Source organism: Chlamydotis macqueenii, chromosome 21 (assembly GCF_036417535.1).
Source record: "Chlamydotis macqueenii isolate bChlMac1 chromosome 21, bChlMac1.mat, whole genome shotgun sequence".
NCBI lineage: Eukaryota > Metazoa > Chordata > Aves > Otidiformes > Otididae > Chlamydotis > Chlamydotis macqueenii.
Genome location: NC_141576.1, coordinates 8,492,939 through 8,634,229, shown reverse-complemented (window position 1 = coordinate 8,634,229; position 141,291 = coordinate 8,492,939). Strand labels below are relative to the sequence as shown.

The following is a 141,291-nucleotide window of genomic DNA, read 5'->3' as shown; positions in this document are numbered from 1 at the left end:
ACACTGTATTTGCTTTCCCTTTGCTGCAATTTGCAAAATTCCTTCTTATTCCCAGTAGCCCTCTTGGCAGTGTTATTTTTCTGTTTTTCCCTGGTCTTTATCATTTCCTTGCAGGTCTTAGCTGAGTTTGCATATTCTTGTTCAGTTCCCCTGGCTATTTCTTTTCAGCCTTTTTCTTTTCATCTTTGGGCCTCCTAAAGCATCCCTTGGGGCTTTGTCAGTATCTCTAGGAGCAGCTGGGAATATCCTGCTACCCACTGTGCCCATGAAGGGGATTTTAATAACTCCTTCAGCCCTCCATTCCCTTTTTCCTTTCACTCCCATGTGGGGACCCAGATGCCCTCCCAGAGGCTTGGAAGCTCCTACAGCTTGGAGCAACCTGGATTTCCAGACAGGGAACCACAGATCCCAGTAGCCAGCAGGTCCTGTGGAGATGCTGCTCTGCTCTTCTCTGCTCTCTGGTCTCAAATGCTCTGCGGGTTGGGTGTTGCAACAGACAGACTGATTTCTTCTGTGCTCTGGCCCACGCTGACTGTCTTACTCTGCTTGTGGTGGAGCCCAATCTTCTCCAACCCAAGGGCCAGGCAGCCCATTGTAGATGGCCCGAGACTGTGGTCCCCACACATTTGGCTCAGTCCATGGTCTGCACCCACAGAGAGCGAGACCCGACTGTGCGATCCCATTGCGGGGGGCACGGTTTGGCTCTATGAGCCCACCACGAGGGTCTATGTGGCTATGTGAGCCATCTGGGGCTCTACACATTTGTCTTCCCAGCTGCTGGAGAGTGCATCATGCCTGGTGGGGGTTCACCATTTGGTGTGGCAAACGAGGCGAGGGGGCTGCTTTGGTGGGTGCCAGCCTTGCCCTTGCCAGGGCTCTCCGGGTGCTCCCCTTGTCCTTCCCCAAATTTGCCCACAAGAGGGAGGCAGTGACTTGCAGTGTCCGCTCCCCTGCTGCATGGGTGTTGCAGGGTGCCAGCCGCGATGCCCGGGCTGCGTGGGGGTCCGTGGCCTGCGTGGGGGCTCTACCCACCCTGCACGGCACATGTGCGCTGCCGGAGCCCAGGTGTCTGGATGGGATGGCCAACAGTGGGAGGCTGAGCCTTGTCCACAGCACATCTTGCCCCGTGTGGGAAGAGCAGAGGGGGAGCATCATCTTGCCTCGCTGGCTTTTTTTTTTTTTTTTTTTTTTTTGTATGTGTCTGTCAAAGACTGGAAAGATGATGTTGGTGTTCATTTTTTTGACCTGAGTGAGATTTCTGTCCTCTGCTGGGGCTAGGTGAGACCTGTCATGGTGCCCATTAGCAGAAGGCTGCCCATGACACAGCTAATCCTGTTGCTAGCAGAAGGCAGGAGCTGGAGGGTACTGTCCTTGACAACCCTTTTCTGTGTCTCTCCAAACCATCACCCCATGCCTACTGTGGAGCAAAGAAGCCCAAATGGAAAGACTGAGGGACTCTCTGGCCTATTTATCAAAGTGATCCTTGGAAATGGATGCCTCTCCATGAACCTGGGGAAGGCAGAAAAGTCCTGCAGGTGCAGAGACTCTGCTCAGCGGTTCTGGATCCAAGGCAATAGCCCTGTTTCCAAAAGCTCCTGGGACCAGGCTCCAGGCAGCCAGACTCCTGTGGCAGCTTTGTCCCTGTGAAGCTTGCCAAGACCTTTCCCACACTGGGGACCCGTTGCGACAGTGTGGTTAGGTCTGGTCAACCCAGGTGGATGGGAGGTCACCCTTTGTTCTGATATCAAAATAATGGGTTCATCACACATCATTTACTCAAATGCTGCCTGAATGACATAAAAAAATAAGGATGTCCCTTTGGGAAGTTCAAGGGAAGTTGATAGCAGCCGGGGATGTCTGTGCCAGGCCCTGGGTCTTTCCGTTGCCCAAGAGAACCCCTGCTCTTTGGGCTGGGCTACTAGGGGCAGAGTTGAGGCTTGAAGCTGCTGTAAGATGGACCCTCCCGGATCATGCTTCCTGGTGGGCAGCGGGTTCTGGGGTCACCTCACCCCATATGAGCAATTCATTCTTCCATGCAAAGTGGCCTCGCTCCAGCAAGGGCATGAAGATCGCTTGCCACGGAGAGCTGTAACTTCAACAAAAGCTTCCTTTCTCTGAACTGTGACACAATTGCTAGAGTTAAATAAATCTGTCATGCACAAAGCAAACTGCATTAAGCAATGTCCTCTCCCACTCTAGCTGGATAAAAGCTGAGCACTTTGAAAAGTGTTTAAAAAACATTTTTCATTCCCTTGTGTTCGTTCACTCTTCCCTCCTGTTGCATCCTCATTGCACTCACTCATTCAGGAGCCTGCATAAGGACCTGAATTTCTAATAGGAACAAAGAAAAAAAAAAGAAGAAGAGGAATAAACCCAGTGTTAAAACCCATTCAGAGCTTCTATTGTTTGGGACCAAAAGGGGAAGGTCCCTTGCAGGTCACTTTTAAATGTGTCTGTCTAGAGGCAAAGAGATTCAAAGTGCATTTATCATCCTTCTTATTCACCCTCTCCGTCGTCCACAGCAACCCAAGGATTTTTTCCTGCTTCGTGATGCGGTGATTGCTACAAATCTGGCTGGGCTCAGCCACCATGCGAGGAGGGAGGGCTCTCCTCTGCCTCACACATCATCAACACAGCTGTGAGCTGCATACCGCTGTGGCACTCAGCATTGGTGGTGACATGCAAGGTGGAAGGGGCTTGGGACGACTCGTCCCAAAACTCAGCTGGGCTGCAGGGCAGCAAAACCCTGGGCTGTGGTTAGAGCAGCCAGCTGGAACCTTTTATGGGTAGTAATTCACCAAAAATGGGGTTTCAGCAGGACCAAAAGGAACTGTAAGTTCATGTTTCAGTCGTTTGGATGTGTGTGAAAGTGTCAGCATAGTCCTGCTAGATGTTTCCAAGGTAAAAATGTCTCATTTCAGAAGTGCCGGAGTATTTCATTAGACAGCCTTGAAACAAAACTCTTTTCCTATTTTCACAGGGTATTTTTATTTAAAGGCTGACCCAAAGCAGGAGAATATGAGGCTAAGCAAAACCACTGGGTATCCCAAAGGAAAAAGTTCCTTTTGGGTCAAGGGGACAAATGACTCCAGAGAAATCTCTTGTGATGGTTCTGATCCCTGGGCTTGGTCCCTAGCCTCAGGGTCCCTGACCCAGACGTAGGCTGAGGTGACAAACCACTGGTGCAGCAGACAGGAGAGTCATGGCAAACTTCAAGACCGGAGGGACGGTGAGGAACAGGCAAAGAGAGAGCCACGGGAAATGGCACGGATGGGGGAGAGGAAAAGATAAGGGCAGCATGTGGGTGACAGCAAAGGAGGAGGAGAAGTGGGAGAGGCAGAACTTCTGCTTAGCTTTCCGTGGTGCAAAGGAGGGCATGGTGAGAGATGAAGAGGGAAAGCCTAGAGTAAGGCAAACTGAAACATGGGATCGAAGAAGAAGGGTTGGAAGCTTTGGGGTTTCCTCCCTCTTATCCTGTGGAGTTTTTCTGGGAAAAGGATCCCATGGCTCATCCAGGGGTGAGGTCCATGAGGCTGGTTGAGCTTCACTGAGGTTCAGGAAAGGAATTCAGTGTTGGGCAGGTTGTGGAGGGAGCAAAGCAGCCAGGCTGTATGACCCAGACGCTGACAAGTGCAGTGGCCATGTGGTGGGCTGGTGGAGAGGTGGGACATGTGCCAGTGGAACAGAGAAAGAGTCATGGGGTGGTCTCTTCCTATGGCTCAACATCTCCAGGTCCTCATACCCTCCAGAATGTTGATGTGGGACGGGGTGTCTCTCCTCTTTGACATATCTCACTGATGGCTGCTTGGCTACCTTTCCTCTTGCCCAACTATGAGCAGTCTGGCTTCAAGTTTCACTCTCACGGCATCCCCATGCCTTGCAGCCTCCTGTCCCTTGATGTACTGTGCAGGGTTGCTCTTCTCACCAAGGCCAACGTTGTCATCTGCCAGTCAACACGGTGTTACCCCAGCTCCGATTCAGCCTGCTGCCTTTTAGGTCCCCCTACCTCTTTCCAAACAGGTGGCTATGAACTAATGAGGTCTAGGGATAGAGAGTTATAAATATCTTCTGAGATAATGAATTTTAATCAGGAGCCTCTAACGAGCACAAGATGAAATCAGGAATGAGAATGATGGTCCCCCAATGGATCTTCATTAACAATTTAAATGATTGAGGTCTTAATTAAAGGGCTCAGGACTTAGCTGAGGGATTACAGATTGCCCAGGGGGAGAAATCAAAGACTTCAAAACCCCCTTTTCACACAAGGTAATGAGCTTTTAAATTAGATTAAAAAAAAAAAATGAACAGGGCCTTGCTGTTTTATCTGGCTTCTTTACTCATTTAAATGATGCTCAGATCTTGAAATGTGCAACCTTGGCCTGACAGCCCCCCTGTCATGTGCAAGTCCCCACACTGCTCCTGTCATCACCTCACCTCCACGTTCCACCAAACACTGACCCATGGGCGTGGACAGCACAAGGGTGTTCATGTTCCCCTCAGGGACTCCCCAGGGATTCCTGATCTCAGGGCAGAAGTCTGCAGGGAGACACTGAGATGGGACCAATCTCCCATCAGCTTTATGACTCTCCCTCCCTTGCTTAGTTGCTCTGAAATATTTTTCCTAGAGAAAAATACTGTGTATGTTCAGCTTGTGTTTGTGAAGAGTTTTGGGATACACAAACCCAGATTTTTTTGACAATTGTAGTATTTGTTCATGCTCAACTCCAGGCCTATTTCCTGTGGCACACATGCCTCTAGACAGCAGTCTTCCCTCCTAGCCTCTTCTTTGCAGCACCCAACCCAGAAATTGTCCTCCTTCCTGGGATGCAGTGACCTTCTTGTCTCTATTCCTATCTGCCACCAGGGTGAACGGTTAGGGTGAAAGTGGCTCCAAAACCTGTAGCTGGGGCTGACTGCTGGGTCTGATGAGGCTCAGGAGCAAGTATCACACAGAGGGAAGGACACTTCCATGCCATGCTTCACAGCTGTTAAGGTGCACAAGTCCATGGGACTTGACGAGATCCATCCGCGGGTCCTGAGGGAACTGGTGGATGAAGTTGCCAAGCCACTGGCTATCGTATTTGAGAGGTCGTGGCGGTCTGGTGAGGTCCCCGATGACTGGAAGAGAGGGAACATAACCCCAATTTTTAAAAAGGGGAATAAGGAAGACCCGGTAACTACAGGCTGGTCAGCCTCACCTCTGGACCTGGCAAGGTCATGGAGCAGATTCTCCTGGAAACCATGCTAAGGCACATGGAGAGCAAGGAGGTGGTTGGTGACAGTCAACATGGCTTCACCAAGGGCAGATCCTGCCTGACCAATTTGGTGGCCTTCTGTGACGGGGTCACAGCATCAGTGGACAAGGGATGAGCAACTGACATCATCTACCTAGACTTGTGCAAAGCTTTTGACACTGTCCTGCACGACATCCTTCTCTCTAAACTGGAGAGACACGGGTTTGATGGACGGACCACTTGGTGGATAAGGAGTTGGCTGGATGGCCGCACTTAGAGAGTGGTGGTCAATGGCTTGATGTCCAAGCGGAGACCAGTCACGAGTGGAATCCCTCAGGGGTCTGTGCTGGGCCCGGCCCTGTTCAACATCTTTGTCGGCAACATGGACAGTGGGATAGAGTGCACCCTCAGCAAGTTGGCCGATGACACCAAGCTGTGTGGTGCCGTCGACACGCTGGAAGGGAGGGATGCCATCCAGAGGGACCTGGACAGGCTGGAGAGGTGGGCCCGTGCCAAGCTCATAAAGTTCAACCAGGCCAACTGCAAGGTCCTGCACCTGGGTTGTGGCAATCCCAGGCACAAATACAGGCTGGGAGGAGAATGGATTGAGAGTGGCCCTGAGGAGAAGGACTTGGGAGTGATGGTGGACGAGAAGCTCAACATGAGCCGGCAATGTGCCCTTGCGGCCCAGAAGGCCAACCGCATCCTGGGCTGCATCAAGAGCAGCATGGCCAGCAGGTCGAAGGAGGGGATTCTCCCCCTCTACTCTGCCCTGGTGAGACCCCACCTGGAGTACTGTGTCCCGTTCTGGAGACCCCAGCATAAGAAGGACATGGACCAGTTGGAGAAGGTCCAGAGGAGGCCACGAAGATGATCAGAGGGCTGGAGCAGCTCTGCTGTGAGGCCAGGCTGAGAGAGCTGGGGCTGTTCAGCCTGGAGAAGAGGAGGCTCCGGGGAGACCTTCTAGCAGTCTTCCAGTACCTCAAGGGGGCCTAAAGGAAAGGTGGGGAGAGGCTGTTCAGTAGGGCCTGTTGCGATAGGACGAGGGGTAACGGTTTTAAAATAGAGGGAGGTAGATTTAGATTGGATATTAGGAAAAAAATTTTTACAATGCGAGTTGTAGAACACTGTCCCAGGCTGCCCAGAGAGGTGGTGGATGCCCCATCCCTGGAAACGTTCAAGGCTAGGCTGGATGAGGCTCTGAGCAACCTGATCTAGTCGGGGATGTCCCTGCTCCTGACGGGGGGGTTGGACTAGATGACCTTTGAAGGTCCGTTCCAACTCTAACCATTCTATGATTCTCCACCCTTCTCCCAAAAATCTCCCAGGAACATCATATCACTGAGAATTGCACCAGATGTTTGGAGATGAAGCTGGGCAAGCTTTCAGAGGGCTGAGAGAGATACACAGAGGCACAGAGTGCTATCCCATGACCCTGTTTCATTAGGAAACTTGGCTAAAATGGACGGATGCACTTGGAAACTGAAGCGGGAGCCCTTTCCAAAGGGGGCTGGCCTGGCTGAGCACAGTCCGCTTCGGGGCTGAGATAAAGGGCGCTATAAAACCTGCAAAAGCCCCCAAACTGGTGTGCTGACTCTTACCCTGGGCTCCAAGTCAGAGAGCTACTGTGGCTCCGGCACGGCAATGAAACTGTGACTGGGAGCTTTGAGCGGCGACAGCGTGGAGCATCCTCTTCCCAGAGAGGGCCAGCTAGGAGCCCAGAACGCCTCCATGGACATGGTGCCTCCAGGCTCAGCCACCTCTGCGCGGCTCCCGCCAGATCCAGAAATGACACCAGATGAATGTCAGGTACTGCACAGCTCCAGGTATGAGGGTGGAAGGACGGGATGCAGTAGGACTGAGCCTTGGCTCTGGCAGGGTCCTGCGAGGGAGCAGGGCTGGGTACCAACCTGGGGCATTGCACAGGGGGTTTGGCCCTGAAAGGCATGGGGATGCAGGGAAACTACCATGGAGTCCTCCCTCTTCTTCACAGTCTCGTAACAGAGCAAAGGGGATGCGTCACCTCCTGCATCCACTCCTTCTTCTGCATCCTTGCCCTTGGCACTGTGTTGCCCATGGCACCAGGACATGGAGCTGGCTTCTCCCCATTGAGACCCTCCCACCATGGCTACCCGTGCCGCCCTCCCTCCTGCCTCAGTCCCTCTCCTGGTGAGCCCTGCTGCAAGATGCAACTGCCCCAGGCTCCACAGCCAGCTGACAAATCATCCCCATGGCAGGCATGGGCACAGGGGTGGCTGATTTATCCTCCAGCACTTGGTGCACTGAGGGCTCCTTGCTACCAAGCCATGTCTCCAGAGAGGCACTCAGGTTTCTGTGGAGATGAGGGAGGCAGCTGGACTGTTATCTGTCTCAGTCAGAGAAGATTCGTCAGGAGAGTCCGTGTTCATCTCCTCATTGGAGACTGCTGAGGATCTAGAGGATTTTGGACACCTCATCCACAGCACTATGAGTGGGAAGATGCCAATTTTGTTTTTGTGCAAGGGTAGAGACTTGTCTCCCTTACATTACTTCCCAGTTGGGTGCTGGGACAGTTATTATCTCAAGATCAGGGCTGTTTTTGTTGTGCAAAAGGCCCTGGAGGTGATGGTGGGGCGGGGGTTGCTCTGGGGATGTGGTGGGATGGAGATACATCGGTCTGGGGAAAGGATGGATGGGAGGTGGTCGCCCCTCCCAGCCACCAAAAGCTGATGTTTTTATCACCCCCCAGCATGGCAGGTAATTTCCAAATGCAAGGAGACCAGCCTTGTCCCAAAGAGCCTGCTGTCTGCAGATGAGGACAAGCACGGTGGTGAGGGCTAAAACCTAGCACTAGGTGATTTTAATGACTTTAAAGGGAAGTTCTTTTTCCTCCTCTTGCTCATCTGTTCAAGGCCTGGTGACCAAATGCCCTTGTGAGCTCTTTGGAAAGGGCAGCTATCTCCTGCCTGAAGGGGCAAGCTGTCTCTGCAAGCTGCAGGGCTCGGGGTGATGGTCCTTGTGGGCACCCTCGATGGGCAGCAGGAGATGGCTGCAAATGGGGAGTGACCCCTGGAAGACCCTACCAGAGAGGGTGGTCCAGTCTGGAAGGGGATACTGGGGTCAACTCAGATCTATCTCCACCTTTTTCTGTAAATGACCCACATGCTCCTCATGGCTGAGGTCATGCATGCCCTAAAAAGATGCTGCATCCATTCAGTTGTGATGCTGGCTCTCAGTGAACCTCCCAGTGCTGGGGGTACCTTGCATGGCCCCAGCCGCTGCCTGTGCTGGTCCCATTGCAGAAAGGTGGCTGGAGCGGTGCCCATGGCGCGTCCACCATCGCTATCCCTGTGGCCCGAGGTGCAAGGGTGACTTCACCGGTTGCCCAGGGCTGGCTGAGGAGGGGCAGCAGCTGCGGGTCTGGCGGGGGTTTACACCTATCACTCTGTAACTTCTGACAGAGGCTGGATTTGTTGAAATGTTCACTGGATTTTTTCCAGCCTGCTGGGGCCCATAAATCTGACTGTGCAGAGGCCACTCCTGCTCCTTCCCCTCGGTGAGCGGGGCTAGTATTTTTCTTGGAGAGTGAGACTGGTTACAACCCTCCTTCCAGCACCTGCCGCTCCACCTCGAGCCACATTCCTGAGTGGTGGCGGAGAACAGGTCCGTCTCCGCCAACTGGGGATGCTGTGGCCTCTGAGCTTCCTCCAGCTCCTCTGCAGCAAGGCAGTAAGGAGGTGCTGGTCTTCTCCCTGCTGCCACAGAAGCCCCTTTTTTTTTTCCAGCCATCAACCTGCTTCAGAGTCAGAGAGCCTGGCTGAGCGCATGTTATGGGTACATCTCTGAAGATCATCTCTGATGTCTTCTTCTTGGACAGAGGAACCAGAAACAGCCTGCAGATGCTCAGCTCCTGTTCAGCATCAATTCCCAGGAGGGGCTGCCCCAGCTCAGCTGGGGGTTTGCTGTGGAGCAGAGCTCCAGGGAATGTCATGGGACTCTCCTTCCTCTTTTGGCAGGGCTCTCTCCGTGCCTCTCATCTGGAGCTCAGGAGATCTTGTTGCTGGCATGGGGAGCTCCCAGATCCCAAGAAACAGTTGGGGAACCCCAACACGGAGGATCTCTCCCCTCTGCATGGGCCATCTTGGTCTCCAGGTGAGCAGAGCACCAGCTGCAGCCGAGGGAGCGGCAGAGCTGGCTGGGAGCTGCAGCAGGCGAGGAGGCGGAAGGTGGCTGGGCTGGGGCAGCCTGGCTGCGGCAGGTCTGGATGCCCATCGTTTATAGGCATGCCCGTCATTTAACATTTCTCCCACAGACCAGGTTCTGCAACATCCTGGTTACTTTTCGTCAATTTATCCTCATGCTCCACTCCAGAGATCACTTTTGAGTGAGGAGCTCCACCTTGGCCCTCGTGATGCACCAGAGAGGACTGTGGTGCCACTGGGAGAGGCTTCAATGCTGAGCGAGTGTCCGAGCAGCTCCTTCTTGCTCACCTCCCACCACAGTCCTCCTGCCCCCATCACCTGGACAGTTTTCCCTGTCTGTCATCAGAGATTTCCAGATCCCCCATGGTCTCACTGCCAAGTATGTGCAAGTCCCAAGTGATGCGGGATGTGGTACCGCTGGCCAAGGGATGCTGAGTGAGCATCATGGCTCTTCCTGCTTCAGCCGCCTGGGGTGTGCAAAGGGAAGCGTGTGCATGTCAAAGAGGGCACTGAGACGTGGCCCTGGGCAGCGTGTGGAAACCTGACACGGAGAGTTCTTCTGTATGCCGGGATCGTGTTACACGCCTCGCTGCAATTAGCCTCTGGCTTTCCTTGCAGAATGAGCAATCGTTTCTGTAATCTGCCAGAGCAGAGTTATGGGCATGTCAGGCTGGCACAGGGGGGCTGTAAAACCAGACCTGCCTGACCCCCAGCCATCATTTGTCAAAAGGAAACCACCTGGCTGGAGAAAAGGGGATTTATTTGCTTCTTCCCTCATCCCGTTCTCCCAGGCAGAATGTTGGGTCCTTGGGGAGTCCCTGGCCTCACTGCCACAAAAAGTCGCCATTTGTGCCTTGTTCGGCCCTGATCCCTGATGCTGCTAGCCCAGCATTGCACTCCACACAGGTATCCTAAAAACCTGCACTTTCTGATCCTGGAAATGTCCTGCACTTGTCCCTGACAGCACAGGGACAAGTTAGGAGGGTTTTGCACTGGGCTTCAAATGGCTTTGTTCTCTGCATGGAGGTGGGGTGCCTCCACAGCGATTTGTCCAGGAAAACACCCCACACTTTCCCCAAATCTTTTTCGCCCTCTTTGGTTCCGGGAATGTTTAATAGGAGGTGTCTGAAATCCAGCTGTGGCCAAGGATCTTCTCCAGCAGCACGGCTTTTCTAACCGACCATTACCCGCTGAAGATCATGCACCAGCAAAAAGTCACGCACCTAAGGGCCCCACAAGGAAATATTTTGATCTCCAACCCCTCCTGTAAGATGTCAGGCATCTTACAAGCAGATCAAGGACTTGGGATGGAACTTTGTTCAAATTTAAAAGGCATTCCCTTGAGTTGCCAAATTTGACCTGAAAGATTCAGGCAAACTCCTGGTCGTCCTGGTGCACTGCATGCTCACCCAATGAGAGCTTCCATCTCCTGCCACTTTCTGCCCATGTCTGTTCCCCCCAAATCTGACCCTGCCAATGCCAGCCGCACTGGGCCACCTTTGCTGTGTGCCAGTTTGGATGCCCAGCACATGACCGTGTCTTGTCTCTTGGTAGATGACTAATTTGGGACCTTCCCCAAGTCCCACTCTGAGATTTCCACTCCAGTCACATTATTAGATCCAGCCTTGACAGATGGGCTCGTTAGTCTTAGATTACTCATGAAGCATCGTTCTTCTGTAGTTTCCGATTAAAAACATCTTTCTGTTTCATCTTTATGTGAAGTACAGTACTTATCGATGGACTGCAGCTTTTAACTTCTTCGGCCCAAGTTAGTGAAAAATAACTAAACACAGCAGATTTTCAGAAGTACAGCTACCTCCCAATCATCTCTTCTGGATGTGGAGTGACACTCTGCTCAAGGGTAGGTTGCTTGCCCCCCGAAAGACCCCACTTGTCCGGGCACTGCCAGCACACCGGGGTGCTCTTCAGCTCTGGGAATCTTTCACGGTCTGGTGGTCACAAAGACTGGATTCAACAAAAGGCTGGGGAGGTTGATGTGTGTTTGGGGTGTTCCCATCTGCTCTGCTAGGGTACCTGTCACCTCAAGAAGTTCAACTGCCCCATGACTGTGTCTCACCTGAAGTCAGCTAGGCCAAAGGCTAAAGAAACTACGTCTTACCCCATCGCTGAGTGCGGGTGACACTGCACAGTTTGCACATGGGAGTCACTGGTTAAAGCAGCTGGCCTGTAACCAGAATACTGGTTTTCTAGGCTGCTGGCACCCAAGCAAACTCTTAGGAAGGGACTCACCTACAGCTTACACAGCTCCCTGAGGAGCAATTCTTCCATTCTTCCTTGGAGAGAAGCAAAATCAAGGATATCAGACCCTTGTCGAGGGAGGGCAAGCAGCTCTTCTGACTCCTAAGTGTGAACTTATGTGGTGTAGATGTGCTCCAAAGAAATGCAGCCCTTCCTGGTTGAAAGAGAAAGCATTGGTCTCCGTGCCAAGTGCAGAAGGCCAACTCCAGTCAACCTCCTCATGGTTTGGAGGACAGTGCTGAGATCAGACCAGAGACCGCTCCAGTGGTGTCCTGCCTCTGGTGTCTCCAACTGCGTCCCAGCACAGTGTGCCGCCCAACCTGAGCCAAGGCCCACACCTCACGTGTGGGGACACGTGGGTGCCTCAATCTGCTCCTAGAGCTGACACCTCCCGTTGGGTTGTGCCTGGTGGATCGGTGCAAGGTGGAAGGTCTGCAGGAGAACACCTTCACCCCATGTTCGGCTCTGGCTGGACGACCAAGGCAGGGGAGCTGCGGCTGAGTGTGTGTGTGCAGGATACTGAGGCTGGGAGGGCAGGGTTTGAGGAGGCTGGATCACAGCGTACAACCAGATCGGTGTTTCTGAGTGACTGGAAGTGCTGCCTGGTGTTTGCTTCCTTTCTTTCACCACTTTCAGATTCAAGGAAACAGCTGAAATATCGGAAAACAATGAATTTAGAAGAAAAAAAACCAAACAAACTAAAAAACTAAAAAGATCAAGGGAGCTTGGGAGGCTTTATCTTCTAAGAATCTGGGATTATTTTTGGGAAGGCAAGTGGGGCAGAGTACTGAAAAGCAGCAGATAGCCTCTGCCTCTGATCCCATTGGGCTGAAAGGCCAGCCCGTCTCTTGGATCCAGTTGGGCAGATCCCAGCCTGCGGAGAGCCAAGACACGGATTTATTTCTGCAGTTTCCAAATGTCCTGCTGGAACAGGACCAAAACACAGTGCTGAGAGTTTTGTAAGACTATTTTCTACTGCGGCCCATGGTGCTTGCACGTCCCACATCCAGCCTGGGCTTCCTGGTGCAGCCAAAGGGCCAGATAAGGCCAAAGGGATATTGCCTCTCCTGCAGCATCCCCAAATATTCAGATCCACGATAAACAGAAGTTCCCCCATGGTGACAATGCAGCGGGATGCCAGCCCTGGAAGAGGGGACATGTCCCAGCTTCATTGCTCTTTCCGGGGGCTACACGCTCAGATCGCATGGGTGATTTGTACCTCTGCCCTGCCCCTGGCTGCAACTTTGCCCTTCGGCCCTGGAAGCTCTTCCGCACCCCTCCAGAAATATTTATTCAGCAGGGAGCCAGGATCTAGCCACAGCTACAAAATGAGGCAAATTGCCACCCATCATGCCCACAGTGTAAAGATGCTTCAGTGAGAAACACTAGAAGCATTACATTTCGGGCCAAACAAAGTCAATGGTGGCCAGCAAAGGATTAGCTCCCACCCGCATGTGAGCTAACGGCAGAGATGTGATCTGTTCCTTTGCTGCTGTTGGTTTTCCTGTAAAACCGCAGCATCACTTAGCGCAGGGACCCCTTGCCACTGGATGCACACGCACACAGCTACTCCACAGCGCACTGCTGGCCTCGCTGCGCTTGCTGGGCGGGCGGGAAAAGAAATCGCTGACCAGGAAAAGGCCACACTCATTTTCCTACAGTGTTTGCAAGCTGGGTAGCAGTTGCCCTCCAAGAAGAAGATTTTTGCATATCTGCAAAACAATGCTGTCCGCACTCAAGGCGCTTTTCTGTTCTGAGACAGCAAAAAGTGGCCGTTCTGTGGGTTTCTGCTTGTAACACCTTACTCTTTAAGAATGTACCACTAATTTAGAGAAATAACTGGTTAAGAGCCATCACCCTCTCACCCTGAGCTCTACAGCACCGTGCGAGGCAAAGGCATCCCGAGCTTGGCTGGTCCGAGCAAGGTGGGTGATTCAGCCTTGCCCAGAAGACATGTGCTGTCTGCCTCCCTTGCCAGGAGGCTGCTCCGACTCCAGACAGACGCCGCCTCGAACAGGGCTTGCACAATCCTGCTTGGCAGCTCTGGCTGCGGGGTTGCAAAACATGAAGCTATCAGCCGCAGTCACACGCTGGCGACTCATCTGAGGACGAGCCGTTGAGCTCATCTGTCACGGGTGCCAGGCTTTCCAAAAGCACGGGCAAAGATGCCGATAAGCAGGGTTTTAACAAGCAGTAAATTGGGAAAGTCCATATTCCCTACTGACACCGGGCAAGAAAAGCAGCTACTGCAATGCCCCCAATATTGCAGACGTCAAGGCGTGCGCAAGGTGGCAGGGAGAGGGAGGGATGGGAAGGGAGGAGGGATCATTTTTCATCTTTCAATACATTTTTCATTAATAAAGCACCTGCGCGGGTGCACAGCAGGCCCCCGCTGCGGTGGGGAGTGGGGGCAGCACTGCACTGGTTGGTCACCCTGGCCCCAAGCACCAGGCAGGTCCGTCCTGATCTAATGCGGTCAGGAGTAATCCCACACAATTATTCTGAACAAGCACTGTTTTCCTTGGAAATAAAGAGCCTTCTTTCAAAATATCCCATTTTAATGAAATATTGTTTTTCTGCTGCCAAGTTTGATTGGGATTTTTTCCAAAAATTATGATTTTTAAAATTATCTTATTTTTTTTTTTAACCTGAATCTCTCCCAAGAAACTCCATCAGAGAGAATAGAAGGAGCATGGAGAAAGCGTGTTTTCTGTTGGCTCAACACTGCGCCCAGACTCAGCGTGATGAGTAACCCTGGTTTATTAACAGAGGTCCTGTGCCACCCCAGAGCAATGCACTTGCTATTCCTGTGCACTGACCGCTCGCTGCAGACTGTGGCTGTAAGCTCGACCCAAGCTGAAAAATCAAAAGACTCAAACCTGAAATCACTCAGATCTCTTCTGATTACTGTTAAGAAGCAGCTTGCACAGAGAAATTACATGAAAGTACAACATGCAGGCTGTGTATGTTGGGTCAGGGCAGCTGACAGCCCGTACACAACACTCCCTCAGCCTCCTGGGCTGGCAAACCCAATTTTCTCATTTGCACCAACTTCTGCAGCGTCCCTCAGGTCCCCGGGAAACATTTCTCTTTCCTGCATCTCTGAGGACTGGCGGCGTCTCTGCTCCCTGCTCTTCCCAGAAGTTTTTTCCCCGGCTTTTCCCAGATCACAGCCCCAGTCGTGCATCTGTCTCACCTCCACCTACCTCTGCCATGAAATTCAGCCCGTCCTTCAGGGCAGCTTTCCTCCCTGGAAAAATCGGAATAATTGGTTGCAAAGAAGCAACTGGCAGCCATGCAGATGTGGGGCAGGAGAAGGACATGTGCCTGTGCCTGTTGTCACGTTGCCCACTAAACCCAAGTCCAATAAACACCACGGAGAATAATGAAGAGGAGGAAGCCACAAAGTGCTGGTGCGGAGGAGGAGAATGAACACCGAGGGGATGAAGGGTCCTTCCCTGGGTGTTTCCTCACCACAGGGAGATGGTGGAAGAGCAGAAACTTCTTGTGTGGCTCCAGCTCACAGCAGGGGAGAGCGTGCATCCTTGTGCTCAAGCATGCAATATGCATCCAGTAAATGCTGTAATAGGGTGGTGGGAAAACACATGGAAAAAGCAAAATCCAGCAGAGTCCAATCATCACCACCCACCATAGCACGTTCAGGACTCTTGCCTAACATACAGAAATTGGATTAGTAATATATCCCGGATAAGGAAATTAAGAAAACCTCCTTTTCCTAGGCTAGCTTCTCCCACACAGGGAGTCGGGGTGGGGGGTGTTAAACTGGTGTAGGATAGCTCTTCCAACCACATGACAATGGCCAGGGTCTCTGTGTCATTAAAATTGCCAGCCTATGCTTTACATGGCAATAGTTTGCAGGCTGAACTTTAAAGCTCTTTGACTGCTCATTACAAAGTTTCCTAGAAAATTTTAGCATGTGAGCTCGTCGCTGACATCTAATACTGATGAACAAGCCCTGATGCTGGTGCTTTCCATCCCCAACACTGCAAGTGATTTCTCTTTCCTGTGAGAAGCCCGTAGGCCAGCCAGGTAATTAATTTTCTGCTTTTGAGGAGAGCTTAGTCTGGCAAGGAGTTCAAGGCAGGAGCATTAGCAGAGCCCAGCTCCCGCTGAACCCCAGGAGAGATGGCTGTACCTTCTCCTCAGGGCTCGCTCAGTCGGGAGGCAGCTAGTGAAAGCAAAACAGGCTTCCTAACAGGAATCACATCCTGAGTCATTATTTTCAGATACTTGAGTGTCAGCCAAGGACACAGAGTGAGTATGCCCCAGCATGAGCCCTGTTGATTTTATCGTCCTGCTATGCCACCATGCACGAGGTCGCTGCCTATCTGGGCTTTGTGTGGTTGACCCATCTCTGCCTGACTCCTCAACAGACCTCGGTGCCATCCAGCAACAAGCAGGACCCAGTGCACATCTCAGAAAACCCAAAAAACGAAGAGGTGTTGTTGCATCCCAGGCTACCGGCATTACATCATTTCCCCATCCAGGACGCAATGTGTTGGGGTTTCACCATGAGCTGTGGTGTTTCCACGCGGGACATCCTCCGGGCAGGGGCAGCTCTAGTTACTGAGGAACCTGGAGGCTTTTCTGAGTGCTCTTACAAACCAGATGGGTTAACGCACAAATTGCAGCAGATGTTTCCACCTTCTGTCCATGGCTGCTCCAGGAGGTGTGGAGGGGAGGCTGGGGTGTTGTTTCTGCCGCCTCTCATTGTTGTGGTAGTCATCCTAACAGAGCGGGGTAACAGCTTTCTCCGTGTGCTGGGATCAGTGACCTGCAGGCCCATGTGAGGTGGAAATGACACATTTTTGCCAAGTCTTTTTTTGCGCCATTTGCTCTTCATTGACAACTGTGCCAGCTCCCCAGTGCAGATGGGTTGGCAGGCAGCAGCCGGTCACCATAGAGGTGCTCCTGCACGCTGAGAGCAAGAGCGCTGAGCTCATGGACAGCTGGCCGTGCCCTCTGTGCAAATCCAGATATTGCTCCTAGGTCAACCGGGCTAAATTGGCCAGTTGGGCCAACTGGCTGGGCTGCGCCTTCCCGGCACACAGCTCCTTTCAGGTGCCCAGTCTCAGTGCCACGCCAGCTCCGGTCCCCGAGAGATGCGAGCACCCTGCAGACCTGGCATCCTGGGTTAGGTGCCTTACACGTGGTCCGGGATGGATCCCTTGTTTAGGCCTGGCCTTTTGATGCCACTGCTGAAGTGGGTGCACGCAGCCGGGGTTTGTTATGGTCCAATGCAACCGTGTGGCATGTCACTTCGGGGACGAACGCCTGTCTCCAAGGGGTGACATCTTCCTTCCATACTTCTTCTCCCCTCTGTCCCATTCTCTGCCCCATCCTGCTGAGCCTGAAGAGCAGAAAATGACTCGGCAGCAGTTTGCCGCATTTTTGCAGGGGCTGGGGGATCCCCTCCCCTCCCGCGGCTGCTGCTGTGTGTAAGTGTTTTATTGTTTGCTTGTTGAGGTGTGAATGAAGTAATGGGCTTTCTCCCTCACTTCATCCGTCTCTGGCTGACAGCTTTGCTTAGGCACATTGTGCTGTTCTATATAAACCCTGTCACCTTGCCATCTCCAAACAGACAGCTTCCTCTGGGAAACTGTAATCAAGCCCTCCTGAGCACTCAGCTAGCACTGTCTGCGGCTCGTAAATCACGGCAGCTTTCCTGGAAAATCGCGAGAGGAGACAGACAGACTGACACACACGCACCCAGCCATGGGGTCCCGGGGCTCCTGGGCGGGCAGGAGCTGCGGAGCTGGCCACGGGTAGCGGGGCTTTCCGGGAAGGAGGGAAACTTTGGCTGCCGATGCAAGCGCGCCTGGCTGGGGTGCGAGGACCTCAGCGAGGTGAGGAAAGGTTTCTGCTGATCCCAGCACTGCGCCAGCCCGTGCATTGGCTGGCATTCCCATGGCATCTCTGATGTGCCTGAGGTTGGAGGGGCCTGTTCTGGCAGCCAGGGCTGACCTGCTGGCAGCGGGGATGCTCGCTGAGGGTCATTCACGGTCTCCATGTCCAGCCATTAGATATGCGAAACCTTCCCTCGGTGGTGCTGAAGTCTCCTCTGATGCCAAGTCACCATCTCCCACTGCCAGAGAAGCATCATGAACATGGTGGGGTTGCTGCTCCTGAGTGCTCAGCATCTCAGAGTGGTGCTGGGCACCCCTCAAGCCCCCATGCTGGAACAAGCATCCCCAATTAAGTGCAATGGAAGACAGCACCCTGCTTGCAAGGACCAGCCGCCTCGGGGTCACAGCTCCACTCCTCCACACTGTACTCTCCACTCATCAAGTCCCAGCTTCAAACTGCTTGGCTCTTGCATTGCCCTGGGGCCCCTGGCAAGTCACCTCTGCCCGGGGCCCATCCGTCCTCCTGGGAGCCCAGCTGCCAGCGTGTCAGCAGCAGAGCTGCCGCAGAAACCTCTCAGCACTGGCAGAATGGTGCACGGGGCTTTTCTGTGTCCACCTGGCTTTAAACATTGTGTCAGGAAGCAAGATGGCTGCTCCTGTTAGCAACTCGTGCCTCTCACGATGTTATTTTGGGGAGGATGCTCCGCCAACTTCAGCCAAGAGCTGGAGGGGGGGGGCGACCTGGCTGCTGCCACCACCGTTCCTGGAGCTGCGTAGGCACCCATGCGCACTGTGGGACCAGCCTGTCCTGATCGACTGGGGCTGGGAAGAGGGGGCTGAGGGTTTTGCCCTCTCACGTGTGCTCAGTTCTCCAGGGACCCTTCAGCTAGAAAAAAGTTTTGTGCTGTTTTCTGCCGTTCGTATCCACTGGCTTGGGAATTTCATGCAGGTGGGAGCAGAAGCAGGGTGGGAATGGCCGGCTCAGCACTGGCTTGAGAAGGCCTGTCCTCCTTACGAGGGGACCAGACTGCCACTTCCTGACAGACCTCTGTTGACATTAGATATATCAGTTTTGGCAGACAATGAGACTTTATGGGCCAAAGTCCTCACTTCATCTTTGCTTTTCCCTGGAGTCCATCACTAGGCTATCAAGCCTGCCCTGGCCTGAGCCAGAACTGTGGTGGAGGTGCTGATCTCCCAGAAACAGGCCAGGAGCTGCCTGTTTTGCAGTACTGGCTGCAAAGGAGATGAAGGTGAGTTGCTGGTCCAGCACAGTTGGCGGGGAGGCACATATCTGGCCTGTGATGGTGAAGTGTTAAACACCAGCGAAGCAGGAGAGGAGATGGGCTGAGCGGAGTTGGGGCTCTCTGAAATACAAGAGGACTTTATGTCTCTTTCAGGAGCCTGTAGCAGAGGGCTGATGTTGAGCTGGAGCACGGTGCATTAAGCTGGGGTTATGAGAAGACTAACGATCGCCCAGCTGGCGCTGTCACTCCTCAGCGTGACGGATGCTTAAAGACCTTGCCGGCACCGTTCTGGAGGATGGACCAGTGCAGTCGGTGTGTGTGCGGAGAAGGTGCCGGCGGGGAGACGCACACGAGCCCAGGCCTCGAATCCCCAGCGCAATTCAGGAAACCATCAACGTGATATGCAGCCCTAATTAGAGAGGAATAAACTTAGCAAAGAATTCAAACATAAATTTGCTTTTGCTGATTTCAGACTTTGCACACGTTCACTGAGCGGACAGGTTCCCCCAGGACCCCATACTGAGCTCTGCACTGTCTCTGATTTATAAGGTCCTCTTGGACATGTTAAATATAGTATTAAGTGTAATAAATGTAGATCACTTTCCTAAATATACTGTGATTTATGCCCAGGCTCCTTCCCCTGAGAGCGGGGCTCATAAATCCTCTGTGCAGAGCTGTCGCGGGGGGCACATTTCCTCGGGTGAGTTGGAGAGTTAATAAGCAGCAAGGGAGCACCAAGTATGAAAGGGAGCAGGGGAGAACAGCCAAGCTGTGGAGCATCAGAGGGAAAGCGGAGGGAGCTGTGGGGAAGGAGGAAGGGTTCCCATCACCCTTTTTTTCGCACATGTGGCACCCCTGTGTTGCGCAGTGGGATGCTCTGACGGTCCCGCCAGGAAAGGGGCTGCAGATGTCTCCTCCATACAAGGCAATAACAGTTCCAAAGGGGTCTGTGGGAAGGGTCTTAAAGCCCTGGGCACTGCTTTGGGGCCAGAGTGCATGGGTAGGAAGCTGCTCCTCTGCTGGCTTAAAATGGGTCACATCCTACAGGCATGGGTTACTCTTTGCTTTCCTTCTCTCTGCAGGATCCACCATGGATCACATGAAGATTAAACAGGAAAAGCCCGGAGTCCAGCTGGAGGGAACGGGAAGGGTTTTACCCAGCTGAGCACAGCCTGGGGAACGGATGTCCCTTGGGATGCCCAGGGCAGCTTTCTACTCCTGCCCTGGGGACCATGTCAATACCAGCATACCATGATGTCTTCTGCTAGATGGGAGCCTTGCAGTCGTGTTAACCCCACCATAGCTTGGACACCAGGCCTTTTGCAGAGAAGGGATGAGGATTATGAATCCTTTCCCTTCCGTTCCCTTCCCTTCCCTGCACACCTCTTTTTCATCCTTTTAGGTGTGATTCCCTCCCTTTTGTTCCTCCATCCTCCTCTGGCAAGGTCCAGACTCCTGCTCACAAGCCCGTCCTTCAGCCAAGCCCTTGCAGACCTTCACTCCCCTCCATCTCTTCCCAACGCTTTTGCCAGCACCCATTCTCCATCCCCATCATGGAGCACACCAGCTCATCACCCTCTCATGGGACCATCCTCTCTGAAGCTGTGCTGCAGCTCAGGCACTGTCTCGGCAGCAGCAGGACCAGCAGCTAAAATTGTGTCTTCCCCTGAAGAAGCCAGGCCACCCTTGCAGCTATTTTCCTCTCCACCTGATGAGAAACCAGCCTAGGATGAGGTCTGCTATCCGATGGGAAGGGAATGCTGCCAGCTGGGAAGGGTTGCAAGTTCAGAGGAGGAACCTCTGGGCCAAATGGGGAAGGGGAGCTATTAGAAAAGAGCCTCCCGAAGGGAGGAGAAAAGGGAAAAAAATGGGAGAAGTGAAAAAAACCTGCAGATTGACATCAGCGTGCCCTGTGGAGAAAGGCTTGTTTGTGATCGTGGACCGTGGTTCCCGAGGAGGACAAGAGGGTGATTTATCTGCAGGAAAAAGAGATGGGTCAGGCAGGGAGAGATGTGAAAAGCAGATTTGGTCAGAGAAAATGGTCCCACCAGCCCGTGGCACAACAAGGGAGGCTGCTGTGGGACAGAGGGTTCAGCAGTCCCTTTTTCGGAGATGATCACACCAGTTTGCCTCCTTGGTACACGCAAGGATAATCTCAGCGTGCAGCCTCATCGCTACTTGACCACAGCCAAAGCAGGAAGGCTGGAGCAGGGCACGAGCCCAGCTCTTTAATGACCGCACTCTGCATTACGGATTTCCAGTAAAGATCCATCATGATTAACGTGTTGTATTTGTCACAGCCTAGACTTTCATGACAAAAAACATGACTTCTTGGGTTTTCTTACAACAAGTCATGTTCTTTGTAATCTAATAAGTGCTGCTCCCCCACAGTCCTTTACAAACTCGGCTCTGTTTGGTTCCCGGGTCGTCACAGATGGGAAAATGACCAGAGCTGTGAAACGCTTTCATGCCATTTGTCAAGTTTTATTAAATAGCTTGGAATATTTTTATTACTGAACAAGGGTTCCTCAGTGGGGCTGGGGACCCTGCGTGGGCCCTCCTCCACTTCCAGGGCTTTCCTGTGTTTTTTTTGTGACTCTTTTCCTCTGTTTTGCCCCACAAATAGGCAGCCTCAATGAGAATCTGAGATTTCTCAGCAGCCTTGTGTCAAGCAGGGGAAACCTAGAGGAGCATTCGTATTCGGTTGCTTGAGGTTTTTCAGAGGCTCACGAGCAAAAATGACAACAAACAGGCAGTGAGGTACAAAGCCCCATTAAACCATTTTTCCCTTGTTGGGAGGAGAGAAAAACACCCCGTGCAGATTTGTTGGCATTGGTATCAGCAGGGCTGTACGAAGTTCCCACAGATGAGGATGGGACAGGCAGCTCATATCCCTCGTGTGATACATCTTCTGCCCTCCATCCCTGGCCATTTTTACCCTGTGCAGTGCCTCTTCAGGCCACGCCACGCCATCCTGCCCTGTCTTATCCCATCCCATCTCACGTTTCTCAGTGCTGGCCTCCTTGTTCCCTGCTTGCAATCAGTTCTTAAGGTCGGCGCAAGGAGCCTTGCATGGAAAATGCATCCTGTGCAATCAAAAAGTGTCTTGGTCTAAATTGTTACGCTGAAGATTGAGGAAGAATGCTGGCAGCTGATATAAAATAACGTGCTGGTCTCACAGCACAATATATATGCGACCAGAGGGTATTTGTGATCCACTCCACAGAAAGCCCGCATAGTATTTAGCTATTTATTCCAGAAATTGCACAGATTCGGCAAAGAATGACAAAAATGACGAGGGCTTGGAAAGCCCTTCTGGCCACGAGGCTTTGTGGTGAGAGTCCGTGCTGTATGAAACCATTGTGGTCACCGAGGAGGGTTCAAACAGGACCAGGCATTGGCAGGATCATGAAAATATCTTAATTGCTTTGGCCAGAATTTAATCACCAGGCAGGAGGATGGGTCTTACCCAGGGGCAGACTATCCGCTCCCATCAGCTGAGGCACAGCCAGGAGCCCCAATGGGCTGGATGTCTGGTGGGACTCTGCAGCATCTCTGTGTTTCTGTGTCCCAGGCAGCTGGGCAGAATTTAGTGCTAAAAGTTCTGTTTTCTGCTCCTGGGGAACTTCATTCCTGTGGGCTGGGGTCTCTGGCTGGACTGGTAGCAGTCTGGAGGGGTGAAGGTGAAGCCTGAGCACACTGGCCTAGATGAGGGACCCACCGGAGGCACGGAGGAGGTTTCCCATCCAGAAAGGACCGTCCCGCAGGGATGCCCCTGCACACAAGCAGTCACACACAGACCACTGCTCAGTGTGTGTGCCTTAGGGCAGTGAACAGCACTGATCTACCCCACACATTTTGGCAGGGTAAGTTCAGCAGCACCTGGAAGGCTGTGGAGTCTGCCTTTTTATGAAATGTAAGATTAACTCTGAAATCAATAACCAGTAGCCCTGGTTCAATAAACCAGCATCTGTAATGTAAGGTCTGCTGAGTCCCGAGGGCCAGGAGTGTGATTTGGATAACACAACATCATGCCCAGCACCAGTGGAAACGAGCAGGCTGCTGGGGAGTCTGCTCATCGGCTGCGGCACATGCTGTGTGAGCTGCATGACGGGATTATCTACCCAGAAACAGCGTTTTCCTCTTTGTAAGCCTCAAAGCAATCATCACTGCGTAGTGTGCATTCCCCTGCTCAGCAAAAAGCAATGCACCCTTCCAGCATAACCTGTGAATAAGGAAGAAATATTTGAATTTTATGACAGTCTCTCTAGGTTGGAAGACAGTTTATGGGACCAGATACTGTATAGAACACTGAGGTCCACAGACTACTTTGGTCTGGAGGACAAACCAGAATGGAAAGTCAGGCCAATCTCTTTGTGCAATGTATTTTTCACATTACAAGTGTCAATCATCTCCCATCACATGCCTATAATGAAGATCCAGGCAAATCCAGGGAATGGTCTTCTTCCAGGAATGTTTGCAGGTAGATGGATGGGGAAGGAAAGGATCGAATCCTTTGTGACTCTGAGCCCAGAGTCTTTGGCTGTTTCCTGGGCTGAGGCTGATGTGGGAACACAGCCCAGCTGTGGAGCTGGCAAAGCCACAGCCCTGTGAAGCCATGAATCCCCCCGAAGCCACGTTCAGTCTCTCTTCCCGCTGCCTGCAGCAGTGATGGGTCTCCAAGAGGCCAGTGAATTGTGCTGCATCCAACCACCTTCTATTTACTCTTCTGCCTGAGACACTGCATTTTCACTGAGCTGCAGATTACCTGGTTCTGCCCCTAACAAACTTGCTTGTATTTCTTCAGAGGTTTGCTGTGTGTTTTCAGTTTGGAAATTAATATTATTCCTTTCTGTCCTCAGTCCTGAGCTCACTCAGCTCTCTGCAACTTTCCCTCTCCTATTTGGTGCTGGCAGCGTGTCAGGCTCTCTCTGCTTTATCTGACCAGGATAGCAATTTATCTCCAGATATGAATGTGTCCAACTTGCCTGTTTCCCTTCTCACCAATTTAATTTGTTTCTAATTTTATGGGTAGTTTCAGGGCTGTTGCTCAAACCATTCGGGCCCTTCTGTTGTCTTTTATGGTAAGACAGGGTGATACATGCCCAGGCTTCCCTTAAGAGAAGCCTGGGGATATTTAACCTGCTCCACTACCAGCATCTGATAATTTGATGGCACAAGCAGAAAAGTGAGCCAAGCCAGCAAACGCAGTTGTTACAGATCTGTACAGAGCATTTATTTCCCTTTGTCATTTTGCAAGCACCACTTTTATGGTCTGCTCCATCGCTCACCTTTGCTGGGAAGGTGATCCAGAAATGCACAATTACAGCAAGCAGTCTCTTGCCTCATTCAATGTAGCTCCTGAGAGCCATTCAGTTTCCAGTTTTTACCTTTTTTCTTTTTTTTTAAACTCCTATTTCATACTCAGTAGTAGCACCAGAAAACACAGTCATTTCTGAAGGACATGAGCTCTTCCATCTGGTTTGGGAAGGCGGAGGTATTTTCTTGAAAAGGATGCATCCGAAAGCTGCCTGAAGGGGCTGCATGCAAGAGAAGGCAGAAACGTCTCGGACTGACTGAATGCAGGATCCCAGCAGGGCTGGTGGAAGAGGGCTTGGGGGTCTTCAGACCAACCTCCTATCAGCAGCAGGACTATTTCCAGCACTAGACGGGGGTGGCCGTGGCTTTGTCTAGCTGAATCCTGGAAAACCCCATCCCGCACCTCTTTGGAGATCTCTCCCAAAGCATGGGGAAGAAGAGTTTCTCAATGTCCTGCCTGGACCTACCAAGCCTCCATATGCAATTATTGCCCCAGGTACCATCAGTTGGGCTCTGTGCTCTTTGTCACTGCCCTCCGAGCAGCCTCTGCTGCATCTCATCGCTGAGCGAGGTGGCTCCGTCAGGACTGCCATACAGCGCGTGGGCTCGGTCAGAGCTCAGAGGAGACCCTGGAGTCAAGACGCCTGGGCACCAGCCCTCGTATATCCATGTGGCAGGCTCCCAGGGACCCCAGAGCTGCCACTTGTGTGAGCAGAGGTGATTTATGCTGACTTTTCATTTTGTTGTTTAGTAAATCAGGAACTTGGAAATCAGCATGGTTTCTTGTGTGAGCCTCACTAACGGCCGAGGTTATCACAACAGCTATAAATCCCCCATGACTCTGGATGGGAAATCTCATTATTTCTCCTCTCTCCTCCCCTTCCTGAGCCATGAGACCTGGCAGAGCCACGGCAGAGAGGAGTTGATTCAATCCAGCTCCGACTAAAGAGATCAACCATGAATCATCATCTCCTGGAGACCTTCTCCTGTACTGAGCCTTGACTCCCAGGGAAGCTGTGCTGGCTGGTCTGTGAGCAGGCACTGCCTCCAGTGCCAAAGCAGAGAGTGAAGTGGGACATCTCTTGCCCTGACAAAGCAGATCACCATGCAAGAGAGGTGGAAAACATTCTGCTCCCCATTTTTTATCCACTCCTGTACTCTCTGTGAGACACAAAATGATCAAGAGAGAAGGTGGACAATGATGTTGGACAACCACCATAAGCAGGTCTTCTAGGACTGGGTAAGACTGTAAAAGGTCTTCAGCCAGCTAGGACATGAGGAAACATGCTCATGAACAAAGACAGACCCAAAGGGAATTCCTCTCCTCTCTCCTGCTGCCTTCCCATCTGTCTCTGCCCCCCCGGTAGAGGAGTGTTTTCACATCACCTTGCCCCACGGGTCCCAGTCTCCTGCCACCTGCACTCCTCCTTGTGCATCTCCTGGCCCTTGGTGCTATTTTAAACAGATGCTCCAGAGCCTTGCAGTTGGCATGTGGGGAGGACATCTTACTCCTTGCCAGCAGCCCAAGGGAGTCAGATGGTTTATGACCTTCCCTTGCACTCAGCAATCCTCTGGGGAAGTTGTGAGTGTCCATGTAAGTCCTGCTTAGCTGGTACATCTTGTACAAATTGCTGCTAAAATAAGGACAGATCAGCGAGTCCCAGAGTAAGACGTCTCCTTTTCATCCACTGTGATTCACTCCCTGCCAACCCATTTTTGGAGTGAGATGGAGGATACTAAGCTGTGTGGGTATCCCCATCCCAACACCTCCTCCTCACCTGCTCACCCCATCAAACCGTCCTCCCTCCTGGTCTCTCTGCTCCACTCCATTGCTGTTCCCCCCAGCCTTTCTGCCCCTCTGCTCTCTCGTATCCCATGGGCTGTGACTCGATTGCAGGGAAGGGCACCGCTCCAGAGGAGGGCACCCTGCTGGCTCATGTGATGGCTTTATAATATAGTCCAGATTCCCCTCCATTCCCATCCCTGCTGCATCCTATCATTTCCCTGTTTTGGGGGTTTTGTTTTGTTGTTTTTTTGTTTTTTTTTTAATTGCTGCTAAGCACAGATTTTGTGTGCATGTTTTTCTTAGTAGCTCAGTCATTTCATTCTTATGTTCCTACAGAAGTCTTCGATGTATCATTGGGGCTCAAGTGACTTATAGCTCTTCAGTGTGTCACTTTATTCTACCACCTTCTTCTGATACCACCATTGCTCATTTTATAACCTGAAATGAGCAGATCCAGGGTAGCTTTCTCCCCAGCACCCTCTGTGGTACTGAACAACTTGAAGAAACCACTGAGCTTCCCATTGCTACTTTTTGCTATCATTCTCTGTTTCTCTCCCAGGCTTCCAGCTACTCAAAAACATGAGATTTTATGTCTTTTTATATCTTTGTATTGCTTATTTTTATACCTTTTAATTTTATAACAGTTTTTTGCCATTCGCTCTGATGAAATCCCATCCTAATTCCCTTGTTAGGTAATCCCTGGCATGCCTCACGCTTGCTTCTATTGCCTGCGCTAAGGCTGGATTTCCTTTTTCTGAAGTACGCTGTTCAACTCAAATACGCAATGAAACCCTGTCATTTCAGCAAATGCTGTTGATTTTCTTTCCCACATGGGCCTTTCTGCTTTTCCTCTTAGGATATGCAACCTTCAAAGCCTCATTGATGGGCACATACATGGCTTCCATATCAAAGCTATAGCCTTAAATGAATTTGCCTTTAGGGCCCTTTAAATGAACTTTCCTCATTTATTTATTTTGAAGTAAGTTCCCACTTTCTAACATTGAGCAGCCTCCAGCAGTTTTGGAGACAGCACTTCCCCCAGTGACTCTGGCTAATTGCATTGTGATCACTGGCAGTTAATAGCTCGCCACTGGCAGCTTCTTGAAGTAAAACCTCCATGTGACTTTGGGGTGAGGGCAGAAATGGCAAGATATCTGTTAAAAAAAAACCCCAAATAAACAACCCAGGCAGCAGTCATAACTCTGTGTGTTGCTGTCTGGCTCAGATCAGTCACCCCTGCCTGAACTGGAACCCAAACCGATCGAGCCGTGGTTGCAGTTATTTGTGGGACAAATGTCAGTTTGGTAACAGTCATTACAATCAGTTTTGGGGGACACAGAAGCTAATTATGAATTATGAATTCAAAGCAGTTTTCTCAGATGGGTTCCAGGTTCCTTGACTCCAAACTAAAGACACGAAAATGAGGCTTGAAGCAGCAGATATTCCCCCAAACACTGCAGATGCCCAAACTTTTCAAACCAGAGTAAAACTGCAAGCGCAATTACACGCATGCCTGGGCTGAAATGTGTGTCTTAAAAGCATCCCTTGCAAAAATATTCCATGTGTGCCTGGGTGAGAAACTTCTCCTTTAAAGCATGTCTCGCTGGGCTGCTCCCCCGTGCTCCCCAGATGTTCTGGGGTTTGCAGGCGTGTTGCATCTCTGATGCATCCCCAGCTCCTGCGCAGCGTGGGTCAGCAGGGTCCGAGCGCAGCATCCCACTCACGACGCCCTGACCAGCAAGGCAAAACTTTCTGAAACAGCAAGGCAACTTCTCCCCCTCGAGGGCTTTCCGCACACCTGCTTATTTATAAATAGCAATTTCATCCCCATGTCCCCACAAAGGGGACACCGCTCCTGCTGCCCTCAGCCCCCACATAGCTCCTGGAAGAGGAGAGCGGGCTGCGGGCTGCATCGTGGGACCGCCGAGCCTGGTGCAGGCAAGTTCCTGCCAGCTCCAGTCGGCAGCCAGCATTCCTCAACTGGCGAGCCTCTGGCCGCGATGAAAAGCCCCAATTCAGCTGCCTGCGCGCCGAGTACCTGACACCTTCCACAGCACAAAGAGGGCTTTCTGCCTCCCGCGCCCGGCTGTTGCTGGGGAAGCAGTGGGTACAGAGAGCTGCCTCTCGTCGAGAGGGGTCACCGAGCCACATCCTGCACGCATCCCGAACAAAACCCGCTTGTCTTGAGGGGGGCGGTAGGGAACATAGCCCGGGGCAGGTGGCTGCCAGCCGGGATCATGGCTCCAGGTCTGCCAGACTTCTGGATGGGATGGCTGTCCCAGGTCTCCCAGCCTCGCTCAGGTCAACAGGATGGTGAGGCTCGAACTGCAAAGGTTTTAGGACAAGCTCTGCAGCTGGGCTCCTGTCTCTGTGCTGCTGACCCGGCCAGGCACGTTGGGGTGGTCAGTGCTCCACAGCTCCCACAGCAAGCCCCAAGCTGGGACGGAGCGGGTGGCCACACCGAGAAGGTCACGCTGGTGGGTCGATGGGGTGTGATGATACACAGGCTTGGCTGGGAGGTGCAGGGTGATCCCAGCACTGAAACAGGGTTTGTGATGGATGGGGGATAACTCCTTTAGGGAGGAATCCACTGGGGAAGCACTGCCGAGGCCGTTAGTCTTCATATTATCTTCTTTGGTCTTCCCATTCCCCAGGAGAGCCAAAGTTGGAAGCGATCCACAAAAGCTCCCTCACCCACAGTGTGTGACACAGACCCTGCAGGACGTAAATTAGTCAGCTCAGAGACCCTGCATCATTTCTGCTTTTCATCCACGGACTGCCGAATGCGATGGACATAAACCATGTAGGAGAAGAGGACCAGATCTCAGGGCTCCCATGCTGCAGCTGAGAGCCAAACCCTCTACATTGCAGCCAGGGCTTCCCATGCCTGCTCTCTGCCTGTGCCTCGGGGCCTCTCCCTCGCTCATCCAAGGTCTCCTGATCCCATGCTCCCAGTATGGGATGTTGGGAAGCTGCCTGGGCTGCTGGGTTCACAGAGGGAACCCAGCCTTGCACGCCTGCATCTTGTTCCGTACACCTGAAACTCAGGCTGTGCAGGGCAGAGCATTGCAGCAAACGCCCTTGGATCTGGTCTCGTGAATCTTGGAGTTGTGCAGGTTGACTTTTCAGCTTTGGTTCAGGCCCTGCGGTCATCCTGCTGCAGAAGCATGAGGGCAAGTCATCCTCCCCAGGTCTGGTGTTCCACAGGCCCCAGGCACTGCCTGAAGGGCTCAGCCCATTAGGAGAGACCAGGGAAGTGCTGGACGTATTTGCATTCCTTCTGAATGCAAGTCAGATGTGACATAAAACACCACGGTTCAGGCAGATCGGCCAAGAAACCAAACCTAAGATTGCTCTCAGCAAGATGTGCAAACCCTTTCCTGTCTCCCCTAATCATCGTTCTGCCTTTTATTGCTCTCATGAACTCTCTTGCACATGGGTTAAAAAAACCCAGATCCACTCCAGGTTATTGCCCATGTTTCCAAAGCAATAACTGAGCACTTTGAAAGGGAAGCAAGAAATCACCATGAGAGTCTAACGCAGGGATAAAAGGCTGAAGTCCCCGGTAGCTATCACGGGATACCTTTCCCAGACGTGTGCAAATTTTGCAGAGGTGTTGTCTAAGCCGGTACCCCGTACATCTCATGGGCACGTCTATCTCTGACAGCCACACTGTGCACACTGCCGGATGGGTTGGGTCCAGTGCTTTCAGAAAGAAATAGCAAAGCCTTGCTCCATCTGTGCAAAACAGCTGGGAAGAGCAAAATAAAGCAGGCTCCAAAGCTGGCCCTGTTTGTCTGCTTAACGCACTGAAGGCCCTGGGCTCCAAGCTCTCAAGCAGGGGTTGCATCCGTGGCTTCAAAGAGGCTGCAGGAGCTTCTGATCCTCAGAGAAAGTGCAGAAATGGCCTTGTGCATGGGAAGCATTGCAGTGCTCACAGCATAGGGCAGGTCTTTCCATCATTGACACAGCCCCCAGAACAGCCCCGCTGCTCTAGAGGTTGTAAGGCCTGGTCCAGGCATGCCCATGCCATCAGCAGGCACTTCTGGGGGGCTGGACCTTTGAAGGTCCCTTCCAACCCTAACCATTCTATGATTCTGCTGAAGAGAGGATGCTGTCGAGACCTTTGGCAGAGATACTTAGCAATGCTGCTGTAGCTCTTAGTGGGTTCTGTTTGGAGGTGACAGCAACCATCTCTCCACCTCTTTCCTTTCCTTCCACATCTCAATATCTCTCCCTTGATCCCCTTTTTCTTTCTCTCTCTTCTGCTTGGAGCTCCCCCATGCAAGCAACCAGGGCAGAGATGCTATAAACAGGATATGGTCTCTCTGGAAATCTGCAAGCAGGAGCGGCTGAAGGTATTTAATAGCATCCCTGCAGTAAACAGGGATAAAGGGGGATCAGCTGCACGGAGCAGGGAGTCAGTATCAGATGGAGCTCCTCTGCCATGCCGACTATTTACTGAAACAGGAAACAAATATTTTTTTGGCTTTTGCCAAAGAAAGATTTCCTTAAAAATGTGTTAATATTAGAAGTAAAAATGTAGCTTTTAGACATGTTAAGTGGCCGCATTCACTGGAGTTTTATTTACTATATAAAGGTTAACATTGGTCTGTTTATCCTACGGAGGAGATTTCCAGCAAATTACAAGAAGGGTCATGTAACAGTCAGCTCCTGCTTGCCTGAGCTTATTTGCCAGAGCCAAATCCTTGGAGCCTGCGGAGCTGGAGCAAAGAGAAGGGATATTCAAAAGGACTCTGAGAATGGGAGAAAAGAAATAACAAGGCTTTAAGATGCTACAAGTTCACTCACCGGGAAGGCAGAGGCTGGGCTCCTCCAGGTGCTGGGGTGGGGTGGTGAGAGGCAGAGATGCTGCGCTGGACCCCCCAGAGCCGCCTGCGAGAGCGGCCAGCGGGAGGAAGGCTAAAGAAAACCCATCGTGAGCGTGAGCAGGCTGCTTTCCTGCCAACCCCAAAGAGCCAGTTTAAAGCCTGGATCAGGAGATTTTATCCCTTGGCCAACATTTCTTACGTAGCTTTACTATGATTGCTCTGCTCAAGAGATGATGGTGCTCCAGAGAAATAGCCAGTCTCTGTCCTTCATCCAGGAAGGGCATCCTGGGACTTGTGCTGAGGGAACATAATAATTTAAATTTCTCTCACAGACATGCTGTCCCTTTCCTGAGGGGTCAGGCTGCACCTCGCTCTGTGCCCCATGATCTGGCAATCTCCTGCCTTGGACGGGCTCAATGAGGTCATCCCATTTCCTCCTGCCAGTCTGGGGACTTGCTTCTGCCTGCAGCTTCCCGCACGGCCCTGAGGGAAGGAGATTCTCAAAACAGTTGTGAAAGTCCTGGAACATTATTCTGCCTTAAAAAATACATCAGAAAGTGGGTACATTATTAATGGCCCTGCTGTCAGCACCATAAAATCCAAACTGAACAGCAAGGCAAGGTTCTTTAATGAAGCAGTGCTGATGGAATCAAGTAACACTGCTATCTGGAAGAGATGCTTTAGCCGAATTACTAGCGCTAATATAGAAAAATCAAGGTGAACATCAAAGGCTCGAGATACCTAGGAGGCTAAATTAGGTAATTTACTGCTTTACTGGTATTAAACTCAGTGATTTTCATAGGCTTATTAGCTGGAATCAACGCGACCTTGCAAGGGTCCTAGCAGAGGACAGGCAGAGAGCAGGCAGGGGAGAGCGCGGCTGCAGCCAAGGGGTCTTGGCTCTCCGCTGCAGCGTGGGAGCCCTGAGATCTGGTCCTGGAAAATGGCTGTTTAACACCTGGGGACACCTCGGCCACTGGTGTACCTGGCCAATCCTCAAAGCGGTTGGCACGAAAAGACGCAATGTGACCTGCTGCTCATTCACAGCATGAGGAGGCACACCAGCCCCGACTGCTTCCACTCCACACATGTAAAACCTGCTATCGCCACAGAGGATGGGGGACGGGTGTCTGGAGGGGACAGACAGCCAAAGCAAGCTAAAACAAACCCATGCACATCCCGAAAAGGGCCAAGCTTTGCACTTGCCGCCATGTGTGATCCTGTCCGGCTTCAGGAGCTAAGGGACCATCTTGCCTGGTCACAATGTGTTTTTGTGGAGGGGGTAGTACATTTCTCCCTGACACATTTTACTATCTACCTACTGGCAAGGTGTAGGAGCTCTTTTAAATAAATAAAAAAAAATTAAAATGTCACAAATATAACTTCAGCTCCAACACTGAGGGCTGGAGGCAGCCATGAGTCACCCCGCAAGGGTGCACAGTGGAAAGTCTTCAGCAGCATTAGCCATGCCTGCTGCTATATGCATTGGATATCACAAGAGGGAAAATCTGAACCAGAAACAATGAACCAAGGAGGCCTGAGGATGGTAAGAGTGGAGGTGACTGTTCCCTCAACACCAGGAGCATCCCAGCATCAGCCTGAATGAAATTGTCCCTCCCAGGTGAACCTTTCCAGGACCAGTTCTCCTCAGGGGTCCAACTTCATGGCCTGGTGAATAACGAGGGATCTCCCTGGGCCCTCATTTTGCCAGAGAATTATGAACAGCCTTCCATGACCTTCATGCTTCTGTGTTTCCCATGCTCAGCAAGCAGGAAAGCTGAGCTCTGTCCTGCCCCAGGGAGTCATTGTAAGTGGAGAGGCCCTGAAGGAAATCTCCAGCATGCCAAATTTCCTTTCCACCTTGTGATGGAGGGGCAGCCTACACTGTAAAGAATGGGGAGAACATCTACTCAGTTATATCCCAAAACATCAGGCTAACTGGGGTCTGTACCTTCTCTGAGGGATCAGCCCAGTATGCCATGAAAAATAATGGGTTTCTGGGCTCTTTTTGGAATAGGAAGCTGGGACTTTCCCCCACTATGTGCAGATGTTTCCCCAGCTCTCCCCAGATATTTCCCCACATTCCCACATATTTCCCCGTATCTGTGAGACAGGGTTTAGGAGGAAAAAGCGATTTTATTTCAAACAAAACTATTTTCATGACTCACTGTCTCACACTCACAAGCTCGCAGCACCAGGAGAAGTGCCCAGCATTCAGGCTCTGAGATGTATCTCCAGGTGGTGTGTCCAGAGCTCCTTGCAATGACACAGAGGAGGAGAAGGGATGCCAGCTAGTAAGTCCTCGCATCTCCTGGGCTCTCAGGCTGCTGACCATGCATTGGTTTGGATATACCTTTTGGTACCATTTAGAAGTTGATAATTGTTTTCACACAGGTCCACCCCTGTGAGTCAGTAGGCAAACACTGCTGATTTACACATTTTTGTTTCTTTTTTTTAAGACTCCTTAGACTTCTTTTTTGGTCATAGTCTGTCCTTAATTTTATGCCATTCTTTGTTTTGGGCTGCCCTTTGTTTTCCCAGTTGGTCTGTCTTGAAAAGCTGCTCACAGATGTGCTGTAATCTGAATTACCTTGGTGCCATCAATGCTTAATATTCTTTTATCCCTTTTTGATATTTCTTCCTGAGCTTTGACCCTTATACATCCTCATTCAGACTTTATGTGTCTACTACACATTTCCATAGATGCTCATAGGCAGGTCTTTCAAAGGAAGCCCAGCCTACTTCTGTCCTCTGCTCTGATCAGGAAAGGTTCTGTCAATAAGGCATGACTTTTGAGAGCTTTTCATCCTTTCCTACATCCTGCTTCTGGGCAGTCTCATGAGGATTGTGGCTGGCACAAGCTCAGTCAAGGGGAACACCAAGACTTTTGTATGCTGCTTAGTCTGGTACGTGCTGGTGGTGACGGGCAGTTCTGGCATTATTTCTCCTTTCCAACCAAGTTCTGAGACAGGACAAAAGGCACAAAGCATTTAGTACCAGAATGGTTTCAGTCATTTTATTCTGCATGTGAGAAGGTGGCATGGTCTTTATCTTCCCAGCATCAGCCTTTTCTTTCTTCTCCCCCAGGGAAAGCTTACATCCATATTTCTTTGACTGCTGGGCGAGGTGATGCAGCCATGGTGAAGAGAGGAGTCATTTGGCTTTCAGCCGCTCACCCTTCTCCTGTTCAGCTGGTATAACTCTAATGGCATGTCCCCTCTTGCTGGTCGTTGCCGACTTCACACCATTGCGGGACATGGAGGATTAATAAACTGCAGCTCAAAAATGCCGATGAACGTGTGGGTTGGCTGTGTTCGACAGAAGATAATTTGTGGTGAAATCCACAAAACGTCTGGGATTTGTAAATGCTTTCATGATGACTTGGCTCCTCTCCAAACACTCCCATCTAATGACAAACACGAGCCATGAATCATTGCGCGCAGGAAAATCCAAGCCCTTGACTTACTCCTCACCCAGCTCCACTAGACTGTGGTAGCACTCGCTGCCTGGTGGGGAAGGAGGGCTCCAGGGTCAAGGTGAAGGAGATTCTTGGCAGCCCCACAGATGCTCTGCATAGGTCTGTGGGCAAGGGAGGTGGAGACAGCACACTGGCTTTTCTGGGTAGCAGCCCACAGGGCAGAGCAGTGCTGGGACTGTCCTAGCTGATGTCAAGGCTAGGCTCCTTGACATAGCCCAGAGATTACCTCCCTTCCCAGAGAGGGGGTTTACTTTCCACTACTGAAGGTGGGGCCCAGGCAGTTTTCTGCCTGCTATCAGCTGGAGTTAGTGATGTCTTTCCGCAGACTGGGCTGTTTGGGGTTTTGCAGAGCTCCTTCCTGGCTGCCTGCAGTGTTTCCCATCAGTTCTGATTTTTGGACTCAGGAGTAAGCCTCAAGCCAGCTGGTTTAGCAACAAAAGCCCTCAAGAGCTGCTACTGCAGAGCATCTTTGCTATTTGTCACCCTGCATCCAGCAGGACCCTATGGCAGGGTGGTGACTCATCTAGCCAGGCACCCTGGCTACTGGGGACTGTTCACCCAAAGCCCCTTTAAAATAGAAGGAAGCAGATTCAGACCAGACATTAGAAAAAAAATTTCTACACTGAGGGTGGTGGAACACTGGCCCAGGTTGCCCAGAGAGGTGGTGGATGCCCCATCCCTGGAAACGTTCCGGGCCAGGTTGGACAGGGCTCTGAGCAACCTGGTCTGGTTGGAAATGTCCCTGCTCCTTGCAGTGGGGATGGACTGGATGGGCTTTAAAGGTCCCTTCCAACTCAAACTATTTTGTGATTCTGTGATTCCATGATTCTATGTCCTCCTGAAGGAGGGAATTCGACTTGGGGGTCATCTCCTCTCCCTCCTCTGCTCCAATGAGCTCCACTGCCATGATCTTCTGTGAAGATAAAACAAGGTCCTGCCAAGGAGAGCCCCAGGGAATGCAGTATTTATGCCAACATAGTCTCCAGCTACGGCACGGGGCCATAAACCTGCAGCATGTGACATGTACCCTACCTGTAAACAGGATGGAGCCCAAGGATCTGAGTCCACAGCAATTCCTGGAAAGACACTTTATATTTCCTCCTAAGCCATCTCCGCTTTCAACATCAAACACAGGGAGATGTCAGGTTTCCCTCTGGGTATGCTATGTTCCGCTTTGGTGAGGCCCCTTAGATCCCAGGACTGGTTTGAAGACTTGGCCAGAGGCTTGTCCATTCTTTCTGTCTGATCCAAGCAATTACCTCAAAAAAGACAAAACACGTGTCACTGTTTTGTTGCCTGGGATTGCCAGAGACTTCAGTCCATTCTCCCTACCCAAAGAATTTGTCCTGCGCATTTCCAGCACAGCTTCTCCTTTGCTGACAGCAGATTTTTTTTTTCCCCTCTCACAAATTTCCACCTCATTTTTCTTGTGATATGTTCTCAAAAATGGATCAATGGGTAAATCCCAGTCTGTCCGGCACAAGGTGGTAGTTGATCTGGAAGCAGCATTTCCAAGCACATTGACCACCTACCTGGTCCTGGTGTCTCCTCAGAAGCAGGAGTTTCTGTGCCGTCTTCTGGATGATAGGGAAGGGCTAAGATGATGTGGAGGAGAAGGGAAGGAAACTTTCTCCAAAATGAGCTATCGACAAAAACATCCCCTCTGTTTGCCCCTTGCAGCCCTCTGGTCTGGATTTGCAGAGGCATCTTGGCCTCTCTGGCGATCTTGTTGAGATCTTGCAGAGATGGACCGGGCATCTTTGAATGGCAAGTAGAAACATCTCTTCCATCTTCAGCAGAACAGTCCAAGGTTGGGATTAGAAAAGAATATCCCACAATTTCTATTGAAAAACATTGCCACTTGTGGGAAAGACTTGGAAATTTTGTTTTGCTGCTTCTCACCTCCTTGTTAGTGATGGGATGTTAGGCTCCACCTCCCTCCCTCTCCATTTGCATCATAGAAGCATCAGGAAGGAAAAAGAGAACAAAGTGATGTTTCGGTGGTCAGACATATGCTTCCAAAGCTTGGTCAACTTTTTGACACTGGCAGTGCTTAGCTGTCACATGGCAGAAGTGTCTCCCTGAAAAGTTTGAGATCTTAGGAAAATTCCTTGTTCTGAGTTGGACTGACAGAGAAACTTCATGAAGTCTTTCACAGAAGGCAAGCTACTGAGATGTTTTGTTTTGGAAACACCTGCAGTCCCAACAGTTTGCTATTTCTGAAACTAAACTATTCACAACTTCCTGCAAACCTGGAAGCCACTGCTTCCTGCCAGCTGCTCTGGAAGTGGCTGAGGAGCACAGGAGGTCTGGGACTTGTGGTTGCCTCCGAGCTGGGTGGGCAGAAGAGTCAGCAGGGAAGTGGGCAGAGTTCAGAGATACCAGCTTGCACTCAGTCAAAATCCGCACATTGTATGTTCAGCGATGCTGCATTCTGCCAAACACCATCTGCCAGTGAGCTCCCAGTCTGTCCCAGTCCTTCATCTCAAGGAGATACATATCATTTAGCAGCAGAGAGAAATAATAGCCCGAATGGGTAAGCAACAGGCAGCCATGTGTGAAGGCTCAGCATGCAGCTTCCACGCCGTAGGACCAGGAATGCTCTTCTTCCCATGCAAACCTTGTATTCATGCTTTTGAGCAACATCACACACCCTGAAGAGTGGTACCTTTATAGGGGAAGGCGACGGTGTCTGTGATGGGATGGTTAGACTACACAGTCGGTGGTGTGGGCCAGTTCTTTTCCCACAAGGATGTCTTCCACTGACTGGTAGATGTGCTCCTTCTGACTATAAATTTCATACCTTTCCAGTGATCTCACACCTTCCTCTGCACAGGTTTTCCTGCAGGGTACCTGCCAAGGAGTGCCCTTGAAGAAGGCCAGGATAAGGACAGGGTTGGAGAACCAATAAGATAGGAAGAATAAAATATTTCAAACTCAGAGGCATAGAACATGTCTCCTGATAGTGGCTTTCTGTCAAATGCCTCTTGGGTGAGCGTCATCCTTTACTGGCAGATGCTTTTCTTTATCAGCAGATTTCCTTCTTGGGACTTTTGTGTTTGGTGAACGACTCATACCCCCAGGACTGATGTGGCAAAGGAAAATGTCCTTGCCTCTCTCAGAACTGCAGGGACTCAAACCACGGGTCATGCCTGTCCATATGCTCGTGTTTCAGACAGAGTTCGGTTAAACCAACAAGGGACAGCATAACAGCGATGCTGTTGGTCTGCTGTTAGCAAGTGATGCGCAGTCACTTCCAAAAAACATCCCTGATCATACTACTCATGGCCACATCATCTCTGCAGGTATTCCCAAGAGATTGTGTCTCTCCATGCACAAGTGTGAGTTTGAGATCAGATTTTACCGACGGCACTAGGCTTCTAGAGAGGTCATGCTGCATTACAGAGGCCAGTTGGTAATTTGGAGAGGTTAGTATTAGAGGTCTCATACTAATGATACTTACCTCCTGATGGAAAAGAAGGTGCTTGGGTGGAGTTTCCAACCAGAAGGATGTAACTAGAAGAGATGGTTTGGGAAACTCCATAGGGAGTTTGTGGTGTGTGGAAAGCGAGTCTCCTTCAAATATGTATGGTGTAGTCTGTGGGGAAGGAGTCTATTTTCTGAGGATTTGCAATGAAGTTTTAATTCAGCCTTGGAATTAAAATTCATTTTATTATGGGACCTTTAAATATTTCCAGAGCCTGACCTCTTCTGGAGGCTGTTGACTAATTAATGTCTGGTCTGGTATTCTTCAAACTTTCCACATAGTTCAACTTGTTGCCAGCTGTTTCAAACACATTTTTCAAGAAATTATGTTGTAATTAAGTACAGTTATTAATGACTGTTTTTCCTGCCTTTCCCATTGGGTTTGTAACTTACTTTGCTCCATGTGGCAGAAAAGATGGCCAATATTTCACCGAGAGAGTGAAGGAATGTCTAATACAGTCTTCGACATGTTGATTTGACTCAGCTCCAAGTCTGCGATGCATGGTGGTGACCACCAAACTGCACAGGAGAGACCTGGGTAGAAAAGTACAGAGTCAGAGTCAAGTCCCCGCGGGCTGACAGATGGGGCAGGGAGCACCTTCCCCCCTTGGACAGCCAGTGCATGGGGCGAGCAGTTCATGCAGATGGGACGATGCATTGGCTGGAGGACGTAGAGGGAGAAGGATGGAAAGGAGAAGATGCAGATCCACCAGAGCAAGGGGAATCTCTCTCATGCTTAAAATTCAGGGCATGTTGGTCTGAGAGCTCTGCAAAGAATGTCAAGCCCATTCGTGTGAATGCTCCTCTCCACCCAAGAGGGACTAACAGGGAGACCCATGTGTGGAGAGAGCAGATGGAACTGAAAGCAGCCAAGAAGGGAAGCGGCACTCCTACGCAGAGCCCAGAAAGGTTTTACTTGCTCTCTGCTCTCCGGTGTCGCTGAGGTCACTCCTCTTTGTCAGGCACATGGCAGCAAATCCCCCTCTAAGCCCCAGCTCTCAGAGGCATTATAATAATAAAAGCCTGGGCTGAAGCGTCTGAGCAAACACATCGGCTGAGCAAGTGTTTTTCCCCAGCCCCGGGACCAGGTTATTCTGGGAACTGGCAGTGCTGAAACACCAAGGCGGCAACATCATCCGACGAAATCTGCTGCCAGAGGGTGGGCAGGGGCGCGGGGGGCGACGGGCAGGTGAGGGAGCCCACCCACGAGGGGGGAATAGCAGGGTGCATAGCACCTATTTCATTTCCTGACTGGCCTTCAACTGAGTCCTGGCAGCTCCGGGCAGCCAAGGCAGCGAGGACGGAGGCAGACAGATGCTGACAAGCAACACACATGTGCATGGACAAGGGGGTGCAGACGTGAATGGCCCCTTGCCAGAGGGCTGGGATTTCTCCAGGCAACTTCTCCCCAATTTTTAAATTTTTTTTTCCAGGGTCTCACCCTTTTCCTTTTGCTTTCTCCCACTGGTCCAGATGCCATGCATTCCGAGTCGGGCAGAGGAGCCCTGTGGACTGGCACCACCTTGGCCACGGGGATGAGCACGCATGCAAGCACGCACATGCCCGCACACACATGCACATACCGCTTCTGGCACATGTGTCCACACATGTCGTGCACAGCAGGTCTGCAGGCACAGCGCATCCCACAGCCAGGTGCACCTTCGCACACACTGGGTGATGGGCCAACGAGGACGTTGATGCTGGAGGTATCCCAACGGTAAAGAAATCCTTCTGAGGTCTCCTCCCAACTACAAAAGCCACGCTCCAGAGTAAACAATGAAAACAAGCCCAGCAGTCACCTGCCTGAAGAGGTGCTAAAGGGCAGGTCAGCCTATAGAGCATCCTTTCTCCCCATGCAGCTCCAGCCACAGCTGGGAGCTGCTTCCCCTTCTGTTTCATCAGCAGATGTCCACACATCTCAGTCAGGAGGCTGCAATTGCAGTTTATCAGCATCTACTGCCTGCCCTTCAGCACCCAGGATTTGGCTGATCTTGATAGGCTCAGCCCTTGATGCCAGCCCTGGAAGCAGCTGGAGGAAGGAGTCAAGAGGGAGGTGGGGAGAGAGGAGATGGGGAGATGAGCCACCGACCGAGGTGAACCGAGAAAGGTGGGACTTGGCCTTGATCAGGACCCAGGGTGGACTGTGGCTGTTCCCAGAATCAGAGCAAGGCTGGCTTCTCCGAAAGGATGAACAACAGGGCTGCTTCATTAGCTCAGCCACTAGGAAGGACGGAGTAGAGCCAAAAATCCAGGAGAAAAATGTTATGCAAAATTGTTCATCTGTTACTGATTGGGAGGCTGAGAGCTCAATTCAAACCACCCAATAAAACCAGCTTGGACGAGAATTTCCTGAATCCCAGATTAAGTGAATAAAGATGTTTCAGGAGTTCAGAGCCGCAGTTGGGTGGTTTGCACACAATTTGCTGTTGGTTTCACCCTTTGTTGCTTAATGAAGAACAGAAGGAGGATCTCCCATCTCATTTGACCAAGGGAAAAAATATTTCTTCTAAATTTAAATTAATTTCCTGTTGCAGGCACGGCTCTGTTTATCTGACCTACAGAGGCTCCATCTTGGATTGCAGCGCGTTCTGCTCCATGCAAGATGCAGGAGTGGGACTGCAGCGTCCCCAAGCTGGTGGCATCGAGTCAGCATGGCAGGGTTTTTGCCAGTGGAGCTCAGAGGTGAAAAGCTAATGGCAAGAAGTGCTTTGAAAGCCGTGTCTCCATTCTGGGGAAAACCCTGCAATTTCGCACACCCTGTGTGTCCTCTCGACTCATTCAGGGGGCTGGTCCTTCGTCTTCGTTCACCTCACTGCCACCAACGTGCTCCACAGCTATGTCCTTGGAGGAAGCCCGAGGAGCGGTGGGTGCTTGGCTCAACTGTAAGGGCTGAGAAACAGCCAGGTTCAGCGAGAAGCACATCCCACACTGCGCTCACCGGGGACCAAGGGGATTCCCCGCCCTTGCAGCATCCGATGTTGGAGAACTGCTCTGCCAGGGGGCCTGCACAACCCTGAAAATCACTTCTTTTAATAAAACCCTCTTATTCATGGTGAGGGAAAGGAGCCAGGCCTTATGTACTGAAGTCTTTATAAAGTTTCCAAGTCATGGCTACATCTCTTGCTCCTAAAGTCCTCAATTGAGAGAGAGAGAGAGATTGTTACATACATATATGTCCCAATCTATATGAATCCATCTATCTCCCTTTCTCCCCATTGTTTGGTAAACGCTGAAGTCTCAAACTGCAAACCTTTAAGTCACCTGGTGCCTGAATCATTCCTGTAAGTGGCATCACATGTCTTGCTGGGACTTCAAGCTCTAATTAAGTGTGGAAAAAGGATGGAGATCCCTGGAGAAGTCAGAGATCAAATTGTAAAGACAGAAAACTAGATCAGAACAAAAGATAAAGAATCATCATTAGAAACTTCAGAAATATGGAAACAGCTCTTAACTCAAGGGCCTATCTCTCTAAGCCCCATGCTTGATTTTGCACAAAAACCTCTCCAGAATATTCCCCTTTGCAGAATTTCTGGGGAATACGACTTCTTAGGAGGAGTCCAAAGGCTGAAGAAAACTACTTGCAGCCTTGGGTCTGGAGTCGTTACCACCATACTGTAGAACATAGCTTGTCTAGATGGCAAACCAGGGAAAATATGAGAGTAACTGTCAGCAGGAATGTGATGGCTATGAACACTACGGAGAGACATACTTTCAGAGAGCCCCATGGGAGGATCTGCAGGAGTAATGGGATGTATGTGAGCAACAGAATGTTTAGGCAGAATATCAGGAAACATTTCCATCTCAGCTATTAGTTTTATTAGGAAAAGTCTCCCGTGGGAAACTGGAAGCTGCATCACTTGACTCACTCCAGGCGAAGCACTAGATAACATGAAGCAGAGAACAGGCGTGTATCGGCGGGGGCAGATGGCCCAGATGACCTAATGGTCTTTTCCATCACTCCGATTACAATCTAGCCTGGGTAGAGGCTCTTCGCTCGTTTCCATCTGACTCAGGGTAATGACAGGCTGGAGAATAACATCTGAGTTTATTCCAGTGTTATTTTCCAGTTTCTTCATTTGAGCTCTCTGGGCAAAAGATGGGCTGCGGAGTGACCTCAGCTGAAGTGACAATATTTCCCAGTCCTCTTGCCAGGTCCTCCTTCTCACAGGGCTTGTGTGTGTTGGCGTGGGGGCTGCAGGGTGGCATGGGCCCCGAAGGCCAGGTCCTGGTTCAGAAATCGTTGCTTAGCAAAGGAGTTGAGGAAATACAGATACAAAAACAATCCAGAAAACCTAGAAGAGCCTCTCACCAGCTTTTGCCATCTGAGATGCGGCTGCTCCAGAGTTGGCTATGACCTTTTCTTGGCAGTTGCTAGTTTCCTGCGGAGGGAGGGTGGGAGCAGTGGGAGATGCAGGATGTTTTGGTGCAGCTGAACAAGCAGAAGGGGCTGAGTGCAAATGCAGGAAAGCACAGATTTGCTGTGATGGGGACAGGTGAGATCCAATGATTCATCTCATCCCCAAAGGGAACCCTCTGCGGAAGGCTGTTCCTCTGAAATCAAAGCTTTTCTCAGCTCCTCAGACCCCTCGCCATGGTCCAAGCTGTCCAGAGGTGTACAGATTGCCACCTGCTTGGCTGGTACCCACACGGGACCCATGCTGGGGTCCTCCTCTCCCCCCTGCGGTGGAGATCTGGGTTTATCCTGGAGTGGGGACCTCCAAGCCATTGACACGAGCATGAGTGATGGTAGGGGCTGGGCAGGGCTGGTAATTCCCTGTCCTGTTATCCTTAACGTCTGGGAGCAATATTCCTTCTTCTCAGCTGACTGCACTCTCTCTCTCTCCTTCAAATCCCCTTTTTAAACTATTCCATTAGAAATCCGCCAGCCTCTGCCCTCCCAGCCCACTCAGGCTGTCCCTCAGAGGACACAGGACAACAACATGGGTCACAGACTGCCCTGTGTTGTTCAAAGTGGAGGTGAAGCAAGCTGAGGATCTACAAAATGGATTGCACAGCCTCAGCCCACCCCTCTCTCTGCCGCGCGCGGAACCAAGGGGGACGTGCAGGTAGATAGTGAATGCCTCTGGGCTCTCACCTGTGGCTCGGGAGCCCATCTAGCTCCTCTGCTGAAACCTGCCAGGTTGCCTTTGGCTTCACAGAGCTTGGGGCTGACACCGGCCCTCCAGCGATACAGCTCAAACAGGTGCCATCAAGCTGAATTTTCCATGCTGCTCCCATTGCAAAGTACTTAACTGAAGTTCACCTCTTAACATTAAAGATATTTCTAAGTGCTTTATTAAGGGGTACCATAACCTCTTAAATACTTTGTTAACTAAGAGCCTTGACAGCTAGATGGGAAGTATCCCCTTGAGATGTGCAGTGAGTGCATCCAGAGGACAGCATCTGACCCCAACATCCACTGTGGGGAAAGAAGGGCAGCGCTTTGCCAGAGCCACGCTCGCGGTGCAGAGCATGGGACGCATGGGGATGCTGCCATCCCCGCTCCCATCTGTCCCAGGGGTGGGTGAGGATCCTGAGTGCTGCATGAATGCCAGAGCAAGAATTTTTTGGGATTTGGATCCTGCATTTAGTTCTTGTTGGCTATGTGAAAAAATGGCACTGTAATTCCCATTGTCATTTGGCTTCACCTCACTCCGCTATCTAGTCTAGGAGCTGTCTGGGATTCTCTGCAGCTGGAGAAGAAAGGTGGATCCCTCCAAATGGCATGTCCTTTCAGTATTTCAGATGCCTTTTCGGAGTGGGATGCCTCGTCTCTGTCAGCCCCATGATGCCCTTCCCAGAATCCAAACCTGGGACCACCTGTGGTGCTTCCTAAAAAGTTCTCATTTTAGAAATAGATGACTTTACACTGTAGAAATCAACTGGAACAGCCTGGTGCAAAGTGATGGCAAAGATTTTCTGTCCCTGTTGGAAGCAACTGGTTTGTTGCAAGCACAAGAACTTCATGGGAAAAGCTTGTTTATGGGATGAATGACAGAACAGAGTGGTTCCCTGGGATGGGATAAAATCTTATCTAAAGAAAAACACAGAGATACTTGGTGGCACAGGAAGAAATCAAGCTGGAGGGATGAGGGGTTCATAGGCACTGGGATACAGAAAAACAGAGACACTTCAGTCAATATTTAATGACTGCTTGATATCAGATGTGCAAATTACTTCTGTGATGATGGACCAGGGAAAGCAGTGACTCTGGAGAGGGTTTAGGCTTCAGCTGAAACTCAGAGAACAGAAACTCCCACTGCTGCTGCAAGGCTGAATATGATCTCGATATGCACAAGCAGGGAATATCACAGAGGTGACATTACTCCTGCATGTGATTTTAGTGACATCATCTCCAAAATGGCACATTCAGGTCTAGTGCTTATGCTTGAGAGTGTCACTGAAAACTTGGAAAGGACTCAGAAAAGAACTAGAAAATTATCCCAGGGTTAGAAATCATTCTCAGTGAGAGACTAATGGAACATGATCTGTTTAGTTTATCTAGTTTTTAAGAGGTGATTTAATCATGGTCTGTGAGAACTGATGTGGGGGAATACTTTGAGTGCAAAGGGCTCTTTAAGAGGGCAGACAAAGACAGAAAAAGACCCAGGGGTTGGAAAGCAAAGCTGGTGGTTGTCAGGCTTGAGATAAAGTAACTATTTTTAACAGTGGGAATAACTGACCATTGGAACAAGGAGCCCAGAGACGTGGTAAACTCTCCACGCCATACAGCCTTGAATCGTAGACCGGATGCTCTTCTGTGAATATGTGAACAGAAGCACAAGCTGTTGGTCTTGGTGAAGTTAGAAATGTGAACTTTCAGCTAAGAAAACCTGAAATGACCCATGGTGGCAAGAGAGAGATACTCCATCGTCATCACATGCTGACACGGTGGTAGGGCCAGGCTTAGCTCATACTGATATTTGCAAAGGCAGACAAGTACAAAGCTGGGCTTGCTCTGTGTAAAGTCCTACCTGAGACTACAAAACTTCATAGGCTCACAGAATGGTTTGGGTGGGGGAGCAGGGACATCTCCAACCAGATCAGGTTGCTCAGAGCCCATCCAACCTAGCCCTGGCCAACTTCTGCTATTTGAATCTTCACATTCATCTGTGTTGATCCTTTCTTCTTTTGATTCAATGCAATGTCCCTGGGAGCTTGTTCTGTATCTGGCAAATGCAAAAGAATACCTTTCTGCATCTGACTGATATTTTGAAAATATATTTTGAAAATGTATTTTCACGAGGAGAAAACTCCTGGCAAGTTTCCTAGAACAAAACTTCCTGAACCAGGAATGTTGTGGCAGAGTTTTGTGGCCGAGCTCAGTTGCACCTTCTCACATTCAGCACAGCTGACAGCTTCCCCATCATGAACCGGCTGTGGCACTTCTCAGCCCAGCCTGACAAGGACAAGGATGACATCATGAAGATATCAAGAGCAGGATCTCATGAATGTGCAGATCGTCACCTTGGGTGAAGATCCTGGCTGGTAACCCTTGGTCGCAGGGGTTTCCTCCTCTTCCTCAGCATGCAATAAAATTCATTTCCCCAGGCATTGCCGGGAGGCAGTCCCCAGGTCCCATTGCTCCCAAACTCATTTGGTTGCCCCATTTGGAAATTTCTGTAATTCCCCTATGAGGCAGATCTATAGAAATGTTTTATTCTAGAAAAGGAAGAGGTTAAGTTTTTCAGGACAAAACTGAAAATAAACTTGCTCGAAGAAAATATGAAATGAGGAAAACCCATGCCTGAACTTCTCCTGACAACGTCTGCTGAAGGGTCAGCAGAGGGGATGTTGGGTACTGTAGGCACAGGTACCACGGGGCAGCTCAAGTCTCCCCCGATCCCCAAACACTTCCCTTAGGAACTCCCTCTTCCCAGTTACACTGGAGGGTTGGCAAATATGCTCAGACTCATTCTGGCAGTTTGCCCTCCTGCCTCTGGGAAGGATCAACATCATATCGTATCTTTCATGGCTGTGGTGGACTGCAGCTGGAGCAGCAGAAGAGTCTTTTATGGGCTTCTTTCACCTAGGAGGAGTCAGTGAACTCGCCACATCTCCAGGCACCTTCTGTGGCATCACAACACCACAATCCACTGCTGGATTAAGTTACAACAATTACAGCACAAAAATAACCAAGCTTTGCCCTGTGGGTATGGGGCCCTCCTCCACGCCTCATGAGTCTAAGAAGGTCACAGCATGGCCAGGGTAAAATGCCTTCTGGTCAGTCAGATGAAGCTTTGTGTAGGTAAGTCTTTGCACCTCAAACGTCCTGTCTCTGATGTGAAAGGGCATTGTGGCAGGAAGGTTGCATCTGACGTTGACGTGACTTAAACCGCAGGCTCCCCACACGGCAGCCAAGCTGGCCACCTCTCTGGTCGACTGCCCAGCAAGAAGGCTGATGCAAATAGCCACTGTGGATGCTGGCACTCGCTGGAGGACAGCACAAACATGCATCTGTGTTGTTTGCTGGTTGCTATTCAGCACCCATCTTCCTTCTATTTGTAAAGCTTAAGGCCCATCCAATCCATAAGCAGAAGCCACCGCATGTGGCCAAGGAGCCCAGTCAAGCATCGTGGTGAATAAACAACAAATAAGCAAAAAATATTCTGAAAATAGTTTGAGGCTAAATATTGTTTGTCCAAGTTACTTGACCAAGACTCCTGAATGAGGAAGTCACTGGCAGGAACTGAGATCACCCTGAGAAGGATTTGGAAGAGAGTGAAATTCATTGGCTCCTTTGTCTCACTGGTCAATCGCAGCTTTCATCCTTGACCAGCTGCATGTCAAAATGCTAGAAGCCAGAGTGGCTGCGTTGGTCACACTACTCAGCACACTGAAATTCTGGGCTTAAACTGTACTGCTCAGCTCATTGCCACAGACAAGGTTCATCCCAGCGTGTTACCAAGGCTGTGTGGAGTCCTGGATCCTGATACAGACATGAGGAAACACAGCTGCATCCTTACGCACCAGTTTCTGGCCCTTGGGAAGGACTGAGACCTTCTAAATGACTGCTCTGAAACTCAGAATATGTTCAGAACTGAGAGATAGAGACAGAGTCTTCTTCTTAACCCAGCCCAACCCATTTTACCCATCCTCAGTTGCTGCCTATGTGTCTTTAATGAACACTTTCTTGTAACGGGGCAATTGCAGCAAGCTCCATATCAGCTGGCTGGGAAGACGGTTCATTATTATGATTTCCTAGGTCTGCCTGGACCTCACACCACACCTCCTATTCAGGTGGGATTCATTTGTAAAGCAGTCTCAATAATTTAGGGGAAATAGATTGCAAAAAGCAGAAAGGTTATTTGCCTCTGCAAAGACCCTCAGGAGAAAGAACTAAAACTGAATGGCCTGGGTCTCTGTATGGTATGTGGTACACACCCTCTGCTGATGGGTGTACAGGATTTGTGCGACACTGGCAAGTCCTTCTTGGATCCACGACTGGCACAGGATGCATCTTCTTGCCCCTGGATCAGGACAGCTCTATCCACTGCCTGCATTTTGTTTTTGAGGAGGTGCTTGGAGCTGTGGTCCACCACTGGGATCTATCTCCAGCACAGAGAAGCTCCAGCACCAGCCACGGGCACTTCAGGGCTGTGCTGCCAAGGGTTTTATATGTTTGTGGCTGAATATGGATGGTCTCACTGCCTGGACATGGCACAGCGCACACTTCCCTGTGTGCTTCCTCCCTGTCAATAAGAGCTTGCCCTCTCCATGGTGAGAATGGAGGTGATCCTCATGGGCATGTCCCTCAGTTCCATTGCTGACATACCCCATTAGCTGAGCGCTAACTGATGGAAAAATCCTGCAGGAAAAAATTGGAGTAGGAGTAGGAGAGATGCCTTCCTGGGTTGGAGCTACAGCCCATCTAGCCTTCCCCTGGCAGGGGCAACAGGAGATGATGTTTCGGATGAGCTTTCTGCAGCCAGAGCACCTCATACTTTAGCATCCACAGTCACGAGGCTTGGGACAGCCAGAAGACAAATCCCTGCCTCTTCCCTCTGTAATTCCCTTAAGGACCTATTAGCTGGTCTAATACCTGTCTATTAGCTGGTCTAATACCTTTCTGACCATGCTGACAGCATCTTCTTGCACAGCCTCTCATGGCAGTAAATTCCTGAGGTTCTACTCACTGCATGAAGAAATCTTTCCTTTTCTCTGTTTCGGAGTCGTATCTTACCAGTTCCCCTGACTGCTGCTAGCTCTTGTCCTTGGGATTTGATTTCATGCTCACCTGATTCACCACCTTGGGTTTTTGTAAACTTCAGTCACTTTCCTTCCAGCTTTCTCTTCTCCGAAACCTTTTCAGTGCCTCTTTACAAGACAACTGCTCCAGTCCCTTGCTCATTTTAATTTTTTAACTAGATTGCCCTTCTTATAAGGAAGTTAAAGCCTCCAAGTTTGTTTCTGTCCTCTGCTTAGCTCTGGAGAAGATCTGGAGGATCTTCTCTAGGGGCTGTAATTGTGGCGAGTGAACACTCAGCTGCTTGGAAATAATACACCCTAAAAATATCAAATGCCTTGTTTGTGACGTTGGCTATAGTAATTTCGGATTTATAGTTTGTTTATAGGTATTGCTCTTGCTCCAGCAACCCGTATGGGTAGTTGAAGACATAAATGACCTACTGCTAAAGAAAATTTCAGGAGCTCTCTCAGCTCTGCAAAAACAAAAGGCTGTTGTGGTTTAACCTCAGGCTGAAGGAACAGCAAAACTGTGCAGAAAAACTCAAATTGAGGTCAAAAATCTCACAGGCCGATGTCCCTGGTGGCTTACCATAAACATGCACTGAGCTGCATGTGGCCATGGAGCATTCCCAGGAGAATGGCTGTGTCTTACCCTTCTTCCAGAGCAGTCTGGAGATCCCAGGTCCTTGTGCTGCAGAAGCACAGCTGTGCTGAAGGCTCTCTTCTCAAGGCTCACTGCAAAGATTAAGCTGTGTCAAAGGAAGTTGTTTTTCCAGAGTCAGGGATGAAGGACAGAGCTCTGGTATACCAGTATGCAGTTTGTGTGGTTGCAATGGTCCATCAGGCAGGCTTTGGGACAGAGAAGGCAGACATTTATTTGTAAATCTTCTGGTCTCCGAAATGCTCAGTGATGAGCTAATGAATAAAAACTAACTCTCTGCCATGTTTCATCAGCTTCACTTTCTGCAAAAGCACACACCTCACGCACAACTGAATGGGGCAAGTTCACCTCGAGCACAGCACCAGGCAAAGCATCTCCCCAACTTTCTCCTCCCAAGCAAGGAGGTGTCCTGCTGGCCAGGATCACAACTCATGCACAGTCCCTTTGCCATGGCCACGGATCCCAGAGAGCAGAGGGTGGTGGGCCAGGAGGAACCCATCTGCTCCTGCTCCATCTCTGCATCCCACGTGGGTGTGCGCTGGCCTGCCCTCGGCTGTCCCCTCGCAGGCCCTGTGCAGCACGAGCAGGACGCTGACCTCTCCCTGCCCAAGGCTGGATGCCACAGTCGGTATTTTGGGACTGACTCACGCCTCTGACTCACTCCAAGGCTGAATTTCCATTGCCCCAAGTTGCTCTGTTTTGCTAACCCCTCAGCCCCCCGCCGCCCGCGGGGATCCTCTCCCTGCAGCAGGGAGGCTCTCCGTCCTGCGCAGGAGAGCAGCAGCTTCACTGAGAGTCAGCAAAGTGGCTGAGAAATGACAAATTTGTGCACGGTTCGCCTGCAGCACATGCAGAACAGAGCCCCTGCACACAGCTATTGCCCGTCCTCGCTGCCCGCTGACTCCGGGCCGTCTCCATCTGTCAGCCTCCAGATGCAGGCGTCTGACCATACCCCATGGCCTCAGCCCAGGGCTCCAGCCCTGCCGCCGCCCAAGGACCTGCCCGGTGTGTGCTCTGCTCCTAACTGGCCACGTGCATCACCAGAAGACCACCTGGCTAGTGCCACCTGCTGCTGCAGACCAGCCTTTCTGCTTTTTTCCTCAGGAATGGGGCATATGGAGACACAGAAGAATTTGCCTCCTTCTTTGGGAAGGGATGCAGAGCCTTGCCCAGGTGGTACAAGGGGCTGCGAGCTGCAGAGCTCAGGAGGAAAGAAGAGACCAGAACGTGTGTGCGCCAGCTCAGAGCTTGCTCCAGCTGCCTGCTAAGAGCGGCTCACCTTGCCTTGTGATTTCCAGTGCACTCTACGCTTCAAAGCCCATCTCACCAGAGATCTCTCACCCCTAGAGAGATGCACAGTCCTCCAGGAAGCTGTCCCTCTGACAGGTCCCTGTGCTGGCTGCGAGCTGTGAGAATCAGCTCTTCCCTTTAGGTGCAAGAAGAGGATCTGTCCTGGGTCAGGGAGAGCAGGACTGGCCCTTCAGTTGTCCCTGATGGTCCCAGGAATGGGGTCTCCTCAATCCAGCTTTGTTCCCAGCACATGCTATGGCACCACTGGAGCAGTAAACCCACTGCACTGGGAAGGGAGGGCAGGCTGGCTCACACCTTGCTGGTTTGAATTAAGTGGTGGAGGTCTCTGGGACACTCGTTGTCCCCAGAGCCGCCTGTGCCTACCCTGGCACCTGCCTGCCCATGCTTTGTTGCAATTTATTGGTCAAAATCTCCACCCGATCCCACCAGGATGAAGCTCCGTGCCAACTCTGGGGCCTGGCCAGGCTGAGGGATCTTCTGTGAGGATGACCAAATGCTCACCATCCATCTGGTCTGTTGTCCCCATTCCTGTCCTCCCCCATTAGGAGGTCAGCCTCAGGAAGAAATGTCCACAACTGCCAGGTCAGGGCAAATAGCAAAAGGTATCTGAACTTTTGTAGAGAGGAAGACTCCTGGTTCACAGCTCCCTCCCCAGGCAACCCAGATCAACAAGCAGTGGTTGTGGCTGCTTCTGCTAACCCACTGTGGTTACCTCTGTCTTATCTGTACCGTGTCCCAGCCAGGGCAGTCTCATCCACACGAATGTTCATGCAATTGTTGCTACAGAGAAGATGTCCAGCACTGTCTCCTGAGGGATTACATGATCCTTAGGGGTCCTGGAAGGACTATGGCAGGACGTGCCTCTAGCTCCAAACAGGAGCCCTCATCTTCAGGGATGGGGAGTTTGGATGGTGTCATTGAATTTGAAACCACTTACCATGATTGAACCATTTTCTTTTTCTGGAGGTTCCCTGTGCCAGGAGATCAGGCTAGATCAAGGTCTCTGGTTTCTACCCAGGTGTGTCCACCCAGTGACCCTCCACGCACAAGAACAGTGTCCCAGCCCAGCAGAGCATCCTTTGCAGCTGGAGTAAATCACCTCCCGAGGGCAGCCCTTAGCATCCACAGGCTGGATTAGAAATGTTATCCCAGTCACATAACCCACCCCACAAACTTTCTGGAGTTTTGCAAGGCCCTGGAAACCTTTTGCCACCCTATTTCTGAGTCTCTCCTCTGTTTTCCAGATGGTGCCGATGTCCAGGGGGCACAGAGGAGGTGTTGATGGTGTTTTTGCAGAGGGTGACTGTTGCGCACATCAGGACAGAGCACACCATCAGCAGTGTTACTGCTGCCCCGAGCCAGCTCTGGAGCAGCGGGTGGGCGGTCGTGCACAACCTGTCCCCACTTGTGTGGGGAGAGGGCTAAAACAGTCACAGGGCTAAAACACTTCTCTTGCAAAGCGCTCTGTGACAGACAGACCTTTTCTAGGTCTGTCTTGCTCAGGGAGACCCCAAAATAAAGATCCATCCCCAAGGCATCGAGCCCCAGGGGAGAGAGGAGCAGGAGCAGGCAGCAGGGCCAGGCTCTTACGGGCAGCCCCATGCACAGGGCAGCCACACAGATCCACGCTGTTGACAGAGCCAAAAATAACTCCAGCACCACTGTTTAACGCTATTTAGAAAAACCTCCTGCTCCGAAATGGTGAGCTTCCCCAAATGTGGGATCAATATTTATAAATGACAGGACTTGTGTGACCCGGTGATCTGTACGGGAACCGGGCTGTCGGGCAGGGTGGCTGCAGCCCCAGCCAGGGGTCCGTGCAATGACAGTGTTGGTCATTTTTGCTGTTCCCCAGGGGAGCAGGATGGGCTGGGGCAGCAGGAGGAGGAGGTCTGGGCTGTGCAGGGAGGCTGCTGGGCAGGGGCAGCTCACATGGAGTCTGAGTTTTCCTCCCATGTGAAAATATTATGAATTTTTGAGGATATTTGGTGCCAGTGCTGACCCAGACAGGTTGAAGCTGCCAAGTAACGCTGGCCGGTGGTAAGCTGCTTTCCCATGTCAGAAATGGCTGGGGGCTCCTCTGTGATAGCAGAGGGAGTGTGGGGCACTCCCCGGACACAGGAAACCGTCCCCATCCTCCCCTGCCCAGGATTCAGATCAGCTTTCCTCTTCCCAGGAGCCCATCCTGCCCACGTGGAGAAGAGTCTGGAGGTCAGTGCCTCAGCTTTCATGGACATGACCAACGCTTGAGCCAATAAGAAAAACTGCAAAGAAATAACCATTTTGGGTCAACATGAACTGCATTTTCTGGATTGCAATTTTCCAGGCGACAAATCACACAGCACTTGCCCAGCCCGGATTAGGACAGTTGCCCCTTCCTACCAGACTGGCTGGCAGTCCCTCTGCCCCCTCTCACCACAGCTGGAGTAAGACAGCATGTTTTCTTGGGTAACAAGGATGATTTTAATAATTTATCTCTTTCCTCTCATGCCTTGCCATCCCCTCCACTGTTCCCATCCAGCTGACTGTGGACCGCTGTAGAAAGCAGATGTGGGTTATATTTAACCCCCAAGTCATCTCCACAGCTTGATCTTTAGCACAAACAAATGAGTCAGCAGATGGCAGGGACAACAAGCTGTGGCATGAGGATGGAGAGATCGTTACCAGCAACTCCATAAAATTATTTTCCCTGAAAAAAAAAGCCTCCTCTGCCACACTGCTTCCCAAAATGTCCTTCCTGGCATTTGGACTGGGATAGCTGAGGGATGGCATAGGGGCTGCACGTTGCTCTGCCTGCATCAGTTAGGGATAGGTCCCACCTTGCTAGATGTCAGTCATCGAGACCTCTCCTACTTGGCCTTCATTGATCCCACCAGAGGACAGGTCCCAGTCCTTGAGAAAGGATCTTCTGGGAGTGTTTGGGGCACTTCTCCTCTATGATGGAGGCCTGGAAGCAGGATGCTTCCCAGACAGGTGCACAGGGCACAGATTTACCCGCACGACTGAGTGATGGAGAACATCAAACCCTCCTCTGTCCTGCAGCTCAACCCTGCTGCCTGGAAAGAATCATAGAATGGTTTGGGTTGGGGACCTTCAAAAGTCATCTAGTCCAACCCCCCTGCAAGGAGCAGGGACATCTCCAACCAGATCAGGTTGCTCAGCCCATGAGCCAAAGAAGCCCATGAGCCAAACTGTGGCACTGCCTTGGCACCATCAGAGGACTGCAGGAGCCTCCATCGCCTGCTCCTCCAGCAGAGAAAGCAAAGCACAGTGGTGGGAAAGCCGAGCACGCTTTCTGTTCCCAGCCAGCAGCAGGCACCAGAGACAAAAAGGGGACTGGAAAGAGTCTCTGTCCCAGCAGGAACATGGTCCATGCCGCAACGGGGCCGGGACGTGCAGAGGGACATGTGCCACAGGGGGCAGTTTGGAGGGAGAGCAGCTAAATCAGCAGGCGAGCGCATGGCTGGAGCCCTGCCAGCACCTGCCACCTCTGGAAAGAGCTCCTTCGGACAACCGGGTTACAGGCGTGGCCCCTTTCCCTTGCGTTATTACGCGGCAAATGATACATGAAACATTGGCAGCGGTCAGTCTAGGGAGAGCTGTGGCAAGGGAAGGAGTGAGATTAATAGGAAAACAAATCGGCACCTAGAAACGGAGCAAATGGACAACACGGAGGGACCCAGACCACCAGGGATGCTGGATCGCAGACAAACCCATGCACACGCAATGAAGGAAAGAAAGGCTGTGAGCAGAGCTGGCCACCAGGAGTAAAGGAAGAAAAAGGAAAGGAAAACCCTTTATTATCTAAATGGAGATACAATTTCTGGAAGAACAGACTCTTCAGTCCAGGAATGGTGTCTGAAGCACTAGAACAGCTGAGAGAGGTGTTGATGGGTGCTGTCACCTGAAAACACTAGAGTATAGAGATACTGCTTTTAACATAAAGACAAGACACTGGAGAAGAAATAGATACTTGGATTCTGAAGCAGGGAACTCGGCATCAGTGTGGGCCTGCAGAGGTAGTAAAGAGGAACATGCAGGGGAGATGCTGAGAGAGGCAGACCTAACACAGAAGAAATGTCACAAGACTAACAGTTATGAGAAACGATTGATAACGAGTGGTAGCTGCTAGTGCTTGTGACATGCTGGCTGAGAGCGATGTACAACGGACACAAGGGAATACAGCGAACAGAAGAACGCGTAGCTCTGGGCGGCAGCGCAGGAACTGCTCTTGGTGCCCAGCGCAGTGTGTAGCTTGCAGATGTGGGAGCAGGGATCCTGCCAAGCCAGCAGCTTGCAGCTTTGCTAACAGAGCATCTGTGGACAGGAAGCAGGCTGCGCTCAGACAGAAAAGGAGCTGCTGACTGTGTCCTCTGGAAGGGGATGAACCCACCAGCTCACTGCAGTGAGTACACCGAGCGAACCCCAGTCACCATGAGGAAGCCCCTACTGAGGAGCTTTGGAGATCAGCTCTGGAAAAGAGAGTTCAAGTTGAGCTGGGCTTACCTTGCCCGGGACATGCAGATGGATCTACAGTCTTTTAGCTAGTTACCGCACTGGCATGGATGGAAGGAGAGGCCCAAGGGGTGTTACAAAGATCCCAACAGAAACACAACAATTTGTACAGGAAAGTTGGTGAGATCAGAGAAAATCAGTGACATAACAGATACCAGAAGCTCCTACCAGCAGATGAGGGGTGAGTTCTGGGCCACTTTTTGGGCAGGATTTTGCTTAAAAGAGGCCAGGCAGTAATACCAGGAGACTGAAGAGCTGACATCATGGATAGATGCCTACGCATGCTGAGTCGAGGACAAAGGCATGCCTGGAGTGATGCCAGGGTTGGATATTGATGCTCAGCTGAAGACAAGTGCTGGGCCCCATCCTGAAAGGAATATCTGCAGCCTCCTGAAAGTCCAACCTGTCTGTAAAAAGACTGGAAGAAACCCAATCACATTCAGTAAAGGAGCACAGATATGCAATTACTACAATAGCAACCACAGAGCCCAGGAACTGGACTTTCTAAAGGCCATTCCAGTCAGAAATCTGATGGAGAAGGTGAAGATGCACTGAAGGTGCACTTTAGAAAGCCTGATGTTCTCAACGTGTTCTGCTCAGACACTGGGTCACCACACTTGGAAACAGAGTGGACACAGTCTGGCATCCTGTGGGAATCTGGACACAAGACATCCTTCCCCACATACCACACAGAAGGGAGCAGGAATGGCAAATGTCGAGGAGATGGTCCCCCTTGGGAATTATTGCAATAAATAGCAATGAAGACAAAAGCCAAGGAAGCTGGTGAACCAGAAACTACAAGAGAGTATTAGGAAATCAGTGTGGGTGCCAGAGGGTCACCTCTTGAATGAAAATTCAGTTTGACTGGAGAAACACAGCAGTGAAATACTCCAAAGCCATTTATAGTCCCTGCTTCTTAATGTGGATGTCCCTTTCCCCAAAAGACCTCATCAGACTCAGTTTTGAGGGGCAGTTAGCTGGAATAACAGGGCAACTTACAGTCTCTGAGTACAATCCTGGAGTGTGCTGGCAAAGGTAAGAGGATGGGGCAAAAAGGGGGGCAGACACTCCCTCTGCCACAAAACAGCTGCTCCCTTAGGAGGAGGGAGAAGGACTGGGGTGGGAGGAAATCTGAAGTTTCGAACACGGAGAGGGCACTTTGCTTAGTAACTCCCAGTGTCTCCTCTGGGACAGCTTGGAGGGCTTGTGCATGGTGTTCCGCTCCATTAATAATTACTTTATGCCAGCACATGTAAATAATTATTCTGGCACAGCTTCCCAGAAGAGTGCTGTGCGCAGTCCTTCTGAGCCGTCGTAGCATTGACCCCGGCACTCAGCCTGCTCTGCTGGCTCCCTTGGAGGCCGATACCAGGAGCGGTGAGATTTGCGTTTGCACGTGGACGGGCTGCAAGTCCTGGCATCAACAGCGCTTTGAAAACTTACAGTGCCTGTGCAGGTGAAGCGTATTTCCATGGGATCAAACTCACTGCTCCCCCTCAAGAACTGACTGCGCAGCCCACCCCCTTCCCTGAAATCAGACCCTCAAGAGAGAAGCTTCGGGGTGGAAAAGATAGAGGGGAGAAATGTTTACCAAAGAAGTAAAAAAGGAAAATAAAAGAAGTCTCCGTTACTCAATATTCTCTGCAAAAGGTTTTGCCTGTGATGGGGCGTTCATGACAAAGTCATAAACCGCTGTGAACAGCAAGGTTTGCAGTGGAAGCCCGAGTCCTTGCAAACTGATGTGCCTCCGCATGGTATGGTAGGAAACAGATTTTTCACCCCAGAAATCTGCCTCTTTCCAAACTCCAACAGTGCCCTCCAGTGCTCAAAGGAGAAGCCACAAGCCAGGGATGGAGCTTGCTACCACCCAGGCTGCGGTGCAGAGGGGAGAGTATGAACTACGAGGGGAAAGAAGTGGTTGCATGGCCTTGAGATTGGCTCACCGCTAGCCCTGCCTGTGCTCAGCTGAAGTGGCTGCATCCCCCTGTCTTACTTCTGTCCCCCTGCGTGGGCAGATCTGCGCCATGTGACAGCCCAGCTGTCACCGAGACATTCTCCAAGAGAATCCAAAGCAGATCTGTGGTCTGTGTTGCCTGGAAAAGATGCACACATCAAAAGCTTGTAAAAACAGTGTGGTTTGGATTTGACCACTGGAGCGATCCCACACAGCCAGACCTCCCGGATCCATCCCTCCAGAAGACGTGACCTCTTCTGGAGAGGACTGAGTCTCAGTGTCCCAGCTTTGGAGGGGAGATTGTGTTTCACCCCATCTGACGCCCTGCCATGAGCTTTCCAAGCTGTGTGGAGACAGTTTTGGCACAGCAAAGCAGGGCAATCCTCGCTCCTCCAGTGTGCTGTTTCAGCAAGAGGGGCTCTTTCGGGGAACAAGATATAAGGCCTGTTTGGATCTGTGGGACTTCTTCCTGCTGCCAGCAAGACAGCAGGAGCTGGAGCCACTGTGCCTGCTCCTCCGGGCTTCTCTGTGTGACACACAAGCGATCTCTGTCAGGATGGTGATCTCAAAACCAGCTCACCTTGCTCACTCTCCACCTGGAGAGTTACCTGGTGGAGCTTTATCCTGTAGTCCTACACTTTAGGGAAAGAAAACACTCGGGTGGTACATCTCCACTCACCAGTACTTGTTGTACAGGAATTATGATGTTTCCAAGGGACAACCAAGTGTTACTGTGACGGGAATTGACAAAGGTATATTGGGACAGTGTCTTGTCCCTGTTTCTTCACCCTTTTCCTTATTTGGGGAGGATATTCTTAGCCTGCATCATGGCACTTGTCTGATTTACACCGTGTGGCCCCCAAACTCATGGAGGTAAGCAGCAGAGAGGACAGAAACAGGCAGATGGGGAAGCCTCAAGCCCCACTAGACCTCTTGGCAAGTGCCAGTCTCTCCCTGTGGCAGGTGAGGAGCAGGTTTTTCATCGGACACAGCTTGGTCATCATCTTCAGATCAGCTGCTGTCAGCAGCCACAGAACAACAGACACTTCTCAGGGCTTCAGCATCAACTCACTTTGATCATCACCGACCTGGGGATAAAAATAACCAGATCTGGGTCCAGTGCTTTTTCACAGGGTCTCTTCAGCACATAGATAGGAGCACTCACGAGAAAACTGGTGAAGTGGGAATTGACAGCTGTAACAGAGACAACTAGTTGCAGGAGATCGGCAAAGGGCCGTAGTCTGAGCAGGTGTCCCAGGAACCTCTTTCTCTGCAAGAAAATGGCCTGTCCAGCTTTTCTTGCATTCACCAAAAGTGACCTTGAAACTTGCTGCTGCGATGCCATTTCTATTCTAATGGCCAGAATAGCTGCCTGTGCCACTTACGGCTGAGGATCCCAGCCAAAAGGCATTTCCCTGGCAGAGCGCAGAGGCCCCAGAGCAGAGCAGGTCTCATCATGGTGTTGTGGGTTTCTAATTAATACCCATTTGTTTGCAAGATGATCTGCCTGACCACATGCCAGCCCCAGAATTTCACCGGCATGCCTGCGGAGACGTCTTGACAGCCGCCAGCACCCACAATCCCAGGCCCTGCCTGCTTGCCTGCTGCGCTCTACCAGGTCACATACAGCCTGGTCTCAAAGCTACATATCCGAGGATATTATTCTCCCCGCCTCCATGCATTTATCCCGAAATTAGCACTTGCTCATGCAAATGAGTCGGTTTGTTAGGCCTCTCCCTGTATCCATCAATAGATGGCAGCAGATAGCCCCCTTACAACCCCGGGAATACAACTAGAAATTCCTGAACCTGCTCTCCTGCTCCCTGCACACTCCGGCAATTTTTAATTTCTTTTTTTTTTTTTTTTTTTTCCATTCAAAATACAGCCACAATCTATCTGCTTCCAGAATGACACGAATCAGACAAAAGTTCCCCAGAGCTGTGGGCAGAGGAAACAGCAGCTTTGAGGTGTGCACGTTGGCACTGTGCAAGTGTTCGGTTAAGAAAGCAGAAAATACTCACCCTGTAACAGAGGGAAGGGATCACATCTTTACTGGCCAGGGTGTGATTATGAGTTGGACTTACAGAATGGTTTGGGTGGGAAGGGACCTTCAAAGCCCATCCAGTCCAACCCCCCTGCAAGGAGCAGGGACATCTCCAACCAGATCAGGTTGCTCACAGCCCCGGCCAACCTGGCCTGGAATGTTTCCAGGGATGGGGCATCCACCACCTCTCTGGGCAACCTGGGCCAGTGTTCCACCACCCTCAGTGTAAAAAATCTCGAGCAAGGACACTCGGTGGCCTGGCTGTTTGGTGGCAGAGGCAGTCCCGTTTACTGGGGCCATCTGGAAGCTCTCAGAGCCCTCTGAGAGGAAATGCACCCAGAGGCCGTCTGAGCTGCGGGCTGGGTCAGATTACTGACAGAGGGATAGGGAACATAAACAGCCCTAGCCAGGCTTTTGGGGAGGAACAAGGAGCACCCCTGCTATGCCAGTGTGTGTCCACACAGAAATACAAATCGAGGTCTCGTCGCCTCTGCCCCGACAGCAGGTTGCCCGCGCAGGGGGTCGGTGAGGACAGCCTGCTCCCACCCCGTGTTCTGCCATACGCACCCTAATGCATGGCACACCAACACAGGGCCTTGAAAAGCACGGCTGGCCTTCAGCATCTGCTGGCTCCTTTGTCCCTGGCGCTGCGTGGGGCCACCCAGGCTGGGGGTCCCTGCTGGGATTGCCCATGACCCCCCCAGTTCACCTCCAGGCCTGGAGACCCAGGTGGCCTCCCCAGCCCGCGGTGCAGAGGCCGGGTGAGTCGGGCTGCAGGCTGGCTGGCGGGACTGCCCCCAGGCTGGCTAGGAGAGATGTAGGAACCACTACGATCGTGAGATGGCCGCCGGCAGGGAGCAGGCAGTCGTGCCAGCAGCGTGCTGAGAAGCCAAGGGCTACTGACCGGCAAACGGCTGATGGAGCGGAAGGTCGGGACCCACTGCCAGGACTGGTTCTCTCCACCCCACTCCCGTCCCACAGCCCGGGCTCCGGGAGGCCCAGCACGCCTCAGGCCCTCCCCGCTGCCCTCGCCCAGCCCACGGGCGAGTGATCAAGACGCAGATTTGGCTCCTACCCGGGACCGCCCCCCCCCCCCCCCCGACCCCGCCAGCCCGCCCACCACCCGCGGGCTGCCACGACCGCCGCCCTCCTCCGGGGACGCGTCCCGGCTCCTCTATCCCACGGGGGCGATGTTTTATTGACCGAGGGGGCCCCGAGGGCGCCTGAGGAGCTGGGCACGGGGAGGGGCTGCAGGCTCATCCAGCCCCACCGCCATGGCCGCCCGCTCCCTCAGAGCGGCCCCGCGGGAAAGGCGTGCGCCGGGGAACTGCGCATGCCCAGCTGCCGCCGCCCGCCCCCCTCTTGCTCCTCCGTCACGTGCCGCGGGTGCCGGCCGGCCGGCGCTTCAAGATGGCGGCGCGCGGCCAAGCGCCGCCGAGGGGGCGGGGCGGCTGTTGTTGAAGCTTTATTGTTCCCGCGGCGGCTGCCGCGCGTCGTGTCCGCCGCGCTGTTCCCAATAAAGGTAACCATAGCGACGGTGGCGGCGGCCGGGCTGGGGGCCTCGCTGCGGGCCCGGCCCCTCCGCTGCGGGCTGCTCCCCTCCTTCCACCCCCACCGCATATCCCCCTCTCCGGCCTGCCCCGCCGCGGCCCGGCCTCGCTTCCCCGCCTCGGTCCCGACCCCGCGCGGGGAGGGTGGGCCCGGCTGGGCCTGGGCTCTGCCGCGCCGGGGATGGGGCGGTTTGTCCAGGTCGGGAGCGTCCGGCCTCACCCGCAGGGAGGGACCGGCTCCTGCGAAGCCTTTGCAGGTGGCCCAAGGAGGCTGAAGGGTGCCTGCGGGCTGCCCTTGCCTACAGCCCGGCCGGGAGTTGGTGTGTCTGTCCCCCCCCCGGTAGCCCTGTGTTTAATCGAGGTGTGCTCGGTAGGTGCTCCACGGGTGGCCAACAAATTAAAGGATGGCTTTCTCTTTTATTTACAACACTACACGTGTCATTTCTGCTGAAGGGAGCTGGTTGATTGCATTGCTGCCATGGAAAATATGGGAGGGGTCTTTCCTTTGGTAACCTACACTTAAAAGCAAAGATGCTTCCACAGGAATGTCAGCTCTACCTGTGAGCCGAAGCCTGTCGCTGATCCCCCGAAGATGTTTCTCATTATGGCCCCATCCCTGGAAACGTTCAAGGCCAGGCTGGATGAGGCTCTGAGCAACCTGATCTAGTGAGGGATGTCCCTGCTCCTTGCAGGGGGGTTGGACTAGATGACCTTTGAAGGTCCCTTCCAACCCTAACCATTCTATGATTCTATGATTATATGTGTTTTAGGGTCTCTTTGGGCGATGTCCTCTTGGGCAGGAGCCGTGGACGCCTCCAGAAGGTTTTTAAAGGTAGGTAGGGAAGGGAATTACCTTGCTCTTCCATGCCTTTTGTCACAGCACATTCCTCCCTTTTCTTTGGACTGCTAATTATGTCTTTTCACTGAGATGATCAGTTGGAAGACTGACTATCAAGAGCCAAATAAATAGATTTTTTTTGCATTGCATCAAGAAATCAGCAATCTGAGGTAGTTTCTTGTGTGATCTCTGGCTCAACAGAGCTGCTGCAGAGGAGACGGAGGAGCAGGGCCGCTCCTTTCAGTAGCAGCCTCTTCCCATGTCCAAGTTAGATGTGTCATGGAAATGTGCTGTGGTGGGTCCTGGTCCATAAAACTCACCTCGTCCCCAGAGAGCGACAGGCTTGTAGGTGAGTCTCAGAGGTAATTTCTTCTCCTGTGGCGGAAAGGAAGGTTGGTACACCTGATTTATTGTCCCGGAGATGATAAGACAGCATGATTCTGCAAGTTTTTGGGTAAGAGATACCAAGTATCTTATGTTTGAGGAGGAATTTGGGTTTCAAACCCTGACAGGGTGATGCAGGACAGCCTGTTGAAGTATGGATCAGAACAGAGGTCCTCTCCCAGCCTACCAGCCCAGCTTCTGTGCCCTGCTCATTCACTCTTTCCAGTGTATTTTAGCTGCTACAACATTCCGCTTAAAGGAGGTGCTGAAAATATGCCTGCTGTGGCCCGGACTGCTGCACAGCTGTTACAGGAGCCTTCCAGGAGACGGAGGACGCAAGTTTGCTTCCTGGAGTAAATGCCATTAGGCTTTTAAATTGCTGCATCCTTCTCTGTCTGTTTTAAAGCGGCTGCACTCATGTTTGAAGAGTTGTTGTAGGTGTTTTTGCCTTACTGGAGTTTCGGGGCTGTGGGGGTGCCTCTCTGATGGCCTGAAGCAGGAGATGACAGCAGTGGAAGTCCAAGTGCCTCCTGGCTTGCTGTCTCGATAGATTCAGCTCAAAGGCATTTCTGTGTACTTCACTAACAAGTCTGAGGGAATCAGTCCCTGTTTTGGGCTGATCACACTTGAAAAGTGTCATTTTAAAGCTTTTTTTTTTTTCCTTTATGCTTGAAGAGGCCCTTGGATCAAGGCATCTTACGGGTGCATTGTGCTTTGTCTGCTCTTGTCTGTAGGGACAAATGTCTTCTGCACTTCTTCTGGCAGCAAAATGGATTGCAGAAGCTGCTCAAAGTAGCGTGTTGTTTGGTTTTGTTTTTTTTTTTTTCGAAAGCTCCTGATAAATTACAACGCGCAATGTTCTCTGATATAAACCTACCTGACAAACAGGAGTTGAGATGTCCAACTTTTGGCTTTTGAGGAAGTTATGGGAACCTGCAAAATATAATTAGCATTTTCAGTGTTCTTGGGCACAGTGGAACATGAATGAGCAGTGACTGGAGCAAACTTTGGCTGTTGTTTTGCCTTTGTGCTGGTTTTCCACTGCGTGATTTTGCTCGCTCGTTGGGGGAGCCCTGTTCCAGGAGGGATAGGCAACAGCCCTCACTTTGAAGAGTAATGGAAAACTTTCTGTTAAGAGCTGGAGCACACCTATTCATTTTTCAATCTATTATATTTCCATTCAGAGCATCAGTGCGGACAGATAGCCAGTGTTGCGTATTTTTTGAGCTGTAGATTTTCCTGCCTTTAGAGACCATGAAGTACTGAATTTAGTCAAAACGTTGCTTATTTTCCTCTGTTATCTGTCTGCACTGATGCTCTGAACTGAAATAAAATAGATTGAAAAACAAATTGGTCTGCCCTGGCTCCTTGTGCTGGATTTTACATCATCCCCTGGGAGAGCTGCTTGCTCTGGCCCTTTGGAGTGCCCCAGAGAAAGGTAATGCCCCCTCAGCCTCTTTCAACACTTCAAAGACTGAATTACTTTTGGTGGGAGAGGTAAGACAATTGAATTGCAATACATGATTTTCTGGCTTTCCAATAACCCTCTTTGTAAGGTCGTCATCTTAGTAACAAGAAAACAGGAAACTGGTAAACATGCACAAAAAAGTATTCCGATTCTGATTTAAGGCTGTCACTGCCCTTAACTCCTCAGCGCTGAAAACAGAAAGTTGCCCGTCGCTTGGAGGCTGCTGTTGTACCCGAGGGACTGCAGGGCCAAGGAACACGGGAAAACGAATCTCAGCTTTCTGTCCTGCTGCCGTTACTGATTTACATGAGTCTTTTGAAACAAGCCTTTGAGTACGTGTAAAACGGGCAGCAACGCGGTGAGCTCCTCTCACAGGGACAGGGGAGCCCTCATGGGCTTTCTTTGATGAACATTTCAGATTTTAGTTGCTGTGAGACCCTTCAGTCAGCTCTAAAGAAATGGTATTTACTTAAGACAGAGAAGTTGGATTCTTCCATTTTGCTTATCTCTTTCTGTCCACTTTATTTTTTTTTTTCTGCCTGCTTTGGTTTAGCTTTTTAGAGCTTGTGTAGGATTTGCGTTCTTCTGCTTTTGCACTGAGCGTGCAGGTTGCTTTCAGTAAGCTTCGCTATCGGGCTGTGCATCGCGTTGCTCTGTGCTGTGCTGGCAGCAGAGGGGGCACAGGGCTGTGGGTTTGTGCTTTAAAAAGCAGTGTGCTGGTACTGCTTAATTTCTTGGCAGGGCAGCAAGGGGCTTTTAACATTTTTATTTATTTTTAATTCTGAAAAAAGCCTGCTTCGTGTGCATCCCAAGGAATGATTTCAGGCACCTTCAAGCTGGCCACTGGGATCCTCCTAGTCAATGCAGGAAGTAGATTTTGGCATTATTTTATTCATGCCAGCACATGTGTTGAGCAGCGCCATGCAAAAGCCGTTAATTATGGCAGTGAGGGGCATAGAGGATCCTTTTTCTAAGGCTGTTGTGGCATTAAAATTCTTTATGTGCCTTGTGATGGGCTTTCTGACAGCATGAGGGTTCTGTGGCAGCCTCGTAGCTGCAGGGGAGCGGTGGTCTCATCTGTGCATCTTTGGAGCACCGATCTCTGTAACATCTAATTGCTAAAGTGGTCAGCCCTAAATTTCAATTATCTTTTGATGAACCTTGTGGCTTCAGAATCTGTTGAATCTGGATCGAAGTAATTATATGAATAATTAAGAGAAGTAATTTAATTTGGAAACTCCTTTACAGTTATGTAGATAGCATTGGGTGTTCCTGTTTCCTCCTTCTCTGTGAAGTGTTGTTGCTATCAACATATCCTTTCCCTGTTCTAATGTAGCTTAAAGAAAAAGAGTTGATTCCCTTGAACTGTGGAGGTGTGTGAGGACAGAAATACCTGGGAAAAGGAAGAAAGAGCTGGAACTAGACGGTGGGGGGTAATGTTTGGTGCAGATCTCTTCTGGGAGGTTCAGAAGAAGCAGGGGCTTCTTTGCTGAAGTGGGTTTCCTGAGAGCGGTCACAGATGATAACTGCTGTTTAAGGACGACAGGAGGGCATTTATCAACACGCGGTCAAGTAGAGCCTTAGGAATTTTAGGCACTTTTGAAAATTTGTCTCACATTGATTGACTTAGCAATCTCACTGGAAGAGGGTGGAATGAAAGGTAAACCACCTTGGGAAGCTGCCAGGATGGGGTTTAAAGTGTCCCCTGATGTTCCTCAAAAGATTCATTTTGCAAAGTTCATTTTTTGTGCAGCTAAGATGAGCAAATATCTCTGTCTCCTTTGTCCCACTCTTCTGACTCAAGTGAGCTGGTGTTTTGGGAGAGGGCAGTGCTTGTGTGGCTCAGGTGTCAGAGACCTTAGAGGCAGCCTGCTTAAACCATGTTTTACCTGAAGTTTGAAATTCATAAAGGGTCCCCAGTGACCCTGGCTCCAAAGAGGATGCAGAGAAGCAGCTTTAAGCTGAAAAAGTGACAAATGGCTTTTTCTTACCGGTGGTGTTGGCAGAAGCAGATGGCTCGCGCTCTGTAAGTACTCATCGCTGCTGAAATATTAGTTGCCTGTTCTCGGAGAGATTCCCAGCTCAGCCCAGTCCCCCAGCAAATCTACCAAAAGCTGTTTAGAGGATGGCTGGGAGATGAAGCCAGACAAATTTGGGTTAGAAGTGAGGCATGTGATTCGACAGTTAGAATAACCATAGCAGTGGAAGGTCCTCCTCCTAAAAAATCAATTCTTGTTGTGACTGGGCACCTTGCTGGAAGGGAAGCTTTGTCCAAACCCAGGCTACTGAGTCTGGAAATCTGGGAGACAGAGACAGATATGAAATCAGATTGCTGGTGGGAGGGGAGCAGTTGCCTTGAGGATGGTCTTGGTCATGACCCCTTGTTAAAAATGTCTGTTCCCTTTGGCAGTACTGGATCTTTGGGTCCCTGTAATTAAAGAAGTAAAAAGTTCCAGCTTGCCACGGTGGAAGTGATAGGTTTTATGCAGAACGCTATCTATGGCAAAGTGAGCAGACATCTCTTCCAGGACATTGATGTTTCCTGCTTGTCCCTTTTGTAGGGAGAGCTGCAGCTATTATTCTTTAACTAGCAGACCCAATTTCACCTCAGCTACTGGAAGTCCTTCAGTTCCAGGGACGGAGTGTGTGGACTAAGACTGCTATTAGACTGAGCCTGGCAAAAGGAATGGGGCTCATTCTTCTCCCACCACCAGCAGCAACTCTGCTTATGGCAGCTTGGTTACTTGTGATTTGCAGTGGCGTGGGAGCGTAGCAGATTCTGCGTGTTTAATAGGCTGGAAGTGCAGGTGGCCAGCCCTGTGCACGGGTGAGGGAGTGCATCTGGTACTTGCAAAGCAGCAGAGATGAGCTGCAGCCCAGACGGCCTTTGGTAGTGATGTGCCTGGCTCCTGGGAAGCAGGACGGTCAGGTATCAATGACTACTTAGGTTTCCCTACCTTCTAGAAAAGGACCCATCTACCCTCTTGTCAGATGGAGAGCATGACACCTCTGCTTTGAGGTGATGTCAGGACCATCTGTGATCTTACCCTGATGGCTGAAAAGCAAATTGCATAGTACTGTATCTCTAAAGCACGGGGGAGCTCTTGGCTGAGCAGGAGAGCTCTCATGCATGGGTGGTGTCCCCCAGCCAGTTCCTCAGCTGTCTGTAGTGTTGGTATGAAGTGATGTCCGTTGGCCTCTCCTGTCTTCCCACAGCCACCGCCGGCAGTGCCATGTGGAAGGACAGCTGGAGTCCTGCCTGCCTGCGGGCAGGAGGTCCTGCTTCCCACAAAGCCTGAACTCCAGAGGGATTGGCACCTTGCGGGAGCGAAGTGCCAACTCAACATGCGCCCAGCGTCTACTTGCAACTTGCAGTTTGGTGCAAGTTAGGAGTTGCTCCAAGCCTGCTTTTGTGTGAGGCACTGCTTCAAAGTGATGTAAGAGCATTGGCTCAGTAAAGCTCATGCTCTGATAATAGGAAATATTACTCCTGTTCTCTACAAGGGAGTAGGAAGCTGGGTGCAAAGATGTTAAGCAGCTGAAGGTCACGTAAGTAGTGTCCATCCAGGTGCTCTTCCTCTAGCGCTCATGCTGTTTCATTTCAGCATCGTTGCCAGCACCGGTGTTAGGCGTCCCAGTGTGTAGACAAGGCAGTAACATCTTTATCTTGTCGAGCTTAGATAAAAACTCCAGATATCCTGCTGATAAAAATTCTGTTGGCAGATATCCTATCTGTTCTCCCTCCTGCAACGGGAGTGGAAAAAAGTAAAAGGGAGGCTCTGGTAGATAGGATTATGGCAGTGGACTTCTGCAAGAAATTACAGCTTGGGGAAAAGACTTGTAAGTTGATGAGTTAGGATTGGGGGGTGCTGAAGGCCCTGGGCTGCAAGCAGATCTCTATCTCCAATGCTCACGTGCCTCTGCTGACCTTAACGGTGATGTGGGGAGAAAATTAACTGGTCCCAAACCACTTAGTGCTTTGCAGGTCAAAGCCAACACCCCAGCTTCTCCTCTGTGTTTGGTAGATGGTCTGAACAAGTCCTCCTGCACTGCTTCCCTGCCTGCCCTTTCCGAAACCAGCTACTGAATTCTGCATCAGTGCCTGATCTGAAGAGCATTCACACCTCCTTGAGCTCTCTCAGGGGCTCATCAGGGAGTTTCTTCTCCGTTTTTATAACTCCTGGAACTTGGTATTCATTTCCGAGTTCTTTCTGAAGTATTTCTATTTGAACAGCATCTAGGCTCTTCAGCTCTGGCAGGGTAAGTTGCTGAATTTGGGCAGTGCGAGTTCCAAAGGGGGCCTCTTCTTGCAGGAACCACTGAACTGCAGCATAGTAAGCTACTAGGAGGTGTAAACTGAAAAGTAGTTTTTGTATGCTCTTTCTTTCTGTCTTGCTACTATGTGAGCAAAGCACTAACGGGATCCTTTGTTTTTTCACTAGCTGGGCTTTGTGAAAGCAGTGTGGAGACCACGGTGAGAGGAGGCCGGTAGACTCTGGTGCCATGGAGCTTCCTGGTTACAGCAAGCAGCTGCTGCAGCAGCTGTACACTCTCTGCAAAGAGCAGCAGTTCTGCGATTGCACCATCTTCATTGGGAATGTTCATTTTAGGGCACACAAGGCCATTTTGGCTGCTGCTAGCCTGCTTTTTAAATCCTTGTTGGACAGCACAGACACCATCTCCATCGATGCTTCTGTGGTGACTCCTGAGGAGTTTGCGCTCTTGCTGGAGATGATGTACAGTGGCAAACTCCCACTGGGGAAACACAATTTCACCAAAGCTATCTCCGTGGCAGATAGTCTGCAGATGTTTGATGTGGCTGTTAGTTGCAAAAACCTCCTCAGGGACCTCATCAGCTGTTCCGCTCAGGGCCAGGTAGTGAGAGAAGTCTCCAGCCGGGCAGCAAACTCATCTGGAAACCATGCTGAAGCTAATAACCTGCCCCTGTCTGAAAAACCTGATGAAGGAAAAACAGATACTCTCCTCCTTCGGAGAGTTTCCCCTTTTCCTGGCCCTGTAGAAGCAGAAATGGAAGCAGATGTTTCTCCTGGCCAGGAACCTACTGTGAATCACACCTGGGTTCACCAGGACACGATGTCGAGTGACTCCAGATCCTTCCAGGAGGATTCAGGCTCTCATCCTGATCAGCCTGCCTGTGCTGAGCAGAGTGGCTGTGCAGAAGAGGAGGTTGCTGAGCCTCGAGAGGAGAAAGGAGCAGCAAGGGATTTAGGTGAGACTTTACAGGTCTGGGCACAGCATTGCCTCTTATTTGCAACCACGTTGACTCACATTTTCCTGTTATAGGGGATCTTTTCCTCTGTGTTTGTTCTTTTCAGTTTACCCTGGGTTGAGATCAGCGCCATCATGTACCCTTTTCTGCAGGGACTTTCTTCCTTTGGCACAATGCAGTACTCTCCTTCGGCCTTTGCAGTTGCTTCACGCTCATCGCTTTACCGGAGCCATAGCGAACAAAACTTCTCTTACCCGTGTATGATCGCATCTGTGGGATCTGTGTTAGCGCAGGACATGAGGTTGATAAGGCAACCTGTATAACAGCAAGTGGACAGAGTTGCCTGCTAATGCTATCTTACCCTTTAAACTCCTGTTCAGCATGGGAGGGAAACAGAGGCTGTACTGGGTTTAAAATAAATGTTCCGTTTATAACTGGTGTTAAATAAACTGTCTGTTTTCCCTTCAGGCTGTGTGATATCTTCAGAAGGGATTTGTGAGTCACAGTTTCCCTATTATAGCCAATGTGCTGGTTACAAACTGATGTCTTTCAGTCACATCATGCTTTCTGTGAATCCCTTCAATTAGCGAATAACTCATCTTGTTTCTGTCACACAGCAGCGGAGAGTAAAAGCTGTAAACTGGATTTCTTTCTTCGATATGAAAGTGTTTTCTCTGAGGCCCTTTCTGATGCCCAGGCTGTGCTGAAAAGACTAGAAGAGTGCAGAGAAATTGATGCCTCTCAAAAGGAGGTAGGTGTGTTTACTTGGGTAAATGAAACAAGGTTTTTCTTCGCCCTGCTGAGGGCTAGAATAGTTTCTACCCTATTTAGGAAATTGTTTCATGGGAAACTGGGCCTCTGGTGCCTGGTTGTTTGAAGGGCATCGTGCTCACCTGAGCAACACCCTGGAGAGAAGCATCTGTAAGAGCAAGCTGCTCGTGCACATAGCTAAAGAAGTATATGTCCTGCCCTGAAAACATCTTCGTTGTGTTGTAGGAGAGCTCCAGCACTGATTTTCCTCCTTCTGTTTATGGCATTTGCTTCGGCAACTGTATCGACTTGTAAACGACTGACATATGAGATCCCAAAATAGACTTCCCGAGCCCTCAGTGAGGGCTTGCCGCGGAGCATCTGCTCCACTCCGTGTACGGCAGGCTGCTCTTGGGGAGCGTTATGGGGGGGTGGTGGGTGCTGCCCCATGGTGCTTTTCCTGGTGATGTGCCACTTTCAAAGCAGTCGTCGCTGATGAATGATGGTCAAGTTACTCTTGGAGGGGATATTTGAGTCTGGTGCTCGGTTAATGCTGAAGGATACTCTGGGCTCTGAGCAACGATAGCCAGCTGTCGTACCGGCTCAGAGCCACCACAGAAACAGCAGGTTACCTCCGTATTGGTGTGGCAGCGGTGCAGAAGGATGCAGAGCTTGAATTGATTGTGACGGGTCTGGGCGGGCACTTATGCTGGCTGCACGCTGCTGTGCGATCGCGGGGTCTGCGAAAATAGCTGTGGCCACTATGGCGTGAGGATGGGACTGTGCTTGCTTTCCTCACCCCGGCTGTTTCTGATAGAGTGTTTTTCACACCAGGCTACGTGAACTGCCCTGCGTGCCTTTTCTGTACGTGGAAAAATGAGAGTGCAACTCTTTTATTACTGGCTCTTCCGTGGTTAGCTGACCTTTTGAAGCCAAGAAATGCTATTCCACAGGTTGGGGGGCTGCAATGCTCTCTTGGTTCCCATGTGCTTGCTGGCTGGGAAGCTGTCTGAATTCAAGTCACTCGGTCCCTGCAGTACCAGTATGACCATGGGACGCAGGACATTTTGGCTGTGGTGGCATTCTACTTTTAAAAACCCAAGGCAATGTCTGTAGTAGAAAAAAAAAAAGATATGACAGCAGAGGGGAGAATCCCTTGAGTCAGGGAGTGCAAGTTTCTTTTCTGATGAGCCTTTAAATGTTCGCAAAGGGAAGCTTGTGTTCCCTGCTGACCCTCCTGATGGTGTTGAACTTAACAGCTCGGGGGCTTTAGGAGGGAGATGTAGGTCCAAATTCATCTTTGTAGCAGCAAGCCCAAGCCTGGCCAGGCTGACAAGCACCTCTGAGTGCATTGCTCTCAGCCTGCCTGTGCACTTTGAGAAGATTTAGGTTTTTGTACGTTTGTTTGTTTGCCCCAATCAGAAAAAAACTGTCAGGTTTAAGGTTTTACCTATTCTGCACCTTGGTATTTGGAGCAGAGCTGGAGACGTGCTCTGTGATGTGGATGGGCACTGCCTGAAGGGATTTGGCAGCTCCATGCTCCTGTGCCAGCAGGCAGCACCTGCGCCGGCTTGCCTTCCCTTGCCCGCTTGCGCTGCCTCCGTGGTCACAGGGCCAGAACCGCACCTGCACAGTGCCCAGGCATTATGCTTCTCTGCGTAACGGCCCCATTTTCTGTTGCTTTGCAGTAACTGTTGTTTCTTCTTTCTTCAGCACCTCCAAGACTCAGCAGGTAAGATTCGCAGACCTGTGCCCAGCCCTTTGTGCTTCAAAATGAGAAGCCAGGCGAGAAGTTGTGGAGCTCAGAGACAGTTTAGATGTCTGACTGCAAAACAGCAGCTGGACAGTTTTTCTGCAGCTATAAATAAATGCTGAATAAATGAGAAATGGATTTTCTTTAAGCCTTCCTGAAATACCACTTCTCAGCTGTGACAAGCATGAAAAGTGTCAGCCCCAGGGCAGTGGCGGGGACAGACTGCAGCCTGTTGTAAGCAAGGGCTCAGCAAGATCTGTCCCTCTCTGAGCTCCTCTCTGGAACAAGCAGGACCTCTGGGCTCCGGCACCAAGCCTGGGCTCTGTTTCCGGCAGACAGAGTAGCATTTTCCCACAAGAGACCTGTGTTTCCTTTGAGGGAGACACAGCAGTGTCTTTTTAAAGTCACACTTAAAGTGCAAGTTCAGCTCCAAAGAGCCCAGCTCAGGATGCTGGGCGTGCTTGCCCGTAAGGGAGATCGCCCATCTCTTGTGCGTGTCCTTCTGGTCAGGAGCCTTTTGTGGGTGGCTTACCTCTACAGGCAAGTAGCAGTGTGTTTTGGACAGCAAAGCCTGAGCAGTGTGGGGGCTTATGGGTGTTTGGAGGGGTTTTGCAAGCCTGCCTGTTGACACCAAGACTGTCCTGGTGTTCAGGCTCCTCTAGTTCCAGTGGGATTTTGCCTCGCACGTAGCTTCTGTATTTCTGTTCCTTTGCTTGTGAGCTTGTACCTACATGGGCACCTTGTTCCCCACAGTGCTCCTCCGATGTTGCTGCCTATTTCCCGCTGCCTCCAGTGGAGGTTTGTTAGGCTGTGGGGTTTTCCCCCATGGAGGTTTGCAGTGCAGGGCTTGCCTTTGTGAGAATTGTTGCTTCTCTCTAAGTCTGATGTTATGTTTGCTCCCTGGGCTGAAAAATGCGGACGCATTGCTTTTCTGTGTAGGGAGATGTGATTTTTGGGGTTGTTTTTGTCTCTGTGCATCTCACATAAGCTATTCCTATCTAATTTGTTTCTGGCCTGGATGAAACCTGCTTGGAAATGAGAACAAGACTGAAATTGCAGTAATTTGGGGAAGCGTAGAAGAGCTTTGCTGGTGTCAAGTCTTATCTTCCTGTGCTCTCTTAGAAAAACTCAATTCAAATTATTGCACAGCTCATTTCTTCCCTCTGCTACTAGGTTCAGATGAAGTGGGGAAGCATTGATTCTCCCACGTAGAATAAATATCACCGTGCTTGTGGATCGTTTCCATTGCCTATGGGCCTGTCCAATTATTGTCATCCTTCGTTCGCAGCTACAGGAATGCCTGGATGCGGCATAAGAAAGAAGTTTCCTGTTACCTTCTGCATCCTGATTAGGAGTGATAGGTTCTGATGGTTTTATTTTGTGGTGGCAGAGCTGGAGAACTTTTTTTCTCCCCGTTCTGGTGTATTTGCCTGGAAGTTTGGGCAGAGCTTTTGCTCCTGTTGTGTGGAGCATGCGGGGGTCAGCATTCTCCACAGAGCCTTGCTGGTACCAGGGTCGTCTGTCAGTTGTGTGCAAATGCAGGCTTGAAAAAAAAAAAAGCACTTCAGATTTCTGAACCAGAAACGGGAACTTAGTTTTTCTCTGATTATTGTATGCACAATGATATCTGACTTCGTGGTGCAGTCATAGCCTACAAGCTTCTCTGTAGTCCAGATGTGCATAGTCACGTCCCTGTGCTGGCTGTGCCACTGGCTCTGTGGACAGCAGCTCTGTCTGTGCAGGTTTCCAGTGGCTTTTTTTACATTATCTTTGCCTTATGCACGTCAGAAATAAACCAGTAAAAAAAAACCCAAAGCAGCTTGTGTTCACAAAGGGCAGATTATTATGTCTCTGGAAGTTTCCCCACTGTGCCCAGCCTCCTGCGGTCAGAGGCTTTGCAGCTCACTGAGTGGCCAGTGCAGCTCTCCCCGGGGGAATGGAAGTGGCGTTGAGGTACTGGATTTACCACGTTCAGATGTGAGTCTTGTAACTGAATGTGCCTCAGCTTTTGAGGAAGGGGTCTGAAGGGAGCTAACTTCTAGCACCCTATGCCTTTCCGTCCTGTCTCTTGCGGTTCCCTCCCTTTGCATTTACCCCAAAGCTGATGCTTGAGGGAGATCACTCAGCAGTAGTCACTAAAGCAGCTTTTTTTGCTGAGACCTGCTGTCACGCTGGGAGCAGGAGCGTGGATAAGCCGTGAAAATCCATAACTCGGCTTGCTCATCTGCAGGGAAGAGGCTAGTGGCCAGCTGGGCTAGTGGCTGCACTGACTTGGGTGTCCCTCTTTACTCTCAGTTATGGGCCATTGCACTCTCCAGTGGGATGTGCTTTGCTTGCCCATCTGGCTGAGGCCCTCTCTGGGTCCCAGGAGATCCCTCAGGTTGGCACACCAGTTGAGTTCAGCCCGGGCTCAGGGTCGCTCCCCACAGGGCCAGCCAGCGGCTGCTCTTCAATCATCCCTGTCCCCACCCTAAAAAATTAATTTTACGATCATGTTGGAGAGGGAGGTGGAGGTCTTGGAAGCACTGGCTTTCTACGAGTGTTGTGGATCGGTGTGAAGAGAGAGATGCTGGGAGGACGCAGCACTAACTCAGCTCTTCAAAAGCAGATTGTGGCTCTGCATGAGCAGCCTTGTGCATCTTCCTACCCAAAGCAGCAGGATATGCTGGAAGGAGCAGGAAATAATAAGGAGCAATGGGGCAGAGCAGGAGATCCTGCGGTGAGGCAAATGGACACAGCAGCGTAGGAATTAATTGAATTAGGAAAAAAATCTGGAAAAATGTGGACTATGTGGAGATGACGTGGAGAGAGATGACCTGGGACATTACCTGCAGAGATTCCTGTTCGGAGGTTGCCTTGGGGCTGCCGTGGAAATGGGGAGGTTTGAAATGAACTGGGAGGGCTGTTTCATGGTGTGTGACCGTTGTGATACTGAGTTAGGAGTGTTGTGGCCACCAGAACTGACATCCTCAGCTGGGACCAAACTTCTCAGTGGACGTTGAACCTATTTGGTGGCACAACTCAAGCTTAAGCCAGATCTTGGTGACTTGATTTCCCTGCTCAGAGAGACGGTCTTTTGCTCCAGTCTGGAAGCTGATGTGTGCTAATTTGTGCCAGTTTGACCATGAAGGATTTTGCAAGTGTCCCAGGCTGTGAAAGCCTAATGGATCAGGCTGAAATGTGTGGGCACGTTATGAGTAAGTGGAAGCTGGAATTCCAGCTAGTATCAGTATTTCTGCATTTTTTCCCAGGATATTTGGGAATTTAGTACTTCAAAGTAAGTCTGAAATGCACTGTGTGCTCTTTCAAAACAGTACTAAAAGGCTGCTGTTCCCACTGAGCAACGTGGCCGAGGAAGGGTCTTCCGGAAAGAAACTATAAATAGCAGAGCCCTTCTGTTTCTGAAAACTCTTTTCCATGAACCAAATCCGTGCACTGAGGATGGGATATTATCTGGAGCTCTAAATAGCAATGCTGTGCTGATTTTAATTTAATTAAAAAAAAATACTGTGACAATGCAAGTACTTTTAATCCGTATTAGTAAAACATGTATTAGACAGGGTGATGAGTACCTTTAGGATGGTGAGAGTCAAGATATTTTGTGTTTTACAGGATCATTTTGATCTGGAAGGGGCCAGGTATCCAAACCTTGAGAACAAACATGATCTGATTATCAAGTCTCATTACAAATTAATGTTTGCATTAAAAAAAATACCTTTAAGCTTGTTCTTCAGCATGTCTGTGGCATCTCCTTTCTTCCTTTATAACAGAGCCCTTCATGTCCACGTCTCTCTGTTCGGCAGGGAAAATGCCGTTAGCGGGTAAGAGCTGAGACGCCAGCAGCTTCCCCTCTGTGGATGCTCTTTGCAATAGGTCATTGCGCTGTCACGCTGCCCTAATATATGAGCGTTTACACCTGCTAGCAAAAGCAAGTCCATCATCCCCCTGGTGCGGCCCCAAGCAGTTGGATTCAGTCTTTTCATCATAGAAATAAAAATGACAATGACAGCAGAAAATGGCCGCTCTCTCTGGAGCTGGGCTAAGCTTGCCACTTCAAAGGTACTTTTATAGCATCCCTGGAGTCTCTAATAAAGGACGCCTGCTCTGAAAGGCTGGCATCTCTCCTGGAGAGCCGAGGAGCCTGTGTCTTTAGGGGCAATATTTACAGCGTTAAAGGGCTCCCGGGAAATGGGAGCAAGAGTTACAGCTTATTTCTTTTCCTTTTATTTCCATAGCAATGCAGGCATATTTGCCTCTGGTTGCTGTTTCGGGTCACTGGAGTGGATTTTGGAGCTGTAGGCGTGATGGCTAGGCATGCTGAGAGCCCGCAACACTCCGAGTTTGCGTGCCTCCTCTCCGAAGCTTTCCCTAGGAGAGGCAACTCTATTGTGACTTGAGCATGGGAATTCCTGAAAGTTCCGCCTAAAATGCTCCCTGCTTTCTATGCAAGTGATCTCATGGTTCTGCAGTGAAATGTAGTATCCCTTGGGCTTCCAAAGTAATGATGTTTAGACCATGTTTTATTAGGTCCCTTAGGCTTATTGGCATTTGGCTGTTAGGGGAAGAAATAGAGATGTCTGGTGCTGGAACCAGCCCCAGTTTGTGGGACTTGCTATAAAGATGAGGGCTGGCAGGAAGGCTTGCTGCCCTCCTTCCCGGGGCTGGTGGCCACAGACCAGAGCTTGAGCTCAACGATGTGTGTCTGTTTGGTTATTATTTAAGTTTTTTGTCCCTTGAGCAAAACCAGTAGGTTTCTACTTTGTGGTCGGCTTATATGGGGCAGCTGACTCTGTTACTCAAGCCTTCCCTGTGTTTGCCTGTTCTGTTTTAGGTTCTGGTTGCCTGTCTGACAGAGGCAGGGAAACAGTCGGTGTTCAAGAAGCTGCTGAGCAAAGTGAAGGATGCTCAGACTCTGGATGCTCAGACCCTCGTGTCTTTACTGAAGCTGTTTCAAGACACGAATCCCAAGCTGAGAACCGCTTTGCTGGAGAGGAAAGGCAGCGGTGGAGAAGCCCGGCAGCAAACAGGTACAGAAGTAGGTGCAGCCTCAGGCAAAGGGGGTGGGCAACCTTACAGGCAAAGCAGGTCTCCGGAAATTCTGTATCTTTACTTGGATGCAAGAGGTTTATCACGTGCTGGCCAAGAGCCTGGGGCGTGTCTGTCCCGCAGCAGTAGGGTGAAGGCAGCGCGGGGCTCTCCCTGTTGCTGCCTGGAGGGTTGGATCGATGGCTGCGCAGCCAGCGTGGCTCAGAGCACAGCTGAGCCTCAGGATTGAAAGCTCCTTTCTTACTTGAGTCTGACACAAAGCAGTGGCCTTGCAAACCTGGTGTTAACCTCCAGCTTGCTTTATGGCTTTGTGCTCTGTTAGATAAATGAGACGTTTTCCTTTCATAGAGTTTAAAGAGAATAGTAAAGTGGTTTTCCTCTACTGCTTGTGCTTGGGATGAGCTTTGCTATTCACTTAGATCTTTCACAGAGTCTCACTTGCTTCAGGAGCCTGTCAGTTTCTTCAGGCTGACTTGTTTCTTCTCTTGTGTTTCTGAATCCTTTTCCCCCCAGAGAGCACAGACAAGGGAGAGATGCTGACCTCTCGCTTGCTGGGATGCAGGGAGGAGCTAATCCGGAGCGTGACGCAGTTGAGCCCCATCATAGAGTTCCTGGAGGTGGCAGAAGAGGGATTTCTGACTGCCTCGGAGAAGCGGGTAAAAAAATCTGAAATAAGGAAAACTCTGTGGGCGAGGGGGGATGTGTGTTTGTGTCTGCAAGGCACCGTCTGACTACATGGTTTGCCAACTGATGTGCTAGCCTCACCTGGCAATTTCACCTCCACTTTGCACAGCACGGTGTTGTCTCAGGTCCCTCTGCGCTGAACTGCAGGAATGGTGAAAACTGAGCTGCGAAGGCAATCTCAAGACCAGGATGAACACTGCCTGGCGCAGTGTCAGACTGCCTCTGCAAGTGGAGCCTGGGACAGAGGAGGCACCTGACATTCCTTGTAGGCCCTGAAAATACCTTTTTGTGAGCCCGGAGAAGGCTCTGTAGTGAAGTTTGGTTTCAGCAGAACCTCTAAAACCTCTGTGCTGCCCGTCTACCAATTATGTCCTCAGGTACTTGGTCAATGGCTTACCTTTCAGCTGACTCTCCCAGATTTAACTCTTTTTCTTTAACTCTTATCGCACAGTTGCCTGCAGGGGTAGCACATCCACTGACTGATTTTTTTATTTTTTTTTTCTTTTCTTTCCTTTAAATTTTTTTTTTTGATGTGTTGAGTGCAGCGGTTAGTGGGGAGGACTGTTGCTTTGCTATAAGCAATTGCATTATATGTGCTGATTTGTAGAAGCCATAAAAGAGAAAATATTGTGTTTAACCTGCTTTCCTTTGTGTTTTGGGGGTAGCTGCCTATACCCTGCCTGTGCAGCTGAAATTTGCAGGGTGGCCTAGCATGCTGCATTCAGTACACAGCTTGCAGACCTCCTGTCCTAGTTTGTCACATCAGTTAGTTCCCCTGACGCGGGATTATAGCGAGCAGAAAGCACTGTTGTGCTCAGTGGCATGAATGCTGTCTACTTTCTGTCTGAGTGAGCCTGTCCAGAGCCATGACAGGTGGGCTGAGAACCTCTGCCCATCTTGTAAATCCCTCAATAATGTCTTGCTCGCTTGCACGTGGTCCCTGACCAAATGTCCCTTGTGGAGCATTTCTGGGTGTGGGCGCAGCTCGGTGCAGGAGGGCAAGAGGAGGTGCTGCCGACAGAGACATCCGCCTCGTCCTCGTGGGCTGGAGTGTGACTGGCAGCTGATGAATTTTCCCCTCCAAAAACAGCATAGCTGAGCCTGGAATGGGGGCGTGAGGGGGAGCTGTGAATGAAGTAAAGGACTTGGCATCTGCTGGGGCCGTTGTGGCTGTCAGCAGAGACCTGCGCAGGGGTGCCTGGAGCTCAGCTCCTAGCCATGAAAGCTGCATCAGCAGTGGGGAGATTAGGATTTTTCATGTATGCCTGTTTGTGTTGCAGTATGGCCTTTCTTTCAAAGGCTGCACCTTTTCCCTGTAGTCTTCTTTTTGTCTCCATGAAATTAGGTAGTTAAATTGCAACCATTTTTAATCTCTTCCTGTTGGAAAAAAAAACAAAAACAAACCCAACAACAAACCAAAAACCATTCTGCCCCTGGGCCACAGGATCCAGCCTTTAATTGCATCGTCATCTACTACTGGACTCCTGCCTTGTTTGGTGAAGGGGTAGTGGTATTCAGTATTTTTTTTTATCCTCTTCAGTCACTGTTATGCTCTGTTTGCTGTAGAGCCTCCGAACTCTGCTTCGAATACAAAATGGTTGTCCTCTCTTTGGGATCCCTTCGTGCTCTTGTTCTAGCCCATGGGTTCCCAGCAAATAACAAATGTATTTGGGGAGCATTTGGGTGAGGCTGGGGGCATTGCTCTTTCCCTGCTGTGGCACAGCAGAACCTGCCAAGTGTAGACTGACCTTGAGGAGTTCCCCCCCCTTTTTTTTTTTCAGGCTTTTTTTTTTTTTTTTTTTTTTTCTGTTGTTTATTCCTCCCCACAAGTGGAAAAATGCTTAATTGTTTCAGAAGTGGATTAAAACGGTGGGCCTGTGACATATGCGCGGCTGAGATCTCTGATATCTTGGGTGCAGTACTGGGAGAATGAACTCGGATTTAGCAGTGACCTCTGAAGGTTTCATCTTACCCGATTCCTCCAACATCACATAAGAGCTCTGGGCTGGCAGAGATAGGATCTAGTTCTCCAAGGGTTCACAAAGATGAGACTTTCCTTTTTCTTCTCACAGTCACTGCCTTATTAGGTACACATTTATTCAGGAAGACAAGCACAAGTTTTACCTGTAACAGCCTTTTTTTCTAGGGAACTGGATTCTTTCTGTGCCTGCTCCCAAGCTATGTGTGGAGCAAGTCCGATTTTCTTTGCTCAAAAACCAGTGCATGATGTGTTGTGAAGTCCCTTTGTAAATAACTGTTTTTTTCTGGGCAATGTTTGACATAGCATTTCTAGTTTTTGAGTGTTTAACTTTATGGCTTTGTTAGTGTTTCTGTAATGTGGCGAAATAAGGTGGAGGGTTGGGGGGATGGCTTAGGTGCACATTCTCACTTAAGAGAAATAAACTTGCATGGAAAGAAGGAGCAGGGAGCCTCTCATGCATCGTGTCCCATGGCTTAGGTTGTCACAGAGTTCAGAGTACAGCCCTGAACTTGGAGCATCAGAGTAGCTGGTAAAAACGTCTGTCCTTTCCTTCTGTCCAGGCCCTCTTCTAGAGGAGACTTGGACGTTCTGAGCTATGTGCCTTCCTTCCATTTTGGCTCCAGTGCCTATATGGCTTGGTGGTCAAACTGAACTGCTTCAGAGCTAAGACAGGTACCAATGGCAACACAAGCATGGTTACTGGTCATTGCAGGAGCAATCCTAACTGGATGTGCTGGGGGATGGAGAAGTCCTGCTGCAAGCAGGGATGTTTTCCAGCTGTGTCACCTGGGTGTTGTCAAAATGGGGCTGTAACTTCTGCGCCCATCAAAACTTGCCTGGGAGCAGTGGTATGTTACAGCATGAGCTCCCCAAAAAGATGCTGTTCTTGTACCCCTTTTTGTGCTCTCTTTTAAGATGACTTCAGACTGTGCAGTTCAGAGTCAACTCAGTGTGAATTAGATGGGAGGATATGTCAATAGGCTCACTAACAGAGTTTTAGCTTTAAAAGGACAGATTTTTAGAATTGAGAGAAACTAATTAATGAGATCAGCTGCTCGTAAGAGCGCAGGAGGAGCTGTTGGATTGGTTTCTTTTATGTTGAAGGTAGGAGAACTGTCTGAAGTTTGCATCCTCGACGTGAGAAGAGAATTTGTATGAGAGGTTACAGACCTGAGTGAATGGATAACTTGAGGAAGAGTATTAGGACCTGCAAGGAATGGCTGAGATGTCTGACAGGCAAAGAAATGTACTTTAGAGGTATGAAGAGAATCTTGTGGTATGTCAGGCTGCTCGGCATCACAGCCTGGATTGAGACCAGCAACAAACATTTGTCTGATCAAGTAAAGAAAAATAATAATGCCAAGAGATGACTCTCAAACTCATGACTGAGCCTGGGGAGAAATCCAGGAGGGACACAGAAACAGAAATTTCCTGCAGCTGAAGTGAAATGACAACTCAAAGGGCATCCCCAGCAAACTGGAGGAGCTGATACATGTGGCTATGAGAGCGATGCAAGGTTTATTACTGTATTTTCCAAGTTGAGAGTGATCCCCACAGTTGATGACCAGGACAGACACGTGGGTGAGGGAAGCAGTGATCCAGACAGCCAGCTCTGTAGGTGCACAGGAATATGTGATGGGACAGGCTGGAGGATGCGTGAAGCTGAAGCACTGTGTGTAAGCAAAAAAAAATGAGATAAAATGCAGCAAAGGGTGTTCAAGTAAATTGTTTCTGCCTGACCCAGAATCTTTATTTAATGATATAAAAATGGGTTTTTCTGCCTCGATCTAGACTTGAGCAAAGCATTTGAATTTCATGTGAGGAAATTGTTGAGCTAGAGGAAGCGGTGATATTTTAAAAGGATGTATCTTACTGGGAGATAGCTACAGATTGTGCTGAAGACAGGACTGACAGGTTGGAGCAAGGTTACCTGAGGGATTCTGGTCACTTACTTAATATTAAAACACCAATGTTATTGACAGAAAGTATCAAAGCATGCTTAGCAAAACTTGCTGATGAGCAAAACCAGGATTTTTTTGTCTGCACAAAGGAGGATCTGCAAGAGGGAGAGGAATTACATGGCTGGAGAACTTAAGTAGTAAAAATTGAATGATGTGGATAAAGTGAGGGGCATGCGTTTAGATGCAGTAATGAGAACTGAGAATTAAGGGCTCATCTGAAATCTCTGTGTGCAGTTCCAGTCTCGTTCAAAAAGGTGAATTTGTATTGAAGCAGAGACAGATCTATTGTCGTAAGATCAGGGGAATGGAGAAGCTGTTTTATGAGAGGAGTTGCCTTATTTAGACAAGTGAAATGAAGACTGAGAGGGAATATGATCACGCTCTTACAAAGGAATTGGAGAGGAAGGGTGAGGTAAACACCTTAGAGGGTCTAGCAGGCTTTTTAAGCTGAAAGATAATGTTGGCACATGAACAAATGGGTATACGCTGGCCATGAATAAATTTAAGCTGAAAATTAGAAGAATCAACAGGGGAATGAGACTGTGGAAGAGCTTTCCGGCTGGGGGAAAGGGAGCAAAAATGTAACTAGTTTTTGGACAGATCTTAATAATTTTATTAATGGGACTGTGTAGCGTAGTGCTTACGGCAGCAGGGAACTGGGCTGGTGACCTGCGGAGTTTCTGCCAGTGCTACATTCCAAGTGCTGAGAAACACGGTGTTTGCAGAGAGGAGATCAACCTGTATTCTCCAGCTGGCTTTTCCTTTTAGGAGCCTTGCAGGTATTATAGTGGCATCCTAGAGCTTTTCCAAGCTACAGTGATTGCATCTCACGTAAGAGATTTCTCACATGGCCTCGTCGTAGAAATAATCATTCGATTAACAGGATGCTTATGTAAATAATGAGTCTTTTATTTTTTTTTTCCCCCCTCCATCCCTATGTTTTGATGACAAGCGAAAAGAGACTGCCAATCTAAAAAGTACTTGCTAAAAATATGAATTGAAATATTGTTTTGATACCTATCTTTAAGTCTTTTTTTTTTTTATTCCCTTTGAAAAAATGTTTTTTGCTTGTCATCCACTTCCAAGAGCTAGACTTGGTGGAAGAACCCACCAGCATAGTTTTCAAGGTGACATATGCCAGATATACCTGGGATGTGTTTAGATGTTTCTGTAACTAGCACCCCATAACACTTCCCAGTTAATCAAATCAGTGGAATCAGTGGGTATGGATTTATTGCAGTACTATGTACTGTGATACTGTTCTTGTTTCTCTGATCTCTATTCAGAGCCAATAATTTGTAGGAAACTCTCAAACAAGTTCTTGGCTGTTTCTTTGTCACAGATAGTCTTGGATTGCTGTGAAGGCGGCTCTCAGAGGGAAGCCATGGACAATCTGCTCAGGAAGGTGGATGAAGAGAAAACCCTGAAAGCAGAAAGTTTGGTCAAACTTCTAGGGGCTGTGAAAGCATCATTCCCTGGTCTCCACCTTCTGCTAGACAAGTTGGTGGTAACAGCAAATGTCTCTGATGGCAAAGGTATGGATACTGAATTTCAGATGCTTGAGGATTCAGTTCAGGGAACTGCCAGGACGTTTGGATAGAATCATAGAATCACAGAATGGTTTGGGTGCGAAGGGACCTTTAAAGCTCATCCAGTCTGACTCCCTTGCAAGGAGCAGGGACATCTCCAACCAGATCAGGTTGCTCAGAGCCCCGGCCAACCTGGCCTGGAATGTTTCCAGGGAAGGGGCATCCACCACCTCTCTGGGCAACCTGTGCCAGTGTTCTACGACCCTCATAGTAAAAAAAATTTTCCTAATATCTAATCTAATCTACCTTCTTCTGTTTCGAAACCGTTACCCCTTGTCCTGTCACAACAGGCCCTGCTGAACAGTCTCTCCCCATCTTTCCTGTAGGCCCCCTTTGGGTACTGGAAGACCGCCATAAGGTCTCCCCAGAGCCTCCTCTTCTCCAGGCTGAACAGCCTCAGCTCTCTCAGCCTGTCCTCACAGGAGAGGTGCTCCAGCCCTCTCATCATCTGCGTGGCCTCCTCTGGACCCTCTCCAACTGGTCCATGTCCTTCTGGTGTTGGGGGCTCCAGAACTGGATGCAGTACTCCAGGTGGGGTCTCACCAGAGCAGAGTAAAGGGGCAGAATCCCCTCCCTCGACCTGCTGGCCACGCTCCTCTTAATGCAGCCCAGGATGCAGTTGGCCTTCTGGGCCGCAAGGGCGCATTGCCGGCTCATGTTGAGCTTCTCGTCCACCAGCACTCCCAAGTCCTTCTCCTCAGGGCTGCTCTTGATCTGTTCTCCGATGAGCCTGTATTTGTGCCTGGGATTGCCCTGACCCACGTGCAGGACTTGGCCTGGCTGAACTTCATGAGGTTTGCACGGGCCCACCTCTGCAGGGTGTCAAAGTCCCTCTGGATGGCATCCCTCCCCTCCAGTGTGGATGCTTGTCTAGGCTTCAGTGTGCTCTTATCTTACTTTTATGTAAGGGAATGGGATGTCCATTTTATGCAAATAAAAATGGTCTGGGAGCAGTGGGGTAGGAGACCCCATCCCTGGAAACATTCCAGGCCAGGTTGGCTGGGGCTCAGCCTGGTCTGGTTGGAGGTGTCCCTGCTCCTTGCGGGGAGTTTGGACTGGATGCCCTTTAAAGGTCCCTTCCAACCCAAACTGGTCTATGATTCTATGACTGCCAGCAAAAAAGCTCCTGCTTTTCAGTGAGATGAGCAGTGTTGGGCAGAAGCCTGTGGGCTCCTTCCTTGAATTTGACACTGATAGGGTAGAAACTAGGGTGTAATATCTGGAAAACAATCTCCAGTGTCAAATTACTTTTTTGGTTTTCACTCTCTTAAAAGCAGCATGTGTCTCCGTAATAAATAGAACAAGTTTCACTTAATAAACCCTTCAAAGATGAGGGCGCCTTTACCAAACTGTGGTCCATTGGTGACTTTAACTCATGGTATTTACTGGCTTTGAAAGCAAACACCTAAAACTTTCCCAAAGCTGTAGATATTTGAAATTAAATACAGGCAGTGTCTTACCTGGCTTCAGTCTTTGTGAATTCCTCGTGACAGAGTGAGATTGTGGGCTGTGTGTTAGGTTGGGTGGTGTTTCTGCACATCATGGTCATGGAGTTGTGATCTCCTGTGTGGAGCAGTGTGCTGATGGGAGTCCCCCACTTAGTGTCCCTAGTAGACATCATTATCTTGGACAGCTAGTCCCCTTCTTTTTGTTTCGGTGGGTTTTTATTGTTGGTTGCCTGCCAATGGTGGTTCAGGGACTCGTGAGTCCTCATCTCTGGCTGGTGGGACAGCCTTCCAAGCTTGGGTGGGTTTAGGCACACCCCTCAACAATTCAGACAAAGAGGCAAATTTCACCAGCTCTGAAGTCACTCAAAAATTAAAAACTAAATTAACATGCAGTGAAATGGAAATAAGTGTTTAATAGAAAGCAGAACTGTGCTCATAGTGCTGGTAATTTCCTCTGTAGCAGACATTCCCGACAGGCAGTTTGCTTTGTTGTTTGTTAAGCACGGTTGCTTTCTTGAAACACCAGACTCCCAACATGGTTAATTATCTAGTGGTAATACCCATTCCAAGGAGGAGCATTCCTTAATTAAATAGAGTTGAATCTCCTCAAATTGCAGCTTGAACAAACAGAAGCACAAAGATTTCTTATCGTGTAAATTAAGAGAGAGGGAACGATTTGAGCCACTGACGGCAGCCCTTAATGTCCTGCGCTGTCCTGCTAACAGAGAGGAGGAGGTCTTGTGCGGTGGTGAGGGGCACGCTGTGGTTATGGAGCTTACCTCTGTACAGCAGCAGAGCTGAGACTGCATTCATAAGAACTCCATTTTGTGTGATAAAATCAGAAACATTCCGATGGGAGAAGGGATAAAACAGTTTTATTTGTAAACCGTCCCATGATTCATGTGGGGCACATCCAAGTGATACCTAAACCCTACAGAGCTCAAGTACTTAATGAGGTTCCCTTAACTTCCCCGGGGGAGTAGACTCGTGTCTCCAAGAAGTCTTTGTCCAGGGAGTTTTTCATATTAACTCAAAATCCTCCATTGATTATTCCCACAGCCTGCCATTGCCTCCTTCACCATCCCGGAGAGCTTTCTTTTCTTACCTGGCACTATATGTCTTCTGGGTCCCATGGACTGTACTTTCTTTTCACCAAGCCCTGCTTTTCTCCCAAGTAGTGCTGTGTGAATTGTTCTGTTTGGTACCGATCCAAAATGATTAGAAGTCCTAAGCACGCAAACAGAAAAACACCCACAGATGTCTTGGATGAACTACCGTTGGTTTTTTTTTGGTCTCTCCTACAAAAGTATAACTATGCGTCTTCTCCAATTTAGTAACTCCAACAGTGAAAAAGATCGTTTTTAGATTCATCTGTTTCACAATTTCCAGTTTTATTTGTCAACTAATCTGGTGACAAGTGCAATCAAATATTACTTTTGTTACACAATATATTTTGTCCAAGTTTCTTCATTATCCTAAAAAAACACTGTTCCTCTTTCCTGAATTAGTCCTTTGTGTTCTGATACTGGGATGTCCTTATAGGGTTGTGGTGTTACTCTAGAGTCATCGTTTCTCAGATTCAGCAGGGCTGACCTCAGCAGACTCAGCTTGATATTAGATACAGGAGGAGGAAGGAATGAGGTTCAAGTTGCATATTTTTTTTGGTGTAAGGAAGTGAAGAGGGTGCTACTACTGCTTTGCAATCACAAGCTGGTTTATGTTCCTTTAACATTTTCATCAGGGACAACTCAGCCCACTGAGTTCTTGATTACCTCGGACCATCTGGGTGTTTGTAAAATGTTAGTATGTTTGATAGTCATACACTGCTGAGATGGGGCACGTTGCAGAGCTGCTCCTTGGAGTGGATCAAAAACTCTCACTTGCAGACCTCTTTCAATGAAATTACAATTAAGAGTCAGTAATAGGGTCTTCTTGATTCCAGGGCATCAGAAGGTGGTGTTGAACGTCTTGAGGTGTTGTCTTCACAGACCAGGCCACATGTTCACCTGCTGAATGTGGCTGAAAACTGAGACTTTCTTTTTCTGGGTTCACACCAGGACTGAAACGCGGAAAACATCTGGGTGCCAGAGATCCCTTTCTGTAGGCACGTATGGGCAGAGGATATTCTGTATTGTCTTTGATTTGGAGAAGTTTTGATTTGTCATGTTCATCCTCTGCTTGAAGGTGAATCCAGGTCTCCTGAGCATAAGGCCATGAGTGTTAGTGACCCAGGGAGAACTGACTGCCTTGGCTTTTTTGGTCTCCCTTAGCTCTGAAACTCTTTGGGAAGGTGCTGCAAACTGAGCTGTTCTTATTTTCATTCACTTACATTCAGCCAAATGGAGCCCAGAGGATTATGGAGCCAAACTGTTGAGACGATATAGAGAAAACCTGGTGGAGCTCCTCACAGACACGCCAACACTGCTAAAGGGCATCTCTGCTGCACAGAGCCTGGCTCCTGCTGAGAGAGAGGTAAGCAGAACCCTGTGTGTGTGCAAGCAGATACTGAGCTTTTATCTCCCTCTGAGAATACCTATAAAATCCTGAGGACTTGATTTACTCCTAGTCATGGCTTGGTTTGGGGCAGTCCTCCAGCAGGACTTGATGATTCCTTAGTATCCCCTAGCAGCTGTGAAGCACGTAACCTATATGAAGCTGAAAATTGACAAGTAAGAGTGGCTTGTTTGGGGACTGAGGAGAGATGTTCAGCTTCAGAGTGAGTTGAGGAAATGGCTGGTGGGTTTGAGTGAAGGGCTGGGCTTCAAAGTGGTCACCTCTTGGGTTGCACTGTGAGCCAGGTCTTCACCAGGGTGGGAGCAAGGGAAGGCTTGGTCTGGGTGAGCTAAGGTCATGGCTAAGTACGACGTGGGGCAGATGGAGAGGGTCCCTTGTTAGCATCTTGCTGTGGGTCTTTCCAAGGTGATGGAGCAGATTGTGAAGCGTGAGGCCGGCAGTTTGGCCTCCCTCGTGTCAGCAGCGCTGGAGGAGCGGTCCCTGTCGGTCTCTGCCATTTGGCAGCTGCTGCTGAGTGTGCAGGAACCTGCACCGCTGAACCTGCTCATGGAGGACATCCGGAAACAACCTGGTGCAGAGTTTTATTTCCAAACAGGTAACGGCCTTGGTGTTCCCCTACGCTCTCCCTGAGCTTCTCCTGCTGCTGGCAGGAGCTGCTTTCAAACTCCTTACCCTTTCCCTGGCTGGGAACCTCTTCTCTTCCAATGAATCTCAACACGTGTCCTCAGTGAAACAGTTGATTGGTTGGAAGAGGTCTTTCATCTGCAAGTGCAGCTGCTTTGCTTGTGGCCCTGTGCCTTCAGGTTTTGTAATGAGGAAACTTTTTGAGAGCTGGCCACCATCCTGCACTAATAAACAGCTGGAGGCCATCAGACTGAAAGCATGAGTTTCATCGGAGGTCTGTGTGCAGCCACCCACTTATCCTACCCTGAGCATCGGCCTCTGGCTTTGAGTTTTCCTACTTTACAACCTAAACTTTGCTTTTCCCCAAAAATCATTCCTAAAATCTCATGCAAGCGTGAGGAGTGCTCAGGTTGGTGGTCCTGTGGGGCAGAGCTGTGCAGAGCCTGGCTGTGTGTGCTGGCCCTGTGGGCACAAAGCTGGGGTTCACGTGCCTGCAGTCAGATGCCTGTGGTGCAGCTCCTCCATCTGAGCTCCTCTCCATGCCCTCTGCGCTCAGCCTGGTGAAACTGGCACTTCTGGCTCATGGTACATCCAGCCACTTTTTAGGTAGCTGTCCTCAGATGAGGCAAATTATGCCTAGAAATGCCTGTTTCCCTGCAAAAGTCAGAATGGGATGCCTATAACTGGGGGAGAGAATATATCCTGAGTCTCAGGAGAATCACGCTTGCCTTTTTGAGGCTGTCAGTGTCGCTTTCAGCAACATGCTTTGGAAAACCACATCTTCTCACCTAAAGTTGGACAAGCAGTGAGAAGTGAGATCTGCTGGCTTTTTCCTGGGTTTTATGCTGGATGTCACTGCTGCAATTAGTATAACCAAAGTTTGCCTGTGGTTTGCTGTTCCCTGCACCCTAAAGAAGTCACCTCTGCTATTAACAGCTCAGCTTCAGAAGTGGTCTGGAAAAAGCTAAGCGCAGCTAAGGCCTTCAGGTTCTCCTTGGGTTTTGTGGTTTTGAACACCTTTACTTCCTATTTTCCTCTTCAGTGACCACCAGTGAGAGCACAGCCATTGAGATCATCCTGCGGCACAGCAAGCTGATCTTGGAGGCCATTCAGCAGAGAGCGGACCTGGAGGGCTTGGCTCCAGGAGAGGCAGGACTAACAGAAGCAGTAAAAGAGGTATGGGGGGATGCCCTTGAACCCAGCATGTTTTGTGGCTCAAAGAGTAGGCAGACTCTAGCATGCACTGAAATCAGCAGACATTACTTAGGTTGGGGAAGCCGTCCAAAGTTGGAGATGCCCCTCTGCTGAAGTGTACTGGATGTTTTATGTAAATTCTGCAGGAGCTTTTAGGTAAAAGAAAGTGCCAGTGAGATTCTTAGTTGATATTGAAACACAGCAAAACTGTTTCAGCTCTGCAAGGGCGCTGAAGTCTTAGAGAAAGCAGAGCTGCCAGGGAGTGGGTTTCCATTTGAGTTGGCTGTTCCAGGACATATGAGAATGAAACACTCCTAGCAAATGCACTGAGGATGCTGTGATTTCTAGCATCCCAAAGTGCCTTGTCTGTTTTCCCTTTGTCAAGGAAAATAGGCTGAGCAGGCCTTTTCCACCAAGCAGTCTGTGGTTGCTCATTCCTGCTCTGGTTAGCTGATGTTGGAGATCTAGAAAGGTGAGGTATGTATGGGCATACACAGATCCTTGCCTTGGTTCTTCTTGCAGTGGCTGTCTGAAGCAGGTTTGGATTTGGAAGGGAGAGACGAGTCCAGGGAGAGCTGTGTATGAAAGACAGGTTTATGAGTTGGATAAGCCTGTAATGCTGTAAGGCATTGAGGAACTGCTCTTTCCATGGAAAGGTGGTTTTAAGAGAACTAATACCAAAACAGAAAGTCTGAGAATTTAATTTATTGTAACTTTTTTTTTAATCCTGAAATTCTCTCAGCTCGTGCATGTATGTCAGTGGAGGAGGGGAAGTGTATGGAAAGGGTTTTCTTTTCTGGTTTCTCAAAGCAGGTTCCCGGCAGTAGAGATGAAATAAAATGGATGTGCCCTCACTTTCAGACCATTCTGACCTTTCACAGCCCAAAATCTCTGTCATGTTATGTTTTCTTCTTCTTCTTCCTTCTCCAGCTTCTGAGTGTTTCTGCTCAGAAGGAAAGTTCAGAGGCCTCCTTGAAAGCAGCTCTGAGCACAGCCCAGGAGAAGTCTGTCCGAGCCATCAAGATCTGTCAGCTGCTGTGCAATGTCCATGAGTCCTTCCCAGACCTGCAGCCAGTGATGCAGGAGCTGGGGCATGTGGGTAAGAAAAGCACAGGTTTTCATCCTTCTGTGATCTTTTAGACACGGTTACGGGAGTCTTGGGAAGTTTGAGTGGTAGTGGATCTCAGTGTCCTGGTGGCCTGAGGTCATTTCATGGAACTACCGCCTGGCCAGATGTTGGGGTTGTACTTGCAGGATTTTTACCCTTAACCTACGGGATTTCTTTGGCTCTTCCAGTACTGTCGGATCTGTATGAATTTGGACTTGTGTTACAATCCCTTGACTTCATCTGTATGTCACTGATTGCAGAAAGGTCACATCAGAGTGCACTCGTCTTGTGCAAAGATGACCATGGCGTTGCATTTTGTAGTCCCAGACTAGTTTCTGAGTTTGTTTTCTCATTGTGCTTTAATTTGTTCTTACTATGTATACACTTCACAGAGCAAATGATTCCCTGGGAGGGTCCCCAGCAGTAGGGGAATGTTACATACTGTACTGGTTTGGCAAAGGTATGAATGAAACATATGCAGATAGCAATTTGGTTAACTCCAGAAACAAAAGCATAGCAATAACCATGTGTGAGACCCTGCCCTGAGCTGTGGGATGCTCTCCAGCTGAGCCGAATTGTATCTCTGCATCCGTCATTTGAAGGAAGAATGCTTAACAGAATTTGGTGCTTTAATGAAAAAGATAACAGAGGGCCAGGAAGCTAACTGCAGGTTTGCATTCTCTTGAAAAGGATGCAAATGTGACTTGCTTATTCTGTTTGCTCACATAACATTTTTATGGCACCGTGCTTCCCAGCGCATCCAGATTCTTTGGGCTGCGGAGTCCACTGGGATGTACACAGTGTGGTTTGTATCCAAGCACAGGCGCTGGTTCAGCTCTCTCTGTCCTTATTTACTTTTGGTGCCAGAGCTGCTTAGCTTAACGGGGCAGATTGCTGGGTAGTTAGAGGAAGCAGCTTGTTATAAATGCCTCATCTTTTTTTAGGGGTAGAAGGTTTGTCTGAACATTTGGATCAGGACCATTATTGGTCTTTATGAAGCCTCTTGGCTCTGACACTTGTCATCGTTTTGTGTTTGACAGTGACAGGCAAAGCCAATGTTCACTCTGTGCTGGGAAGGAGCAGAGTGACCTAGACTTGTTAGCTTGCCTGCGTTCTTAAGCAATGGGGAAATGTTCTTGGGGTGGTAGCTGAGAGTGGGTGACTGGGAGCAGTGCGTGTGTGGAAGAAACCGAGGACCTGGACTGCTGCTCTAGCCGTAGGGCTCAGAGAATGGTAGCACATTCTCTGCTCCCGTTTCTTGACTCAGTGGCCTTAGTGGCCTCCCTGAGAGTTGGTCTAGACTGTAGATCCACTATTCATGCCCAGTTCAGATCTAGGTCCTCTCTGCTAACTCTGATGAGAGCTGCCACCAGTCCAATTGGTTTTTCCACCTGATCATGGCTCTGATCAGGATTTCCAGAGAAAAGGCAACTCCTTCTTATCTCCCATTCCTTCTCTGTCTGCTGATGCTGCAGGCACTTGCTTCTCTTCCCTTGACCCTGTCTGACCATGGGATATGCCAGGTGACTCTAGAAGGAGGTAAGCCAACAAGAATTGCACGTGCCTGTGAACGTGCAACCCACCATAGCTCCTGGACACCTTGCAGTGCTTACCAGCAAGGGACTTGGGGAGTCAGCTTGATTGCTCTGGCAGATGCCTGCTTCTCTGGCACCAATATCAAAGAGAGCAGACTGCTGTTACTAAGTGTCTTTGTAGGGCTTCAAGCCAAGGTTGAGACAACATCAAGCAAGAAGTGACATCAAAAACAAGAGCCCTGGAAAAAATGGTTTTTACTTGGCAAAAACATACATTCTGTATGAAGCATCCAGAGTAGGATTGCCAGTTACCAGCCCCTTTTTGGCATCCTATGGATCTTTACACTGAACTTCCATATCCTAATTTCTTAACCAGTCTCCTCAGCACTGTTATCACTACTTACCAGCCCTAAACGTTGCAGGTGGCTTTGTGGATCAATAGCCATGTGGCTTTTGGCATGAGATATGAGTGATAACTGCAGGCCTCCTGTTTGAGGGATGTGAGCTTCCACTTGAAACAGAGGAGATCTTACCTTTCATATGTGCTGCATGGAGATGCATATAGTTTGCATTTCCACTTGAAAACAATAGAGGTAGTTCAGCCCCGCTCAGGACCAAGCTAAGCAGTCTCTTGCTCACTCCCCACACCCTCTGAGGGAACAGGGACAGATAATATAAGAAAAAGACTCGAGGTTTGAGATAAGGACAGGGAGAGATCCTTGAAGTTACCATTACAAGCAAAACAGACTCAACTTGGGAAAAACTATTTATTTATTATTAAAACCAAAGCAGGATAATGAGACAGAGAACAAGATATTAGGTTGATGGTTGGATCTGATGATCTTGGAGGTCTTTTCCAACCTTAAACATTCTATGATTCTATTCTAAGATAACTTCCCCCTACCCCTCCCTCTTCTGGGGCTTAACCTTCTCTACCACCTTCCACCCCTGAGCGGCACAGGGGGGAAGAGGGAATGGGGGTTATGGTCAGTCCATCACACATCGCTTTGTGCCACTCCTTCCTCCTCAGGGGAAGAACTCCTCACATTCCTCCCCTGCTCCATTGTGGGGTCCCTCCCACGGGCCACAGTCCTGCGTAAAACTGCTCCGGCGTGGGTCATCTCTTCCATGGAGTGCAGTCTCTCCAGAACGGCTGCCCCAGTGGGCCCTCCACGGGCCACAGCCTCCTTCAGGCATCCACCTCACGTGGGGTCCTCCACGGGCTGCAGGGGGATCTCTGCTCCTCTGTGGACCTCCATGGGCTGCAGGGGGACAACCCGCTCCACCATGGTCATCACCACAGGCTGCAGGGGAATCTCGGCCAGGAGCCACATTACTGCTCCCCCTCCTTCTTCACTGACCTTGGCGTCTGCAGACGTTCCTCTCACCAGAAACTTCACAACAGGCAGGCAGACGTCTCTCAGGTTCTCTTCACATCTCATCTCCTCTCCACTTCTCGCAGCAGGGCCGGGCCGAGTTGGGCCCAGTCGATCGCTTGGCGGGAGGCCAGAGGGTGAGGCCTGCGAGGCCCACAAGGCTCGTGCCTCCCCCTCTCTGACCCCAGTCAGCTGCTTCACATCTTCTCCTTTTTTTTTCTGTTTTCCCCTTCTTAAATATGTTATCGCAGGGGCGTTATCATGGAACATTCTGCTACCAATTGGCTCGGCCTTGGCCAGCAGCAGGTCTGCCCTAGGCCCGGCCGAGTCCACTGAACAAAGAGGAGCAACTTCTAGCAGTTTCGTACAGAAGCTGCCACGTTAGGGCCCCCCCCCCCGCCCCCCCCCCCCCCCCCCCCGAATAAAACCAGGACAAAAAGTTTTTACATCTCTACTGAACAAAAGAAAAAAAAAATTCTAGTACTTAATTTAGGTGAGCTGAAGCACTTGGAATGCACCAGGCATCCCTGTGGAGGAAATTGCCTGCGTCCATCCCCAACCACACTCAGCATCATCAGAGTAATGGGTTGTTTTCTTTGGTGGAGGTACAATATGAAATCTCTTGGTTCTCCTTGAGTCTGTTCTGTAGTTGGAGCACTTTCACTGTTGGCAGCTGATACTTGCAAGGATGAGGTTTGACTCTTCCAGCCAAGTCTATAACCTCCTCTCTAGCCAGCTGCTTTCCAGGCCTTCGTGCAGTCACTTCTTGGGAGATCATGTTTGTCGAGATAGGTCTCACTTCCAGATCTCAGAAATATGTCTAGAACTCCAGCAAAAAAAAGCTTTTCCTCTGCATAGTCTTGTGTTTAAAAGACAGTTAGCATCTAACTTAGGTCTGAGTCAGCCCCTGGAATTGTTTAACTTAGAGTCTACAAGCAAAATGTCATTGTCCACTAGATTCTGCATTAGAAACTACCATGTGTGTCAGCAACCATTGGAAAGACCTTCAAGATGCAAAGGGGTAGGTGGAGTTTTCTCCCAGCTTAAGCTGAAGTGGGAGACGGGATGATCAGGCACCAAGAGATCTTCTGCTTCTGGAGTCTAATATCTATCAAGAATTGTAAGGAGGGTAGAGCAGCCACCAGGATTACAGACTCAGCAGACCACTTACAAAAGAGAAAGAGAACTCAGTATGAAATACACAATAATTAACAGCAGAGTTTTTCTTCCAGTACTCTGGAGTCCAGTTCTGGAGCCCCCAACATCAGAAGGACATGGACCAGTTGGAGAGGGTCCAGAGGAGGCCACAAAGATGATCAGAGGGCTGGAGCACCTCTGCTGTGAGGCCAGGCTGAGAGAGTTGGGGCTGTTCAGCCTGGAGAAGAGGAGGCTCTGGGGAGACCTTAGAGTGGCCTTCCAGTACCACAGAGGCGCCTACAGGAAAGATGGGGAGAGGCTGTTGTTCAGTAGGGCCTGTTGTGACAGGACAAGGGGTAATGGTTTTAAAATAGAGGGAGGGAGGTAGATTTAGATTAGATATAAGGAAAAATTTTTTTTACTATGAGGGTGGTAGAACACTGTCCCAGGTTTCCCAGAGAGGTGGTGGATGCCCCATCCCTGGAAGCATTCCAGGCCAGGCTGGATGAGGCGCTGAGCAACCTGATCTGGTTGGAAATGTCCCTGCTCCTAATCTTAGGGGGGGTTGGACTAGATGACCTTTGAAGGTCTAACCATTCTATGATTCTTCCAGTGCTGAATGTCTTTGTCACCAGAGAATGGAAAGTGATGCAAAGTCAACAGTGCCAGAGGACCCCACAGGGACCTTTTTGGTGTATGTTTAACTCAGACTCTGTCTTCTCCCAGGGGGCTCAGCCAAGGGCATGGCCAAGGCATGCTAAGTTCCTGCCCCTCAAACTTAATGTGCAGTCGTTTCTTCAGTCTGGTCTTATTTCTCATGAGAGCACATAGGTTCATCTCCAAGAATGGAAGCTGACTGGGTAACATCTGTTGCTCAATGCTGTTCTAGCATGAGGTATGAAATGTTGCCTTCATGAATAGGAGGGGTTCTGGGAGACATCCTGGCTGCCAAGTGGAAAGGGACTGCTTCCCTGATGTAGCAGTGCCAAGTGTCCCCTCTTCTGTTCAGGCAGCAGCCAGCTGGTAGTACTTGATGCCCTTAAAGAAACCTGCAAGTTCAGCATCCTGACACCTGCCTCTACTGTCACATCAGCTTCGCGTCATGCGGTTTAGCATGTCTCCATTCTCCTGTCTTATGGTAGCCAGACTTTGAAAGCCTTTTGAGGGTGTATTCCACTGTCAAGCAAGGTTCCTCCTGCCATTCAGGATGTATATGTTACACTGGCATGGGACTACAGGGTGCAGGTGCCTAGCCGTTGATTTCACGTGATCTTCTTCAGATCTCTTTCTAAACTGTTCTCTGGGAGTAGTAGCATCTGCCTGAAAATGGAGAGCTGTTCCTAGAGCCTCTTTATGTGTTTCCCTGTGAAGGTGGACTGAAGCTGACAGCTCCCCCTGCCTTTGTACCATTACAATCTTGTGCTGTTGCCTAGGCTGAAAGATTGTAATCCTGAACATTTTCACAGGCATAAGAGCAGGAGGGCTGTCAGCCAACTCTTGGCCCACTAGAATCTGTGGCAAGCTCCTCTTCACTTCATCTGACTCAGGTTACACCCCTGCTGCCACGGCACTTCTTCTAGACATTTCCAGTCCTGGTTTCCTTAGCGATCGTATCTTTGTCTGCATTAATCCTGCCCAGCAAGGTGGCTCTTCTTGATGCTTAGCATTTCTGGGAGATTTAAAGATACTTCTTCACTTGTGTCAGAAAAGCTGACAGTGTTGGTTGTAGGGATGTGGGAAGAGACCTTAGAGGTGAAAGGTCTGTATTGCTTTCTTGACCGAGCAGGACAAACTGGAAACCAGTCTTCCAGTCTGTTTTTCTCCCTTGATGCCTTCAGAGGCTGGTGGGGTTGCCACTTGACGTGTTAAGATTTCCCAGCCTGTTAGAGTGTCACCTGTTTGCTAGTTGGTTGGAAATCCAGGGCAGTGGCACTGTGCAGGGAGAACACTTTGCTGTGCTCTTCCCGTAGCAAGGAAGGCAGAAATGAAGTTTTGCAAGCACAGGCTGAATTTCCTGTGCATTGGCAAAAGGAGAAGTCTGCACTCGTTTCCATGGCCACACAGTTGCATGGTTCTCATTATAGCAAAGAAACCAAACAGATCTGTTTGTGTTTTGATTTCTTCCATCCATGCATTCCCTGTGGGTCTTTTCTGTAGACTGAGATCCTAGGTGAATTTTCCAGCTTTTTGAGATGATGGTGTTACAGGGACTCAGAAAAGCAGTAGACTTTGTAAAAAGTTAATGTAATGAGCGATTTAAAGTACCTCAGGGCCCTAACCAGAAGACTCAAAAGGGTTGTAGCAAGATTATCTGTTTCCTTTAAAAGAGTTTGTGTTTGAGAAGTGTTCCTGAGATTTCTTGTAATTAGTGGCTGGATATCCGTCCTCAATGGCAAACTTAGACAATATCATACCTGAGGCTCAGATCTTCAAACACTTAGTCATGGCCGTAGCTTCACATGTCTGAGCAGGAGGCAGATACTTGGAAGCAACTCTTGTTCCTATTTGAGGAGCAAGCTCTTTGGGAAATCTGGCCCTGGCTCTTGCCATCTAATCGGGCTGCTGGTATGTGTGGGTGGAGGAACTCAAGGACCACTCTTTCCTGCATCCTACCATGAGCCGGCACAGGCAGGATGCAGGAACAACCACAAAACCACAGATGCAATGCAAAGAGTAAATTTTTGTTACACCAACTGGGGAATCCCTGAAGCAGCACCCGGGCAGAGGCATACAAGTGGGGACTCGGGCACCGTGGAGCTCGGTCCGTGCTGGAGGATCACCGTATGCCTGTATTTCGGGATTCACGCAGGCATAGTTTACCACTGTGCTTTAATCTTTCCCACAGCAGGGCAGGAATCTCAAGCATGTTTGATAGGGTGCCTCCAGGTCTATCACAGGCCTGTGTTATCTAAACACAGATGTTCTACTTGTCAAGCGCACAACTCTAAACGACGATTAGTATATTAGCATGATATATTTCTACACCTCAGCTGCAGGTCAGTTGAACGTGTTTATAATCCTCCTTGCCAATCTTGTGTTATTTTCCCACAACAGCCACCGCCGTTTTTGGGCAGAACCATGTGCTACCGTTGTGATGGGACAGCATGTGCAATGTGTATCTGTTCTTGCTGTGCAGGGACAACTGTTTGTGTAGAAGCGTTCAGGAGATGGCATACAGGGGAGCTGGTGCCCAGTCCAGCTGGTCACCATCAGCTGCTTTTTCTGCAGGTCTCTTGACTGAGGGAAGTGGGGAGAAACCTGGGATCAGGAAGTGGAAGGTGAACAGTGAATCCCAAGTTGAAGCTCTGGACAAAGATGAGGACAAGGCGGGAGGTGCCAGTGCCAAGGAACCAAAGGAACTCCAAGAGAAAGCTTCTTCTGAGAAGAGTTTTGTCTGCAAAGCCTGCAATAAGAGCTTCCACTTCTATTGTCGCCTGAAGGTGCACATGAAACGTTGTCGGGTGGCCAGAGGAAAGCAAATCCAGTGTAAGGAGTGCAGTGAGATCAAATCGACGAAGAAAGAGCTGGAGAAGCATCAGCTGGAGGTTCACGGGATGGTGGGGACAGCCAAGAAGAAGAAGAAGCGGCTCCCCGTGGCATGTGACATTTGTGGCCGAGAGTTTGCTCATGCCTCAGGTAGGGCTGGTGGGAGCAGGGTTGTTTGGAGAGAGGTCTGGGCAATATGTGACAGTCTGAAATCTCCTCCTCCCCTCTGGAGCTCTGTAAGAGCCGTGTGTTAGAAACATGGCTCAACTCATTTCTCCTGCCCCACTGAGCGCAACTGCTTTCTGATTAGTTCTTCCCTAATTGGTTTTCCACATGGCTTATCAAGGAATAGTGGGGCTACTGGCAAATTTAAAAGCCTCCAAAAATAATTAAGCTGTTCCAGTTCTGCAGCTGGTTTAGCAGGACGAGTAAGAGGAGTTGAGTCTCTTTGCCCTCCCCGCGGCAGCTCATGATATCCTGGTGGACCTCCAGGCTGGAGGACACTAGTGGATGCCTGGTGTCGTGCATGGGCTGGTGGACCTCCAGGCTGGGTGGAGTGGTGCCTCTGTAGCAGGGTCAGGCAGGGATGACACTGGATCCCATCAATGCCACCATGGTGTCCTACCTGCTTCCCCAGGGATGCAGTACCACAAGCTGACGGAGCACTTTGACGAAAAGCCCTTCTCCTGCAAGGAGTGTGGGGCCAAGTTTGCGGCCAACTCCACGCTGAAGAACCACCTGCGGCTGCACACAGGAGACCGGCCCTTTGTGTGCAAACATTGCTTGATGACCTTCATGCAGGCCTCTGCTCTTGCCTACCACACCAAGAAGAAGCATGCTGAGGGTGAGCCTTCCCTGCGCGAGCCCAGCCGTGGGCTTAGGTTGCTCCATCTGCCTCTCTGCCTCCTGGCTGCTTCCTCATCCTTTGGGAAACTCCTGGGCTGCAGGCTGCTGCCAGATCTCCTTCACCCATGTGGTTTTGCCTGCAGTCCCCTACTCTGCCTTTCCCCATCCCCTTCTCCAGGTCCTCCCATGAGCCACCCGGTTGACCTTCCATTAAGGGGATCTTCCTCTTTGTCTGCCTTCCTTTTTTTGATCCTGAGTAGCTCCTCTCCGTCCCCTCACATCTTGACTTCTGTGATGCGTCCTCCTCCCTCTGGTTAACCTGCTTTCTCCCGTCCCTCCCTCTGACTGAATTTCACAGAATTTTACATGCTAGTACTTCTGCTGTCCCCACACCCGCCCCTTCCACTGCCAGGGCACAAGCGTGTTGCAGCTGGGCAGTTTTGAACATGAGACATGCCAGCATGTAAGTACGTCCAGAAGTGTGTAGTACCTCCAGAATCGTAGAATCACAGAGTAGTTAGGGTTGGAAGGGACCTTTAAAGGAAGGGACCTGGCCCTTCCTTTGACCTGTCCATCCTGGCCTTGAATGTTTCCAGGGATGGGGCATCCACCAGCTCTCTGGGCAACATGTGACAGTGTTTACAACCTTCAGCATAAAAAATCTTTTCCTAATATCTAATCTGAATCTACCTCCCTCTATTTTAAAACCATCACCCCTCGTCCTATTGCAACAGGCCCTGATGAAAAGTTTCTCCCCATCTTTCCTGTAGGCCCCCTTGAGATACTGGAAGGCCACTATAAGGTCTCCCCGGAGCCTCCTCTTCTCCAGGCTGAACAGCCCCAACTCTCTCAGCCTGTCCTCACAGGAGAGGTGCTCCAGCCCTCTCATCATCTGCGTGGCCTCCTCTGGACCCTCTTGAACAGGTCCACGTCCTTCTGATGTTGGGGGCTCCGGAACTGGACACAGTACTCCAGGTGGGGTCTCACCGGAGCGTAGTAAAGGGGCAGAATCCCCTCCCTTGACCTGATGGCCACGCTGCTTTTGATGCAGCCCAGGATGCAGTTGGCTTTCTGGGCTGCAAGCACGCATTGCCGATTATGTCCAGCTTTTCATCCACCAGCCCTTCTCGGCAGGACTGTTCTCAATCCCTTCATGCCCCAGCCTGTATGGACACAGGGGGTGCCTTCACCCATGTGCAGGACTTTGCAGTTGGTCTTGTTGGACCTCATGATGTTTACATTGGCCCACTTCTCAAGCTTGTCCCAGTCTGCACAGAAGAGTCCCTCAAGTACCTCCAGATACTTGAGGCCTGTAGTAATTTAATACTCCCTGTGCACACTTGGTTTTCTCCAGCATCGCTAGGACCTTTTTGAACCTGCACTGAGATGCTCTGGCTACCCCAGGAAAGCCTGTTCAGTTTGTGATCTCTCCCCTCTTCCTCTGAAATGGGGCGTGTTCCAGGCAGAGCTCCTCTCCCATTAGGTGCAGGCTCTCACCCTGAGTGTCGCTGCAGGGAAGATGTACGCCTGCCAGTACTGCGATGCTGTGTTCGCCCAGTCCATTGAGCTGTCACGCCACGTCCGGACTCACACTGGGGACAAGCCATACGTCTGCCGGGAGTGTGGGAAAGGCTTTCGCCAGGCCAACGGACTCTCCATCCACCTCCGGACCTTCCACAGTGAGTGTTGCCAGCTGCATCCCCATCTTGGGCAGCCCAGCCTGCAAGGCACGACTTCTGTGGGGTCATGGCAGACCCGTCTGTGCCAGGAGAGGCTTGTGCGGGTGTTACTAGTGCCTGCAAAATGGCTGGGTGTCTTGTGGTGGGATTTTTCCCTCCCAAGAAAAGTAAAATGCTGTAGTGCTTTGATGCTATGAGTAGGGATATCGCAGAGAAAAATGGCAGGGGTGGTTTCCAACAAACTGCAAGCTGCTGGGAACCCACCATGGGAAGCTGTAGGTGAGCAGGAGCAGCAACGTCTGTATGCAAAGCCAAAACTCCAGTGCTAGCTTTTGTCTGGGAAGTTACTAGTGGTTTTTTTTTTTCCCTTTTCTTTCCTCCCTCTGTGAATTCCCCTCTTACTTCTTGTCTTTTTTTTTTTTTCCGTAATTTCTTCGCCCCTGTGGTTTTTGTGGCATTTCTGGATGGCAGACGTCGAAGATCCCTACGACTGTAAGAAGTGCCGGATGAGCTTTGCCACCCTGCAGGAGCACCGCAAGCATGTCCACGAAGCCCACTCTCGGGAGTACCACCCCTGCCCTAGTTGCTCTAAAGTCTTCAGCGCCCCGTCGCTCTTGGAGCGCCACATGGTGACCCACGTTGGGGGAAAGCCCTTTAGCTGTGAGATCTGTGACAAAGCCTACCAGGTGAGCAGGTGCGGTGAAGATTTGGTCTCATGTGCTGGAGATTGCCCACTCCTGCACCAAGATGTCTCTCCTCTGTCCGTATGCACTGAGTGCAGCAGTCTGTGGTCAGCAGAAGGAAAAATTGCACAGAGGAGGCAGAGTCTGTAGGGAAAAGGCAGATCCATGGAGGTAGCTGGTCCGTGACTGCAAATGGCTACATACCGGCCTGTCTGGACCATCAGGAATCTCTTTTACCCAAGTTTCTAGCTGCCAGGAAGTGTAGGAATAAAAATACTTGTGTTGCAAATGGCATGCCTCAGTGGGAGTGTGTGTGGGAGCACATTCCTGCAAGGGAACAAAAATTCATGCCAAAAGGAGACCTGCAGTGAATGAGATGAGGATGAGGGATTCAGCAGTGTTCAGCTTCTTGGGGGCAGAAACAGAAGGGAGGTGTTAGCTGCTGTCCTGCAGGAGGATGAGCAGGTCATGTACCTGCTGGGCACAACTCCACTGTTCCTGTTGCTTTCCATGCGATTTCTTAGTGTTATGATGTCCCTGTAAAATCTTTGTATTGTAACCATGATTTGATCCTTATCATTGCAGCAGTTATCAGGGTTATGGTATCACAACCGGACCCACCACCCTGATGTCTTTGCAGCCCAGAATCACCGCTCCTCCAAGTTCTCCTCCCTGCAGTGCAGCTCCTGTGACAAAACCTTCTCCAGCACTGTTGCTCACCGAAAGCACGTCAAAGCAGAGCACACAGGTAATGACCCGTTCCTTAGTAAACAAAACCACGCGATGACTGCTGGGAGAGGTGTAGTAATAACTCTGACAGGACAAGGTTGTGCATCCTGTTTACCTGCAAATCACAACAGATTCTTTGTATCCTCTAGCAATCTGTTCTGGCAAGTCTCACCTCAGTGTCTTGCAGATCACTTGCTCTTGGCCTCTCCTTTTCCTATCTTACCTCCGAAGATACTCCTCATGTCTGTATACGCGTGTGGTGTTGCTGAAATATTAACAGACCTCTGATCCAGAAGGTCTTGTGTAGAAGACCTTGGGTGCACACTTTTCTGTTCTTGGCCTTGTTTGCAGATGTGAAGTTCCACGAGTGTGAGACTTGCAAGGAGCTCTTCCCTACGCTGGCTCTCCTGCAGGTCCATGTGAAGTGCAGGCATTCAGGTCTGTTATGTTTGCTGTTGTTCACATTAACCTTGTGAGCAATGACTGCTCCTCTCGGTGAGTGATGTCTAAGCTGTAGGTGGGAGAGTGAAGATGGGCATGGTAAGGAAGCAGAGTGTGAGAAAATACAGGTGAACTGGAAAAGCACTGGTTTTGATGAGGCTGGAACATGTTTGTTAAGCTTCTGGAGCCCCTGGAGTCAAGGAGGGATCTGGATTGGCTTGTTACAGCGGTGAAGAGAGCTAAGTGCAGGAGTGGAGATATGAGCGCAGAGAAATAAGGAACTGAAACCCAAGCATGGGGGTTTGTGGAGGACAGAGATAGCGGGAGACTGGAGAGAAAGGGAGTTTAGCACCAGAAAGATCAGAGAGAGACCTGGGCTTAGGGAGACCGTGTCAAGGGCCCTTTGGCAAGTGGACGAGCTGAAGCAAGGCTGTGAGGGCAGTGTGAACTGGCAGACCAGACCACTACGAAAGGTGGGTCCCCAGAGCTGTTTGTGGGATGGCAGGAGAGGAGATGGATCAGGAGGCATTGGAGGGGGCAACCAACAGCAGCCTGAGGTAGAAGATCTAAACATAGCTTCGTCTGAGACGAGAGAGCCCCTGGGGTGGATAATGGGTTTGCGATAACTGAATCAGGAGCAGTGCTGGGTGGTGCAATGGAACAGGGAGAAGAGATGTCTGGGAGAAGGGACAGCTACAGCTGTATCGGATATACCATCCTGGTTTCTGAATGCTGGTGCTGCAGGAAGCTAGAGCTAAAATGGACCTGAACACCTACTAACTGTTTGACAGGCAGTGGTTTAGCCAAGAGAAGGGACACTGGCACACACCATGCCCTGCATCCCTGGTAGGTTTCAGCCCTGTGTGTCCTGGCCATTTGCAGCTCCCTGTGCTCTTAGGCTGGCCCTGGCTGTCACAGCCCAGGCTGAAGGCGGTGCTTCTCCCTGCAGGCTCCCAGGCGTTTTGCTGCTTGTACTGCTCAGCATCCTTCCGCTTCCCAGGGGCCCTGCAGAGCCATGTCACCAGCGAGCACTTCAAGCAGACAGAGAGCACCTTCACCTGCGAGCTCTGTGGGGAGCTCTTCCCCTCCCAGGGCGAGCTGGAGGGGCACTACAGCGCTGAGCATCCCAACGTGGTCTTCTCCCAAGCTGCCACGGCCCAGATTGTGCAGGTAAAGACTGCTCTTTGCCGCAGCCCCCAAAGTTGTTCATCCATCCTCCCCCTCCAACCCTCTTATTCTTCCCAAATCCACCCTGTGGCTCCTGTCACCCCTTCTGCTCCCTGATTCCTCCTCCTTAAAGGGGTCCAGGATGCAAGCTCCCCAGCCCACAGGGCTCTGGGATTTCTGTGCTGGTGCGAGGTGGGCTTGCTGGAGGGGAAGCAGCTCAGTTATAGTTTTCAGGAGCTGAGAAGTAGGGACTGACAGCGTGTGCAGAGGTACCTGGTTACTCAGAGGCACCTCTGCACACAGTGGTGTCCAGATGACATACCCTATGAGACTACAGCTGTTTTGTTGGAGGCTAAATGCTAGGCTTGAACCCAGACTCTTTGTCTTCAGTATCTCAGCCATCAGTGGAGAACAGCTTCTTGGATGAGGGAGCCCAGTGTGCAAGATTCCCTGGGCTGGCATTCCTCCAGTGGGTAATCACAGAGTGTTTATTGTCTACGACTGCTTAGCGAGCTAAATTATAGAAATTTTGTGGAGAGAAATATTTAAATTACTCTCCTGTCTTTTCTTTTGCATCATCGGTTTGTCTGGTTTAGTGTTTCCCATTAGTCTCATGCCTATTTTAATTGCAGACCTCTGGCATGAAGCTAAATGTTATTACCAGAGCTGGGGCTGAGAAAGATGTGGTTAGCAAAGCAGTCGCAGAGAAAGTGGTGCTGTAAGTGTCTGACTGAGGCCATCTTCCATGCAGGTGATTCAGACATCGGAGCAAGGGGCAACAGACCACATCATCTCTTTTGATGAGGCCCAACTCACTGGCTCCCAAGTCTTTGTGACGTTGCCCGAATCCCAAGTGAGCCAAGCTGGCTCTGAGCTGGTGGCAGTGACCATGGAGGACTTGTTTGATGACAAAGTCACTCTGATTTGTGAAGAAACCAAGTGAGAGTGAGCAGTGGGTGCCCACGCATGGTGCTTGGTATCCACTAGACTCATTCAGGAGCTGTACCTCAACATGCTGCTTCAGCGGGGAGCTCAGGGTTTCTTTGGGAGATCAACTACGGGTATGTGACGCTGCAGAAGAAATGGTGTGCAGCAAGCACAGCATGGCCAAGGACAGGAGAGGTTTGTAGATGTTCATGAGGGCCTGGGAAGCCTCCCTGCAGTCAGGAGCTGCCAGCTCAGGCAGGCTGGACCACCCATCCCTCCCATCTCAAGAGAAATAAAGCAGAGGAAAAGATGGGAATTGGGTGTGTTCACGTGTGTTCCTCCACTGCTGTGAACAGAGTTGGAGGGAGGAGACTAGTGCAGGACAAAGTTGGGATGGTATGGGCATGTGAAACCAAAGAAAAAGCTGGCCTGAGAGTTCGAGGTGGAGACTTTTATGGCTGAATCGGTGATGTGCTTGCAGGTATCTGCTACTCTACATGGTGAGTAAGGGCTGCTTTGTTTCTTCTGTTGCTCTCCCTTGTAGCATTGTGCCAGCTGGAGACTCAAGCAGAGACTTCTCGGGAGTTGTGCTAAATGGCTGTGGAGCTGTGTAGGGAATACGTTGTGTAGCACAGATCTGATCCCATCTATGTTTTTGCTGTGGCTGTCCATTACGAAGAAGGGTCACAGGCAGGTCTGGGCATTCACAACCTCTTTGCGAGCAAAGAACCCTGAGATCTCCCACCCCTCCTCGAATTCACTGAGAACGTGCTGAAGCTGCCACGTCTGAGAAAGGAGAAGGAGCTGTGCCTGCGTGCCAGGGCATGCCTCATTACTGGTGTCAGTGGATTGGCAATAACGAAGGTGTTTCTGAGTGTGCAGTAGCTACTGTGATTGCACGTGGATGTTCTCTGTGCCACACAGGGCGTTGCTTTGTAAAATACGTTCAGATACCTACTGTACAGTTTGCTTCTGTGGTGCCAGCGCGATGCAACAGCTTTATTGCAGCACACTGGCCCCTTTAAGGCTAAATTCCGTAAAGCTTTTTTATCTGCAGTTTCCTAAAATATAATCTGATAATTAATGGTTTGCTGAATCCATTATGAAGTGCAATTAGATAGATGCAGGGTTCCTGTGGCTCTGAGGGGACTGGTAGCATTTATCTTCCTTTCTCTCATGCCAAAAGGTTGAACTCTGCCACTGCGGTATTTACATACTGAGCGGTGATCCCTGCCACATCTTGCAGCCCGTGGCCCCGCGGCGAGCAGCGCCCGTTTTATCACGCTGCCCAAAGCCACAGGAGCGCAGGAAATGAACAGATTGGAGTTTTCCAGCAGCATTTTGTGCTGGCTGCTCACAGTCAGCAGGCAGGGATGGTTGTACAGGAGCGTGCCAAGGTGGTTGTGCCAGTGAGATAGTTTGTTGTTCCTCTGACAACTTGGAGAAAAGAACAGCAAGGAGTGACCCCAGGAGAGGCGCCTGGTGGAGCTAATGTTCTGTATCTCATTTTGGGAGTGGGGGGGGGGGGCGCAGGACGATGACACAGCAAGCATATGACCCTGTTGAAGGGCATGTCTTGAAGTCCTCTCACCTTTGTCTTCCTCGATTGCATGCACGGTTTGTCCCCCAGGCTTTGTGGTGACAGTGAAATGGAGGAAGAAGCATGAGGTTAAGTTGCCACTGAATCCAGGAGTGACCAGGAGATGGTGCTCAAGGTCTTGAGGATTAGTGCTAATGGCCAGGTGCCTCTGCACCTTTGCTGAAGCTCCTCTTAGCCTTCCCAGGCCTTACCTAGCTCCTGGGCTAGCAGGTGTGGAGAAACCTTGAGCCGCTGCCAAGCTGAAGGACAGCTCCAAGCCCTGGACAGGACACCTCCAAATCCTGCTTAAAAAAGAGTTTGAAACTGGGCTTGGCTAGGGAAGAACGTTGAAAGTGATGCCTTTTGGCTTTGATCCGTTTGGTCCCTGTTGACCGAGTGTTGTCACAGTTGAAGGTGTAAATCCCACATCAGGTGCAGCTCAGGCTCATGTCTCCTGTTTAGGGCCATCTCTCCTGCCTTTGTGCCCAGCTAGAGTGTGGACGTCTCCTCGGCAGAGTCCTGCCAGCAGCATGCACTCAGCGAGAGCTCTGCAGCTGTACAGAGACCATCGAGCATCTCCCATATCATTATGAGGAGATAACTCAGATGCCCCCATTCCAGTTCCTTCTTGATGGATGAAATATGCACGTCAGCACAAATTGCAGTGTTAGCAACACCTATGTCCTACCCAGAAGGAAGATGCGTTTTCCAGGGCACATCTTGGTCTGGTGTACACAGTGCTGAAGATCTTGTTGTGCTGCGTATTCTTTTTTTCCTCTGTAAAAAACCGTGGAGAATGAAAGATGTAGCTGCACAATGTCATGTGAAGCAATTGGTTGGAAGGGAAGATCCTTATTTCTGAAAATGTGATTTTTGCAGGTCATCTCCAGATGGTGGATGACCTCTTGGGTTATGTTGGGTCCTGTGCCCCTCTTAACCTTGGTGCCATCCTCTGTAAGGAAGCAGGAGCCATTGCCAGGTCAGGCTGGAGCACGGGACCTTCCTGCCCTTCGCTGTGTCCTCCTCTTGCAGGTGCCAGATGCTTTTGGAAGAAGGGCAGAGTGCCTGTAACAGAAGCCTGGAGAGTAACAGCCTGTGGAGGACATCAGATCAGTTAATGATTTATATATCTCCATGCATTAATTGATGCCATTTAGGGTGCACGATTAAGCTTGTGACTATTAGGAAATGTCTGTTTTCTGCACAACTTTCGTTTTCACCCGGTGCAGGATCCTTTGGAAGAAGGTAGGATACCACTGGGTACGGCAACGGCTGTGAGCAGCCCCCACTTGCTGTTTCCCAATGCAAAGTGTGATTTTGCAGCCCCAAGGTGCTATTTTAACACAGTATATGGAAATTCTGTGCTCTGGAATTTGGTTTTGGTGTGGTGGGTTTTTTTTTTGTTTTTTTTTGTTTTTTTGTTTTCTTTAATCCAGCCAATCTGTAATTAGGTGCAAAGATGCTGCTGCCTTGCCCAGGAGTGAGGGATGGAGGTGGCAGGAGCACGGAGAGAGCTTGGACGTTGCTTGAAGCCTCTCCTGGGGGACAGGAGGAGGAGAGCAGGTATCATGAGTCTGAAAACCCTTCATGTGAGTTGGGCAAGCCCTGGCTGCCGCTGCGCCCTGGCTGATGCTGATGTCTTGGCAAATTTCATTATCAGTCTGGCAGGCTGCCAGCACATCCCCAGTGAATTCAAGCACTGGAAAAGGGGAGCGACGTTTTCAACGGCCTCCAGCTCAGCAAACGCCAAGCGGTGTTTCGCACGGCAGAGGCAAGACACTTCAGCCAGAGGGAATTCCCTCTCCTGAACAGTGGTGGTTTGCTGCACATGGTGAGAGCTGAAGCGCTTCCCTGGGAGATGGGCTCAGTAACCTTTTGTTTTTGGGAGGAGTAGGCTGGCTAAGGGAGGGGGCTCGGCTGCCTCACCAGCATCGGTTAATGCATCTAACCCCCCAGCACAGTCAGCAGTATGGTGCCTTGTTGCAGTAAGTCACCGCAATTCGTAATTTCCTGTGTTAAAACAGTAATTCCTTTTATTGAGTCTTCAGCCAGCCTTCTGCATGTGATGAGAGCGCAAGCAGAAGCTCTCACTTTGCCTTCCCTGCACTGTTTATGATCACTCGAAGCAGGAAATCTGCCCAGGTTTCTAATCATATTTAAGCAAACCTGATAAAGTGAGCTAGCTCTTAATCCACTTAATACGAGACACATGGATGCTGTGTAGCGCCTGCTATACATAGCTCTCCTCTACAGATGGGACCGGGGCCAGGAAGCACCCATGAGTCGGATCATGGCACCTGTTTTCTGTGACCTGCAAGGAAACAGAAAGTTCTTGCTGGCAAAGCATGTGGGCGAGACAGAGGCTGGAGGAGCAATAAGGAGCAGTGGGGATCCGAATTGCCTGGCACGCGGGCGCAGTCGAGCTGTGTGCATCTTAGCATCGCTAAAGGTCAGGCTGTGTATCTGGGAAGAGAGGATGCTGGCTGTGCGGAGAGAGGCGGAGGCTGCAGTCAGGATGTCTGAAAGCATCCTGAGGTCTGCTGATCGTAACCGGAGCCGTGAGCGATGTTTGGGGGCTTTAGTAGCTGCTTTTGTCAGAAGTCGGGAGGTGTTTACTGCTGCCCCCTGCTCTGAGCATTGCTGCGGCTAGTTGTCATTCCCATACAGCTGCTCACCCACAGCCGCCTGTGACAAGTAAATGACAAAGTGGAGGCTGTGCAGGCAACAACTACCAGCACAAGTCAAGGGCTGGAAGATCTGCCTTACTGCATGAGAGGGCAGGAGCTCTAATTGCTCTGCGTGGCTGAGGAATGACCTGGTGGCAGCCTTCACCCGGTGCCAGGGGACTGTGTTCACTCCCCATCTCTGTACTCTGGCAAAAGCAAAGTGCTGAAGGGCATCAACACTGTACAGATGTACTCTTACTAGAGCACAAATGCTTGGATTTGCCTTCTTTCCCTTTCCCTCTTGGACACCCTTGAGATGCCCAGCATTGAGGGCAGTCCACACAGCGACCTTTTCACCTCTAATGTGAGCAACTGATCCCTGTCTTGTTCCTGGGGAGCTCAGGGTCAAGTTTGCTGGCCAATATTTCCTTCATCCCCTGGATCAGGGATACTTAGAGCTCTGCAGCATATGAGAAGCTTGGTCTGGGCAGGCTATCTGCTTATGTTCTTCTGTGTGCTTCCCAGACCTTCTCCCGCTGCCCCAGAGCCTCTTGCAGATGGGGAGGGCTGGTCGGGATGGGTCTGTTGTACACATACTCACTTGGAGCATGAAATAGCTGCCAGCAAATGAACCTGTCCAGATAGATTAGATCTAGCTGGTGCCATGCAAAATCATCTCGGCCCACAGGTCTTCGAGCCACTGGAGGCTTCCTGCCAGAGATGGAGTTTGCTGTCCTCCTCTTGGCTGTAACAACGTGAGTAAAGCCCTACCTTAGGTTTCAAACTGCCTGTGGAGATAATCTGTGCCTCTCCAGCTGTGCAGAACCTGCTAATGGGCATGAAGATGTCTTTCCCTGACATGTGAATCTGGCCTTCTCTGCCCAAGGCGGCCATGTCCATATGCCACCTACTCTATCGTGTTGGCTTTTTTGGCCAGCACTTCGGTAGGGTAGGGTTGAGCTCCAGCCCTTGCCATCCACCCTTGTCTCTCTGCTCTGCTGTGGTTCACTTGGACAAAGCTTCCCTGCAGGTTCACCCCAGCCCTCCACCCGGCTTCCCCTGGGCTTTGTCATCACCCGGAGCATCTTTCCCAAAGCTCATCCCACGGAGACAGTGCATCTTGGCGTACGCTTGCTGTGAGCTGAGCCCTGTGGAGGGCTTTGCTGTCTGTAGAGGCTATACGTGGGTGCATACCTGTAAAGTCTCCAGTTGCTGGTAAATAACTCTCGTTCTGGCGTTCTTCAGGAGTCGCAGGGAGGGCTCTGTGCTAGGTGGAAGATGGGTGGGATGGCTGGAAGGACCCCTTGGCAATTACAAACGTAATTGTTTGCCTTTATCCAACTTGCATTGCTTTCACTTGTTGCAGCCCAGAGGCTACAATTGAGACAGTATTGAGAGCAGGGCCATCCTGGCAGTTGATACTTAATGCAGTAATATTACATTTGTTTAGCCCATTGCACTTCAAACCTTGTTTCTTTTGTCTCTGAGCATTTAATAGCTGTTGTTACTGAGCTGTCCAGTGATACACGGGGCTTTTTCCAGCATGGTTACAGATGGTGGTGAATTTGGTGATATGTAGCAGTAGGTCAGATGATCCCTGTGGTGTTTGTGAACTTCCATTTATCAACAGTCTGTTTCCCTTGCAGCAAAACTGGTCTCTGTTAGCCGTGAATTCCCTCTGCAGCTCCCTACAGCCTCTCTCATCGACTAACCCAGATAATCCTCTGTTATCTGCCACATCTCAGTAGATCTATTAAACACACAAAAGTTCTGGTGTCCTTGTGCGTAGCTGGGGTAGGTTGCAAGATTTTAAATCCCCCAGTGCAGGATACTGTCAAAGTTTTTATTGAAAGTCTGAATAAATAAACCACTCTTACTCATCCATTTATCAGTGGTTTGAGAGGGCTTTTCTTTTTTGGAGGTGAGGCATTGCTGTTCGCTTGATGGGCTTGTTCAGGTTATCGGTGATGCAGCTGACCAGGCGTTGATGGAGCTGATGGTGACTGGCTGTGGGATCCCAGGAGCTTTGCACGGTTGGGGTTTGGTCTGCCTACAGCTGTAGTGGAGGATGAGGACAGGTAGGACTTGCTTTGGGGATTCACAGTGACTGAAGAAACTGAACCATCAGCCCTGCTGTGTGTCCAGACCCTCTTTGCCTGTGTCCCTCTGGGACAGGAGACTGCCAAGCCTTGGTAGGCTCTGTCCCTGCTTCTGCTTATTCTTAGGAGGGCCAGCAGAGCAGGTAGCACAGAGAGCACATTACTGCTGATAATTCTCATTGCTGGTGTGTCCCCCCCTTCCCATTTCTCACTGCAAGAGGCTCTACTGCTCCTGCATGCCTAATGCAAACATTGCAGAAGGATGATTCAGCACTTGGTGGAGAGAATTGCAAATGCCTTGGAAATTATTTTGAGCATCTTGGAGTGGCTCTGGGAAGCGACGTGGTGATCAGAATCCCTGCGCTCCTCCATGTGTCAGCCCGAGCAGACATGGGATACAGCCCTGGGACAGCCTGGCATGCTGACGACTGTTGTGTTCCTGCCTCTGCAGCCTGCCTGGCTGCTTACCCCGTGCCAAAGCTCTGCAGCTCCATCGGGGATCCTGAGCTCCCCTTTCCCCTCCAGGGAGCAGGCAGCTCACCTTGCTGGAGTGACCAAACACAATTTCCTTTTTCTATGTCATGAGCCTGTTCCTGGGGCTGTGCCCCTGCCAGGTGCTTGCAGGGAGAGGTTTGTTGGGAGCAATCGCTTCCCCTGAAGGGGGGATTACTCAGACCTGTAATTTGAGGGAGTAATTGTAATTGGCGTTGGTTTAAATGTGAAAGCAGCCAGGCCATCTCCCATGATGGGGAAATAGAAAGAGTCTGAAAGCATCTGGGATCAGTGGCTGCAGGCCAGGGGGATGTATGCAGCCCTGAGCTGGTGATGGGCTCTAAGCAGGGCTGTAGGATCTGTCTGACCCTTGAGGACACTGGCTGAGCTCTCCTGGCTCAGACATTGGCATCTCCAGTGCTCCCAGAGCCCCTCTGCGCTCCCTGAGCCCACCACACCATACCATGAACGTGCTGGGTGGTGTTTTAGGGGGAAAAATGCACTACTGGTGCTCTGGAGACCTCAAACAAGTCTTTGGGGTCAGGAGCCCAGCAGCTTAACCTGCAGAAGCTGTTTGGCTTGGGAGGGGCTTGATGAGGGCTGGAGGGTTCTCCCTCCCCACAGTGTGGGGAGCCATCCCCATCCTCTGGTCTCGATTGTTTGGGGCAAGTCTCTGCTTACCGGTGGGTTGCTCCATTTTCTTCTGGCCTTGCCTGTTGTGTCCCTCTGTGCTTTCAGTGAGCTCTCGTTGTGGGTCTTCTTCCATGCTCTGTATGTGGGGCTGCATGGGCTGGGCAAACCTGGACCAGGTTTCTCCCCCCAACTCTGTGTAAACAGGGCCAGAAGAATTGTCTGCTGAGGCCAAGTGCCTGCTGCCGTGTCCTGGCATTGCCTGCCGGCCCCATTGGTGCTGAGTGTGGGGGAACCAGCCTGGAAACTGCCCTGGAGGCAACAGGGGGGCAGTGGCAGGGGGTCAGCATCTTCCAGCCAGCTGCCTACCCAAGGGATGGTCTAGAAGGGCATCTCACGGGCATGTGTGGGTGCCATGGTCCACGCCCCTTGCTCTGCCGTGGATGGCTCCAGCAGGAAAGGGGGAGTGCAGGGGAGTACTCGCAGGAGGCTGCATCGGCGCTCGGTCTCGTAGGAGGAGCAGTGGCAGGGCAGAGCGGCTGTTGCTGGGCAGGATGATCGAAGAAGAGGATTATGACAAACAGTGTTACCAGGGAGTGCTTTCCCCCCTGCTTTTTCAGATAATGCAGAACACATCCACGGAGACTTTGTCTCAATTTTCCCCAAAAAAACCTTTTGCCTGTGATGAAACCTAAGACATCTCCAGCACAAAGAATTCAATTTGTTTTTTGTTTTTTGTTTTTTGTTTTTTGTTTTTTGTTTTTTGTTTTTTGTTTTTTGTTTTTTGTTTTTTGTTTTTTGTTTTTTGTTTTTTGTTTTTTGTTTTTTGTTTTTTGTTTTTTGTTTTTGTTTTTTGTTTTTTTTTTAAGTTGTTAATGCCTGAAAAGAGGGGTTTATGAGAGAACGACCTTCAGTGTCGGTTATAATCTCACTGCATGAGTCTGTAATATCCCCCTTGCTCACATGAATACGTACACCCAGCTCCCTCCAGAGCATCTTTCCGAGAAAATCGATGAGGAAGCGGGATTTGCCACACTGGTCCAGCTTGCTCGGGGTCTTCCCTTTGGAAGCTACCAGTCTCGTGCTCCAAAGGCGAAAATCCTTTGCCACTTATGCAAACACTTCTGCAGCAGCCTGATGGGGAAAGAAATCCCTTTGGCACACTGCAGCCCCCTCAGCTTTTAAGTAAATATTTTGGTCATCCCTGTTGGAGCGCCAAACCCTTTTACACCGCTGCAAAGCCTATGAGCACTGTCCAGGTTGAAATGAATTTAGGGACTGGTTGGCAGGATTTGCTCCGGGGCCCTCGTGACCAGGAGACCAGCTCTGCTCATAGATACGCAGGATGCTCCACCTGTGAAATCATGGCCTCAGACATTGTGAAGCAGAAGTCCTATCTGTTGGGTGCTGTTGGTGACCACTCGCAGAAGAATGCCAGCTCAATGCCCTGCTTTGCATCTGTGTCCTGCAGCGTGAACCATCTACACCAGCTTGGCATCTCTAAGTGTTTTGTCATGTTGGGAGAAAAAGGCACAGCAAGGATTTGAGCAGGTGGAGGGGTTAAACTAGATGATCTCCAGAGGTCCTGTCCAATCTTGCTCTCGGGAGACCCCACCTGGAGTACTGTGTCCAGCTGTGGAGCCCCCAACATCAGAAGGACATGGACCAGTTGGAGAGGGTCCAGAGGAGGCCATGAAGATGATCAGAGGGCTGGAGCACCTCTCCTGTGAGGCCAGGCTGAGAGAGTTGGGGCTGTTCAGCCTGGAGAAGAGGAGGCTCCAGGGAGACCTTAGAGCGGCCTTCCAGTGCCTAAAGGGGGCTGCGGGAAAGATGGGGAGGGACTGTTCAGCAGGGCCTGTTATGACAGGACAAGGGGTAATGGTTTTAAAACAAAGGGAGGTAGATTCAGATTAGATATTGGAATTTTTTTTTTTTTTTACGTTGAGGGTGGTAGAACGCTGTCCCAGGTTTCCCAGAGAGGTGGTGGATGCCCCATCCCTGGAAACATTCAAAGCCGGGTTGGATGGGGCTCTGAGCAACCTGATCAGGTTGGAGACGTCCCTGCTCCTCTTAGGGGGGTTGGACTGGATGACCTTTAAATGTCCCTTCCAACCCCAACAATTCTATGATTCTATCTCAACTACTCTGTATTTGCAATTTTTTTGCAGATCTCTCCAATTTTTCCCCCGAGGATTGAGTCTCTGGCTTTGACTGGGCTTCCCTACTGCAGCACAGAGCAGTATCAAGCAAACCCTAAACTCAAAAGCACTGCTTACATTTTCCTGCTAGAGAAAAAAATGAACCAAACTCAAGAGACCAAGCCCTGGTGTGGGCTTCATTGCAATCCTAGTGCCAAGGCAGGATGGAGCAGGACAACTTGAGGTGGACAGCATGTCTCACCTGGCTTCTGGGGGAAGAATATCTGACTCCCAGTTATGCTGCTGATCCAGAAAGACTGGTGTGTGGTAGTTTGATCTGCTCTTTCCAGAGCAGGATGGAGCAGGACAACTTGAGGTGGACAGCATGTCTCACCTGGCTTCTGGGGGAAGAATATCTGACTCCCAGTTATGCCACTGATCCAGAAAGACTGGTGTGTGGTAGTTTGATCTGCTCTTTCCAGAGCCAGGGAGGTTTCCTGCCGTTCAGGTGACCATTTGGCAGCTCTGTGCCCACTGAATAGTCCTATGACAGCTGTGTTGCAGCTGCTCCTACCTTTTTGAAGAAATGGAGGGGCAGTTTCTTACCTCTTCCGCTTCCTACATGTCCTGCCAGCTGTATCTTGTTGTGAATATGGCTTGGACCCAGCTCTGGAGGCACCAGAATGACAGGTCACTCCGTCCTGGACCACACTGCTCTCGTCCCAGTGATGTTAGTCTGACCTTGCAGTTCCCACGAGTACCCAGACTTCTTGCTGGGTGGCAGCCCCATCCTGCCAGTATTGCAGTTCTGGGGCCTCCAGCTTGTCGTCACAGTGTGGGACGTCACAAGGTAGGTCCTACAAGCAGTGGGACCACACACCTGGTGAGCATCCTAACTGGGGGCAGGCAGGGGTACCAGCACTTCTCTTTGTGTCTGGCCTCCGTGCTGGCTGTGGCTGTTTGCCAGCCTGATGCTGTTCTTCCAGGAGTTTCCTTTCTTTGAGGAAGCTGGTCCTACTCGGTAATGCTTGACGCCTGTCCCCCTTTTCCTCTGGCAGGGCCGACCATCCTCCCCCCTGCACTGTTCCTGTGGCTCTGAGCCACACGCTCCATCTGTGCCAGGGACACAGCGTCTCGTGCTGCCTGCAGGCACGTCCCAGCGTTTGCAGAGCTGTTTTAACTTTGCCCTTCTGCCTTCTGTTCACCATCTTCCAGATCTGCCCTTTCTGATTTTCTCCACGCTGCTGTCCCCAGGGCCTCTCCAGCTCTAGGAGGGCGTCTGGCCTCATATGCAGGACGTTTCTGTTCTGGGCTAGCTCTGGCCTGTCCTCCATGGGGATGGGGAAAACTCTTGTGGTACCAAGGCAGGCAGCCTGGTAGTGTTCACTCTGAAAACCCCTCTCTCATCCGGCGTGCTCAGGTCACCGTTACTCCTGCCCAGGAACCATGCAGCGGGTTAGCTTGACTTTATTTCTTTTGGCTGTCGCGCCGCTTAATGAGCAGGTACCACAGAGGATACTGGCTCACTGCCGATCACAAAACAGGGCTGCAAAAACCAGCCCTTTGTGTCCCACCGCCGCTGCGGTACTCCTGGCTGCACCTCCAGCGGGCAAATCCTGTGCGCTTGCAAGATTGCCACTCCGACTGGGCACACAGAGGCATGCGGATCTTTTAATGACAGCTGAGATTTGTGAGTATTGACTTCATTATTCAGTGATTAAAATAGTCCAGCTTCATTGCGACACAGGGGTGCATTAATGATTTATAGTATTGCATTTTGATTCGACACCTTAGCAAACTTTAAAAGCAGCTCGTGCCATGGATTCTGCTGAAATCTGGAAATTAAATCTGAAAATTTAGTAGTTCATTGGCTTGAAATATAGGAAAATTTTGTAGATGCACCATGGAGAAAAAAATCATAGAGTCTTTGCAAAGTGACCGTAACCTGGACCGGCACATGGATGCACCCGCTGCCCGAGGAGGCAGTGCTGGCCCTGGGGGGGACGGCATCCATCTCCACAGTGACAGGAAGCTGGCGCGTGGCTTGCTGCTCTGACCCTTTGTCATTCTTCTGGAGGAAGCTTTTGCAGAGTTTTAAGTCTCTTCGAGTGTGATGGGTCCTGGGAGCAGAGGGGCTTTGAGGAGTGTTTCTGGGCCATGTGCCTCTCTCCGTGCCACTGTCCCGCCTTCCTGTTGGACACGGCCCTGTGACTGTCTGTCCCAGCAGACCATCCCAACCCTTTCTCTTGCTCCTTTGCTGTAGGAGGCGGGGAGCAAGACACAATTGTGTCTTTGCTGTCCGTGCAGGGAGTCCAGCATTGCTGAGCATCCGTCTCCATCCTCTGCCTCACCTGCTACTAGCAGCAAACACTTTGAGACCTCTTTCTCTGAATCTCTTGTACGCAGCGGGGTTCCCCATTGATTGCTTTATTTCTTCCCTCTACTCTCAGGACACCCCTGGTGCTGTCTCTTTTCCTCTTGCTTGTGTCCTGAGACGAGCGGGAGGGACAGTGAGGCGGAGAGTGCGACCTGCTCGGGATGCAGGATGCTTTAAAGGTACGAAGGAGAGGGAGAGATGTTTCACTCCAGGCGTTCCCATCACCGAACGGATGACTGAGGCAGCCTCAGCTCCTTCGAGTGTCCCATCCCCATCCCCTTTTGTCCCCATTCCCTTCACAGCCCAATTAGCTGTTTGCTTAAGGTGCTGAAAACCTGACTTGGTAAGTTTACCTAATTGCTTCACTTAAGTTAATTAAATCTTAGCTGAACAAGAAAGCAACATAATTGATGTCAAGGCATATTTGTCACTTCGATTAATGTCCTGGGAGTGGGGAAACCGGCACTCCCCCCACCTCACACCCTTCCTTCCCGGCTGCTCCCAGACATTGACAATAAATCCCGTTACACGGCACTGCCTGCCTGAAGTCTGGGCAGGGCAGGTGAAGGCAAGGAGGCTGCTTGGTGCATCGGTAATGAAAGCATCGACCCGTGGTGCGGGCGGCAAGCACCTTCTGCGTTAACCTGTCAATGGGGAAAGAGATGACCCGCGTGGCTCCAGCCTGCCCTGGTGGGGAGCAGGTGGGGGGACAGCCGGTGGCCAGGTCCAGACCATACCAAGGCTAAATTCAGCGTGTGCTCTGGCTGCATGCGGGCTGGGGTCGGGGTCAGGACACAGCCTGGGTGACTTCTTTGAGTCCTGGCTGTTTGCTGGAAGTTAGGAGAGCCGGTGGGATGCCGAGCTGAGGTCTCTCCTGCTAAATGAGGCTGGCGGCGATTGTCAGGGAGCTTGCACCCGCTTCTTTCTTTCGAAGGTGGGTTGGGGTTTTTTTTTTTCCTTCCCTTTGCACCTGAAAGGAGTTGAGGCAGTAGGTTAGCCTATAAAAAGCTTTCCCTGGGAGCAACTGCCTGCCAGACTTGGGGTGAATGCCCTGGAGAAAACGCCTCCCACTCCAGTGAAATCTTCCTCCCGTGACCTGCACCGGGAGGTGAACTTTTGTGCAAGAGAAAGATAATCCCCTCTGCTCACCGGGACTGAAGGCTCTGTGATAAAAGCTTTATTCAAGATCAAAGACATATGCTGCTATTTTATTTTTTTTTAAAACTACTACCTTAAACAAAAAGTTTAGTTTGTGCTGGATTGAAGCTCTGAGCGGTGACAGCTCCGGAGCTCATCTTCCTGGCCGGTGCCGGTGTGGAGCGGGCCAGCGCGGGGATGTAAGGCGTCGTGACCATTATCCCAGCACAAAGAGGTTTCGGGGGCTCAGCTCCATTTTCCATTGCATGAAACTGCTCAGGGTTCAGGTTCCCTTTCAGTCTAGGGGATTATCTGGGCAGCTGGAGGGGGCGGGAGGGAGCCTGGGGAATGGTTTGTGTTTGATCTTGCTCAGCAGTTTCCTCTGCACGAGTGTCCGGTGGGGGCTTTGCTCAGGGATCTTGGAAACCTCTTGCGATGGAGGTGACACGAAGAGCTGTGGGCTTTTCTTGGCAGTGAGCTGGTCAATGGAGGGGGGATGTTGTGCCAGTTTGCACTTCACAGGCCCTGAGATGGTCTTCCAAAACTCTGAGCTCAGCAACAAATTGCAGGGTTGTTTCTTCATTATCCGAGCCCCAGTGCTGGGACCCAAAGTCTGAGCTGCAGACTTTTCCCTGTGGCGGGCCAGGCTGGTACCTAGTGAAAATCAAGCCAGAGTGCCTCTTTTCAGGGTGTCCTGTATCAACAGGACGTCACACGCCATAGGGTACCCTGTATCTTGTGTTGTTGGTGTCTCCAGACACCCTTTAGTGTGAGACACCCCGTAGCCTGTCCTGCAGTACAGAAGGGCAGCTGTATCGTGAGAGGCTTGATTGCCAGGGCCATGCATTTCACAGACAGTGAAACCAGTCCCCTGTAACCCTGCCTTCACCCCCAGAACTGATTTTCACATCGCAGCCAAGTCCTCCTGTGTGTAAAATGGCAGAGGGTCTCTCACTCATTTCCACCACTACATCCTCTCCACATTTACACCTGTGTAAAATGAGGGATCACAGGTCGAGCTGTGTGCTCAGAATAACTCCTCTGAAGCTAATGGACTTATTATGGCCCCTCATTTCAGAGCTAAGCTCAGCAAACCTGGTCTCGGTGGGGAAAAAAAAAAAAATCTCTCCAGGAATGAAATTCACTCTGTCAAGCACAACATGTTTTTGCATGGAGGTAAACCTCACTCCTCTCTGTGGCTTCTGTGTGGACTGGTCCCTCTGCTGTCTGCTCGGCTCTCCAGGCGTGGGCAGGCAGCCCCCGAGGCCAGTCCTGGCTGTGCTGTGCCCAGGCTTGGAGCAAAGCAGTGGGTCCCACCTGTGCTGGGCGAGGGACGTCAGGCGATGTTTGCCAGCTTGTTCTGGTGCAAATCTGTCAGTCCACAGGCCAGGGCATTGGGAAAGACCACCTTGCCTTACACTGTTAGGGAAATAAAACAATTTAGAGAGTCAGGGTTGACCTTGATGTATTTGCTCTCCAGCATCCCTCCAGTTGCCTCAGGCACAACTGTCTCACCAGATCAGCATTAGGCTGGGAGAAGATCATCCCCAGCAGGACCAAGGAGCCAGGAATGGTGGACAAGCAGCTGTATGGCTGACAGGATGTCACCACCTGCAGTCTGAAGCCTCCTTTACCTTTTGCTCCTGATACACAACTTTTCCCTGCACCCACAAGCAGATGCCAGCTTGGATGTGTCACTGAGAAGATGGCTGCTGAGGCTGAAATGAGGGAAGGGTACTGGCTGAGTCTGGGATCTCATGGTCCAAGCAGAGAGAACGGGTTAGCCCGCACAGATTTAGGAAAGACTTTCCATGTGCAGCCCATGAAAAGCGTGGCCATATTGTAGGCTGCTACCAACAACTGAGTTTGGAGAGGCGGAGATAGGGATTGCTCCTGGTCCCTGATGGGCGCAGGTCAGCAAATGCTTCACCAAGATGCACCACAGAGCGGAGTGGAAAATCAGCACAGTGTCCTCATACATCTTTCCAGAACCAGGGATGATATGGACACCTGGTCGCACTGAAGTGTTGCAGGGCTCTAGCGTACAGCTTGAGATCTGTCTTTAATTGAAGGAGAGCAACTGAGTTGGGATAGTCCCCAGAGCTTGGGAATGATTTTCCTTCCCTGGGAAGAAGATGCAGGAGGTCTGTAATGTGGGGAAGAGCTTCCCATGAGGGCTGGGCCAACACTGAGCTCTTCTGCTCTGTCTTCTGTGGTGGAGCAGTGTCCCCCTCTGTGCTGTGCAGCAGCTTGTACCGGTGTGGTTGCCAAGGATGAGGCCACGAGCCGTGCAGAGCTGTCTGAGAGCAGTCAGGGAAGAGGCGGGCAGAGGAGAGAGGTGCAGCCCAGACCTCTTCCGAGGGAAATTGTCCTTTTCTTTAGAGGCAAAGCTCCACCGTCGGAGGGGTTGTTCTGGACATGGGGGAACCGGCAGCACAGCAGCTGATGGAAGTGCACTCTCACTGGGTAATCCAAGAGCTCTAATGATCTGCCTTTGATCTCCTATTCAACGGAGAGATTTATTACAGCTTTCATTTCAAGTCAGAACTGATGAATTTCAGTGGACCTGTCGAGTGGCTACAATCTGGAGACATTTATCTTTCAGGCGGGAGAGACAGTCTTCTCTCTTTGTCTCTTTGAAATGATGAGGAGAGACACAGTACCCAGCTAGCGAGGTTAAGATGATACCTGCTGCACAGCAGCAAGGTCCGCCCCACTCGGGGCAGCTCCCTGCTCCAGCTGTGGCACAGCAGCTGCTCCAGTGGCCTTTCTTCTCTGGCACAAAGTTTATCTGCTCCATACATGCCACTCTCCCTCTTTCCTGCTTTCGTAGGCAGCCCAGAGGGGCTGAGATCCAGCGCCGTGGGACAGGGCTCCCAGAGCTCCTTCCCTGGAGCCAAGCGCTGCTCTGGATCTGGAAGATGCCTCTGCTTCTTTAGCAGAAGGTGGCCTGAAAACCTAAGTGTCCAACACCATCTCTCCTGGCTCAGGTTGTGCAAGAGACCTCTGTTGGATTTAAGCTATTGTCCACAACTTCATCAGCATCAACACGTTTTCCTTCTGACAGCTTGAGGATGCTGGACGGAGCCTGTTTCATTCTTTTCCACGCAGGTGCATTTTAGCTGTCCCATCTAACAGTGTTTTCACGTAACGCCTCTCCACTAAAGCAAGCCTGCAGCAGCAGATCCCTTATATGAGCAGCAGGGTGGCCTTACCCATCCTGCGGCACATGGAAAAGCTGCTTTGTTCCCAGATTGAGGATCTTTTTAAAATAATAACAATTTCATCATTGCTAAGAGCCACAGAAGAGCTCTTGGGCATTATTTGCAGCCTCTTAGTTTGAAGGCTGCTCCTTGGCAGGACCTGCTCTGGGCTGTTGCTGCTCCCTGCCCGCACCCAGTGGCAGCTATGGCAGGAGTGCTTTTCCTGTTCCGTATCAGCGCTGGTTTGGGATTTGGCTTGGACTGAGAGATGCGTTCCAACATTTAGCATCTGCACCTATTTCTCCCAGTGTCCAGAGCTGGTCCCATTGCTTCGGTTCACCCTCTACACCACTTTCTCCCCATCTCTCCCACCGAGGAAGAGGCTTTCATTTGGTGGGAGACTGCTCTGTCTCAGTGCTGCAACATTTATCCTAGGAGCACTGCACTGGTGAAAACAGCATCCTTGCAAGCTCCCACCACTTCCTGACCATACCAGTCATCTCGGCCCTGCACCACCCTGCTGCTGTGGTCCCACTGTGCGGCTCTGCATCGTGTCCCGGCAAGCACTGCCCTGTCAGTGGCACCTCCATGGGGCCATCATCTCGCTCTCAGTAGACAACAAAGAGGCTCTGATGTGCCTCTGCTTTTGAGCAGGGATGGGCTCTCCTGGGACAGGCTTGGCTGCCTTCCCTGGCTCGTCTCTGCTTCATGAGCAGTTGTCTGAGTGCACTGCCAGCCCTGCCAACTCTGTGTCAAGCCCTTGGTCCTTTGCTCCAGGGGGACCCGTGGTGGCAGCGGGAGATCTTTCCTCCCCTTTCTTCCCTGCTCCCTTTGAGGATCTTGCCCAGAGGAGCCCCAGCGGCAGGGCAGCAGCAGGATTGCTGGGCTGCTTGGGCTCCCCTTGGCCATATGTGGTCCCTCAGGACCCTGCTGGAAGAGCCATGTCCCTGGACCAGCACAGCTTGGTGACATGGAGGGATTCTGGGTGGAGAAGAGCTGGGTACCAAGCACTGGTGCAGCCAGGGGCAGGAGAGATGCCTGTGGTCCATGCAGACAAAAAGCAAGTGCTGTGGAGAGGTGACACCATCCCAAAGGGCCTTTTCAGGAATCAGGGTGCAGCCAGAGTGCTGGAGTTGCCCAGAACCATTGTGCCATGGGATGGATATGGGACTTTCTGGGACCGATGCCTGGCCCAGCTGGGTGCAGCTCTCTTGGTTTGGGCTCTGCACCAAGAGAGCTTAAGCCAATTTAAACCCAGAGAGCTGAGCTAAAACCTTTTCTTGCACCTGATGGTGATGCCTCCTTCACAGTGTTCATCTGCCTTCCGCTGACAGTGGGGTTGCACATGACTGGTGTGGATGGATGCTGCTGGCATCGCGCTGTGAGCCCTCTGCCACGTGCCCGGGCTGCGGTTCTGGGTTGTCCCACTGTGCTGTGCAGTATCCTGGGAGCATGTGGTGCTCCGTGAGGTCTCGGGATCAGAGGGGTCCCTGTGAAAGCCAGCGCTGTCCTCCAGCATATCCCTGAGCCATGTGTGTGTGGGTGTAAAGCTGAGTGCATGGGATGTGTGACCTGATCCCTGTGCCTCATCCTCATCTATTTCCAGGCTGTCCTGCCGCAGCATGGCTGCGATTCGTATGTGTGGGTGGCAGTGGCGGGGGAAGAGCCACCCGTTGTCAGTCTGTCCCCTAATCCATCCTGCAGACGAGCAGCTGCCTGCCTGGCAGATAGCGCTGGAAGGGCTACTGCTCCCTGCCAGGGGTTGCTAAAGAGCAGCTACCGTATTGATTGGCCCTGTCACTGCTTGAGGGATGTGTTCTTGTGAACAGCCTCTGGCATTAGCAGTCTGCTGGCATGTTGGCTGCATCAAGGGCCACCTAGGTCTCCGTCCCCAGCAGGTGCAGCAGGGAGGGACGGGGCTCCTGGCCACACTCATCAGCTCCTGCCCCAGAAAACCAGGCCACAAGGATGGCTGAGATAACCCTCAGCGGTGTAGGAGGGGGAAGGAGAAGACCAAGATGATGTTGGGTCCCAGCAGTCAGGAGATGAGGAGTCGCTTGGTGAGCTCACCATAGGGATGTGGGTAGAGATGTGGATCCTTCCAGCTTGTACTTTGTGCCTGTTGGATTTGATAGGCTTCAACACCTTCAGTGGGATCAAGGATGCAGGAGGATGACTGGGGCTAGACAGTGATTTATTTTATTTTATTTTATTTTATTTTATTTTATTTTATTTTATTTTATTTTTTGGTTTCCACAGAAAATGCTGATTTGCTAATCTCAAAGCCATTAGTATGAAGTGGCTGGCTTGGGCAAAAATACCTCTTTGGAAAAAAAAAATTCAGGAGTCTCCAAATTTATAAAGTGACCCCTTTGTATGCTGATAGATTGGAGAAGCTCAGGATCATTTCTTTCAGAGCTGGGCTGTGCTTTGACAGGTGAATGGTGATTCCTCATCTCCCAGTTGGAGGTGGAAAACTTGCTCACAGCCCTTCATGTGCTTGTGGGGCCTGGGGGAGGTCTTTGCTGGGGCGCGTGCTGCTTGCAGGTGTTATTTCTGCTTCTGGAGGGAAAACAGTGACCGAGCGCACGCGAGAAGAGTTGTGATGTGCTGCACCAGCCTCTCTGCATGGCGTTGGGCTCTGCACCAGCCCTTCCAAACTCTGCTCGCTCTTGTTTGTGGGTTGTTTGTTTTTCTCTGGAATAGGCAAACAAGATATATCTAGTTTTCTTTTTCATCTGCCCCCTCATTAACATAATACTGAGTAGGAGGGCAGATCTGAGTGGTGCTGTCAGGCTTCATTACAGGGATCCAGCCCAAACAGACACGCAGCTCCGGGAGCTTGCTGCAAGGCCACCCGCCAAGCCAGACCCAACTGTCCCCATGCAGACAAAATGTCAGGCCCCCAGCAGAGAGGCGAGCATGTGGTCCCCTCCGCTCAGCGCAGACTGAGCCACTCTTGCCATTAGTCCTTCTGGAGAACGTAGCTCTTTTCTTGGGGAGCGTTGAAGAGATCTTTGTTTTCTAGTTACATATCTGCATTCGTGGTGCAGTCACCCAGTTTCTGCCTCTCAAGCTGCCCCAGAGGACCCCGAGTTATTCACCACCAGACACTAAGGCTGATGCCAAACCCATACAGATTATAAAGCTTTTCATGAACACTATGAAACTTGTGTTTGCCTTTCTGACAAAGCCTTTCTTTGAGGAAGACACTGAAGGGATGCTCTCTACAGGTTCTGCATGTTTGAAGGTCCCCTCAGAGCAGCAGATGGTAAATCCTCACCCGCCTACAGAAATTCGTACTAGTCCTTCCTCACAGGGCACAGACCAGAGCCTTCCTTGCAAACAGCTCATGAGCTGGGCTTCTCCCTCCGAACCCATCCTGCAAAACCAGCCTTTCTGCCCTGCCCTGGCCAGCAACAAAGGAGGTTAGTTGAGCTTGTTCTGGGAAAGACCTTCAGAAGAAAGACTGTAGCCGTAGACATGCAGAACGAGGACACAAAGAAACACAGATGAAGAAATGGGCAGCAACCCAGCCCATGGTCTGCAAGGGCTGAAGTAAGCAAGATCCTGAGGGAAGATGTCACCCCATAATCACCGTTTCCTCCCAAAGGGTGTTAAAGCCACTTTGTTATCTCTAGTGCTGGAGACAGGATCATTGACTGACATCCTGTGTCCTCTCTGTCATGGACAAGTGATCTTGGCCAGACCCCTTGGAGATTCCTGTGGGTGCTCGGGGTGAGTGGATGACATCATCTTAGAAATGGCATTAAATAAAATCCCCCTCCCATTCATGGAGCCTCCTGCTGAGGTTTTTCCATCAATTTCCTGCATTTTGAGCTTATCAACAGGATCTTTTCTGGTAAAAACAAGCATGTTTAAGTGCAGAAGTCTCAAGATCACTTCCTGATGAGTGGGACGTTGTGGCCATCACACTGGTCCTTGGGCTGACACTGTGTCGTGCCTGGGACGTGCACTCCCTGCTCCCTCCTCCAGCCCACTTCTTGCCCCCGTGGGATCCCATGGGGAAACGATCCCATCTTTCTCACAGGCTTGCCAAATCACTGAGGTAGCGTCCTGAAAAGGGACTCCTATGACACGCGAGGCTCTCTGGGCTCAGTGGAAGGGGATATTTGTGGAGATGACACCCTGGCTGGTGGGAACCTGTCCAGTCTTGCAACCCCAACATGCAAGGGCTGAGCTGGAACTGTCTCCAGGCTTGGGCTTGCAACGCAAGGACTGCTCGGCATGTGGCTACCTCTTAGGGCATTAAAGCAGAAAATGGTGACTTTTAAAGCCTTTCTCCCTAAAAGGAAGTGGCAGATGCAATGAAAAGTTAATGACGGTGGCTGTGCCTTGCTGAGTCCAGGCTCTTCCCTTCCCTGCCATCCTCTCCACTCTGCAATTAAAGTCCCGGCTGGACGGCCAGGCCAGGGCACGTTTGCCAAGACAGGAGGTGGCGAGGCGGGGATGGATTGGAGGAGACACCAGCTGCTCCTCTCATCGCATGGAGCAGATGAAAGGAGCAATCCTCTGTGTGTCTGATACTGGAACAGAGGCCCCTGCACTGCCTCCTCCTCTCCTGTTGCAGATGGTGTCTCAGGAGCCGAGCGTTACAATGGCAGTAACGAGGCGCATGGCAGCTATTGTTCTTGATGCCCAGTGGTTTTGGTGCTTGGGGTGAGTGATGGAGATGTCTGCCCATTGGGGACAGGACGCTGCTGCCCTTGCGCTGGGGCACAGACCCGCTGGCACTACCGGTGCCTGCGGAGGGATGGTGGGCTGCCACAAGAAAAGCAAAGCAATCAGAGCCTACAGCCTCTCATCCTCTGATATAATCTCAGAGAGAGGGTGATTAACAGCCCAAAGTTGCAAGAAATTTGTTTCTGGCATGACCCATCCAGGCTGCTGGCAGCCAAAGTGACAGGGTTTTGGGGGAACGCAAAGAGATGAAGTGAGACATCGAAAACCAGGTTCAGGTTTGGAGATTTGAACCTCCATCTCAGGCAGCGCCGTGCTCAAGGTGACCAGGATGTGATACCAGACACTGTGGTGTTGGACCCAACCGAGGCTGGGTATTGCAGCCGAACACCCCAGAGACAGCGGAGAAAAAAATCGCTATGAACCCCAGTGGATTTGTGCCCCGTTCTCAGAAATCCAGGGCAAATCCATGGTAAACAACTAACAATTTGGAAGAGCTATTCAGCCCTGGACTGCAGTGACTTTTCTCACAAAACCTGCAGCGAAAGCCTCTCAGCAAGTGCCACGTGTGCCTGCGATGGCAGGAGCTCACCTCTCCGTCTGTGATGGAGCGATTTGCATTAGCCCAGGAAAATGTCACAGGTTACAAGCTCTGGGGCGAGTTCTGCTCCATCATCTCCTGCGGTTCAGGGGGGAATTGGCCACGCTTCCCGCCTCTGACCCACTCCCAACCCTTCTCAGAGCCGTGTGAAATCTGCAGGCAATGGCTCTTGGCTGGAAGACATGATGTGTAAAGACGCAGGAGTGTAACTCGTGCCACTCAAAATCCCATCACATCAGCTCGGTAATGAAAGAAACAGCTCTATCCAAAAGCAGCTGACATCTCAAGGTTTCGGACTGACAGGGAAACCTCAGTGCAGAGATTCAGGGCAGGCTGAGGAAATTGGATGCCCTGGGCTAGCAGGGCTGGGGGAAGAGCCAACAGTGGCCGTCTGCCTCCTGGGTGGGCAGCAGTGCTGCTCAGCCCCTCAAAATAGAGCGGGTGTAAAGCCTGGGAGAGGAGAAGAGGGCTGGTACTCATCCTAAAGGCCAGCATTTCTGGGCAAATGCCTGGGTTGGACTGAACTGGAGCTGGGTGTCAACCCAATTTTGTCCATGTTGAGACGTATTCACTAATGGGAGATGCCACAGCTGTCCTCGGGGCCACTGGCCCACTGTGGCCAGTCCCTGGTTTCCAGTGTCTCAGTGTGCTTCCTTTAGACCCAGCACGCTCTTTGAGGGGCTATGAATGCCTGCGCTCATCTCTGGCAGGCGCCTTTGAGATGCAAGGCATGTGGGGTTCATGTTAGGTGGAGCCACTGCTGGGGCTGACCCTCTTTTTCAGAGCAGTGCCAAAAAATGGTGGTCTGCCCGGGGGTCCTGCTGGCTTGGCTGCAGCTTTCCAGGGATGGTCTGGGGGCCTCCAGGGCCCTTCCTTGGGGCTCAGCTACCTCTGGGGCAGCGGGGCGCTGACTCTGGTCTGTCTGGAAGATGCTGGAAGAAAGCAGAGCATGGAAAAAGCCAGTGTTTGGGGGACCGGACCTGCTTTCATTGGCCTGACCCTGGCTCTGCATCCCTCCCAGAGGGCTGTGATGAGCCACAAGTCCTGAACATCACGTCAACTCCAGGAACCACAGGTCCCTGGATTAGGACTGGAGAGGACCCCTCTCCCCTTGTCACGATACTGGCTCTGCTGACGAGGCAGCTCCTCATTTGCACGGGCTTGCAATGCAGTGGCCGGGAGGTTGGCTCGGAGGCCACGAGCGCTGGGACAGCACTGGCCTGTCTTTGCCATCTTCTCTCCGAGTGCCAGCTCGTCCTTCTTAATGGGGAGCTTTGAAATGACGCGTTCATTTATCCTAATGCAATAAGAGCCCAGTCTGAGTGCGGTCTTTGTGCAGGAGCAAATGGTCTCTGCTCCCTGGAAAGGCAGCATTATGCTGTCTCTCGCACTCCAATATGCTAATACACCAACTCCCTGCAATTTCATTTTCAACAGGGACTAATTTAAAAGAAATGACCAGCCTGCCAGTGGACTTCAAAGATATCTTTTGATGAGTTTTAGCAGCTTCAGCAAAACTCTAATTTGAATTTCAGTGGCTGCCGTGTGATTTTCTCAGTGACAGTTAAGAGAGACGATAGCCCCAGCTCCATCTGTCATTGGAGCTCTTCTCTTCCCTCTTTTCACTGATTTGTTACAGAGGAGGGGAAAGGAGAGAGGGGAAAAGTTGAAAGAGAGGGTGGGTAAATCCTGGCACCCTTGTGCAGAGGCGCACAAAGGGGAAATGTGGAGCTGGGAGGAGGCGATGGGGGCTGCTGGGCAGCATCCCTCCAGCACAGGCAGCGCTCAGCAGCTCCGAGGGTTTTGACAAAACAGTGTAATGGCTCAGGCAATCCGGGTTAAACTGGTAACGGCACAGAGAACGCTTTCACTGGGAAATTAGCAAGTGTTTTCTGTCTGAGTTGGCTGCCCAGGCTGGCAGCCGGTGAAGATGAGCGCTTGCAGCAGGGGAATATGGCAGGCTGGGTTTTTGGGCTCCTCTGTCAACAACTGCCCCCTGCAAACCTGCACTCCGGATGCTGCAACCCCCTTCGTGGATTGGTGCATTTGTTGGGACTCACAGCAATAGACAGGCGAACAGAAAGCTCCAGCAGCTGGTGTCTGCAAGGTGCAGCATGGCCAGGATTTGGGGCAACATGTCACCCAGTGCCAGTGAAAGACACAGGAGTGGGGCCACTGCAGGGACGGTCTCCACCTCAGACGTTGGTCCCTGCTGCCACAAGCACCTCTCGCTGCAAAGGCGGCAGAGCCTCCTGGGTGGATGTGGCACAGCTCCTGCTCCCCTCATGTCTGGAGCTGCCCCTGTTATGGTTGTCACCCGTGATTTCATGCTCCCTCTTACATCTTTAGTTTCCCTTGTCAGAGACAGCTTCATCGCTGGCTCCCCTGCGCCTTGGGGAGTCCTCTCACACTGAGCTGGCAGCTCTGGGGGCAGAGGCGCTGCAGCCTTTTGTTTGTGGAGACCCGGATTTGCATCCTCCATCTGATGCCCGTGGACACAGCCACAGCCCGACGCATTTAAGCACCAGTCCCAGCAACCCGAGCTTGCCCTCTTCTTACAGGGAAGCCCTGGCCCGGATGACGGGAGCCACTGGGGGCTGCTCTGGTTCGCGGGGGCATCCAGGCAGCGCGGGAGCGGCTGTCAATCCCACCGTAAGCCCCAGGCAAGCTGATCAAGACCTGTTTAGCTCATGTAAAATCTGGGATTAGAGACTGGTTTGAGTGCCCCCTGTTCCCGATTACAGCTGCTCCTAGAGACCCAGACCAGGAGTCACGCTGGCAAAGCCTTGCTTCATGTGTGCTACCTGGTACCCTGCATTGCTAGCTGGTCCCTGGGAATGTAATGTTTCCAGTTCAGGTTTCTTAGTGGTGAGCATCCCACTAGTGCTCCACCCTACACTGATGCCAAGCTATGCTCCTGCCCTGGCAGAAGAGCCTGGAGAAGGGAAATGTGTGCCCCACGCACACACATGCATCCCAGAAAAGTGCTGCCCGTGCACCCTGGAGCCATGGGGTCAGAGCCAGGAGGTGCTCATGTGGGGCATGCCGTGGTGCCAGAGCAGCCAACAGGACCCCGAGAGCTGGAGGTGAGATCTCTTTGTGGGCCCTGGACATGGAAGATGCTGGGAATGTGATGAGGAGCATCCTTGGCTGGGGTGGGCTGCACGGATGCCCTGCCAGCTTTGCAGGGGTTTTTGCACCGTATGGGAAGATGACACAGCAAGGAGGAAACCCTGCAAAAAAGACAAGGAGCGGGCGGGTGAGAGTGTCCTGGAAGGCAGCTGCGAGGCAAAGGAAGGGTTGTACCCTGCGCCTGCTGAGCTGGCGAGCTCGTGGGGCCAGGGCTGCCAGTACTGATGGCAGAGGCAATGGCACTGCCCCGTGTTTCCAAGCACGCCCCTCTCTTCAGGTTAGCAAAGCTGATCCTGCCGCTAACAATGGCTGGTGAATAGAGCGCTTGCCCATCCCACCCCTCAGGTGGTGCCCCAGGAATACGTGCAGGCTGCCAACCCTCTGCAAAATCATCCCTGCCGCTTTCATTGTCTTCTGCAGCAAAGAGCCAGGGTCAATTGCCGTCTAAGCCCGTCTGACAGTGCCGCCGAGGCTCCGCGGCGGAGACCGCAGCTACTGGAGTCAGCCTGCTGCTCTGAGATCCGCCATGAAATTGCTCCGACATTAGGCACTTCCTAATAAAGCTGTCACAGACACCCCCATTATCTCTAGGCTCAGCCCCCTGCCCTCTGTTTAACCAGATAATCTGCTTTTTAAAAATACATTTTCCTCTGGCTCAGTGGAAGCTCAGGTCTGTCCCAGTTCCTTGTCACTGAGGCGCGCTGAGGAATTATCAGCACGCAGGCCTTTTTTATTTCTCTTTGTCATTGTGTGATACTTGAAAAGTCTGTTTTGTGGCTAATTATGCTGGCATCTGTGTGCCTCCCTCGGCGTGCATTTGAGTTTGTCCCCGCTGCAGTGGAAGAGCCTGTGCGGGGAGGCATCTCTTTCCATTAGACATGCAGAGATTAGACCTGAAATTTGCCCCAGCCCTATGCACAATGCTGATGCTCGGGGTCCTCATCTGTCCTTTTGTCCCTGTTGTTCCCATTTGTCCCTTTGTTCCCATTTCTCTGCCCTAGCCTGGGGGATGAGTGGGTTTTCTGTCTAGCCTGCCACCAGACAGGGGCTACAGGATGTGTAAGGATCTGAAAGCGTTCCTGGCACCTGCTTGCAAAGGTTGACCGTGGGACTATGGTCACCTCTTCCTTTCTCCAGCCTGAGCACAGCCCCCTGTGCCCCTGCCAGGAGCCAGCGCCTGAGTGAGTCTGGGGCAGAGCCAGCGTGGACCCACGCTTCTCTGCTGCCCATGGCCCTGAGCCGACGGCCAAGTGGGGCAACGCTACCACAGATGTCAGTGCCCCTTACACTCTCCCCAAGGACCACGGTGCAAATCTTTTCAGCTTCGCCACTGTGCCCGGCCCTGTGATGCTTGTAGACTTATGCATGGGGGCACTGGTGGGGACAAAGCAGCACAGCGGTCTAGGTTGTTTCCAAACATGTGGAGAAGTCGGGCTTTAGGCTCATTAATCACCTGCAAAGTGCCATAACTGCCCCCACTGTAAAGTCTGCCCTGAGCCCAGCAAGTGCTTGGGCAGAGCAACATCTCCCTGGACTGTCAGCTAGCAGTGGCTGTTTCAGTACCTGACCTGGCTCGACAGGGAAGGGAGAGGGTGGAAAGGGTTAATCCTGTGCTTTCATTCTTCAGGTTTGTGCTGTGACCCCCCACCATTTCCAGGCTCTGCTGGTGGTGCTGGACAGGCTTGGCGTGACATGTGGCCGTGACCTGGACAGCAAGCTCAATAGTCGTTTGACCATGAACTGTAAGACTCCAGAGACCAGCCGCAGTTGCTAATGCTTTGGTTAGTCACAGGTGAAATGCGGTGTAAAGCATCCTGCCGTGCTCTGGGGGTTGTGTGGAAAAAGTGGCGTATCAGCCGAGAGAAGAGGCTGATTTATATTCCAGGACTGAGCTACCATCTCATGGGAGGATGATGTATCTAATCCCACTAACCTTGCCAAGACACAGCGCTCGTAACACCTATAGACCTCGTAGAGCTGGAGGCAGCTCCGGATGCAATTACCCAAGTTCACACCAGTGTGGCTGGGGTTAAGTTACCGCTTTGGAGAACTACTGGTGCAACACTGCGGATTCGTGTCAGATAAGAAGTGTGACATTGTTTTGCAGAATAAAAAAAAAAGAGCCTTATCAGGAATGTGCCAGCCTGAGTGTTTGTTCAGCTCTCCAAGCAGCTGACTGTGCAAGCGGCCAGGTTGGCCGGCGCTGGGGAAGCCTGCCCGCTGTATGGCAAATGGGAGAGATGCTGCCCTGCAGCGGAGAAGGGTCCCAGAACCGCTCCATCGAGTGTAACGGAGGGGTTGATCCAAGCAGCGTGAGTCTGGCCTGAAGAAAGTTATATTAGCATGATGCTGGCAGTTCTCTGATGGGTGAGGCAGGACGACACCGTGCGTGACCCACAGGTGGAAATGCCTCTGAGCTGCTGCTCTGAACCTTGATATCCAGGAGTAAATTGGTGGGGAACCATGGAGAGACACGTGGTGCATCTTATACTGGCACAAGAGGATGAAAAGAAGGACATTAAAGAGGACAATGCAACAGCTAAGAAGAGGATCAGCTGAAGCTGGGAACAAGACCCTCACAGTATGTTTCTGATGCCCCTTCATCGGCACTGGGCCTGGAAACCGCAGCAATGAGTTCTCACTGGGGAATGGTTTCACCACTAAAAGGAAAGAAATTAGTTTTTCCACATGCATTAAGACAAAACACGACAGCGTGAAGGCAGATGTTCCACATGCCCAGAAATGCATGGGGAACCGCTGCATCCCAGTATCCCAGCAGAAAATGAAATCATGAAAATAATAATGGGTGGAGAACGATTTCCACATGAGAAGAGAGAAGAAAGGAGCTATTTAGTTTGAGAAGGGATGAATAAAAGAGAACACAGTGAGATGGAGCTAATAATGAATGGGACAGGGAAGATGCATCCACCAGTCACCCTCGACAAAGCAAGAGGCGCCTGGGGAACTGGAAGGGCCCTTCTTGCAAATGGATGCAAGAAAGTGCCTTGAACCAGAATTCAAGCGATCTGTCCGTGGGACCGGGGACAGCAGGAAGCAGAGGGCAAAGTACCAGCTCATTTCTGCTGGAGCCGCCTGCATCTGCCTCCATCTCCTTCCGCCTTCCTGCCAGCATCATGCGAGGCAGGAACTCTGATCTGCTCTGTTTGCTCCCCAAAATGGCAGCGATCCCCAGCAGCTCACTAGTGTGTCACGCCACACAGGTTGCGGCTGTGGCTGCTGACAGGCACAAAGGCCGTGGTGATGGCCGCAGGGCTCTGCCACATTGCCAGTGAGTTGTCCAGGTATGAAATGGCTGGATTCCCTCTGGCAACAGCTCTCAGACAGTGTGGGGCATTAAATGCCTTCCAAAATTACCGCGTGCCCAAGACACAGTGGACACAGCCATGGGGACTGAACTGGCCCGATCGCGGCTGCACATTCCCACCTCACCATGTTGCACCCCAAGGCAGTGAGTGCAAGTTGGGGTGAGTTCAATGGCAGCCTCCTGCTAAGTCCTGGCCACTCAGTGCATGTGTGACTAGGCAAGGGGCTCGGGAAATTGGAAGATACTGCCTGAGACACTGTTTGGGACTCCAGATTAAAGGTGGTGTACGATGGGGAGGCGGCTGTGGGAGCTGCATTGTGTGGAGGCTCAGAGGAGGGCATGATGTCCAGAGGATCCCCGTAGGACTTGGGAGCGGTCAGAAGGAAGTCACCCACCCAGAGCAAAAGGGGAAGGAAAGCAGTGTTAACACCATCTTTGTGCGTGTCCCTTCTGTCGCCTTTCCCCGGTGTCAGAAAGCAGAGTGGCTCCTGGGGCTTCACAGTGGGATGGGGAAGTCCCTCTGTCCTGTCCCTGGGGAGAGGGAAGCTGCCAGGTCTCTGAATCATGAAAGATGCTCTGCCAAGCACACTGGGCGTACTGGAGGCTGGTATCAGGCTGCTGGAGGAGCCAGTCCGCAGTGACAGTAGCAGTGGGTGGTGACGCTGCGGACAGTGCTGTGGTGCGTGTGCGATGCACGCTGCTCCCACACAGCTTCATTAGGATTATTGTGGGGTTGTTTTTTTTTCCCTGAGGCTGCTGGTGTGATACTCCAAAAGGCTCTGCCACCGTGCAGGGGAGTGCTTTGCAGGGCATTTCCATCCCAATTCGTGTCCCCTGCTGGGGACAGCCTCGCCATCCCTGTTTGGGCCAGACGGAGCAGGTGGGGACAGAAAAGACCTGAGGGATACTCCTCCTCGCTGCATCCCTGCAGCATCCCCTAAGGTTTTCCTAGCCATGCTCCACTAAACACTGCCTTGTTGTCTCACCCCATTGCAAAGCATCTTCCCTGCGCCATGGCCTGGCTGGGGTGCGGGCAGTGGGGCCGGGCAGCTGTGGGTGGTGGCAGTGGCAGGTCCCCAGCAGCAGCCCATCGGCGCGGAGGAGCAATGCTCACAGAGAGCGAGGGGCGAGCTGCAGGGAAGCCTCACCCAGTGCTGCCCTCAAAGCTGTGTCTCCCTGGACAAAGCGGCTGGATTAGAGTTCAGCTTTTCTGCCAGGTCTGAAAACAGTGCTTTTAAATCAACACCTGGGACCAATTCAGAACAATACTGGCTTTTTTTCCCTTCTTTTTTTCTTCTTCCTTTTTTTTTTTTTTTCTTTCTCCCCCCATAGTGTTTTCCACAAATCAAAAAGTCAGAAAGAAGTTTGGTTTGCGGTGAAATGTGTGGTTTTTGGGCTTCAGCATCATTTAAGGCTCAGGGGCCACAGGAAAAAGGATACACAAGCAAGGAGCAGGGGTTGTTTTAAAGGCTATGGACTTTGCAGATGCCCTGCCAGGCGGAGGGAGAGCACACATTCCCAGAAAGTTTCATGCAGCAGGTGATGCGAGGGGATGCGCTGCATTTGCTCGCCAGCCACAGCCTGCTGCACGTCATCTCTTTATCCAAGGAGATCTGCACCCGTGCTCCTCGTTAGTGACTGCCATGTGCTCTTCTGGACCCACCAGAGGCTGGGGCTTGGCCAGCACGCAGGTCGGAGGGCTCATGCCAGCCCCTCATGTGTATTGATCAGGAGGGCAGGACTCTGCCAACCAGTGTGTCCGTGTGCTTTCCGGCCGGGAGTGCCTCCACGTCCCGACACTGACGGGGTAATTGCAATATTGTCATGACACGTAGGAGATCAAAGGCTGGGTGCAGGGGAGGTGGCAGTGGTGGTAAGAATGACATGCAGTTTGCATTTAGAAAGCACTTAAGAAGCAATTATCCAGCGCTGGGAGCCCTGGCCAGAGAGTGTGGCTCATGTATTTTAATGCGTATTTCAAAGAGAGGAAGATTGGTGCGCAGCAGGAGGCAGGCAGTGGCGGAGCAGCTGTGTGCAGCTCGCTCCAGGCCACACCGCGCTGCGGTGGCCTCACGTGAAGCTGCGGGCTGCCCGCACACAGGCAGGGGCACAGGCAGCTGTCCCTCATCCCCTGTCCCTCGATGCTCCGCTCCATGTTCTGCAGCATCCAACCGGCTCTCCCTGCGGCACCGACCTGCGGGCAGGTGGATGAGGGGTGAGGAAGAGAAGGGGGTCTTGGCATTGCCACCGAATGTCACCCTTGAGCATCACCACTCTGGGGTGGCTCCTTGTTCCTGGAGAGGGAGGTAGGTGCTGTTTTGAATGGGATGCTGGACTCTGCTCTGGTTGCAGCAGTTTTGCTCTGGCACTGGAGCTCAGGACCTCCCTGGCATGCTTGGGCCAGCCGGTCACCATGTCGGTGGTGTGCCGGGCCTGTCAGCCTCTCCTGTTTGCAAATCCCAAAGCAGCTGCGCATGCCTCTGTGATGAAACACGGTACCCCCCGTGCACCCCTCCCAGGCAGTGCGCAGTCCTGCTGGTGGCTCCCCTCCCCGCCTCCCTGGCTGATCAGTGTGGCATTGCTGGGCTGAGGGAGGGCAGCGGTCCTGCTGGCTCTCTTTCTGCTTAGCATTGGGCACTGCTGATGGAAAAGACTCTTTAGGGAAAGAGACCACCTAGGAGAGGTGTCCCGGGCCTTGTTTTCTAGTTAGAAGCAGGCTTAGACAGACTGGATGGGTTAACCAGTAACGAATAAATTGTTGCTCCTAATTATCTTCTTCTGTACTGGCTGGAGCAGCAGAGAGCAGAAGGGATAACTCCCTCACCTGAGCTGGAGACCTGTCATCTTAGAGGGAACATCCCACAAAGACCTCCCAGTTCCTGGGCTTCCCCAGGGTGGGCAGCCAGCAACGCCCTGGGGCAAACCTGTGACTGGGTTGTTGCTGAGCCGGACCCTCATCATCTGTGTGTGAGGAGGGGAAGGACAGCGAGAGCACAGGTGGCATCGCACCATGGATGGGGTTGGGAGCATCCCAGGTGCCCAGGCACCTCTCTGCAGGGCACCCCATCCCGTCTGTGGGACCGAAGGGAGCTTGAGAACGCTGGAGAGTCTGAATGGGGCCGACGGCATCACCCATGCTGTGGCTTGACGGGCTGCTGACAGCTCTCCGCGGCTGTAGGGCTGGCGAGGGCAGGCTCGCGGTGCTGACATGGCGCTGGCGCGCACCCCAGGAGGTCTGGCCCCCGCATCCACGCCAGCGCCTGTCCGTCAGGCCATCCCCAGGGGGCTTCGCCACCCTGACCTCCCGCCGGAGCCTGCTGCCTTTGACGAGTCTCTCCAGTGGAGGTCTGACAGCTTGTTTCAGGGGAAGGGGGCGCGGGGTGGGGGGGGCATGACATCTCACTGCAATGTTTGAAACACTTTTCCACCTCTCGCTTGGCTCCACGGCCCCCAGCTTTGGGGTGTGCGTGGGGATGATATGAGCTGAGATCAGCAGCCATGGCACGACTCTGTGTACCCCGCCTGGTGTGCTGCTTTCTCCTCCCAACATCACCTCCTCTGCACACCAGGGACCTGGAGACTCTGGAAGCACTTTGTGCTCTTGGGGTGCTGGTCTGCTTTCCCAGGGGCTCAGAAAAGCTGTGCAGGTGTCTCCAAAGAGAGAGAGCCCAGCAGCCCCTGTCCTTGCCTGCCGGAATGGGGAATGCCTTTGCGGGAAGGTCCCCAGATTTGTGCCAAAGTGGGACAAGCTGAAGATAATCCCAGAGCTACAGGGATATTCATACTGATCTCAAATCGCAGCTCTGACTTCGGTCTAAAGCTGCTTTTTTTCCCCCACGCACGGTAACACCCACTGTGATGCCTCCACGCTGACCCAGAATGACAGCTGGGGGCCGGGGGAGGATGCTGGCATCAGGTCTGCTGGAGGGAAGGAGATGTGATCAGTGGATCCATCAGGCTCGTGCAGATTGTTCCTGGCCCAGTCCTTGACTTCCCCCATTGATTTCTGAGTTGTTTCTTTGATGATATGTACATCTTTTCCACATTCACTAAATGATTTAGACAGGAGAAATGTTCCTGCTTAGGTTTAGGACCTGTCTCCAAAAGCATGGCCATTCAGAACGTTGTCCCCTGCGTGGTGCAATTCCCCCTCTGCCAGGCTGGAACCCAGGCTTTAGGACATCTACTACCCTGGGACGTGGGCTGTCAGCTCCTCTCTTCTGCTGCACGTAAAGTCCTTTCAAAGTCTTTGGGCACATAGAAGATGATTTTCCAACGCCATGGGTCAGACCTTACCCAAAGGGCAGGACAGGGATCGTTTCATTTAATGTGCATGTGGAAGAACTTGAGAGATGTTGGTGTGCCAGGACATCTGCCTGCCTGGGCTTTGAGGCAAGGCGAGACTTGGGGTGTAAATCTGCAAGCAAAGGAGAGAACAGGACCCAAGTCTCCATCTGCTGTGCAAAGGCAGCCCTGTCCTCTCTGTCCTGTTCCGTGCACTTAGATCTTCAATCACTTTATTTAATAGCCTGGAGAAGCAGCGTTTTCTTCTCAGTGGAGGAGAAAAATGATCTGGAAATCCCCAGACCGGGTCATTTTATAGGGATCTCTGCCATTAAAGACTAAGCATCCCAAATAAACAGGGAGATATAATTTTTACTTGGCTGGTTAGAGCCTGTTATGCTTCACTTTGAAGCACCTCAGCCACGTAGGTGATGTCTTCAGTGTGATTTTGGCACCACAATACCAGCCTGGTTGGTGTAACACACCTTCCCACCCGATATGATGCTGAGACAGACTGGAGTCTTCTGGAACTTACAAAAAGCTGGGGAGGCAAATTTTCCACTCTCTCTAAGGCTGGGGCACACCTCTCAAGTACGATCCCAACTCCAGAGACTTCTTCTGAGTTTGGTCTCCGTGGCTGACCTCTCAGGGACTTTGCCAGGACAAAATCTGTCTTTCCAAGCCCTGCGGGAGGCTTTGCACTGAACAGCCCATGTCTGTACGTGCAAGCCCTAACCAAGGGGTGCCCAGGCACGCACCCTGGGAAAAAGGTCTCCTACCAAAGGCTGGGGCACAATCTGGAGAGCTGAAAGGTAGGGTTTTAATCCTCTCGGGAAGAAGGAGGTGTCATGCTTCTGTCCGATACCACAGGTGGGTCTGCTGGTCGTTTGCGCTGCTGTGTGACAGGAGGGTTTCTCCCCTTGCCCTGCTCCTCCAGCTGCTTGGGTGCAGACTGGTCCATGGGAGGATGCTAGAGCTGCTCTGGGTCTGGACCTCTCCAGCATGGTGAAGGAGCTTCAAGCAGCTTTTCTCACCGCTGCTGTAAGCAACAGGTTGCAGTAAAAGGGAAGGTGTCAAGCCAGTAGCCTTATTTTTGACACCGGCTGGTTTTGAAGCATTTGATTCCTCTGGTAACTTTCAGTTGACTGGGGCCGAGGAAGCTAATTACAGAAGTGCGGCACAGAAATCCCAGGCACACAGGAACACTGTGGAAAAAAATGGAGCATCTAAAAGACATAGTTTAATCAGAGAGGACTGAAAGAAAGAGAAATCTCAGAAGAGCTAGTGACTGATCTGTGGCTGGAGAACAGGCAACTGAAAGAGAGACAGGAGCAGCGAGAGCGGTCCAGCTGCAGAGCTGACTCCAGGCAGTGCAATTAGAATTTGCCAGGCAGCAGAGGTCACCCTGTCCAGAGTGACAACTTTGAAGGGTGAGTAGCGCGTAGCCTTCATAGACACAGTTGAAAACACTTGACACCATCAGAGTGACCTGTGGCAGAGACGAGAGCAGATCTGAAAGCAGGAATGAAGCCAGCACAGCACCTGGATGCTGCGTGTGCTGTGATAAGCAGCGAAAGCAGAGCGCCCTGTGTACTGGGGACAGGCAGCAAATGCAGGCGTCTGCAAGCACCAACAGATGCACGGGAAGGATAAAGAAGGCGACCACGCTATTAGCTCGGATGATTTCTTCAAAGGAGCGAAGGACAGTGCTGCAGCAGAAGGCAAAGGGACTCTAAATCTTCAGGCCAAGGCAATTTGCTTTACTTTGGATACATATATTTGAGAGCAAGCCAGTATCTCCACAAAAGAGATTTCCCTCTGCTACATGTGGATGTCACCTGAGTGGGCCACTGACCAGATACGAATCTATTTCTGCTAGCATCGTCCCCTATTAAGGGGAGGCTTACATTGGATATTAGGAAGAATTTCTTTACTGGAAGAGTGGTCAGGCACTGGAACAGGCTGTCCAAGGAAGGGTGGAGTCACCATCCTTGGAGGTGTCCAAAAAATGTGTAGACGTGGCACGTCAGGACATGGTTTAGTGGACATGGTGGTGTTAGGTTGATGGTTGGATCTGATGATCTTGGAGGTCTTTTCCAACCTTAAAGATTCTATGATTCTATTCAAACGTCCCAAGCCCCGAGTCCTGGAGGACCAAAACAGTGGAGGATGTTAGGAGATGTCCTCTTGTGTGACCAGAGGAATAAGGGGCATGGAGTCTACTGCAAAGCTTTCGGTGGCTAGATTGGGATAAGAGACCCTCAGGGCATGGCACAGTCAGGACAAGTGCAACTGGCATCAGAGCTGCCTTCAAGGGGAGCCTATTGCCTAAATACTCTCTTAGGGCACCTTGAGACCCCAGCCACACTGTTATGAAGGAGAATGACTAGCTTGTTGAGAAGTATTTCTAAAGTTAGCTTGGAAAGAAGATATGGTTCTAGAGGTGATGTATTGGTGGGCTGAAATGCCCAAGCAGAAGACAATATCTTGTCTTGCAGGCAGACCAAAGCCTTGAATGGTCTCTTGCCAGTGCCTGGTGCCCCGTGGGACCTGAGACAACACAACTGGGCCCATGTAGGGGCTGCTAGCACTGGGTGAGGAGCATTGCTGCAGTGTCCGCAGGATGGGGTACTGGAGAGAACAAACCACGGGGAATCTGGAGTGATTAAATCAGCTCTCTCTCAGGCCTCTTTTTGTTTTACCTCATGGAGAGACTGTTTCCAAAGACAGAATGGGGAAACTATAAGTATTTTAAAATTAGAGACAGCATGCTGTCAGTCGGAGCAAGAGGAAGACGGCCATTGGGTGAGTGTCCTGTCAATTCCTGGACACTTGTCTCACGCCCCGTAATACCTGAGGTTTGATGAAGCTCCCTTCTGAAGCCACTTGACTTCAATTTAGCCCAGATTCCCCAAACCAGAGGACAAATAAACATCACCCTTGCTGGGGGCAATTCTCACGATGTCTGAAAATGTGGCATGGGTAAAGTGATGACAGAATCTGGCAACGTGACCTCTTGCTCCTGACCTGCCTGCTGATCCCACTGTCCCCAGATGAGCAGGCAGCAGCATAACGTTAAGCCCTTGCAGACTACCCGAGGCAAAGTTGAGAGCCCGGAGCTGTGAGATGGTGTAGCAGCGTCGTGGCTGGTTTAGCTGGGAAGAGGCTGTGGGTTGGCAGCCAGAGCCGCCCGGTGATGCTGTCTGCTGCCAGCCTTGGCTTCTCTAAAGCACAGCAACTGCTTTAAACGGCTCCTTGCTCCTCTGTGCAGCTTGGGCTTTCTTGCACTGACCTTTGGGAGCTGACCATGAGCAAGTGAGGCTCTGGAAGAAAGATGTGACTTCTCTGTCTCTTTCCACAGTGAAGGTGTGGTCACGCGTGGTCTTCCTGCAGTGATGCCCCAGCTGGCAGCCAAAGGCTGGGCTTTGTCTGCATCCGAGTCCCAGATCTGAGTCCTTCTCTTTGTGCAAAACATATAGCATGTCCTCCCTGACCCTTCACCACCTAGCCTTGAAACGTAGATTATATTCCTGACAATTTCCAAGTGAATCTGTTAATTAGTTCCTGAGACAGTATTAATTAAATACATGGTCTTTACAAAATTTCAATTTGTTTGTTCATCTTCTGCTGACCTTTGAACAGGCTTTTCCCTGACCTCTCACACCCCTCAGGGAGTTAAATCTCAGTGAAATAAGGTGGAGAGGTGGATGTTTGAAGAAATTAGGCTGCAATGGTACGAGGTGATCCAAGGTAACCAAGTTATTTATTCCTTTGTATAATAGCCAGAGCTGGGTGAGTAGTGCCAATTCTTCCTAAATAGTCCTACATCCAACATCCCAATGCGGCTCCTGGGCAGGAGGCAAGCTCCAAACTGCCTACACAGAGACCTGCGCTGGGTAATAAATAGTCCCAGATGGTGGCATGGTGCCTGCTGGACTTCCTCATCAGAAAGAGCAAACATTAAACCTGAAACTGCAGCTGGGGTCCTGGGATGGACCCAGACTGGAGGAGATCCTGGCTTGGGACCGTCCTTTGCCGTTGCCAGCCCCACCTTTGCATGCTAGTGGCCTGTTCCCAAATTTACTAAGCTGATGAGTGATGAAGGCAGAGTCCAGCTCCATGAAAGCATGGCCTAGGCAAGCGGGGCCCAGGTACTGCTGGCACGAGCCGGTATGCTGGCATCTTGTGCCTGACCTGGAAAGAGGCAACCCTGGCTGAGCTCTGAAGTGGCCGCTGGTGTTCCCGTTTGTTTCACTGCTGTTCCCTGATCACTCACCCCATGTTAAATGGAGCTTTGTTTGGTTATTTTTGCAGTGTCAAAATTAATTTTGGAAAGCATCTCATTGTAAGCTTTCAAAAGGATTATGCCTGTGTCTGCCCAGCTGTATAATTAAGTCTCTTTGAGATTTCCACTTCCAGCAGAAAGAAAGCTCTTGAAATAAAGCCGGCAGTTTAGGCAGCTATCAGTGCATTTTGTCAGCAGTGCAAAGGATGCCTGAGATGCTGCTGGAGGACTTTTCCGCCCATCTTGTGTCTATGCTGTCAGCACCGGGGGGTTGAGGCCAAGCAGAGATCTTTTCATAGAATCATAGAATCATAGAATGGTTAGGTTCCTTGGGATGGCAGAGGCTGGGGATGCCAGAGGGTGTTAAGACTTGCTATAATGTGCTTCCAAGGGAGGCTGCAGGACCTGGAGGTGGCTGGTGTGGGTTGTTCTACTTTGCTTTCCGTCTCGTTGCCAGTGTCCAGAGATAGACTTGACTTTCGGTCCAGGAACCCCAAGAAGAAACAGCTGTGGAAATGCCCGCTTTGACCCTATGGAGGATTTGTATCCCATATCACAACCAATGGGAGATTTGGGTGCCTTGGACGGCAGTTGACTCATTGCTACTAGAGAAGCCTGATGGTGTGGGCAGGGTAAAGATGGAGCTGGTATCGAGGAGCAAAGGGTGACCGGCTGTGCAAAGAGAGGATGCAGCAGTGGGTGGCAGGGGATGGGGTCTGAGGTGCCACCGCCATCTGGCAGACACAACGTAGTTCATCTGTCCATGCAGGATAAAGCCCTGGAGACAGGTGAGAACAAGCCGTGCACAAGAAAGGAAAGAGCAAGGACAGAGGGAGGCAAAGAAAAAAAGTGTGGAATAAATTGGGAGGAAAGAAGCACAGGCTGGGTTTAAGGAATTCCCAGAGCAGGATGATGCCACAATCCCATGCGATGGAGGGTTAGGGAACTGGATTGCAGGCTCAGTTGTTCTGCAGGGACCCTGTGTTTTCTTGAAGTGTTTCAAGCCACCTGCTTAGCCCACAAAGCCATTCCCTCCGGCAACATCAGAGCTGCTCTGCTCTGGAGACTGGGATTAAATACATGCCGTGCTGCCTGGGCTAGTGACGGCCCCTGTTTTGTTAGCTCCAGCTATTTTCCATTTGTTTGTACCAGCCTTTCCTGAGAGAGCACCAGGAATATCCCTGTGTCACTTTCTTTCCCAAATGCATGTGCACTGGCTGGGGAGAGGGGACTTCAGCCAGCCAGTCCACTGCCGTCTTCCACGGTTGCTGACTCTCACAATACCATGGGCAGCCTTGTGTTATTTTCAGATGTTTCCAAGGCCCGGCTCCTGGAGACATACGATTCCCCATAGCAATGTCTCCATCTGGGAAGCTGAGGGATGGTCTCTGAGGTCATTACAGCACTAGATGCAGAGTGGGGCAGAGATGTTCCCCGTACCTCCTTTCAGACAGAGTACAGACACATTTTTCTCCATGCTTGGAGACGCCTGAGGATTGCCAAGACTTACTACCACATCCATTTCAAAGGGGCAGCCCATCCCTCACCATCCGTCGGGACAAGGGCTGTGCTTTTGCCGGGCTTGCAGCCTGGGCCTGGGGCTATTGCGGTGCTAAACAACTTCTGGCTGCCCATCCTCTCTTCTTCTCAGGACCAGGCTGTCTTGTCAAGACATGAGCATTTATCTCCATATTGAGCAGCATGGACGTGGTGCAGCTTGGAAATGCTGGTACCAAAAAAATGTTCCTTGGGAGATCCCTGCTTTGCATCTCTACACAGCCCTCTTCCCTAACAGCTTCATAGCAACTGTGCACCCACCTTGGGGAGCAGGGACTTAGTTCCACTTCAGCAAGACAGAAAATAGGCAAGAAGGCAAGCACAACCCTGGCGCTCTTGGATAAAAGAACATTAATGCTGTTAATATCCAGCAATCAGAATTTCTTAGAGAAAGAACAGTGCTGCATCCCCTTCCCTCCTGTTCATCCCCTGCTTGTTTAATGAAAATCAGAGACAGCCATTAAAGAGCTGCTTAGCATTTCAATATGTTTAATATCCTCACTGATAAGGGAACGATGGATATTACCAAAAAGCCTTTCTTAAACTCTCCCCTTCTTCAGCCCTTGCTCCTGGCTTGTGTTTGTCTCAATTCCAA

The 141,291-nt window shown here is 50.9% G+C and overlaps 1 protein-coding gene across 12 annotated transcripts; it reads left to right on the top strand.

Annotated features, from left to right (window-relative positions):
* The first annotated feature begins 59,761 nt into the window (after positions 1–59,761).
* Positions 59,762–108,623, top strand: ZBTB40 (zinc finger and BTB domain containing 40). Of its 12 annotated transcripts, XM_086764293.1 has the most exons (21): positions 59,763–59,884; positions 60,683–60,744; positions 60,952–61,099; positions 67,045–67,832; positions 68,450–68,583; positions 75,167–75,362; positions 75,895–76,037; positions 81,350–81,542; positions 85,380–85,516; positions 85,964–86,153; positions 87,225–87,358; positions 88,307–88,475; positions 95,761–96,168; positions 96,656–96,862; positions 98,379–98,543; positions 99,015–99,229; positions 99,812–99,974; positions 100,307–100,393; positions 101,346–101,566; positions 102,315–105,314; positions 105,521–108,623. In XM_086764293.1, the coding sequence occupies exons 4-20, from the start codon at positions 67,106–67,108 to the stop codon at positions 102,504–102,506; spliced, it is 3,681 nt and encodes a 1,226-aa protein (XP_086620419.1). In that variant the 5' UTR covers positions 59,763–59,884; positions 60,683–60,744; positions 60,952–61,099; positions 67,045–67,105; the 3' UTR covers positions 102,507–105,314; positions 105,521–108,623. The 12 variants fall into 12 exon arrangements, with proteins under 12 accessions (XP_086620418.1, XP_086620419.1, XP_086620417.1 ...); XM_086764291.1 differs by lacking the exons at positions 60,683–60,744; positions 60,952–61,099 and adding an exon at positions 66,628–66,862; XM_086764295.1 differs by lacking the exon at positions 60,952–61,099.
* The last annotated feature ends 32,668 nt before the right edge of the window (positions 108,624–141,291 follow it).

What these genes read in the sequence shown, in the direction of transcription:
- ZBTB40 (XM_086764292.1), top strand. Translation starts at nt 67,106, where the DNA reads ATGGAGCTTCCTGGTTACAGCAAGCAGCTGCTGCAGCAGCTGTACACT. An exon ending in TGACTGCCTCGGAGAAGCGG is followed by an intron (nt 76,038 to 81,349) that starts GTAAAAAAATCT and finishes TCTTTGTCACAG; the next exon opens with ATAGTCTTGGATTGCTGTGA. An exon ending in CCACCTCCGGACCTTCCACA is followed by an intron (nt 98,544 to 99,014) that starts GTGAGTGTTGCC and finishes TCTGGATGGCAG; the next exon opens with ACGTCGAAGATCCCTACGAC.